We start from the raw sequence: 141,406 nt of genomic DNA on the forward strand, positions 1-141,406 counted from the left end.
ACATGAACAACTCTGTAAACCCAGAAATATTGAAGCCGGAGGCAGGAGATCACAGGCTTGCTGAAGGTCAGGCTAGCTTCAGGTTCCGTGAGAAATCCTGTCTCTGGGAAATAAGGTGGAAGGGGATTGATTCCTCTGTTCTCTATATGAACATGCATGGATGTATACACAACACACACACACACACACAACATACATGCACATACATACAGCATTCAAGCATGTGCTCTCTCAACATTTACATAGAAGCAAGGAAGCATGCAGAAGAGTCAGGTAAGAAGTGTGTGCACAGGTGGAGCTGGAGAGGGAGGTGGCTCAGCTCTTAAGGGCATTTGCTGCTCTTACAGAGGTCGTGGCTTTTGTTCACAGATCAGTGTCAGGAGTGGCTCACAGCCAGCTGTGACTCCAGCTCCAGGAGATCCCAGACCTTCTGGCTTCCAAGGGCATCAACACACACACACACATCATATACACACACCGACACACATAGATAAAGATAAAATCTGTAATAAACAGAAAAGATGAATGGGCAGGGTAGGGGATAGGATATCTTGGGAGGGAGAAGTTATACCACTTTGATTTTTCAAAGCATGTGGATGGCTTACTTTAAAATTAAAGGCCATGAGGATAGAGAGATGACTCAATGGTTAAGAGCATTGTCTGTTCTTCCAGAGGACCCAGGTTCAATTCCTAGTACCCCGCTCAAAATAGTAACTCCAGTTCCTGGGGATCCAATACTCTCACACAGGCGTATATGTAGACAGAACACAAATGCACACAAAATAAAAATAAATTATAAAAGAAATTAAAAACCAGAGCCAACCTTTAATCCCAGCTCTTGGGAGGCAGAGGCAGGCAGATCTCAGTGAGTTCAAGGTCAGCCTGATCTTCATGAGTTCCAGGACAGACAAGGCTACACAGAGAAACACTGTTTCAAAAAACAAATAGAAATATAAAAAGCCAGGTGTAGTGGTGCAGGCCTTTAATTTCAGCACTTGGGAGTTAGAGCAGACGGATCTCTGTAAATTCAAGGCTAGTCTGGTCTACAGAGTGTAAATTCAAGGCTAGTCTGGTCTACAGAGTGACTTCCAGGACAGCCAGAGCTACAAAGTAAGATCCTGTCTCAAAAAAATAATTAAGGGCAGGTGAGATGGCTCATTAAGGGATGTAATTTTTCAAATAAATACATAATTTATTTTGTTTCATTTGATACAGGAGCTTGCTATATTGACCTAGAACTCACTATGTAGTCCAGATCCACCTGCCTCTGGCTCCCAAATGCTGGAATTAAAGGTGCATTGCCACCAGTGCTCCCCCAATTAATGTAAATCAGATTTTGTCATTCTGCTGTGCAAAACCCTACAGGATGCCATTTCTCACAGCTGCTGCTAAGCCTGAGGACCTGAGTTAGGTTCCCAGGACTCATATGGTTGAAGGCGTAAGCCCACTCCCAAATATCACCCTCTGACCTCCACATGGGCACCATGGTATGATGATATACACACTCCCATGTGTGCACCCAAACACACATGCACACAAAACAAACAAAAAACTACAGGATAGAACTTCCCCTGGTCAGGCTGTTTCCAGCAAATAGCAGAGACTGTGTAGGGCCAGGTAGGTGATTCCTGAGTTGAAAGAACGGTGAGCACAGTTAGTTCAGGCTTTATCCGTCTATCAGACACAGGTGCTGGCCACAGGTATCTACTGACATCCGCGATAATCTGAGACCTCAGCATGCTTGCCAATAGGCACTGAGACCCGTGTAGTTTTGTAGGGTCTGAGATCCAGCATCTACCTAAACAACTCAGCAAAAACTCCTGACACCCCAAATCTAATTGTGCAGCTAATATAAGGTGCCAGGTCACCAGCTTCATCGGAGCCGGCAGGAACTTGGGCTGCAGTCTGTTCTGGACATTCACAAGTGGCTCTTCCTTTGAGGGAGGAGGCATATGAAGAAGACTAGGAAAAAACTGGGAACTGACTGTGAACAGAGACCACCCAGGGAAGGAGCACGGATGTGTGTGTGTGTGTGTTTGGGGGGGGGGGATAGCCTGGGGAGGCTTAAGATTCAGAATGAAGATGGAACCTTGGAAAGATCCTTCAGATCTCAAGTGCCTTCTGCCAGTCCCAGGCACTTCAGTCCCATAGCCCCCGGGGCAGAGGCTGTTTATCATCCTAAAGACTTTTACATAAGCCATAAGCCTGCAGCTCTCTTAATGCGGATGTGCTAAAGACAGGACATTCTGCTAAGCCCAAATTCATTCAACCCCTGTTTTAGCTTTTAATATCTGCCAGCTGTTGGCCCAGGCAGAGCCCTCACGGGCTCTTCCTGGGAGGAAGACATAACCCATGACAAGCGCTGACAAGCGTGAGGGTGATGTCACAGTGACCAGAGGAGGGGGCACTCCAGCAAGCGGTCACAGGGGCTTTTCAGTAGGCAGTATCGCTCTGTGACTGGGTCTTGCGATGTAACTCAGGCTGGCCATTTCACTACTCCCGGGTAATGAAATGAAATCTAGTGCGTGCAACGGGTGTGCTGCCGAGCTGAGCAGCTTCCCGGCGAATGCGCGACCCGCGGCTGCGGTGCACACAGTAGGCGCTTCGCGGCGCGCGCAGAAGTCAAGTCGCGGACCATTGCACGGGCGCTTACTCTCTGGCTCCGGCGCAGCACTCGAGCCCACGGGGCGCAGCGGGAACGCGCACACTCGTCCCCCTTTCCGTGCCCAGCTGCGTCCAGCTGCGACCCCGCCCCCGGGCGCCGTGGTTGGCTGCGGGCCGGAGACCTGCGATTGGCCCGGCGCGGCGAGGGCGCGGGTCCCGATTGGCTGTGACGCGCGGCCCCGCCGAGGCCCCGCCCCGGCCGCCGCGCCCAGTGCCGGCCGGTCATTGGGCGGCGTGATCTCGCCGCGGTTCCGCGGCCGCCGCCGCCGCAAGCAGAGCGCAGCGGGCGGGCCGGGCGACGGGCCATGGCGGGCGCCGAGGACGCGCCGGGCCGGCAGCCGGAGCTGGATGAAGACGAGTCGGCGGAGGGCCGGCGCTGGGGTGCACAGCACGCCGGTGCCCGGGAGCTGGCGGCGCTCTACTCGCCAGGTAGGACGGGGCAGCGGGCCTGCGGGCTAATGGGTGCTCGGCGTGGGGCCCGCCCAGGATCGAACCCCAGGCGGTCCGAACGCCCAGACCCCATCCCATCGGATCCGAATTCCAGCTCATTTGAAGCTTCGAATTCGAACCCAAATCCATCCGGAGCCCACGGATTAGAACCTCAGCCTATTCAAGCCTCATCCTGACCTGAATCCTAACCCGTTCGAGAACCCCCGGATCCGAACCCCAGCCCACTGGAATTCCCGAGATACGAACTCCAACCCATTTGGACGCCCTTGGATCCGAACTCCATGCCATCCGAACCCTGCCCCCATCCCAACCCCAGCTTCCACCTTCAGAGCGGAACTCCAGGGCTTCCAACTAGCAAAGAGCACCTCCAGGTCTAGGGACCCCATCCAGACCCCTTCTTACCCACAGCCGTGAGGCATTGGGCTACAGAAACACCCCTAGGTCGAGGAACAGCCTCATTGCACCGGCACATTCGGAGTCATAGCCTCAGGGCACCTTGGGCAGGTTAGGAACCCCACCCTGACTTGAGTTGTGTCCCCAGGACCGTTTCCAAGGCTTCCGGTTCTCAGGCAGCCTAGCTTCAGACAGCTTCTCATTCACAGGCCCTGCCCTTAGCCACCTAAATTCTCACGACTTCCTAAGTCCCCCTCCGCTCCTCCTCCCACGTTGGTACCTCTGCACCTTGTGCGTTTTAGCTAGGGTCCTGGGTTGCAAACTGACCCGCCCCCCAATCAGGGATTATCAGCCCTTCAGTCCAGTTCCGAGACCCCTAATTTGGATCTCTGCAGAGTATGCCAGGAGCTCTTTCCCCCGAGCCCTATCATGGTCCTTGCTTCAGTAGCTGCGGTGAACTTTTCCCTTCCCACTCCCAATGAGACTGTCAGCCCTCGCCTCTTACTGGAAGATTTGGGGCAGTGACTGAGTCCCTATTGACTCTGCATCTGGCTCTGTCCTCTCCCACACCCACACACTAGCCTCTCAGGACTTTGTGGGATACCCCTGTTCCCCAGCCATTACCCTTGCCCTGGCTCTACCCCCTTCCTCAGGCCAGGCTCCCTCTCTGGTTTCTTTTCTTCTATGCTCTTACCCTAACAAGCTCTGGCTCCATCCTGTTCTCCAGCTCCCGGGAGCCTCAGGAATTTCACTGCCTGGCTGGGTGTCTCCAGGGGTTGGGGAAATGCCTGTGCACTCCAGAGTCAGATGACAGCCTGAGGCCCCTCTGCCAAGGTGTCTCCATGATTCGGCTTTGTTGTCCGACATTCTGACCTGGGTGGGGCTGAGACTACTTACTCTGTTGGCTTCCTGCCCTGGTCGGCATGGGTCTGATGCTTTTTCAACTATAAGTGGCATGTGACGTAGGGCCATTTGCTTTTTCTCTTTGGGTCCTAGGTCCCTAAGGGCTCTCCCAGCCTTGAGGTTCCAGTCTGTATTTATGGTTTTCCAGCTTGTCTTGGGTGGGTCCTTGGCCCACACGCAGCCAGCCAGCCTCGGGACCAGCTCTCCTTGAGGGAGTCTCCACAGCCTTGGTTCCTTTCCTTCTCACACAGGCACAAGTGAAATTTCTCTTCTTTCTGTGTCACTCACTGTAATGACACCCACTCTGTGGCACTAAGCCTTGTGTACAGTAGGCGGTCCCTATGATTCACCTGGCCCTTTGCCCTTCTCTGAGCCTGGAGCAAGCCTTGTCTTGCTGATCCTCAAGCCTCTAGCCTGAAGGATTCATAGTAGGGATTCATAGTGCCTAGGGCTGGACTGTCCCCACAGCCTACTTCCTACTGGCCCCAATTGTTTCCTCTTGCTTTTTCCTGGGGTCACCTCTCACCCTTCCTTCTTGATTCTGGATCATTCCCTGGCTACTGTTCTCAGAAGAATAGCTTTATACAGAGGTCCAGGCTTCAGACAGCATCTGGGGTCCCCAAACCTTCGGTTAAGGCCTTCTCTCCTGACCTAGAGAAAGGGAAAGACTGACCAAACTGGTTCCTCCAAGTTCTTCTCAGTAGGTCTCCCTGTCTGTCTCAGTCCACTGAACCCCGCGGCCTTAGAGAGGTACCTTGACCCTTTCGGACCTGACCTGTAAAATGAGAGACCGGGCTTGATGTGGATTGAACACCTACTGATATGTTTATTCCAGTCTCGGATCTCAGCCCCGAAGGCACAGCAGCAGGCAAGACTTGGGTTGGCATTTTGGATGGGGAGACAGGCAGTGAGTCCCACGTAAGGGGAGTAGGGTCCCGAGTGCTGTGAAGCAGAAGCATCAGGAAACATGTTAGGGACGGGGGTAACTCAGAGAGCCCATAACAGACCTCACTGAAAGGACGGCCAAAGCAGGGAAGGGCAGGAGGGAAAGGACATTGAGCATGTGTGAGGTCCAGAGAAGGAGTGCAGAGGCCCCGAGGTGGGAGTGTGCCTGGCACAGCCGAGGAGCACAAGGAACCCGGGGGCCGGAGCAGAATGAGAAGTCCCTGGGTCCCAGAACTGAGTTCTTGAGATTCCTGGGGCTGAAGGTGGTTTGTCGTCATTTGTCACTGGGAGTATTTAGTTCACAAAGACGACTTTTATTGGAGACTGGCTTGTGCAGGCGTTTTCCCCACATGCTCTCATGTCCTGAACCCCAATCCTGTCTGGGGTTAGACTGCTACCACTACAGTAGAAGGGCTAGCAGGGGTAGGCCATGCTTCTTTGGCATCTGGCTTTTAGGGAACCTAGCCCCCTCCCCCCCAGGACCACTTTGTCCATGTCTGTGGAGAGCACAGGGTGGTAGCGCTGCCTGCCCCATGTGAGCTGCCCCAGCGCCAGGACAGAGATGAAGTGGCTGCGTCTCTTGTTTCCTGGTTTTCACCCTGGCTGCAGAAGTTATTCCAGGACAGTAGTAGATCCTGTTTGCGGTGTTGGTGGCAGGCACCTGGCCTAGTGCGTGTGGGGATCCCCTGAGCAGTATGACCAGGGTGGATGGGATAGAAGGGAGTGGTCAGGAGTTAGGCAGCAGTCGCCACGGCGCCTTGAGGGCTTGGTGCTCGGTGCGTGGGCTTAATCCCATGCTATGTTGCAGCCACAGAAGGCTTGTGCAGCGCTGCACTCTTGCTTTGGATTTCCCAGCAGTGAGCCAAAAGTCAGAGGTTGAAAGGAACCTGGTGAGCTTGGTGGAGCCTCCCTCCCACCTGCTTGGCCAAGATGGCAGCTCTCAGGTGCCTGCCACAACCTGCCGTGTGTGCCACTTCATAGGTGCCCCAGCTGGAAGGATGGCAGGGCCTAAAGAGTGTGGGATCCAACTGTCTACCAGCTTGGACAGTTGTGAGTGCCCTTTGCCATGGGAGTGCTTAGGACCCCAGGATAGTGGCCTGTCCTGAAGTTGGACCTGGCTTCACTCCAAAATGGGCCTGCCTGAAGCCATAGCACCAAGGCTTGGGGCCTCTGCGACTTCACTGGTCAGGCCTGGCCCCACTGCGCTGGGCTGAGCTCTCTCTGTCCCCGCTCAGTCTGTCTTTCTCCTCTGGGTCTTGTATCTTTATATGCCCCTGGATTCTGCTTTCTCATCCCATTTGTCCCCTGTGTCTGGTCCTGTCCTCTCTGTCCTTGTCTGCTCCTAGTGGTGCACACACAGGATCTCCTGATAGTCGGAGGCCGGCAGGAATGTAGGTTGTTAGAAGCAGGAAGGGGCAGGGGTGCTGAGTTTGCCCTGTGGAGTAGGTGTGCCCTCTGCCTCTTCCGGGCTTCATCCCCACCTCATACAGCACGCAGGCCAGCATGCAGGCACCCAGGCAACAGTTACTGTTGCCTCTTGGCCAAGATTCTCTGAGCATACCACTCTAGTCCAGGAATAGACTTTCGGTGGAGGTTGGAACACCTGAGTCCTGAGTAAAGCCCCAACTAGGGCCTCCTCAACTCCCTAGCCTGCCTATTGGTAAAATTGGCTGTTTTGTGGGCCTGCCGGACTGATGACCTAGGCTATGACTTTAGACAATTATGTGGCCTCCCTGGCACTGGGAGTCTGTCCTGGCTTGCACAGGGATGGCATGAGGTGCCGGCAGTTTGTTGACATGTCATTCACACTTTTGTGGATCAGAACCGAGGTCGGTCTGCAGCCAGACCCAGGTCTGAAGGGAGATAAGTTAAGGGGAAATACTCAGATTTCAGGACCAATCTGCCCAACAAGGTGAGAACTGAGCCAGCTCAGGAACCGAGACAGCCCAGACCTAACAGTTTCCAGGCCTACATCCAACTCTGTACCTCAGTTTCCTTGGCTGGGTCTCAGTTAGGGTTCCACAGAGGCTAGCCAGACAGCTCTGAAAGCAACTGGGGAACCTGGAACCCGTAACGGGAGGGGCAGCCCTGTGTTCTCAGGGCTGACAAGAACTAGGATGTATGTGGTTTTAAGTTTAGATCACATTTTCAAAAATAAGAGGAAACCTGGCCAGAAGATCCTGATTGCAACCACACCTGGTTCCCATCAGTGAGCACCAGCCTGTCATCATTATCGCCATTGTTTTAGTCTAATCTTTGACTGTGACGCTGCCCAGTTTTCATCCTTCAATCCTTACAGGAAACCAAGCAGGTTGGCAGGGAGAGTCACCTGTCTGTTGTCTCCTCCTCTGTCCTGTTCCCTCACCCCTGGGCTTCCTGCCCTGGGCCCTACCCACAAACAGGAACCGGAAGAGGAAGGCAGGCCGTGGCTCTACGCAGGGCTCAGAAATAGCACAGTTGAGAAGGACTGGAAGCCCCAGGCCTGGATCTGTTGCTGAGATTTCTGGGGGTCTTGCCCTTCCTTGCCCTTGGTGTCCTCTTCTGTATATGGGCAAAAGGCATGTGACCCTTGAGTTCCCCTCCCCCGATGTCAGCCTTTTCTGGGGCAGCTGCTTTAATTTAAGCTCTGGCTCCAGCAGTCAGGAGTAGCCATGGACACAGATGGAGCCTAATCTTTGCCTGTGTAGTGCTAAGCGTCGGACTTGGAGACATGGTCTACGGTTCGCAATTAGACTTTGCTTGTTCAACAAGCGTTTATTGAACACCAACTGAGTGCTGGGGCCCTAGTGAAGGAACTTGAGGTAGCCTGAGTTCACATTCAGGTAGCCCTGGAGGCTGGAGGGGTGAGAATGTCAGGATCACAGAGCAAGAGGAGGCAGGGTATAGAGATTTCTAGACTGGTCTACAGGGGCAGAGAGGGAGGGGCAGCAGACCCGGCTTGGGCCTTCATTAACCCTGTACAGGAGTCTTCATCAGGACAGTGGTGTCCTAGAGAATAAGAGAACACAGGGCAGGGGCTGGTTAAAGGGATACCACAGCACTCAGGCTGGCGTGCTGAGTGACCTTGGGCTGCCTTGGCAACTTCCCTGACCCTCCATCTTTTTGTTCACACATCTGGGTCCCTGGATCCTGATAATTGCTTGGTCAGTGCTAAGCACCGATGGTAAAAGCACCAAAGGTAATCTCGCTGTCAACACAAGGGTCTCCAGCCTCTGGGGCCAGCTGCCTGGGAAACAGGCATAAGGCTTGCCACTCACATGGTGTTTTTACTTCTTTTTTAAAAAAAAAAAAATTTTTTTTTTAATTAGTTGTCAAAAGAAAATAACTCAGTGTGGTTTATCTGAAGGAGTGTGTGGCGAGGCGGTCTCGGTGCTCTGGAGTCTTACATTTATTTATTTAGTGTGTACGAGCACGTGTGCCACAGTGAGTGTGTTGTAAAGGTCAGAGGACAGCTTGTGGAGTTGGTTCTCCCCATCATTATGTGGGTACCAGGGATTAAATTTAGGTCATCGGGCTTGGCAGCAAGTGCCTTTACCTACTGAACCATCTTGCTAGTTCCTCTTTATGTTTTTATGTGATGCCAAACATAAGCCTAGGGCCTCAGACATCCTAGCGCTCGGCTCCTGAGCGACGCGCCCATCTCTCATGTTTTCTTCTCTTTTAAAAACTTTTATAGATCAGGAGGTAATAGCGCACACCTGTAATCCCAACACTCAAGAGGCAGAGTCAGGCTGATCTTCTTTGTGAGTTCAATGCCAGCCTGGTCTACAGAGCAAGTTCCAGGACTACAGAGAGAAACCCCGTCTCGAAAAACTGAAAATAAAATAAAATGCAAACTTTTTGCACATATTTCCTTCTTATTTATTGTGTGTGCCTTGTAGTACATGCTGTGGTGGTCGGAGGGTGACTTTCAGTGGTCAGTTCTCTCCTGTCACGTGTGCCCGATCTCAGGTGACCACACTTGGTGGCAAGCTCACCAGCCTCTCTTCTTATTGACCCCATCATCAGCACATTGCTCTCTGTGGCACCTGGGCATCACAGAGGCCATGAATGGGGCAAGTCTGGCTCATCCCCAGGCCGTGGGTTCTTCGGTGCTGTCCAGAGTTTTGACATCTCCACCAAAGCCACAAGGAACGACAAGCTTGTCTAAACTTGCGAGTCTCTGAACTGTGATTGCATTTAAAGTTCACACCCAGATCCTCGGGTCTGTACCTTCTCCGTCACCTGCTGCAGCCTTCTCAGGTGGGAAGGGTCACGCTCCTGCCTGGCTGCCACCATCCAGGTGCCAACCCTGGAACCCTGGGGCCTGATGTCCCCAACACGCATTCTCTGACCCGGTACCCTGTTCTTCTTTGACCCTGAGGCTGATGACCTATGTCTTGCTTCATGGAAGCTGGGCGGGCTCTGAGCATCCCTGACTGAGGGATCAGAGGTTGGTCATGGCCTCCACCTTCAAATAGTCACTGACCTGGAAACAGATGGTGCCAGGAAACTTCAGTTAAAATGCAAGGAGATCATTCAAGTTCCTAAAGGGTTTTCCAGAAAACCTGGTCCTGTCTATAAAGAGTTGACGCTTGCAGGCCCAGCCTTGGCCATGGACCCTGTGCCCAGTGTCCTGCTTTTGCAAAAGCCCTTTCTCTGGACCTTAGTGGTGCTGTCTGTGAAATGGGTGGGTGGGAGTGTTTGGCACAGTGTGCTTCGACACCACTGAGGATCCCCACAGCCGTCGCCTCCCTCGGTCCCCTCCTCTCCCCACAGGCAAGCGTCTCCAGGAGTGGTGCTCTGTGATCCTCTGCTTCAGCCTCATCGCCCACAACTTGGTTCACCTCCTGCTGCTGGCCCGCTGGGAGCACACGCCCCTCGTCATCCTGGGTGTTGGTGAGTGCCAGGGGCCTTTGCGCAAGTGAGTGTGTGTGTGTGTGTGTGTGTGTGTGTGTGTGTGTGTGCACTGAGTGCTCAGGGTGGTCTTGTATCAAGGACAAGCTATGGGAGTCCCCACCTGCTCTTAGAGGTGACGATAGCCGTTCCATTTCACAGCCCCAGCCCCAGCATTCCCTACCTATATTGTTCAGTCACCCTGGCCATACACTCTCAACATCCCCCTCCCCCACCGTCCCCAGTTACCTCAGGACCCTTGTTTGTACAAGCTGCTCGCTGTGCCTGGAACCCTTCTCCGGACCCCACACATTTAACCCCCAAGGTCTACCGAGAGGCCACATGCTTAGGCCCTCCATGATGGCCCCTCAAAAAGCAGCCCTGACTGAGTGCGGTGGTGCAGGCCTTTAATCTCAATACATGATAGGCTGGGGAAGAGCTCTGGGGATCCAGGCCAGCCAGTGTTACACAGTGAGACCCTGCTCAGAAGTCAGAGTGTGTTTTCTGCTGCATCCCCGACCTCAGGCACAAGGTCTGGTACGTGGCAGGTGCCCAGAATTCAGTGAGTGGGGATAGTGAGCGTGGAATGAGGCACTGTGTGCTGGAAGTCCTGGGTGTTCCCCTGGCCAGGCGTGGGGGCTGACACTCTCCCTCCTGATGAGAAACTGGAGGCTCAGAGGAGGGACCACGAAGTATCTGTAATGTCCTTCTGCTGCAGTGTCCAGCTGCATCCCTAGTTCCGACTGACTCAGTGTCCTTCCTTTCCAGTCTTCTGCCCTCTGGCTCAGTGTGTGTCCTCTTCCTTTGCTGAACTCTGGGGCTGGCCAAGGGGCCATGGTACCCTTGGTCCTTCCTGGCCCTCCCTGTAGTTTTGATTCTACAATCTCATTGTAAGCAGTCTGGCTTCCTTAGCCAGTAGTGTACAGGCCCACTAATCAAGCCATCGCTCTGTCTGGGGCAGAGCAGTACGGGGAGAGCTTAGCCCTCTCTGTGCTGGGGAGCTCAGGCCCCATCTGCAGGAGTCCCCTAACCCCAGAGTTGGTTGGCTACAACCTTGGCTGGGCTGACTACAGCAGGTATCATGAACTTTGAGACTGTGGCACTGTGGCCTCCTGGGATTGTAGGGAAGCCAGGAGTATTCAGCTGTGCTGAGAGGGCTACTGCCTGGGAAGAGGTGGGGAGGCAACACTGCCTGCTAAACCACTGACCAAGGCTGCCTCAGCCACTGCTGGGTTGACAGTAGATATTCTGTAAGCACCTGAGTTGGCCACTTTCCTGGTAGCTGTTGCCACCATTCCTAGTAGCAATATTGCACAGAGGATTCCAGCATTGGCCTCTGCCCACTGGCCGTCACCTAGACTCTAGCCACACCCTGACTAAGACACCCTGTATGAGGTAGGCCTGGCTGTGTGTTGTCAGGCAGGTCACTTGCCTCCTCTTCCCTGCTTGGGACCTGGGTTCCACAACTCCTGGCCCCATCTTCACACCCAATGTGGCCTGCTCTCCCATTGCACCGGCTTCTGGGTCTGATAAGGGTGAGTAATCCCCTGATAGTGGTGTTTGCACAATCCTCAATCGATTTAAATAGCCGCCCTGATTTGTCTGTTAACACGCGGGTAGCTGCCGAGGGCACTGTGCCAGCTTGTTCCTGTCTCTTCAGCGGTTCCCAATGCCCCAGGCAGCCCTGGGAATCAGAACCCAAACTGAAAGGCTTTCAGTTGGTGAAGCCGGCCTTTTGTGGTGCAGTGCCTGAGAGCTGACCAAGATAAGGTCATGGTTGCTTCTACAGCCTGAGGGAAGGAGAGGCAAGAGGAAGCCTGCGTCTGAGGTAGAACAGCAAGTGCAAGGGTCCTGAGGCCAGTGTGAACCAAAGAGGCCTGGGGGCAGGTCACTGAGGTGGTTGGGCGAGTGGTACAGGACCTTGGGAGCCATGGTCTGGATGGTGAGTTTGTCTTGAGTGCTATGGGCAGTTGCTGGTAAATTTCCCATGGGGAGAGGATTTCTGATGCTGGAGCCAAGGAGCAGATGGCGGTGGGTTTCCTAAACTCAGAGGAGTTGTGCAGTTGAGTTATATGCACAGTCAGGCTGCTGTGCAGTGAGTGGTGAGGCCAGGGATGAATTCTAGGTTCAGTCCAAGACATGAGCGGGTGGCAGAGGAGAAACAAGAGTAGCCTGGGGGGAGACCTTAGCTGGAGAGCGGAAGTGGGTACAGGGTAGAGCCAGGGGCATGGGAGAACTGAGAGGTAGCAGGCTCAGAGAAGGCCACCACCAGAGGCAGCAGTGTTCCAGCCTAACGGAGCAGCAGAGGGACACTGTGGCTGTGACAAGGACAGTGGGAGGGGACTGAAGGTAAACTGTTCTTCTCCTGGGGAGAGCACAGCATGCTGGGAGCACAGCACGTGGAAGGAGCTGCTTGGTGGTGGAGAAGGGCACACACAGGTCAGTACTGAGGTCAGGAGGTCACGCTGCTAAGCCTTCTGGATTTAACTGAACCTAGATGATATAGACGTTCAGGGTCTGTCTGCCTAGTCTGTTGGTCTCACCTCCACCCAGCCTTCACGCTGTCACTGGATAGAGCCATCCTTGTGCCCTTCCCAGTGTCTCCAGGGAAGGGTGATGACCAGGCTGAAGCTGCTCCCTGGGCGAGCGAGCCGCCAGCCACCACCAGGGCTGGAACAAAGAGACTTCTGTATGCCTGTGTTTGCCACCCTGCCCCCATTAAAGGGGCCTCATGGGCAACTGAGTGGCCTGGAATGGGTGCCCTAGAAACAGCTCCCCGGCCCCAGGAATTGAGAGCCATTTCCTCCCTCACAGGGTGGGAAGGGATACTCTTACCCTGATTGTTTCTGACACCAGTCCAGAGCATGTCCCCTCGTCCGACAGATGAAAACACGTGCTCACACAGGGAGGAGGGCTCAGGCTACAGCGAGCTTGTGGCGAAGCCCAGTGCTCTGCACCCTTGCACCTGTTTGGCTAGCTTAGTTAAGGGACATGAGTCCTGTGTGCTACCATTTCCCAGACCTGGTTGTGAGGTTAAGTGTGACCTCTTGCCCCCTCCCCGGGTGACCTTGGACAGTCCATCCCTGCCAGCTTCAGCCTCTGTCATCCTCTGGCAGGTTGGGTGTGATGGCGCCTATCACTGAACATGAGTGGATATTATCCTGTTTTAGTAGATGGTTCTCTTTGCTTTTGTGACAGGGTCACATAGCCCAGGCTGGACCTTGAACTTCTGATCTCCCTGCTTTCCCTTCAGAGTTCTGACATTAATTGGTGACTGCTTCTACGGTATTAGGATCAACCCATGGGAATCCAGGGCTTCTTGCATGTGAGATACATATGCTGCCAGCTGAGCTACAGCCGGCAGTCAGTTAGATAACGGGAGCCCTTGTGCCCATTAGCACCCAGTGGGACTGCTTTGTGCCTGTGCTCTACCTGTGATCGCAGTGATCGTGTGCCTGTAGCTTCTTAGCCAGTGTCCCTTTCCTATCCCAGGGCCCATCTAAAGCTACCAAAGTCTGGTTACTTGTCACAGCCCTAATTTAGGACCATTGTGCTGTGGTAGTTTCTTCGCCATAACCCAGCCTAGCTTTGACGTCACTGTGTAGCCCAGGCTGGATTTGAACTCCCGGTCCTCCAGCCCAAGCCTCCTGCATGCTAGGGTTCCAGAGGTGCACCACTACACCTCTTGCTTTACTTTTAGCGGGGGTGGAACGCCGGCCTTTGAACATGCTGGGCAAGAGGCCTGCCTTCCCCTGACTCTGCACCAACCATCTTGGCTGACTCAGAGTGACCTAGGGTGACTCATGGTCTGAGACGGCAGGGCTCTCGTGGGTCACTTTAGCATCAGCGTGGCTCGCCACTGTGAGGTTACTTTGCCCTGCTCGAGGGGGACACCTTCTGGGTTCCCATGTCACTCTTTCCCCTTTCGGGGAGGTAGCGTCACAGCCCGGACTCAAGTCCCGGTGAGGCCCACACAATGCTCATTGCCTTGTCAGATCTGGTTATGAGAGACACTTCCAAAGGCCACCCCGTCCTGACTTTCTCCTCACTGCTCTGTCACGTTTTGACCACAGAGGATTTAACTGCCAAGGACAGTTAAGGGGAAGGAGCTTAACCACTAAGGGGACTTGGCCTTGGCCAGCAGGGATTAACAGAGGGGAACGTGGAAGTCTGTGGTGTGCCCTGTGTCAGCCACAAAAAAGAAAGGCAAAGGAGGCAAAAGTCATTTTTGAGATGTCATGCTTAATTTTAATCCCAGCACTTAGGAGGCAGAGACAGGAGGATTTCTGAGTTTGAAGCCAGCTTGGTCTACTTAATAAGTTCTAGGCTAGCCAAGTAGTGAGACCCTGTCTTGAAAAGAAAAAAAAGTATCCAGTGGTGGCACACGCCTTTAATTCCAGCTCTCAGGAGGCAGAGGCAGGCAGATCTCTATGAGTTCGAGGACAGCCAGGGCTACACAGAGAAACCCTGTCTTGAAAAACGTTAAACAAAGAAAGAGGGATGGATGACTCAGCCGTTAAAGGCTAGGCTCACAACCAAAAATATAAGAAAGAAAAGTGTCAGGCTGGGCGGTGGGGGCGCACGCCTTTAATCCCAGCAATCGGGAGGCAGAGGCAGGCGGATCTCTGTGAGTTCGAGACCAGCCTGGTCTAAAAGAACTAGCTCCAGGACAGGCTACAAAACTACAGAGAAACCCTGTCTCAAAAAACTAAAGGAAAAAGTCTAGAAGCTGGATAGATGGCTCAGTGGATAAAGTAAGTGCTTGGTGAACAAGTGTGAGGATCAGAGTTCAAATCTTAGCACTCATATTTAAAAAACTCCAAGCGGTATACCAGCCTGCCTATATTCTCAGCCCTTAGGAAGTGGAAGCGGGATCCCCAGAGCAAGATGACTTGCTAGACTAGCCAGAGTTGTGAGCTTTGTATTCAGCCAGAGGTCCAGCCGTGGTAAGTAGAGAGCCGTGTAGGACTGCGGTGCCGGTGCCTGTCTGGATGTGATTGCTAGCTGTCATCCTCACAATCACAATGTCCCTGCCGTCTTCAGCTAAAGGAATGAGGGACTCTGAGCACACAGTCTTCTCCATGAATGAGCATGCAGCTAGAGCTCAGTAGTAGTCCAGGGGAGGGCTCTGCATTCACCCAGATGAGGGGACAGTACTCAGCAGCAAAAAGGGAAATGGTCAATGCACGTGACACATGAATGACTCCAGATGAGCTATTCCAGCCAAGCAAGTGAAACCCGAAATACTTGCAAACAAGCTGCTGCGGAATACCAACCCCCAACCCCCGTGCGCTGACACACATTGCTGTGACTGCCCTGTAATGCTGACAGAGTTGAGCCATAGCAACAGAGACTGTAGTTGCAGGACCTGCCAGCCTTCATGTGTAGCTCTGTATAGAAAGTTTGCCTACCCCTTAGACTCCACATGGAGCAGAGTCCACGTAGGGACCTGTATGGTCAGAGGTGCATCCTCGTGAGGAGGCCTTGAACCACATAGGCCTGCACCGCAGTGTGTGCAGATTGGTGCAATTAGAACCAGATGTGAGCCACAGCTGGGGAGGAAAGTTGTTGCATCCGCACTCTGATGCCCACATCCAGGACAAGAAGCCTGTGCTCTGGCTCCCTACCATGCCACACCCACAAGCAGCCAGTGTTCTCCACACCCGTTTGTCCTGCAGGCAGTGTTTACATCTTTCATTGACTAATGACACTGGGACACTGAGACTCCATAGTTGTTCTCACGAAGCAAGTAAGGATGCTGAGCCCAGAGGAGGCAAGGGGCACAGCAAAGTGGTTAGATGTAGGACCCCCAACATTCCCTTGCTCAGAGGTAATTTATCTATACCATTTGTGGTGGTTTGAATAAAAATGGCCCCCATAGGTCCATAAGGAGTGGCACTTTTAGGGAGGTGTGGTCTTGTTGGAGTAGGTGTGTCACTAGGGGGGTGGGCTTTGATGTCTCAAATGGTTACACTATGCTATGCCCAGTGTGGCAGTCTCTTCCTGTTGCCTGTGGATCCAGATGTAGAATGTTCATCTACCTCTCCAGCCCCAAGTCCAGCACCCGCATGCTACCATGCTTCCTGCCATGATGGTAATGGACTAAGCCAGCCAATGAAATGTTTTCCTATGTAAGAGTTGCCGTGGTCATGGTGTCTCATTACAGCAATACAAAACCTTAACTAGGCCGGGTGGTGGTGGCCCATGTCTTTAATCCCAGCACTCAGGAAGCAGAGACAGACAGATCTCTGTGAGTTTGTGGCCAGCCTGGTCTACAGAGTGAGTTCCAGGACAAAGGCTACACAGAGAAAAGAAAACCTGTCTCAAAAAAACAGAGAGAGAGAGAGAGAGAAGAAAACCTTAACTAAAACAGAAATTGGTGCCAGGGACTTGGGTGTTACTGTGATAGGCCAGAACATGTTTTTGTTTGGAGGACTGTGGACTTTGGGACTTTAGGTTAGGAAAGCAGTGGAATGCTTTAAGTGCTGCTTAATAGGCCATGCTAGTAGGGGCATGGAAGACAGTGATGCTGAAGATTATTTGAACTATGAGGACCTGGACTGAGAGGTTTTAGAGAAGAATGTTAGCATGTGGCCTAGAGACCATTTTGTGATATTTTAGTGAAGAATGTGGCTGCTTTTTGCCATTATCTGAAAAATCTGCCTTAGGCTAAAGTGAAGAGTTTTGGATTAATTGCATTGGCAGGGGAAATCTCAAAACAGCCTAGTCTAGAATCTGGTGTGGTTATTAGTGATAACTCTAATGAGGATTTATAATGAAACAAAAGGAACAAGATAAGCAAGAACCCCAGAAGATGGAATGGAGCTAAGTCCTGTGCTCAAGTCGTTAAACAGATTAAAGAAAAACCTGCTGTTAAATAAAGTGAATGGTGACTCAGGATAAGACCCCACCAAGCTAAGCTTCCACTTGTGAAAAGAAACTAAAGAAAAGCTTAGGGCTGGGTAGATGACTTCTATCCCACGACTCTGGCAGCAGAGGCATGTGGATGAGTCTCTGGTCTACAAAGCAAGTTCAAGGACAGCCAAACTTAGGCAGTGAAGGAAACCATTGAAAACAGAAAGCTGTGAAGATGTGATCCAACAAGGGAATCAACAAGAGAACCATGTTCCAGTCCCAGCAAGCTGCAGAGCTTGGTAGTTTCAGCCACATGGTTCTGGCTTTAGAGTCAAGGATACAAGAAGGTGGTTATGGAGTCTTTCTGTGAGACTGAGGAAAGCCGCTGAGGCCAGGCATGTGTCAGGGGTGTCCCCGAATGGAGGCCCAGAGAAGCTATTGTGTGAAGTTGTAAAGGTGAAATCTGGATTGCCTTGGAGACCCCAAGATGTTGGAGATGCCAGAGCTGTGGGATCCCTGCCGAGGAGAGCTGCTAACAGGGCCTGGAACCAGCCCGAGAGAGAGAAGTGTGCTGCAGTCAGCAGAGCTGAAAGGAGTTGGAGTGTGAAGAGCACTTTGAAGTCAGACATAGAGATGCAGAGTTTGGAGTTTGCCCTGCTGGTTTTGCTTTGGTTTTGTTTTTTTTTTGTTTGTTTGTTTTTTTTTTGTTTTTTTTTGTTTTTTTTTTTAAATTTATTTATTATGTATATAGTGTTCTGAGCACCAGATCTCATTACAGATGGGTGTGAGTCATCATGTGGTTGCTGGGAATTGAACTCAGGACCTCCGGAACAGCAGTCAGTTCTCTTAGCCTCTGAGCCATCTCTCCAGCCCTTTGCTTTGGTTTTGACCTGCTGGTTTTTGAGCTTGCTTTGGTCCAGTATTTCCTCACTGTGTTCCTTTCCAACCCTTTTGGAATAGTGATGTGTATTCTGTGTATAGGTTGGAAGTGTGTGACCTGCTTTCTCATTTTGATTACAGAGGATTACCGTTAGAAGATTAGAGATTGCATAAATATCAGAAGAGACTTTGGATTTCTTTTTATATTTTCCCTTCCTTCCTTCTTTCCTTCCTTCCTTCCTTTCCTTATTTCTTTATTTCTTTATTTTTGTTTTCCGAGACAGGCTTCCTCTATAGCTTTGGAGCCTGCCTGAACTAGAACTCGCATTGTAGACCAAGCTGACCTCGAACTCAAGAGATCTACCTGCCTCTGCCTGCTGGGATTAAAGTCATGTGCCAAACTTTGTACTTTTAAACAGGGTTGAGACTGTTATAGACTATGGGGACTTTCAAACTTGGACTAAATGCATTTTGCATTATGCTGCTGTTACAAGCTTATGGGTAGTCAGGGGGTGGAATATGGTGATTTGAATAAAACTGGCCTCAGACACACAGTTCACACTGAGAAACTGAGTACAGGGCGGCAGAGGGCACAAGCCTGCCCAGACCCACATTCCCAGCTGGGCAGTGGGTCAGTGTAGCTGTGGCTGTTGAGCTTGGCACACAGTGGGTTCTCCAAGAATGTCTCAGGAGACTGTGTATGAATCCATAGCGTGTACCTCAGCCAAAGTGCTGTACCTCTTGCGCCCTTGAGCCCTTTGATGTCACAGAACCAAGATCCAGTCCCAAAAGAGAGCCCAGAACTGACAGAAAAAAGTGGCAGAGAACGGGTGTGCTTGGAGGACGTAATGAGAGTGGATGGGAGAGGTGGATGGAGAGTAAGGTGGTGGGAGCCTCGGAGTTAGTGTGAGCCTTGGGGTGGGGTGGGAGGAACCCTAAGCAGCAGAGAGCTGCTGCACTGCAGCCTAGGAAAGGTGGGTGTTCCAGGCAGAGCAGGACAATGAGGGGAAGGCTCAGAGGACCAGATGCTGCAGGGAGTGAGGGGAGAGTGGGGGACACTGGTTACTCCGCCTCGGTTTCTCCATATGTACGTGGATCCTGCTATGCCAGGTTTGGATCTCAGGCAGGCTAAGAACTGGACCACTTGTGTGTGTTCGTCTGGGACCCATTTCTTCTCCAGCTCATGCGTGACACACGGCTCATGTGTGTGATGGAGGTGGGAGTGTGGTACAGATTTGAGGTCTGCGATGACTGTTGAGCTCACCAGAGTACCCCAGGCTAGTTCCGAGCAGATGGAGAGCAAAGGAAAATCCCAAAGGATTGAATCTGTTACAGCGAGGTCGAGGAAGTGGGATGGACACTTGTTTGCCGATGTAGTCCAGGCTAGCCTCAAACTCTGGATCCTCCTGCCTCAGCCTCCCGAGTGCTGGGATTCTAGGCAGCTCAGCTGGTGCCCTTCCTAACACAAGACCAGGAAGGCAGCTGTGCAGCCTCACCACAACAGAGTGGGCTTCGCTCTGTGGGCTGCCATGGGTGGGGCGAAGGACCCACCTCTCCTACCGCAATGCATTTACTCTGTGCAGACCAGGGTGGAAATGTTACCTTGAGCCTCTGTCCGCTGGGAAGGAGCATGGATGCTTCCCTCCCATATAAATGAATGAGTGAGCAAGTGACCAAGTGAGTGGAAGAATGGCCTCGGGTGGGCGGGTCCAGGATGTCTCCGCAGGTCCCTGCCCTGGCTTAACTCTTGTTGCCCACAGTTGCAGGAGCTCTCATTGCTGACTTCCTGTCCGGCCTGGTACATTGGGGTGCCGATACATGGGGCTCTGTGGATCTGCCCATTGTGGGGAAGGTGCGTATGCCAGGCAGTGTGTCTGTGAGTTAATCCCCTTTCCCCTCGGAGCCTGCTAACCTGACCTCGTTCCTCCTGCCCTCTTAGGCTGTCTGAGGATCCATGTGGTTGGTGGCCCCATAGAGAGTGTCAGGGAGTCTGCCCCGAGCCACGATCTGGCTTATTCTCCTATGTTCAGACTTTTTAAATAATTTATTTCTTCTTACTTTATCTACATTGGTGTTTGGCCTGCATGTATATCTGTGTGAGGGTGTCAGAGCTTGGAGTCACAGACAGTTGTTAGCTGCCATATGGGTGCTGGGAATTGAACCCGGGTCCTCTGGAAGAGCAGTCAGTGCTCTTAACCACTGAGCCACCTCTCCAGCCCCACTATGTTCAGACTTTAAGCTGTCACTCGGGCTATCTGGGTTATGACCCAAAAAAAAAAAAAAACTGAATCCAAACTGGTTTCCTCAGGCCAGGGTTCTTACTCACATCAGTGCCAAATTAAAGCCCCGCTGAGCCAGGGCGACCACCTTTTCAGATTGAGTTTTCCCCATCTCTGGCTTCTGCTTTCCCCTGCTGATCTGAGGCCTCCACTACTGGCTGCCTAGAGAATTCTTTCCCCAAGTGGCAGCCAAACTCCCAGAACTTGATCCCATTGGTCCAACTGTCCACCCTGCAGCCAATCGCTGCTGGGGAGATGGATGCACTCTGGTTAGCCTTGCCTGGGTCCGTGCTCACTCAAGGCAGGCTCCATTTAGCAGCAGCATCTGAGAGACAGAAGGCTGCTTCCAGAAGCAGGGGCTTGAGCGCCAGGTCGACAGGGTCCCCTTTGTTTATGTGGGGCCTCTCCCCCTGCTTCAGGGAGGTTGTTGTCTCCAAGGCCCTCACTGTGTGGGTGGGGAGACAGGGGCCCAGAGGATTGGGGAAGGTCCCCACCAGTGTTACCGTCTTGCTCGACAGCCTGCCAGACCGTGGCCCAGGCAGGGTCTGTGTCCTTAAGAGGCTCTGGGGTGGGAGGCGGAACAGAGCCCAGCAGCAAGTTTGGAGTCTGCAGGGCACCAATTGCCTTTGACTGACCAGGAGACAATACCTATACCCTCTCCACCCCAGGCCTTCATCAGGCCATTCCGGGAGCACCACATTGACCCCACAGCCATCACGAGGCATGACTTCATTGAGACCAATGGTGACAACTGCCTGGTGACGCTTCTGCCACTGATGAACATGGCCTACAAGTTCCGAACCCAGAGCCCAGGTGAGACCTGCAGCCGGGCCTCCTCAGAGGAAGTAGCCTCCAGGGCATGTGTGGGACATTCGTGTCATTTAAAGTATTCTCCATTAGTAGGGTGCATTTAGCATAAGACCCAATTCCCAGCTTCTCAGAGCACTCTCTGGTAACGTGGCCCCCCCCAGTGTCCTTCCCACCTCCTCCATGGAGCTGCTCGGTTGGTACATTCCCCGTGAGTTGCTGTGAGCCCACCACCCCTTGTTCTGTGGTATTATTAAAGGGAAGTTTGTACTGTGAGGCCTGGGGTGAAACCTAGTAGCTGAGAGTTAGTCTGCCATGCCCAGATGCCAGGTTCAATCCTGGCACTGAAATGAAAAGCCAAAAGTAGGGACTGGGAGTTGAGGCCAAGCCATGCCCATTTCTGAAGGAATCCCAAAGCTGGCCAGCTTGGTACTGGGCACCAGGAGAGGTAAGGCCACATCTGTCTGATAGTTGCTGGTACCTTACTTTGAGAGTAACAGAGGGACTGTCCACGGGTGGAGTGGGGGTGCTCTCAGACACCAACCGTGCTGACAGTCTCCCAGCAGCCCCTTCTCCAGAGATCCACCTCCTGCCTCCCCCGTCCCATGAGCCAGAAGCCAGCAAGGGAAGGCCTTCAGCTTTGCTTCTTTCTAAAGTGAACTCAGGAGCTGTTGACTCCCAAGAAACCCACAGGGCCCAAAAGAGGCACAATCCCTGTTGTCCCAGACTTACTCCGAGATGTCCTCGGGTCTTACTTCAGGGAACCTGACCCAGAGCCCTGCCCAAGCTCAGGCAACCCACGATGTCAGCAGGAACCAGACCAGCCCCCGCTGGTTGCACAGCCCACACTCCTAGCCAGTCCCTGCGCTGCCTCCAAATCTGGAAGACTTCACGGTGGAGGCTGAGGGGGGGGTCTGGGTGCCACCTGGTACAGGAGCTGGCTGGACGGTGGGGCAGTTGTCCCATGCCCGTCGTGCCCTTACCCTGCAGAGACCCTGGAGCAGCTGTACCCCTGGGAATGCTTCGTCTTCTGCCTGACCATCTTTGGCACCTTCACCAACCAGATCCACAAATGGTCACATACATATTTGGGGCTGCCCTGCTGGGTCACCGTCCTGCAGGACTGGCACGTGATCCTGCCACGGAAACACCATCGCATCCACCACGTGGCACCCCATGAGACATACTTCTGTATCACCACAGGTGCGTGGTACCATTCCCAGAGTCAGGAGGGTGGGGACTTGTAGCCTTGGCCTAACCCGTGTTCTCAGCGTGCTCATTTATTGAGCACCTGCTGTGTCCCAGGTGCTCTTCTAGGTGCTGAAGACAGGTGCTGAGGACAGGATTGTGAGCACGCCAAAGCCCCTTCCGTACTTCCAGCTGTGGTGACTCCAGATACTCGCTCAGCCAGCAGACAATTGGCTTGGGGCCTAGTTACTGCCCTGGGCTTAGGATCTAACAACCATGCCTTTGCAAGTGCTGGGTGGAATGGCACGCACCTTTAATCCCACCCAGCACAGGGGCAGGTGGATCTCAGATTTTGAGGCCTTCCTGGTCTACATAGTGAGTTCCAGATCATCCATGGCTATATAAAGAAACCCTGTCTCAAAGAAAGAAAAAAACAAACAAGCCGGGCGGTGGTGGCACATGCCTTTAATCCCAGCACTCAGGAGGCAGAGGCAGGCGGATCTCTGTGAGTTCGAGGCCAGCCTGGTTTACGAGAGCTAATTCCAGGGCAGGCAATAAATAAGCAGCATAGAGAAACCCTGTCTTGAAAAACCAAAAAGAAAAAACAAACAGTGGTTAAGGGAGGGCCCTAAGCCCCTGTTATGTGGGGGGATCCCTGTGCCCCACCTTCCCTTCTTCAGCTTGTCTCCTAAAGACCCCACCCCAGGCAGGCTGGCTCTCTTCACTTAACCCCCTGATTGTGTCTGTTGCAGGCTGGCTCAACTACCCCCTAGAGGTGATAGGCTTCTGGCGTCGCTTGGAGGACCTAATCCAGGGCCTGACGGGTGAGAAGCCACGGGCGGACGACATGAAGTGGGCCCAGAAGATCAAGTAGCATGTCCAGCTGCCTGGTCGCCAACCTTCCCCAGCCTGAACTGAAGCCATCTGCCAAATTTCAGCCTCTTTGAGCTGCCCTTCCAGTGAAGAGGAGTCCCCTGGGCTGGGCCCAGGCACCCCTAGCCCACCCCCAGTGACACAGAATACTTGAGCCACCGAGTTTTCATTTCCTCATCTTTTCTTTCCTTGGGCCTTCCTGGGCCATTGAGCTGCTCCAGGGCCAAGCCTGACTGCAGAAGGGGAGCCCCGTCCTGCTGGCCAGCCCCGCCCTGCACACCTGCCCTGCACGCCTGCCCCCTGCCGTGGCCCTCACCGGTATAGGGGTCACTGACTCACTTGGTCTATCCCCAGTGATCCAGAGAGTCCCCAGGACATTTAAATGTCCCTGCATCATGGTCCTCCCTCAGCCTTGCAAACTGACTCCAGAGGCCTAAGTGGGCAGACCACCCCAGCTGCCATGCAAGAGAGGCAGAGCTGGGCAGTGGTCAAAGGGCAGCTGGCAGGGAGAGGCCAGAATCTCCTGCACCCACCCGTATGGGTGTCCCCTTTACCCCCCAGTTCTTCTGTCCACGTGTCCACCCACATCTGAGGTCTTCAGTATGAAGACATCTTACAGGGCACAGCTGTTGTGAAGGGCTTGGTCATTGGGGGGGGGGGACCCTGTCCCCTATGGCCAGTGTGTCAGAGGAGGAAGGAAGATTAGGGCTTTTTTATTTTGGGGTTTTTTTTTTTTTTTAAAGGTGCTTGCTTGTCAATGTAAATAATAGAACGCCTTAATACCTTTCTGTAACATGGAGTAATATTTTAATGTCATGTTTTGGATGTATATAATATATTTATAACAAAGGAAGAGTCTCCTTAACCCTGGCTGCTTCGTGATGTTTCCAGATGGCTGCATAGAGGGGCTTAGCTCTGACACAGTGATGTTTGGTTTAGATTTCTGTGTTTTTTGTGGTTTTCCTGCATGTATGTATGTGTACCACATGTGTGCCTGGTGCCCACAGAGATCACAAGAGGACATTGGATTCCTGGAACTGGAGTTCTGATAGTCGGGAAACAAGTGGTGCTGGGAACTGAACCAGTTCCTCTTGATGCTCCAGTCCTAAATCTCTGTGTTTTGAGGTAATGTGTCATACACTCAAGGTGACCTCACACTTCTTACACAACCAAGGTGGCCTTGAATTCCTGATCTCCCTACCCTCACCTCACAAGTGCTGGGGCTACAGGTGTGTGCCACCATGCACAAGGTCGTGCTAGAGCAGTGCTGGCTAGCCCATCCCAGACTCCTTTAGGGGTCATTACCACCTGATGTATGTCTTGACTCTGGCCTGGACTCAGACCAGCGAGAACTGGACATTCATGGTGGGAACTGACCTAGAAAAAGAGGCAATAAATGCAAAGGAACACAGTACAGCAGTTTCTTTATTTTATTATTTATTTATTTATTTGTGTGTGTGTGTGTGTGTGTGTGTGTGTGTGTTTTGTTTTGTTTTTTTAAGGTGGGGTTTCTCTGTGTAACAACCCCGACTGTCCTGGAACTCTTTGTAGACCAAGCTGACCTCAGACCCACAGAGATCCTCTTGCCTCTGCCTCCCGGGTACTGGGATTAAAGGTGTGTGCACCACCACTATCACCTTGCTTTACTATTTTATTTTTAATTTTTATTAGCAGGGTCTCACTGTGAAGACCTGGATGTTCTGGAGCTTGCTGTGTAGACCAGGCTGGTGTTCACAGGGATCCGCCCGTCTCTGCCTCCTAAGTGCTAGGATCAGAGGCTTGTGCCGGTCTGCTCCGCTCTCAGCAATGTTTCATGTGATCATCTGAAAAGGAACTAGCTGGAGCTGCCTTGGAGAAGCAGAGTGGAGGCTGCTGGGGAAGGAGGCCGTGAGCAGAGCTGGAGGAGGGGCAGAGACAGCCAAGGCTGAACGGCAAAGGCCTCTGGGACAGGAGTGTATATCTAGTCAAGCTGTTCTGTGACTTCAGGCATGATGGTCCAAGCCTGTAACTTCAGACTTTAGGATGTGGAGGCAGGCAGATTAGAGGTGCAAGATCATCTTTGGCTACATAGCAAGTTTGATACCAACCTGGCCTTTATAAGAACCTGTCTTTTAAAAAAAAATCCCTAGGGTAATTTTTGCAATATTAACAAAGGAGACGAAAAGGGAGGCCTGTTGACACAAAATGACAATATTCTGAAAAACAGCAGTTGTGTGAGTGTATGCACACATGTAAAGGTGCACCAGGAGACCAGAAGTGGGCGCCAAATGTCCACTAGTCCTTTGAGGTAGGGTATTTCCTGAATCTGGGACTCGTGTTCTTTGCTGGGCTATATCCCAAGAGGCCCCAACAATCCTCTTGTGTGTCTTCCTGCTCTCAGACCTGGGGTTACAGGCATGCGTGGGCCACCCAGCTTGTTAATGGGTGCCACACATCAGTTCTGCCTAATGACTGCTCTCTATGAGTGATTTTTTTTTGGGGGGGTGGGGAGTATTGAGACAGGGTTTCTCTGTAGCTTTGAGACCTGTCCTGAAACTCGCTCTGTACACCTGGCTGGTCTTGAACAGAGGCACCTTGAACAGAGATCCACCTGCCTCTGCCTCCCCAGTGCTAGGATTAAAGACGTGCGCCAACTCAGTGAGTGATTTTAAGCTGCTGAGCCACCTCTGTACCCCAGCATTTATTTGTCAGATGTGACCCATCTCTCCATTGTCCCTAAAGTTTGCCCACATTGGCAACTACACAGGAAGGGGTATTAGCATGTATCTGTGCATGAGTGATAGTAAATGAGCCCTCGCTGGCCGCGTGAACCTGACTGGCTGTTCTAGAGGCCCAGCGGGAGGATTTGAAGCTCTGGACAAAAGGAGTTCAAGGTTAGCCTGGTCATTCATCATTTGTCCAAAAGTGAAAAGCGGCTGGAAATACGCTCAGTTGAAATGAAATCGTAGGTGCCTTGGTGGTGGGTGGAGGAAAACCTGGATTTAGGTGGCTTGTGCTGCCATCTGGCGGCAGAGCCGGGTTGGTGACGTTCAGGGCAAGCATGCAGGGATCTGGGTATGTGCTTCTTCCCACCTAGAACTCCCACCACCTTCGATGAAATCCGAACTTCCAAGACCTCCTTTAGGATGGTGAAGACCATGAGCTGTAGGAAGGCTAGCACGACCAGCTAACCATGGCCAAGGGCCCATCCAGCCCACCTGGTTTTCTAAGGCTCCAGAGTATTCCTTAAATGACAGCAGTGGCGGGGTATATTTCACAACTGACCATGGTGAACTGCAGCTGTCACCCATTCCTTACCACTCCCTCCCAGCTGCAAGTGGGTGCGTGCAGCAGAGACCAGACAGCCTGCGACGCCTACGCTACTGTGGATCTTTTCAGAAAAGGCTCTGAACCCTCGTGTAACCTAAGATTAGGGTTTCTCAAGCCCTCGGTTTCTTTCCCCAAAGCACACATGCCCAGGGTGGTGTGGATGTGAGGATTGGTTTTTTGTTTTGTTTTGTTTTGTTTTATTTGAGGCAGTGTTTCTCTGCGTTGCTCTGGCTATCCTGGAACTCACTCTGTAGACCAAGATGGCCTCAAACTCAGATCCACCTGCTTCTGCCTCCCAAGTGTTGAGGCTAAAGGCATGCACCACCACTGCCCATCTTGGTTTTGTTTGTTTTGAAACGGTCTACAGCCCTGACTGGCCTGGCCTCAAATTCAGGGAAAGCTGCCTGACTCTGCAGAGTGCTGGGGTTAAAGGTGTGTACCACCACACCTGGCCACTGTGTGTTTTGGGGGGGGTGGTGACTGCAGTGCCCAGTGTAGGTGCTGGAAACCAAATTTTGATGCTCTGAAAGCAAGGCTGTCACTTTGGTTTTTGTTTGTTTGCTTGTTTGTTTAAAGGCCATCACTTTGACAAGACTTTGGAGTCTGGTATATGGGCACAGAAGTCTGCCTACTCCCCCCCCACAAGGAAATCATTACAAATGAACAACTTGCCAGTCAATAATAGCACACGCCTTTAATCCCAGCACTTGAGAGACGGCAGCAGGCAAATATTCAAGTTCAAGGTGAGCCTGGTCAACAGAGTGAGTTCCTAGGACAGCTAGGGCTACCTAGAGAAACCCTGTCTCGAACAAAAACAACAAAACAACCAACTGATCTCTCTCTTCCTTCCCTTTTCTCATAGAGCATGTTTTAGAGACTATTACGTTTGGTGATCGGAAAGGTTTCTTCTGTTTAGAGCTGTGTAATATTTCAGTTTTAGAAAGGACTGACCGTGGGGACTGGGGAGGTGGCTCAGCAGTTAAAAACACTGGCTGCTCTTCTTGAAGAGCTGTGATTCCCTGTACCACAGGATGCCTCACAATCGTCTGCAACTCCAGTCCCAGGAAATCTCTCTGCAGGCCAGGCTGGCCTCGAACTCACAGAGATCCATTTGCCTCTGTCTCTTATGTGCTGGAATTAAAAGTGTGCCGCCACCACCTGAACATGGCGGACTGACTGGCCAGCAAGCCCCAGGGATGCCCCTCTTTCTGTCCCCCAGCACTAGAAGTATAGGATGCTGGCTTTGTGCATGGGTGCTGGGGATCATCCTCACTCAGGTCCTTGTGTTTGCACAGCAAGCCAAGCACTTTCTGAACTGAGCCGTCTCCCCAGATCCCTCCTCCATTCTTCAGATCCGGCTGTCCTGGGATGAGATCATTTTCAGGCCCAGGAAGTACAAATATTCCGGTGCAGCAAAGAACCTTGCCTTTGCTCCTGAGTGCCAGGGACATGCGGGATCAGTTCCCAGGAAAAAGGTCAAGGGTGTTTGTGCTTTCCATTTTAATTGCTCTCAGCAAAAAGTCCTCCTCCTGGGCTATGCCATGTCTCAGCTACCTGTTTCCCCACAACCCTGCCAGCTCAGGGTGTTATCAGATGCTCGGTTCTCTGCCCATCTGATAGGTGCTCCAATTTGCATTTCCCCTACTGTATTTCTCTGAATCTGGTATGTCCTGAGTCCTAAGAGATGTCCTGATTCCCAGATGCTCTATCCAGTGTAAAATACTCATTTCAGAGTCCCAGAAATAGATACACCAGCCTCTGAATTTATGAAGTGTTCGAATTCCTTGTGGCCGTTTCTGATTTTCTAGAAGACAGTGCAGCAGCAGTGTGGTGATGGTTAATCCTCTGGGCATTCCTTGAGAAAGTCTTACTTCGTCGCTACATAGCCCAGGCTGGACTGGAATGCACTCTGTAAGTCAAGTTAGCCTCAGACTCACCGTGATCTTCCTGCATCAGCCTCCTGAGTGTTGGGGTTACAGATGTGAATCACGACACCCTGTCTAATGGTCAACTTGATCACATCCTGGAAACAAGATTGTCACATACCTCCTTGATTGTCAAATTGATCACATCCTGGAAACACGATTGTCTGTCATATGCCTCCTTGACTGTCAAATTGATTATATCCTGGAAGCACACCAGATATTAGTAAAGTGCACTTCAGGTGTGTCTGTGAGAGAGTTTGTCGGGATGACTAGCCAACGGATGCCACCCTGAATACAGACAGTAGCACCATCCCGTGGGCTGCAGCCCGAGTGGAACAGAAGAGGGGAGGGAGAAAACTTGCAGTGAGACCAGGACGCCGCCTGAGTTTGGGGTTGAGCGTGAGCCATGCATTCTGCCGTGAATTCAAGACCAACGTGGGCTATACAGCAAGGTGAGAGAGAGAAATAGACATAGGGACATAGAAGGAGGCGAAGAGAGAGACCAGCCCAGGCTACATAGCAAGGAGAGATGCGGGAGGGGAGGGAAGAGGAACTGGGAGAGAGGGAAGAGAGAGGAGGGGGCTTGGGGTTCAGGTCACAGCTCTGCTGCTTACAGGCTGTGGCTCGGGTCTCAGTCACTCTGTGACAGCTTGAGGGGACATCCTCTCCGTTCCACCACAGCCAGCCCTGGTGTGGCCCAGGATGGCCTCACACTTGTGATCCTCTGACCCCTGTCTCTTCAGTGTATGCTCCTGGAACACACAACCACACCAGCTCACTTTCTACTTACTTACCTCTCTCAATGTGCTGCAAGGGCAGTCTCCCATCCTGTGCTCAAACTGACTTTTTCTCTCCTCCTTCCTTCCTTCCTTCCTTCCTTCCTTCCTTCCTTCCTTCCTTCTTTCCTTCCTTCCTTTCTTTCTTTCCTTTTTATATTTGTTTTATGAGTGTTCTGCCTGCACATCTGTCTGACCATGTGCATATCCAATGCCCACAGAGGCCTTAAGAGGACATCGAAGCCCCTGGAAGCAGAGTTACAGACCATGTGGGTGTTGGGAAGTGAACCAGGGTCCCCTGGAAAAGTAGCCAATGCTCTTAAGTGCCAAACCTTCTCTCCAGCCCTTCCTTCCTTCTTCTTCTTTCTCCCTCTCTCTTCTCCCCTCCCCCCACCACTCTCTCCTCTCTCTCCTCTCTCACTCTCTCTCTCATAGCGGAACTTGAACCTTGGGTCTATCATACATGCAAGGCAAACACTCTACAGAGCTCTACTACCATGGCTCTCGACCCCCGATTGTCATTCCTTATTCCCCAACCACAAAAATAGGACAAACATAACCCAGACACTGCACAGACTGATGTGCACCAAGAAACCACAGGCTGGGCCTCAGGGTGTGGCTCTGCAACAGAGTGCTGAGCTGGGGCTCAATCCCAGCACCAAGAAATAACTAGGAAAAGCCCAAAATGTTCATCAGTGGAGATGTGGGTGGACGGTTCCATGGTCCACCCCACCCCACCCTCTCCCACTCCTATAGGGCTATGTAGCAATGACATCACTTATTAAAATGTCTTCCAGATACACTCAGACAGCCCCCAGGGAGACTCTGAAGCCATTAAGGAACTGTCACATACACTGCTAACCACAAACCTCTTTCAGGGTCCCGTTCCATCTCCTTAGTGTCTGTGGCCTTCCTGTAAACAGCTTGCTCGCTTTCCTGTCTGGAGTATGCAGAAGCTGGGGCATGAGGTCGTGGCTATCGACATAAGCTTTGATACCACTTTAGGAACTGATTTTAAGAGATGCATGCTTTCCTGTCCGGAGAGTCCCCCGGACTCCACTGGTTTCCCACCTTGGTAGAATGGAACAGAATTTATTTTATTTACCCCCTTTTTTAGACAGGGTCTCACTATGTAACCTTGGCTGGTCTCAGGCTAGATATGTAGACCAGACTGGCCTGGAGCTTGCTGTGTAGACCAGGCTGGCCTTGAACTCACAGCGTTCTGCCTGCCTTGGCCTCCCAAGCGTTAGTATTAAAGGCATGTGACTTATGTCCAACCTGTTTTTCCTTTAATAAAAACATATGTATTCTTTGTTTATGTCTGTGTGAATGTTGTCTGCCATGTGTGTATGTGTGCCCACAGAGATCAGATAAAGTGTTGAGTGGTGTTGGTGGGTGCTGGGGAATGGATATTGGGTCCTCTGGAAGAGCCGGAAGCCAGCAGCCTTTCTTAGCCACCGAGCCATCTCTCCAGCCTCTCCTTTTAAATACAACATTTTGTTGTTATTATTATTGTTGTAGGGGGACACGTTAAACCGTCTTGGTGGTCTTCCTTTGTTTATTCTTATTTCTGAGTTTTTTTTATGAGTTTTTTTTTATGAGTTTTGCCTACATGTATATATGTGTACCACATGAGTGCCTGGTGCCCGTGAGGCCAGAAGAAGGCCTTGGTTGCCCTGGGACTGGAGTTATGGATGGTTGTGAGCTGCCATGAGATATTGGGAATCAAATCCAGGTCCTCTGCCACATGTGCTCTCGACAGCTGAGCCGTCTCTCCCCGTTTGTTCATCGTTTGTTTTGTTGGTTTTCTTTCTTTCTTTCTTTGTGGCTGTTTTTTGTTTGTTTGTTGAGACAGGGTTTCTCTGTGTAGCCCTGGCTAGCTTAGAATTCAGAGATCCACCTGCCTCTGCCTCCTGAGTGCCACCACTGCCCAGCTTGCTTTTCTATTTTTTTGAGACAGGGATTTCATATTTCACAGTCTTGAACTCCTTGTGTAGCCAAAACGCCAAAATTGACCTTGAACTTTGTCCTACCTGATCCTATTGCTGAGATTACAGGTGTGCACCACCATATCTGGCTTACGTGGTTCTGGACTTGACCCCGGGCTTCATGTATGCTGGGAGAGCTGTCTACCAACCAGCAACATCCTTGTTAGCCAATCATCTTTAAGAGGTGGGTCATAGTTAAGGCGGGGTTTCGCTGGGACCCAGGGAAGAGTCTGTGCACCGGTCTCTGCACCTTTTCCCGCGGGACATTGCTGTGCTTGGATTTCTCATTTCCTGTTTCGTGAGTTTTCCCCTTATACTAAATAAAATATAATTGTTTTATCCTTAGCTAGCCTGGTTATTTTCAACACTCAGTCCCTTTACTTCTTCCTCTCCCCCCCCCGTGTGTGTGTGTGTGTGTGTGTGTGTGTGTGTGTGTGTGTGTGTGTGTGGTGTGTTCATGTGGAGGCATTTACATGTGTAGGAGTGCATATGGAAGCCAGAGGTCAATATCAGGCCTTCTCTTCACTTGCTCTCCGCTTTGTTTGAGACAGGGTGCTCTGGCTGTCCTGGGACTCACTCTGTAGACCAGACTGGCTTCAAACTCACAGCAATCGGCTTGCCTCTGCCTCCCAAGTGCTGGCATTAAAGGTGTGCACCACCACGCTCAGCTCCACGTTCTGTTTAGAGATGGTTGGGGAGCCCCCAGGATTCTCCCTTTTTTGTCCCCCGAGCTCAGGTGGCAGGTTTCTATCACCAGTTTTTGAGTGGTGAGGGCACTATATAGAAATTCCCTGCAGACAGAAACATCCCCTCCTGGAGGGAGGCAGGGTAAGATTGGGGAACTCAAAGCAATTTTTGTGTTTTGTTTTTGAGACAGGTCCATGATGTAGCTCTGGCTGTCCTGGAACTCTATGTAGACCAGGCTGGCCTCACAGAGATCCACCTGCCTCTGCCTTCCCACGCTGAGATTTAAAGGTGTGCACCACCACACCTGGCTAAATGCAATGTCTAAGGCTCTGGCATTCAACAGTTTACAAGAAGTTCCTGAAACTGACAAGGTTCCCAAGCCCCCAACCCCCACTCCACTAACAACTGCTGAGGGTAGGAGACGGATCAGTGGAGTTTGCTGAAGCCTTGCAGAGAGCACCAGGGTTGGGATGATCTTTTGTGCACTTGCACACATATGTGGACATACACACAATAAGTTAATAAACATAAGGGGCTGGAGAGACGGCTCATTGGTTAAAAGCACTAGCTGCTCTTCCAGGGGGCCCAGGTTCTGTACCCACCGCCTACTTATGGCAGCTCACGACCATCTGTGACTCCAGTTCCAGAGGCTCTGATGTCTTCTCCTAACTTCCATAGCCACTAGGCACAAGAGTGGGTACACAAACATACTATGCAGAAAAGGCACCCATACACATAGAAAAATTTAAACTTTTAAAAATTAGAAACACTTAAAATTAAGTACACAATTTGATTTCACTCCTTGATGTGTGATGCAGAAAAATATATCCGTTCCGGGCCTCAGTATCCTTATCTGACAAATGTAGACAGTAAGCGCTATTTCGCGAAGCTTCTCTACTAAGGTCATCGAGGATTAAATAACTAATACTTGGATAGCACTTAGTGCCAAGCACTCGTCTAAATTCGGTAGTTAACAACTTTAATCTTCCCACCAATCCGATAAACAGGATTCTCTCATGCCCAACAGCTGAGCTCAAACGCACTGAGCATCGGTAAGTGGCAGGAGGAATCCCATTCAGGGATCTCGCTGTGACGTCAGGAAAGGGGCGGAGTCTCCCGAGGGAACGTGTGCCCTGAGTACTACAACTCCCAGCAGGCCACCACTGAACTACAATAACCAGCATGCCCCGGCGCGTCCACTTTAACCTCTTCCCCTTGCGTCGTTCTCGTGGGAATTTGCATGATCACTTTTGCTTGCAATAGGTGTCGGCTGGCAGAGGATTTGTGAGCGTAGGGATAGAGGGCTGTTTTAGCCGTCACTCCAGCAACTGGCTCTGAGTACCCGTTTTCTCATCTTTCCTTTTCTCTCTTTTCTGAGACAGTATTCTTCTGTGGTCCTAGCGGGCTGGCCTGGAACTTCCTATCGGATCCTTATTTTAAAAGACTTTTTTTTACTGCTTTTGTTTATGACTATTTGCTGCATGCATGTCTATGCACCACATACATGTCTGATGCCTAAGAGACCAGAAAAGCGCTCGGAGTTTCTGACAGTTGTGAGCTGCTGTGTGGATGCTGGTAATGGAACCCTGGTCCTCTGCAAGAGCAGCAAATGCTCTTAACAGCTGAACCACCTCTCCGGAGAGCCTCGTCTTTAAAATGAGACTATTCTTAAGAGTGCCTGGGATTTGTACGTCATTTAATGAATGCCAGCCTTCCCGGTGTGCCTTCATCCTCTCATCTGCAAGGGGCTTCATCAAAGCATGAGGGATGACTCTATTCCCACTTTGAGACAGGGTCTCAACTATGTAGCCCAAGCTGGCCCTAACTCTCTATCCTCCTGCCTCAGCCTTCCTACTGCTGGGACTACAGAGGTGTACCATGTCCAGCTGTCTTTACAAACTTCTTAACAGAAGCCACCCTAAAAGGTAAACAATGCAGGCTCAAACCCTGAGACTCTCACTTCTGGAGTGAGTCAACCCTGGGAGCTAAATGCTCACTTTTGGTCCCAACGCTTTTCAGCGACCCAAAGACCAGAACAAATACTGTCTGTGCTTCCACTGACAGATTTGTGCCATGTGATACGTAAAGCAAAGGCGAATTGCATGGCATGTAGCTGGAAAACTTGGCATTCTGAGACCCAGTTATAGCTAAAGTGCTCCGGCTGGAGAAGTCTGGAAAGTCTTTCCAAAGAGAGACTGTCTGGTGGGAGCAACAGGAGGGCTAGACAGCCCCGAAGAGAGGGAGACCATGTGAGGCTCCAGCTGCCTTGAAAAGTGTTTGGGTGGAAGCTTCACCCCAGCCCCTGGCGTCCATATACCCAGAGAGTCTGGAATGTTCGGGTGAAGTTCCACCCCAAACCCGCTTCCCTGGAGTGGCCTCAGTCTAGACTCCACCCCTGGGAGGCTTTAAAGATCCCCCACTTCATGGGTTTTCCTCGTGGGTTTTTATTTTTTTTAAGCTTTTCCTGTGACCACCCAGGAATGTTTTGCTCAGAATAAACCTGGATTTATCAATTTGGTTTGACTGACTTACATCAGCGGCAGCAATTCCCAGTAAGCAGGGATTCAAAGTAACAGAAAGAGCCAGTGCCACACTATGGAGGTGCTGCATGTGTCCAGCATATGTAAGGACAAGACTAGAGAGAGGCAAACCTGGAGACACATCTCAGTAAGCAAGTATAGCATTGGGACAGAGGAACACAGGACAGCCTCCTCCATAAATACAATGCCACTGATACCTGATGAGCATAGGCCCAACCCTGGAGCAAAGCCTTGTGCATTGTGTAGTCATCCATCCGAATTTGTCTAGAGACTTGGTTCGCTCTGTGTTCTGGAGAAATGGTAACAAACTCCTTTTAATCTGGTGTGTGTCTGTCTCCTGCATGGATGGTAACCCTCATCTTACCACTTACTTTCTCAAGAGGGAATGCTGTGGAGATGCTTAGTAAACACCAAACAGGGGACTAGTGTGTGAGTTTCTAGCACCTGGAGCCGGCTACTTCACCTTTCTCAGTCTTGGTTTCTACATCCACTTACAGGCTTCCCAGCAAGGGTGGTTCTGGGGATGGGATGGAATTATGGTGTATGCTGATCTGTGTCTCTAAGACTTTTGCATATGCAAGTCTGTGTTTAAATGGGATCGCCCAAGAGGCCTTTCCTGATTGTCTCCTGCTGCTCCTTCTATCCTATTATAGGTAAAATGTTTGTCTATTTATATTCATTAACTTGTTCTCTGTCCAACTAGAACGCAAGCCCCTGAGAACAGAATCTTGCCTCTTTGGGGATGTTGCCATCTCCAACACCTACCGCCATTCTCCTACATAATAGGTGCTTAGTAAGCATCTGAATGAGAATAATTTATTAATTAAATTAAGAGTGAGAAGACACAGAACTAGGGATGCGGCTCCCTCAGTAGAGAGTTTGCATAGCGGGCACAAAGCCCCGAGTTCCACCCCTCAACACTTCTAAAACCAGGTGTAACACAGGCCTGCAACACAGCATTTGGAGGTGGAAGCCATAGAATCAGAAATTCAAGGTCATCCTCCTCTATAAAGTGAGCTCCAGGTCAGCCGGGCTACCTGAGATCCTGTAGCAAACAAACAAAAACCCCTAAAAAAATGGCTGAGTGCAAGCTTCAGGAAGGTTCTCACACACACACACACCCGCCCCCAGGAGCGACCAGTCTCATCAAACCTCAGGTCCCCCGTAGCAGCAACGACGCAAAAACAAGATTGTAGCGACCCACAGTTTGACCTATTGAGGCCTCTCGGGTGTTTTTATGTTTTTCTTCAGGTACCCCATAACAAAGATCATCTACCCTGAGTTCAAATTCTGACTCAGCAGCTGAATTGAACTTCATCTCTCGGCGTCTTCATTTTCACATTAATAATGACCTGCTCGCTATGTGAGGGGAAGCCATCGAAGAAAGGCTCCGGGCTCCGCAGCCCTTCCCCCTCTTTGCTCTCCCAGCGCAGCATGGTCACCCCGTGCCCCAGCGCCGAACACCTGCACACCTCCCCCGCGCCCGGCTGGGAGGGACCGCAGGTTGTCCCGCCCTAGTGCTCGCTCACTGAAGACCAGGGCAAAGCCCTTCCCGCCCGGCTCGTGCGACCCCGAGCGGGCGTCAGCGGCACCGTCTGCGCCTGCGTTTACGCCTGCGCCTGCGCACCAGCGCTCGGGAGAGCTCAAGGGGGGGGTGAAGAAGGGGCCGGCCTTCGAGCGACAGCGACGCAAGATGGCAGCCACCACAGGCTCGGGTGAGCGGAGGCGCCGGGCGTGCTAGCGGAAGGGGTGCGGGCTGGCTAGGCCGGGCCCGGGGCTAGCGGAGGCCATGATGACCGGGCCGGGGCTCCGCGCTCTCCCTACGGCTGCTCTTGGCGGCCCGGCCCGGCCCGGGACGAGCAGGCGGCGGCCGGAAGCCCGGGCGGGGGCAGTGGGGCCGTGGGCGGTGCGGCCAAGCCGGAGGTTCCTCGGGCGCCTCCGGGGGGCGGGGGGGAGGCCGGCCGAGGGGCCGAGCGAGCCCGGGAACGCCCGGACGAGGCCCGGCTGAGCCGGCCCGAGCTACGGGGATCCGGGGATGCTTGATGGGGGACACGGGCGCAACCCTAGGGAGCTTGGGAGGAGACGGAGCCTTGCGGGCCGCAGGCGAGGCCACCTCAGGGCCCCGCGCCAATTTGGGGTCGGGGCTTCGAGATGGAGAGCTCATGGTGGTTGCTTCCCGGGGAAATTGGGGCATCTGCACAGGCCGAGGCAAGGCGTCCGCAGCGGGAGCAGGCCTAGGTGGTGGAGACCAGGGTCTGCCCAGATATGTTTCAGAGGGCTCGCTGGGAGCCGTGCGCAGTGTTGGGTGGGCACGAGCAGGTGCCTCAGGAGCCCTGGTTTGGGGGGGGGGCTCTGTTGCGGCATGTCATCGGTGGGAAGGCTCCTACGGTGGGGTGCATGGGATGGGGTGCAGTCCCGCAGATGTTTCTTTTAAAGAAGAAAAACCTCTTCCTGCACTGGGCGGATGGAAGAAATGCCTGTTTGGTGTAGGCGGTCACTTCGATAATTGGAAAAAATATATATGGGTTCAACTCAACCTCCCCACTATCTGGATGGGTGGGAGAGGAACACTGAAATGGGAACCTTTGGATGACACGGAAGTACTAGCAAGAGGGGGGAAAGGGTGGTTCTTTAGGGGAGAAGCTCTGCCAGCCTCTGGTGGGCTAAGAGAAGCCTGCTGTATCTCCAGCTGAGGGGGAACCTGAAGGGTCTGCCTCAGTGCTCAGAACTTGCACTTGGGTATTGGAGCCTGAACTCTGTCGGTCTAGCGGTGGGGTAGGCATTTGCGAAGGAGATCCCCTGGGATCTGGGGAGGCAGGAGAGCCTGGCTCTTCGAAGTGAGGGGTTCAGGAAAGACTGGGTGCCCCCTTTTGAGAGACTCCCCTTCAGGAGTCTGGCGGCGGTGGTGGGCAAAGGGTAAGGATGGGCCACCAGCCTGGACACTGGTTGGCTTCTTGGAGCTGTGGGCAGCCCCAACAGCAACAGAGTTAGGGGTGGGTTGGTTGGAGGGAATTTTGTAAGGGAGCCATCTTTCCAGGTCATTGCGATTGTATTCCAAGGAGCCCTCCTTGTGGGGGGGATAGTAAAGGAATGCAAAACAGACAGCCTCTGCCTGGGGTCTCCTGGAGAAGGCTATGCCCAGTGCTAAATCAGTTCATATAACACATGGCAGTGGACTCTCCAGGAAGTCCAAGGCTGAGGCAGGCTGGGCTGAGTTGGGGCAGGAGCCTCTCACAGAGAGCAGTGTCCCTGCCAGGCCTGGGAGTGCAGTGGCACTGGCACTCAGCTTGTAGCTACTTGAGACCATCTCACAATCTGGTTTGACAGCTACTTCTGACTTCTGAGACCCTGCCAGGGGAGGGAAGACACAGACAGCAGCAGCTGCGGCTGACTGGAATCCGAGAGCCTGGGCTGGAATGTGACTCAGTGGTAGCGTGTTCATCTGGCATGGTGGTGGTCCTGAATTCCATCCCTAGCATGACAATGAAGCAGAGTGCCTAGCGCGCTTAGACACCATAGGGTAGGCTTTGAGGTACAGCTCTCCTCTCTTCCATGGGTAGTTGCTGGACCCTGTTGTGTCCTGTTGTGGGCAGCAAACGAGATAGAGGCAGTGCTATCCTTGAGTTTGCTTCTTTTTTTAAAAAAATAAATCTTTTTTATTTTATGTATGTTGGTGTTTTGCCTACTGATATGTCTGTGTGTGGGCATCAGATCCCCTGGAACGGGAGTTATAGACAGCTGTGAGCTGCCATGTGGGTGTTGGGACTTGAACCCAGGACCTTTGGGAGAGCAGCCAGTGAGTGCTCTTAACCACTGAGCCATCTCTCCAGCCTGCTATCCTTGTGTTTCATTCAAACCAGAGAGAAGGCCATTCAGGGCGTAAATAAAGTGACTCCAAAAAGCAGGAAGTGCTGTGAAAAAAATTGTGTGCTGTGATGAGGGACTCTGGAGAGGTCGGGCAGGCTTCTGGGGCAACATTTGAATAGACCAATGTTGGGGAAGTACTGTCGGTGCAGTGGCCTCGTAGGGGGGACAACTTGTAGAGGTGCAAGATCAAATGAAAAGGCGTGGAACCAGTGAGATGGTTCAGCAAGTAAAGGTCCTTGCTGAGTCTTGGGCCATGAGCTTGATCCCCAAGACCCACATAGTTTGAGGAAAGCTTCCACAAGTTGCACTCTGATCTCCATAGGTACTCCTTCCCCCGTAAATAAATGTCAGGGAAGAATGCCTTATGATGAGCTGGAGAGAGATGACATGACTTTGGGTTTTTACTAAGTGCAGAGGGAAGCCATGGAACGGAACAAGTGTCTGGTATGAAGCAGGTGCTCAGTGTATGTTAAATGAATGCTTGCCTCGAAGAGAAGGAATGATGGTGTCTGACCTGTGCTCCAAGGCATCAAGAGGCTGAGTGTGGAGTGTTAAGAGTAGAAGCAGGGCCTTAGCCTCTGTTGCCCTCTACACCCGTCAGGGATGCTCAGGCCTGTCCACCTTTAGACTGAGCCTTTTCATTAATCTGTGCTCTGGTTGCCAGGAAACCACTGTGTAGCCTTGGAGTTCCTGTAGGGGTTGAGCTCGGGTTTTGTGGTCACTGCTGCTGGCACCTTCCCACATCGTTTGCTGCTGTGATCTTGGCCTAGGTCTCAGAGAGGGGCTGAGACAAGCGCACTACAACCACTCAAGATGTCTGCAGTGGTAGGTAACTTCCCTCCTGTGGTTCCAGGACTGCAGGGTATCACACAGTGGCCCTTGGCTGCCAGGCTCTTCCTCTCATCCAGCAGCCCACATACTGTGCTGCCCTGCCCTGCCCTGACAGATAACCAGATACCAAGTGCCAAAGTGACAAGCCTTGGCAGGGTGCCACTGTAAATATGCATTCCGGGGCGTGGCCTCATGCACACATCCAGCTTCTAGAAATGTCACCATCTGGGCAGTAGAGATTGTAGTCTTTCCTTCCATTCACGGGTGTCCCCAGGCAGCTGAAGATGGGAAAGGAGCTCCAGTTCCCTTGGGTCTCACTGTGAGCCTTTTCAGGTCCCTCATAGCCAACAAGTACCTTTTCTCCTCCATGGCCTGCCCTCAGGATAGCTGCTTCCTAATTTGTTCAGCCTGAGAAGCAGAAGCCTGCCCCACAGAGGGGTCTGCTTGGTGAGCCAGTCCAAGGGGGATTTCTTCTTTTCTTTTTGATGTTATTTTGTCCTTTTATTTTAAGACAGGATCTCATTTAGCCCAGGTTGGTCTTCAACCCCTTGTGAGTTGAGGATGACTTTGACACACCCCTGCTCCTCCTGCCTCATCTCCTGAGTGCTGAGGTCACTGGTGGGGTTGCTCCGTAGTTGGAGCACTTGCTGTTCTTCCAGAGGACCAGAGCTCTGCTGTCAGCACCCACTTAGGGCAGCTCACAACTGCCTGACTCCAGCTTCAGGATCCACTGCCTCTCTCTTGGCCTGTGGGCACCTGTACATATGTGTCATTTACACGGACATATACATGTAAATATAAATAGAAAAGGCCAGGATAGATCTTTAGAAGAGAATTGCCAAGTGAGTTTTCATGTTAACTTACAGGGCTGAGAATTTAGCTCATGTAGCATACCTCCCTAGCACAGCCTTCGGTTTGGTTCCTCGCATCAACAGAACGACAAAATTATATTTACCTTTCTCTACCTCTACTTTCTCCCTCTCTCTCTTACTCTCTGTCCTGAGTTGAAACTGCAGAAGTTTGATGACAGTGGAATAAATACAAGCTAGGAGTCCTCAGCGTAATCGTGAAAAGGCCACAACACCTAGAGATCCCTCCTCCCCAGAGGGGTCTTACTCTGTAGACCAGGCTACCCTCAAACTCAGAGATCCACCCTGCCTCTGCTTCCCCAGTGGTGGGACTTACAGGTGTGCACCACCATGAGGTCTGTCTTTAGGGAAGTTGTTCTGTGCACCTTCCCTGAGTAATCCACGCCTGCTGAGCTGGGGGCAGCTGTGTGCCCACATAGAGAAGTAGGTCATTGTCCTCATCTGTGCGCAAGCCTTCAGGCTTCTTGGTTTTGTTGGGGTTTGAGTGTAGTATTTTTGTTTTTGTTGTTTTGCCACATGATCTCACTATGTAGCCCAAACTGCTCTCACACTCAGGCCGTCCTTCCTGAGCCTGGATTACAGGCTCAGCGCATGCCTGGCTCTAAGACTTGAACTTGCGCTTAGAGGGCTTACTGGGTGCCAGGTACTGGCTTGAGCACATCTTTTCATTTTGCCAAACCTGTTGAGGCAGAGACCTCTTGGGATGGTGAGGGAACTGAGACCTGGGTGACATAGCAGGTATTCAGTAAATGCCATGGGCTGTTGTAATGAGTTCTCTGACCAGACGCTTGCAGGGAAAACTATCTGACAGGGTGGTGCAGAGATGTGGAACTCAGAGTTGTACTGTCCCTGAAGAAAGGGACAGAATTCAGTGCTCCTTTTTGAACTGGACTTCTGGCTCCTTCTACCCCACCAGAGAAAATCTGATCTTTACTTGGTCACCGAGCCACCAGCAGTCTTCTGTCCTGTCACAGTAAACTGTAAAGATCGGTAGACTGTGGGGACTGAAGAGATGGGCTCAGTGGTGAAGAGCACTGACTGCTCTTGGAAACCACCCGGGTTGGGCTCCTAGCACCCACAACCATCAGTGAATTCAGTTCCAGCAGACACAATGCCCTCTCACTTCTTAGGGCACCGACACACACATGGTTCATTTACATACATGCAGACAAAACATAAATAAGTAAATCTTAAAAAAAAAAATAATAACAGGCTGCCTTGGAATCGTCCATAGAAGATTCTCTATCCTCGGACAGTCTAGAGGCCTGTCCTAGACATTGCTGGGCTACCCTATGAAGCTCTTGTCCTGGAATTCCCGGAGGACATTCCAGGCCAGCTCTCAGGAAGACTGGCCATCAGAACAAAAGCCATCATTTGACCACTGTCCAGTTTCAGCAATACTGCCTCCCAGGGCACCTTCCAGGCCTTGTCACTTCTGAGGCTGGAGCAGCATTCTAGTCCTGGTCCCTGAACAGGCACCTAAACTATAGCCAACAGCTGGTCTCTCAGGACCCAGAAGTCCACCCTCATAAACTGAGGTCTGAGCCAGCAGTGGTGGCACACTCGTTTAATCACAGCACTTAGGAAGCATAGGCAGACAGATTTCTCTGAGTTTGGAGCCAGCTTGGTATACAAACTGAGTTCCAGGACAGCCAGAGCTGTTACACGAAGAAACCCTGTCTCAAAAAGAAGGAAGGAAGGAAGGAAAGGAAAAAAAGGTAAAAAAGTTAAATTGAAAAACAAAAAAGGGGAGGAGCTTGGGTAGGACACATGGTCTGCCAGAACTAAGAACCATGGCTTTATGGTCACCAGTTCTCCAAAGATATTTGTATTGTAACTGTTTCGGTTTTTTGTTGTTATTGTTGTTGTTTCAGGCAAAGTCTTACTCTTTAGTTCAGGCTGGCCTGGAATTTGTGACAGTCCTCCTGCTTCAGCCTCTTTAGTGCTGCAGTTACATATATGAGCTAGTGCATGAGGCTCCCAAAAGATATTTTTATTTTTTAGACAAGAGTTTCACTGTACAGTTGTAGCTGAGCTCAGACTCAGAGATACTGCCTTTGCCTCTCGTGTGCTGGGGTTAAATCCATGTGCGTCCTTGTCTGTATAGATCAGGCTGGTCTGAACTCACTGCGTAGTCCGCCTGGCTCACCTGGGTTTTTTGTGCATTTGTTTTTGAGGCTGTATCTCCTGGGCCTATGCTCTCACCTAGATGCTGACGGCACAGGCACACACTGCTGCACCTGGCTTTTGTTGGTGCCGGGCTCCGAACTTAAGTCCTCAGGCTTGCATACTAAGCTCTTCACCAGCTGGGCCTGCTCCCTCTGCATTTTTAACCTTCAGTTTGTTTTAGAGACAGGGTCATGCTGTGTAGCCCTGGCTGGTCTCAGTCTCCCTGCCTCAGCTTCCTGAGGGCTGAGATTGTAGGTGTGTGGGCACACTCAGAATCCTTTTCCTGAGATTTAAAAATGTTTCTTTTCCTTTTTTTTTTAAAAAAAAGATTTGTTTATCATATACAGTGTTCTACCAACTCGCACGCCAGAAGAGTGTTTATTATTATCTCATTATCAATGGTTGTGAACCACCAAGTGGTTGCTGGGAATTGAACTCAGGACCTCTGAAAGAGCAGCCAGTGCTGTTAACCTCTGAGCCGTCTCTCTAGCTCAATTTAATATATTTCTATGCTTTGAATTACTGTGTTAATTGTTACCCTAGGATACCTTGTAAAACATTCAATGCTTTTTCAACCTGTATGTCATACTTTTCTTCTTAGGAGAGTGGTGTATGTTGTGGTATACTTTAGGAGGTCAGAGGACAACTTAGTGGTAATTGGTTCTCTTCTTCCGCCATGTCGGTTTCAGGGATTGACCCTCAAGAGTCAGGCTTGGTGGCAGCATCTTTACCTTCTGAGCCATATTTTGAGCACCTAGGTTATCATTGCCTTTGGTTTTTAGGTACTTAGGTACTTTCATTTGCTTTGTGTGGTTCCATGTACCTCATTGCAGGGTTGGAGGTCAGAATCCGCGTGGACTGACTCTTCAGCTGTGTGGGATCCAGGCTAGAACTGGAGGAGTCAGACTTGGCAGCCGGGACTTGACCCTTGATTTCACTTCTTGATGTAACTGCATATCTCATTTTGACTCAGTGTTTTTATTTGTGCCCTGGGGTCCCAGGACTAAGGTGCCCTCAGGCCACATGGTTCTCAGCGCTTTGTAAACTGCTGCTGCATTAGCTGCATTAGTTTCCTGTGCCCTTTCTAAGATGTGGGACACCAGTGACACACTCATGGTCTGGGTACCATGCTTTGGAGAAACTCAGGCCCAGCACAGAAAAGAGCCTTTTTCTTGTGAGGTTTGGTCAGAAACCAAAGCAAGACCTAGTGACACAGACTGGTAAACCAGTCCGGCTGCCGGAGACGCAAAGGCAGGAAGATGAGAAATTGTTTTTGTTGTTGTTGTTGTTTTTGTTTTGTTTTGTTTTTTCAGACAGGGTTTCTCTGTAGCTTTGGAGCCTGTCCTGGAACTAGTTCTTGTAGACCTGGCTGGTCTTGAACTCACAGAGATCCGCCTGCCTCTGCCTCCCGAGTGCTGGGATTAAAGGCGTGCTCCACCACCACTGGCGAAGATGAGAAATTGAAAGCTCACTGCAAGGCCAGCCTGGAAACCAGTGAGGTGCTGCCTCAAGAGAGGAGATGTGATAATATAGTTCCACGGTAGAACAGAAGACTGGTCAATCTCCAGCACTTCCTCTCCATCTCCCAAAAATAAGGTTCACTCAGATTGCTAGGTTTTTTTTTAATGGAGAAGGCTTTTGAAACCATCTGTAGTGTCGCACACCTTTAATTCTAGCACTGCTGCGGCAGAGGCAGGTGGATCTCTTGAGTTTGAGGCCAGCATTTATTTAGCACCATGGCTTGCTAGGGGAGGAGCAGGTTGAATGAGTCACCACTGTCTGTAAGGCACAAAGATGGTGTGAGATAGGTAAAGAGCAAAGTAGGGGGGGAGGTCCAGGACAGGACAGAAAGAGAAAGTGCTGTGTTGTAAGGAGCCACTTGTTGGTTCCTGGCTGCCCCCAAATAATCACACAGAAACTATATCATAAATCACTGCTTGGCCCATTTGCTTGCTTTTTTTTTTAAATATTTATTTTATTTATTATGTATACAGTATTCTGTCTGTGTGTATGCCCGAAGGCCAGAAGAGGGCACCAGACCCCATTACAGATGGTTGTGAGTCACCATGTGGTTGCTGGGAATTGAACTCAGGACCTTTGGAAGAGCAGGCAATACTCTTAACCGCTGAGCCATCTCTCCAGCCCCATTTGCTTGCTTTTATATCTTAATTTAACCCATTTCCATTAATCTGTGTATCGCCACGTGGTTGTGACTTACAGGCAAGGTACTACATGGCTTCTCTCTGATTCTGCCCTTTTTCCCCAGCATTCTGTTTAGTTTTCCCCGCCTAACCCTGTTCCCCTATAGACCCAAAGCAGTTCCTTTATTAATAAATCAGTGATAGTCACAGCATACAGAGGGGAATCCGCATCAGTATTGGTATGTGGGACAGAGCTGGTAGGGCAAGGTGCATGGCCACAAGCTCCTGTTGGCCTCTGCAGTTGGAAGATTGACAGCTTTTACGCATGCTCTGTTTGCATGTGGTATGGAATTTTGCTTAATTTAAAATATACTTAACCTTTTGATTATATTCTTAAGCCAATCATGATGGATGCACATGTAGTGCTAGTAGGACTTTGGAACGGAGGCAGGTGGGTCAAAGGCATCTTTGGTTACAGAACTAGCTCAAGGCCAGCCTGGGCTATGTAAAACCCTGTCTTCTCCCCTCAAAATAATAATTAGGCTCCCTTTTAATGGTTCTGTAAATATTTCCTGTATGTGTTTTCCAAAATCTGTTAGAATTTTGTGAGACTGAGGGCTTGTCAGCATACATCACATAGCTGTTAGAGAAGACAGTGAGCAGACAGACTGACCTGAGCGCTCTTGAGCAAGTGTGCTCAGATGGGAGTTGAGACAGATGTGTTTCAAGTGCCCAGTTGGCTGACGTTTGCTGAACAAGAGGCCAGGGAATGCATGTTGAGGATGGAACTAGTAACTAGCAATCCTCTGGCCTGGGAGAGGCCACAGTGAGCACAAAGGCTGGAAGAAGACAAGCCTTCCGCAGAAGCCTGAGGAGCCACTGCTGTAGCGGTAGCAGAGAGGAGCCGCAGTGGGGCAGACCCCGGCTGTACAGGGCAGTCAGTGGTGGCTTCATATAAGGAAATGACAGTGTCCTGTCCATGGAGAACAAGCAGGGCCCCAGCAGTCGTGAGTGTGGTGATGAGCATGACAGGAAGACCGGCCTGAGATGGAAGGAGCCTGGGGTGGGAAGTGTTGTAGTGCCTGAGGCCTATTGGCAGGTGTCTAGGAGGAAGGCCTTTTGGCACGGAAATTGAAGGTCAGTTGACTGGGGGCCCTGGCTCCTGTGGAAGCACTTGAGCAGTGGGACCTATCAAGAGCTCAAGGAATGGATTCACAGACCAGATTGAGTTTGGAGGCAGGAGTTGAAGGGGCAGGGGCATGGAACTGACCATCTCATCTGATGGTCAGGGACTTAGGTACACATGTCCTGATGTGGATGACCCGGTGGAAGGCGCAAATAGAGCTGCATGAATGACCTTTTAGGATTGTAACTGCTGAGCTGGAGAGGGTATGGGATTGTTTTGGTATTTGGAAGATGCTACATTGTACTGAGGGAGGGGAGTACCACAGCAAGATGTACCAGGCATCGTCTCCACAGAACTCTCAGGACTTACTCCTTCTGAAGAGTATTGTGCCCCCTGCCGTACTGGACTAAGGGAAAGTGCTCAGCTCACAGCACAATTGTCGTGGAATGAACAGATTACACACACATGCGCACTCACACACTGACCCATCTCAGCTCTTGCAGCTAGTCTGCTGCAGCAAGAAGATGCCTCTGGTCTCTTGGTTCTCATTGCTCACAGCATGGGTGCACTCTGATCTGCCCCCGGGGTGCCTGGTGACTGCAGTGGAGCGCAGTAGAGAAGTGTTTCCCTGGCACATGCAGCTGTCATATACTCTCTGCACGCTTTTCTACTTTTCGGTCCTGGGTGTGTGGCGGGGGCGAGTCTGCCTTTGTAGCCCAGGCAAGTGCCACCAAGTCTGTCTTCTCCTTTTTGGTGCTGAGTGAAACCCGGGGTTTCACACAGGCTGTATGACACTGTTTCCTGAACTATATGTGCCCTCAGTCCACTTTCCACTTTTTAAATATTTTGAGATGGGCTAAGTTGCCCAGCCAACCCCTGAACTTGCCAAGCCTCCTGAGCACATGGGTTGCAGTCCTGTATTGTCACACGAGCTTTGGTTTTATCAAGTGCGTATCTGAAGCCTGTCAAGTCCAGGCTGAGGGCATGGAAGTATTGCCCCTTTGGTAACCTGGGAGTGACACCTTGCACAGCTCTGTGCACAGTGCATGCTTCCCACCACTTCCCCACCATGGTGTACACAACCTGCTGACTAAGTCTAGATTCCTCCTTAATACCTGCCAGGCCTGCAGGGAGTCAGTGGCAGGTGATTGTCACTTCCTCTTCTCTTGGCAGACACCCATCCTGAGCCATGGTAGAAGCAGTCCAAAGCTGGGCCATGCCTGCTGGCTCATCCTGACGCTGGCCAGAGACTTGGTTTCCCTTTTCTCTGCTTCTCCTCAGAGCCACGTGTAGCTCCCCACATATTATCCTTAAGGGGTGGGCCAGTCATTGTGGCTCCCATACCTGTCACTTCAGAGCCTGCCAGCATCCGTGGTTAGGAAGGCTACTCAGTGGTAGATCCTGTTTCTCACTGTTTCTTCCCGTTGGCTGCAGTTGAATGTTGGTGTTCTTTTTGTACTGAGATTCTATGTTCTTTCCTGTTTCCCATGTTGTCTGGCATGGTGCTAGACACAGGGTTGCCACACTGAATGAGAGTGGGTACCCATTGTGTTGTTGATTGTTTTTGAGACCAAGTCTTGTTAATGTAGCCATGGCTGACTGGAACTTGCTATATAGACCAGACTGACCTTAAACTCACAGAGATCCTCCTGCCTCTGCCTCTAGAGTACTTGACTAAAGGTGTGTGCCACCACATCCAACATCAAGTTGTTGATAATTTACGTAAAAGGATCCTGTTGTTTATAGACAGGGTCTTGAGTAGTTTAGGGTAGCTTCAAGTTCTTATTATGCTGAGGATGACTTTGGACTTCTGGTCCTACTACACCAGCCTCCAGAGTACTCGGATGCAGGCATTAACCACTTCACACGGCTGTACAGAGTGAAGATTTAGACAGCTTTCCCCTGCAGCCCGTGAGGGGTTGGCACACCCTGCGTGCACTTGCTAAGCACAGGAGTTCAGTGCATCCTCAGAGAGGCTAAATGGCTGTCCTGTGACCCTAACTCCTGATTTCAGCCAACTGTCACTGTTCCTCCAAAACTTTTAATCAAAATTTTAATGTGAATTGAAACATGTTTAGAAAATAAATAAGTTGTAGCAAGGCATGATGACACACGCCTGCTGATCCCAACAGAGGCAGACAGATCTTTGTGAGTTCAAGGCCAGCTTGGTCTATACAGTTCCTGGACAGCTAGTACTATGTAGGGAGACCCTGCCCCCTCCCCCCGCCACACACACACACACACACACACACACACACACACACACACACACACACAAAGTGGGGGAGGGGAATGGATTGGAAAGTAACATGCTAGCCAGAGACAATTGTGCAGACCTGTCATCCCAGCTGCTCCAGCTGCTGAGGCTGGAGGATCAAAATCCTCCTCGGCTTTGTGGTGAGTTTGAGATCAGCCTGAGTTACAGGAGACTATCTCAACAGAAAAGATACTTTGGAGCGGGTTGGTGGCGGGGAGATACTAAGGGCTGATGGAGTGCTTGGGGTCTATGTGTATGGACATGTGTGCCATGGTGTGAATGCAGAGGTCAGAGGACAACTTGTGGGAGCCGGTTCCCTCCTTCCACCACATGGCTTCCAGGGGTAGGTCAGATGGTCAGGCTTGGTGGCAGCCACCTTTACATGCTGAGCCAGCTCACTGGTCCCCAGCCTGACAGAAGAAAACAGATTACTGAATCAGTCCCAGAACTGAGTCCTCAGAGAAGGTGAAGGAGTCTGTCTTAGGGCTGTCTGAAGGACGTCGTCTATAGAGACTAAGAAGTGCAAAGGCCGGGTGGTGGGACCTTGCTAGGAGTGCCGTGGGTGCACACGCTTGCACATGAGCTCACACACACCATATTTTCAGCTAAGGAGGCTGAGGCAGGAAGGTAAAGTAGATCTGGGCCAAGGCGCAGAAGGAAGGAGGGAATCACGGCAGCCATTGTGTCCACAGGTGCCTCTGCTAACATCATCCCAGTCTGTATCCTTCCCAGCTTTCTAGAGTTATCTCCCACCATCTGAACTGCTGTAACCAGATACCCAAACAAATATTCTCTCTCTCCCTCTCCCTCTTCCTCCCCCCTCCCCCTCCCTCTCCCCCTCTCCCTCTCCCTCTCTTCCCAGGAAGTCCAGAGTCAAGCCCACTGATGTCTTCTGAGGCTGCTCCCTTTTGTTTGTAGGTGATTCCTGCTTCCTGTGTCCCTACAGCCTTTCTTTATCCTAATGTCCTCTTAAGGAGTCTGTAATTTGGTTTAGGGTCCCAAGCTGCCTCCTTCTTAGTTCAGGAGGAATAGGAGTTAGTCCATGGATCCATGACTGTCTTACCTTTACCTTGGTAGGGTTGAAACCCAGGGCCTCATGCCCACTAGGCAGGAACTGTTGCTGAGTTGGGCCAGGCCCATAGACTCTCCACTAGTAAAGCCCTTCAGATAGGGTGGTCATGGCCATCTAGCAGTGTAACTGGTGCTCTTTGGTCATTCGTTTCTGCTCTTGTGAACTTTGGTGACAGCTAGAAGTGATGTGCAGTCATTTGTACAGCCAAGTTTGTATTATTATTAAACATTTAAGTTTAGGGCTGATTTAAATTTAATTTTGGAGGCTCACAACCGGCTGTAACTCCAACTCCAGGGGATCTCTCTTCTGGCCTCTGTGGGTACCACACTCACTTGCACAAATACACTGTACCTGTGTGGGTTGTGGGTTTTTTGTTTTTGTTTTGTTTTGTTTTTAATTTATTTATTATGTATACAATATTCTGTCTGTGTGTATGTCTGCAGGCCAGAAGAGAGTTTTTTGTTTGTTTGTTTTTTGTTTTGTTTTTGTTTTTTGGTTTGGTTTGGTTTTTCAAGACAGGGTCTCTCTGTTTATCCTTTGACTGTCCTGGAACATGATCTGTATGCCAGGCTGGCCTTGAACTCAGAGATCTGCCTGCCTCTGCCTCCCCAATGCTGGAATTAAAGGTGTGCACCACCACCACCCGGCTATATGTAATTATTAAAAAAGAAATTAAGGCTGGGCGGTGGTGGCACATGTCTTTAATTCCAGCACTTGGGAGGCAGAGGCAGGCGGTTCTCTGTGAGTTCAAGGCCAGCCTGGTCTACAGGGTGAGTTCCAGGACTGGCTCCATAGATACAGAGAAACCCTGTCTCAAGAGAGGAGAGAAGAAAAAGAGTTTAAGGGCATTGAAGGCAGCTCAGCACTTAAAGCTGTTCACTGCTAACAGACTGGGTTTGATCACTGAAAAGCAACTCGTGCAGTTGCCCTCTGACCTACATATACGTACATGCACATTAATATAATAAAAAATTAAGAGTGGCCAAATGTAGTGGTATATGCCTTTAATTCTAGCACTTGGGAAACAGAGGCAGGAGGATCTCTTTTGAATTTGAGGCCAGCCTAGGCTACATATGAAGACCCTGTTTCTAATAGCAGTAGTAGTTAGATTTAACTCTGAGGCATGCGAGCACATGAGAATGCAGGCGTGCACACCTGTCCACACGGTACAGGACACAGTCTCACAGTCAGGAGCTCGCCTGACTCCATCCAAGTGATGGAGTCACAGGCACATAGGCATGTTCACCCATACCCCAATGTCTACATGGATGTTGGAATTTGAACTCAGGTCCTCGTCCTCGTGCTTGCAGAGCAAGTGCTCTTGCCATTGGACTGTCTCCCAGTCCTCCCCTCTAAACAGATATCCAAATCTCTTTTAGCTTCATGTGTGCTGTAGAACGTCACCAGCCAGACCGTGCAGTTGGCTCTCCTGAGTGTGACAAATGCGGGTGGTTCCCAAGCCCGTGAGTCAAGTATGCTTTTAGATCTTTGCTATGCCATTCGTCGCCCGCCCCCCCCCCCCCCCGCAGGACCACGTGTGCTGTTATGTAGTGTTTTCAGTCAGATGGGTCTTTTGCTTGCATACTTGTCCTGAGAATGGCTCAGGTGATACTGCTTGTAAGACTGCTGACTTGGTTTTGAGCTTCAACATTCAAATAGAAAGCCAGGCAGGCAGGATCACTGAGTCTGTGATCTCAGTGTTTGGAGGTGGGGGCAGGGTCCCTGGGGTTCAGTGGCCAGCCACTGTAGTCTGTCGTGAACATCAGGCCACTGAGAGACCCTACCTCAAAAACTATAAAACAAATTAAAAAAAAAAAACCAAGGTGCCAGCTCCTGTTGAATGACACTGAGGTGCATGCATGTGCACAGTTCTTTGAGACAGGTTTCTCTTCATAGCCCTAGCTGCCCTGGAACTCACTCTGTAGTCCAGACTGGCCTCAAAATCTGTCTGTCTCTATCTCCCGAGTGCTGGGATTAAAGACATTGCTCATGGACCAGCATTCCCAGCTTCAAGCATGATTTAAAAAAAAAAAAACTTTACTGTTACTGTAAATGGGAGATAGGATGATGTTATTTGCCTTAAATAAATTCTGTAGTGCTGGGGATAGAAGCGGGAGCTGCCTGCTGGACCATGCTCTGCTACTGAGTTACTGCATCCCAGCAGTAAGAAGTCACTCTCGCCAGGAGGTGGTGGCGCACGCCTTTAATCCCAGCACTCAGGAGGCAGAGGCAGGTGGATCTCTGTGAGTTTGAGGCCAGCCTGGTCTACAGAGCGAGTTCAGGACAGCCAGGGCTACACAGAGAAACTCTGCCTCCAAAAAAAAAAAATCACTCTCATTTTAGTGAGAATGGAATCAACTGCTAGGCCCTGTACTGCTCCTAGCCCAGTAAGTCACAGTAATTGTGGCTCTGGAGGATGAAGCACTCTATCACTGTCAAAGTCATCGCATGGTCCTTGAGCAAGTTTGTTCCATATACTCACACCAGACCTTTGGGTGCTAGAGTTGATCTCTCTTTCTTAAACACCACAGGCTATCTAACAGAAATCCTGTCTGCTTGAACCATGCACTCCTCGCTACATGGCCACTGGTCCTTTTTGGCACCCGCCATCCCCCCAATAGCACTTGGGGTCTGTCTGAATTAGGAGACCCTCAGGTCACTCTGAGAGCTCCAGTGGCCTCTCCTGTTCCCCAGGTGCTGCACTGTCAGAGCCGTTTCCTCTGCTGGGTTGGCATCTGCACTCCGCTTCTTGGCACTTAGAAATATCAGAACTTACTATGTCTATCCCATGCCTCCCCGAGGTGGTGGGTTCCAGGAAAATAGGCACTGCTCCCTGCCTGTCTCCCAGAGCCTGGGGCATGGCTGCCACAATGGGGCAAGTGAGCTAGTGCTGGCCTGTGCTTTGCACGTGAGGAAGCTCAGGATGCACCCGGAGCTCTCTCTTCTGGTCTCCTCGGCTTTTCCTCACAGTGCTACAGAGTGAGTGCTGGAGTCGGGTAGGTGAGGGGCTCAGTGTTCAAAGAGAGCCTGTGGCTTGTGTAGATCTTAAGGGTTTTTCCCCCCTCAGGGAAAGTCCAGGGGAGTCCAGGAGTGAGCTGTCAGCTGCCACCGCTGGCATTTGTGCCCCCAGTTTGAGCTCTGTACAAGACACCTTGCTTGACCTTGACGTGGTTCAAGGCTCAGACTCAGCTCAGGTGGCTAGTATGACCTGGCAATGTTTCTTCATGGACAGCTTGCTGGGCTTTGGGACTAAAAAGTTAGTCAAAACCAGCTGCTCTTGTGGCATTTTTTTATAAATGAGGAGAGGAGCCCCGGCTTCCCAGTTGGGAAAGCCTTGAGAGCCTGCCCTTGGCACCTCTGCTGACAGCCACTTGTTGGGACAGCATTTCTTGGGGTACATGCTTGTGCCTCTAAGGCCACGTGAGTCATCCCAGCTAGGAGCATCTCCAAGTCTCTGCAGCCTCCAAAATGTGCCATGCTGGGACCAGGTGAAAGAAAGTGCTGTGTTCCAGGCCACAGTTTGCATTTGGTGTTGCCTTTCCTCTCAGCCAGCTCTTGGACCCGAAGGAAGCAACATCTAGACTGGGAGTTAGGATGGGTGTGTGGAAGGGCTGGGGTGACTGAGCACCCCTCCGGCTCTCCAGGGCTCAGTGTGTACTGCAGGTGAGACCTCTGGGAGCTGTGTGCATGCTGCCCTTGTGTTCAGACGGCGGCAATGAACAGCCTGCTCAAGGCTTACAACTTCCCCTGGACTTGCTAGCATCTTGAATTTCTTTCCATTTGTTTTAGGAGTAAAAGTCCCTCGAAATTTCCGACTGTTGGAAGAGCTGGAAGAAGGCCAGAAAGGAGTAGGCGACGGCACAGTTAGCTGGGGTCTAGAGGACGACGAAGACATGACACTTACAAGATGGACAGGGATGATAATTGGGCCTCCAAGAGTAAGCACCAAGCCATGACTACAACTGTCTTTGTCTTAAGTTCACTGTGCCTCCTTTTAAAGCAATGGTAGCCTTGTGGGCAAACACTCACCAGCAATGTTTTCTGAAATGTGGCTGTTCTTTCTCTGGCCAGTTCCAGTTTATACATTTGAGCCCCTCTGGTGAGGTCTAACCCTCTTGGATGAGTCAATCCTGTACAGTCTGAAGTATGAGTTTACATGACAGTGTAGACCTTTGAGCTGGTGCGTCTCAGGCTGAAGAAGCTTTGAGCACCTGGGCTGCCAGCACGCTCCTAAGGCAGCAGCCACCACTGCCCAGCTGTGCTGTGCCTTTGTGTACTGCTCGTCAACTGAGCATAGGTTCTGTTTCCGCCTGTCAGCACTGCTGGGTCCAAAGGTATTTTTAAAAGCCAGGACCTGTGAGAGCTCTGGTTTGTGAGGTCCTGGCCATTTGTGTTTGAGTACATAGTTAGCCCTCCAGAGGTGTGTTTAGTGCTCGCAAGGTTGTGTCAGGTCCTCCTACATGACCACATTCCAGGTCACAAGTGGGGAAGCTGACCCAAGAGTGAAGTCACCTGCCCTGGGTCTGTTTGCCGAGCCTGTGCTCCCTGCCTACTAGGCCACACTGACATTCTCCACTTGAGAAGTTGAGTTTTCATTGGTCAGCACTGGTGTGGTAGATGTTTACTTCTTGGTGCAGGAGAGAATCTGACAGAAGGAAAGACCCTAGAACAGGACAAGCCTGCAGATGAGCACTGGGGGGTGTGGCCTGAATGTGGCTAGACCTGTCTAGTGTGTTTGTGCCTAAGGGTGACAGCTTGCTTCCTTTTTAGCTTGAGCAAGGTGCTGCCTGTGCACTTTGGAGATAGGAGGAGTCCAGATGTAGGCAGCAGGAGCTGGCACCTGCCTCAGGCTCATTAGCATTCAGAAACTTGAAGTCCTTTAGAGGATCATTGACACTGTTGGGGAATGGCCAGCCTTGCACTTTACTGTGGCTTCCTAAGTCATGTTCATGATTCTGTTGCTGGGTACAGAGAGTTAGTGCAGTCTGATTGTGCCCATTTCCCTTCTCCCTGTGACAGCAGCATACCGACTCCGTAGGGCACTGGGGCTGCTCATATAGATGGCTCTGAAACTCTTTCTTTGATGAGGGGATCCAGCCTCTAGAGAGTCCTCCCCAGAGTATCTGCACATGACTGGGGTCAAGCAGTTGCAACGGCTGTGAACCAGTTGACAGGTTCCCAGGCTCATCAGGCTGAGAGCAGAGCGTGTGCATCAGTGAGCCACCAGTGAGCCACGGCTGCACTAGGTGCTGATTCCTGCTGCACTTGCCGCGGCTACAGTTGCCTGAATCCTCGCATGTGGTAGTGGAGGCAGGTGGGTCAGTCACGGTGATCTTTACCACATGGGGAATTTCAAGCCAGTCTGTATCCTTGATGCTGTCTCAAGAGACAGGTGGGCAGAAGATGGCTCAGAGGTCAGTTACTCTTGCAGAGGACTCAGGTTCCATTCCCGGCACCCATGTGATGGCTCACAAATATCCATAACTCCAGCTCCAGGACCCACATAAATGTGAGCAAAACGAAAGGAACAGGCAGACAGAAATCTAAAACAGCCCATAAATGGTATTGAAAATACTCTGTTTTGTTTAAATGCAGGCTGGGTGTGGTACAGGGCTCACCTGAAAACTAGAAGGGGAGGGACGAATGCTACAAGTTCAAGGCAGCTTGGGCTACACGCCAAGGCCCTGTCTCTAACAAGCAAAAACTGGTGGATTCTCCTGAGCGTGCGTTTACCCTTTTCTTAGACAAGAGAGCTGCTGCAGCCCTGAGTGCTCTCCATGTGCTACTGTGTGCGCCTGCCCTGCAGCCCCTGTGTGACAAGGCCGCATTAGACCCCACAAATGCTTGCTTGGCAGATCACACATCGTGCCACTGAGCCACACCCCAAACATGCCTGCACATCTTTTATTAAGACCGGGTCTTGAGCCAGGTGGTGGCGGCTCAGGCCTGTAGTCCCAGCTCTTGGAAGGTTGGGGCAGGAGAATCACTATTGGTTAGAGACCAGCCTGGGGTACATATCCAGATCCCATCTCAAAAATAGAGCAGGATCCTGCTTTGCAGACTACACTGGCCTTAAACTTGGCATCTTCTTGCCCCAGCCTCCCAAATGCTGGGACCTAGAGCTTTGCGCAAGGCAGGCAGGTAGGTGCTCTACGACGGGGCTCTTCTTAGTTTAATTGTGTGTTTGGTGTAGGAATGTTTCTGCAGATGCCCAAGGAAGCCAGAGGTACTGGATTCCCCTGGAGCTGGATTTAACAGGAAGCTATGATCTGCCAGCTGAGGGGCTGGGAACCGAGTGGGTTCTCTGCAAGGGCAGTATAAGCTCTTAATAGCTAAGCCGTCTCTGGCCTGCAGTCCTTGATTTCTGAGATACAGGTGGACAGTGTAGTGTAGTCTTCAAACCAAGACTCTATTGCTCTACTTCTGATGTACTGAGATTACATGTATGTCACTGTGCTTGGTTTAGAGTGTGCTCCTAATATGTATAATCTTCAAGTTTTTCTCAGTGCCCTGACAAAAGGAGTCTGTTGGTCACACAGGCAGGAGGAGAGGGTTGAGAGCTGGGAACCCAGTCAGTGATGGTGTTACAATGTACAGAGTAGCTCAGTGAGCAAGGAACTTGCTGTCATGCCTGGCAGCCAGAGTCCAATGTGTATACGCGCACATAAGAATTAGTGAACAAATGGCATTCAGCTAACAAGACCACCACAGTATCTGTCACTTAACATGCTAGCGGTGACTTCTTCCGTATAGCACCTGCAGTACTTTGTACCTTTGCACTGCCCAGAGGAACTTCATCCTGGGTGTGCCTGCTTAGTTTTTACCCATTCATTGGTGGTAGCATTGGGACTAACACTGATGGCATGTGATGGAATTTTTTGTTTTCAGTTTTTTGGGTTATGTACGTAGGACTGGCATTGCCAGATTAGTGACAGCTGTTCAGCATCTGAGGAGCTGCCTGTCCCACTGTTACTAACACTCTCCTCTTTCCTGGCCCTTTCTTCTTTTAATGTTTTATTTGAGACAGGGTATCTCTGTGTAGCCTGGTTGTCCTGGAACTCACTCTGTAGACTGGGCTAGCTTGCCTCCAACTCAGAGTTTCATGTGCTTCTACCGCTTAAGTGTTGGGAGTGCACTGGGCATGCGCCATCCCTGCCCAGCTGGAATGTATTGCTTTATTTATTTGTTTTCAAGACAAGGTTTCTCTGTATAAATGGCCTTGAACTCAGGGATCTGCCTGCTTCCACCTCCATAGTGCTGGGGCTAAAAGTGTGCTTCCCGTCTCCCCAATCAGTCTGTTCTCTTTTATTTATTTATTTTTTGAATTTTATTTATTTGTTTTCAGGGTGTTTTGTTTTGTTTTTTGAGACAGGGTTTCTCTGTATAGCTTGGAGCCTGTCGTGGAACTCACTCTGTAGACCAGGCTGGCCTGAAACTCAAAGAGATCCGCCTGCCTCTGCCTCCTGAGTGCTGCAATTAAAGGCTTGCGCCACCACCAGCCAGGTATTTTTTTTTTTTTAATGTGTGGGTACTCTACATGTACAGCTGCACTCCAGAAGAGGGCATCAGATCCCATTACAGACGGTTGTGAGCCACATGTGGTTGCTGAGAATTGAACTCGGAACCTCTGGAAGAACAGCCAGTTGCTCTTAACCACTGAGCCATCTCTCCAGCCCCTGTTCTCCTTTTAAAACCTATGCTTTCATTGTTTTGCTTTAGGAGACATTTTAGAGTCTCTCTGCAGCCCAGATTGGCCTGGAATTTAGAGCCAGTCCTTCTGCCTCAACCTCCCAAAAGCTGGGTCATTGTCATGAACTGCCACACCTGACATCCCAATAGTTTTGATTAAACTTGGTTCCCTGATGTTAAAAACAGTCATACAAACAACTGTTTCTAGGTTCCTGGTATGGGTGTTCTGCTCTGTGGTTGGCTCATAAGGCGTGTGCTCTGGAACTAAGAACTGACTTGGTGTTTTGAGTTGGGGTCTTATGTGGTATAGGCTGATCTTGAACTTCTGAACTTCCTCATTCTACCTCCTAAGTCTTGGGGTTATGGGTATGTACCATAACTCCCACATAATCTCTGACAAAATCAGATTTTTTTAAAGATAGGCAGAGGCAGGTGGGTCTCTGAATTTGAGGCCAACCTGGTCTACAGAGTGTGAGTTCCAAGACAGCCAGGGTTACACAGAGAGACCCTGTCTCAGAACATCTAAGATAGGGTCTCAAGTCTCAGTCGCTGCTAGCCTGGAACTCACTATGTCAGTTCACACTGGCAGAGATGTGCCTGCCTCAACCTCCTAAGTGCTGATACAAAGTGTGTGCAAGCAACTTTATTTATTTTTAGCATTTAGTTGTTTATGGGGCTAGAAAGAATGGCTCAGTAGCTAGAGTGCTTGTTACTCCAGAGGATCAAGATTCCATCCCGGCTTCCATGCTGTGGTGGTCTTGTTAACTGAATGCCATTCGTTCACTAATTTGTGCATGTGCATATATACACTGAACTCTGGCTGCCAAGTATGGCAGCAAGTTCCACCTCAGGCCTTTCTGGCTTCCATGGGTGTCGCACACACATACACAAACAAATGTATGTATATTTATAATAAAATCTTTACACATATTTACCTATATATGCATTACATGTACATGCATTACAGCATGCATGGAGTCAGAGGCCACTCTGAAGTGTCTCTTACCCTGTGGATCCCAGGGAAGTGAGCTCAGGTGTCAAATGTCTTTACCTGCTGGATCAGCTCACTGGCCCTTAGCAGAGCATCTAAGTAGAACCCCTGAGGGAGTCTTTGTTTATTATTCATTTTAGTGTTGGGGACTGATGTTAGGGCCCCTGCATGCCAGGCAGGTGCTGTTTTTGAGACAATTCCTCACCACACTGCCCAGGCTGCCCTTGAAAACTCTGTAGCCCTGGCCTCAGCCCCCTGTACCTCAGTCACAGGCCTGGAGCCCAGGTTACCTGGTTATTTTTGCTAGTTTGGTTGTTGGGTTTTTTTTTGTTTTTTTTTTGTTTTTTTTTTTTGTGTGTGTGTGTGTGTGTGTGTGTATGTATTCATTTATTTGTTCTGTGTTAGATGAGAACCCCCTTGCACAGAGCTGTAGGTGTACATCACTGCATTAATGAAGCATGTAGTTGTGTTGGTTGGGTTTTCTGCTGTGGTGGGGATGGAACACAACACCCTGTACACTAAATAAACCATTCCCCAGCTGCTGGGTTTTTTAAGAGGGCCAGTCTTTTATGTAATGTATGTAGGTGCTTAGCCTGCATGTATGTCTATGTACTATATGCATGTCTGGTGTCCACTGAGGGCATCAGATCCCCTGGAACTGGAGTTATAGGCAGTTTTGAACTGCCGTATGAGTGCTAGAACTGAACCATGGTCTTCTGCAAGAGCAACTAGTGCTCCCCAGCTCCTTCATTTATTTATTTCCTTGTTTATTTGTTTTTGAGGCAAGGCCTTACTCTATAGCTCTTACCTGGAATTTTGCCCTTTGGCAGTTTTGCCTTGGTTTCTCCTGGATGTCCCTGGAGGTTGGCTCTTCACGGAGTCTCAGCTGGGAGCTGAGAGGCTAACCTTGTAGGCTTAGGGAGACCTCAGCTATGTGAATCCACAAGCTGTGAGGGCACTCTTCCACCCAGACCCCCAGCCCTGCAGCTAGGTTTTGGTTGACCATGCTGGCCGCACTCCCTAGAGAGGGAAGGAGGGAGGGAGAAAGGGGAGAGGTTGAGAGTGGCAAGATCATGTTTGAGCACTGGCTTAGTCAGCTTGGCGTGAGAATGGTTTGCATAGGTAGACCTGTGATGAGTGACCTGAAGAACTGGCTTCTTAGACGTGGTCAGTGGTTTTTAAAAAGACCCTGAGACCAGTAGATGTCACTGTTTGCATAGGAGCAACTGTTGTGCATGCAAGACTCCTAAGGAGGGGACACTGCCATGTGAGAAGGGCTCACGAAAGAAGGGTGACCCCTAGTCCAGGGCCCAGCTCCCATGGGGGAGGTCATGGCAGTATTGTCTGAGGGTGCAGTCACAGAGTAGGGCTACATGCTGTTAAGAGCCCGGTCTTCAGCTGTGTGCTAGTTCCAGCTGGACTGAATGTTCCTGCAGGATGGGGCATGTTGCCAGCCATGCTTTATTGCTGAACTTAAGAGTCAGTGGTGCTAGTGAAGGGGTTAGGCCTGCCTGTGTTCTCATGAAGGCATGATTGCCTTTTTTAGGGACCAGCAGACATATTTCGTACTCTTTTTCCTCCTTTCGCCTTGGCAGACTTGCATAACAAGCACCTCTACCCACTGGGCCATCTCCACAACTCCCAACAGTTGATTCGAGACAGAGACATACATGGCCCAGATTGACCTCAAAGTCACTGTGTAGTTACAGATAACCTTGCTCTTGGGGCTACAGGTCTGCACCATGACGCCCAGCCATAGCTGCCATTTCAGAGTTGATGCTGCTGCTGGTGATCCGGTGCGTCAGCTGCATGGACTTCTCTCACTAGATGCTGGTGGCTTCTCATGTCAGCGCTGCTACGAAACAGAAAGAAGGTTCTGTGGCCAGGTGGCACACGCTGTAGGAGAAGTGGCCTTGGGCTGGACTTGTTGACCCTTACACCTGAGCATCAGTAGTTCTGGGGTCCTCGGAGATTAGTGCAGAGCCTTGTGATCTCCCACCTGTCCACACAAGCTGTGGTCCAAGGACAACAGTGTTTCAGAAGTTGTCACAAGTTGTATTGTACATCTCTTAGCTCTTCATAACTGATATCTCTGTACCTTTTTTTTTTTCCAGACAATTTATGAAAACCGAATATACAGCCTTAAAATAGAATGTGGGCCTAAATACCCAGAAGCACCCCCTTCTGTAAGATTTGTAACAAAAGTCAATATGAGCGGCGTGAGCAGTTCAAATGGCGTGGTAAGTCCCCTCCTGCCCACAGCTGGCTTATCCTCCGCAGGTTATCACAGTGTGTCTGCACCATTGTGTCTTGTCACTCCTCTGAGCTCACTCCTGGAGCCCTCCCTGTACTGTCACTGATAAGAGTGTTGACGGAGGTGCAGAAACTGAGGCAGAGGCTTGACCTTTCCGACATCTTTACAGGGGCCTTGACCACTGCCATGCCACAGCTTCAATTTTATTTGTTTATTTAATTAATTAATTTATTTAGTGGCATTGGTGTTTTGTCTGTATGTCCTTGTTACAGTGTCGGGTCCCCGGAAACTGAGGCTACAGACAACTGTGAGCTGCCATGTGGGTGCTGGGAGTTAAACTCAAGTCTTCTGGGAGAGTAGCCAGTGCTCCTAACTGCTGAGCCATCTCTTCAGCCCGTTTGCTTTTTCTTTTCTTTTCTTTCTTTTTTTTTGAGAGGATCCTGTTCTGTAGCCATGTCTAGCTTTAGAACTTACTATGTAGCCCAGGCTGGCCTCTACCCATGGCAGTCAGTTCTCCTCCTACCCTCTCCCGAGTGTCTAACTGGGACCTTACTTTCTAAGTGTATTTTGACAACAGAATCTCGGATCCAGGCCTTGCCCTGAGACTTCAGTGCATGAGCGCCCAGGGCCTTTCTCAGACTAGGGATCTGCATGTAGCCACACCCCAGCCATAACTCCTGAGTCTCTATAGTGCTTGCCAGAGGCTTGGGGCACCATGCCCAGCCTCTGTCCTTGAAGTCTTGAGAAGATGGGCCAGAGAACTAGAAATGAACTGTCCTGTGTGTTGCTGTATTGGAGCCACCAACCCCTTGGTAACCTGGGAGACCTGGCTGCTCTTGCTTGCAGCTCCCATCTTTATCAGCCCCACCCTGGGTGGATAGCGGAGAAAGCCAGGGTGTGGACAGCCCAGGTGCTGATCCATCAGGATGGCCTGAGTTTGACCAGGTTAAGTCTTCCCATGTTCCACAGGTTCTGTTCCTTCTTCTGTGCTGGGTGGGACCCAGGCTGGCACAGGGCAGGGAGGGCGGCTTGGCATGGCTTCTGTGTTGATGGGGTCATGTGGGCTCAACATATCAACCTCGGGGAGAGCTTTGCTCTGGAGTCTTGGGTGCCACAGGGTAATGTAGGTGTTTCCCCCTCTTTGCAGGTGGACCCAAGGGCCACAGCAGTGCTGGCAAAGTGGCAGAATTCCCACAGCATCAAAGTCATCCTGCAGGAGCTTCGACGCTTGATGATGTCAAAAGAGAACATGAAGCTGCCACAGCCGCCAGAAGGACAGTGTTACAGCAATTAGTCACCAAGGCCCAGGCCTCCCCTCCCCAGTCCAACCTAAGTCTTCATTTTCCACAGTAGTGAATTTTCTAGATTCATCTTGTAGACCTCAAAGTCCTGGAGAGGAAGCTCCACTGAGACTTCATCCTGAGACACTGTTCTGATACTAATTTCTGTCCATTTGAAATACCTGAGTTGTGCTGTGTAACATCTTCTGTCGAGTGTAACCGCTGGCTGCCTAGTTGAACTTCTGGGATCAAGAAGGTGTGTTGAAATCAGTTTCCTTTGGGAGCGGTGGGCACAGCTAACGCAACTGTGAACAGACACGTCACACAATCACCTGCTGCTGACACATGGCCTGGGTCTGCCTTTGCCCGCCCCGCCCTCCTGCCACAGCTGTGTGGTGGCTCTTAGACTAGATGGGAAGGCTTCAGGTAGCAGCCGTGGGACTACTGCTGGGCTTGGGGTGCTTTGGCTGTACCCCTGCTTCCTTAAGTCTTAAGTGATGCCCCGTCCAAGCCATCGTCTCCCCTCCCCCCCCCCCCCCCGTTCCTCCACTCCCGCCCTTGGCCAAAGCTTAGATTGTAACCCTCCCCTCCCTCTGAAATTGGCCGTGGGTGAGGAATTCAGGGCTTCCCGTCTCCCCACCTTTATCAAGGGGTGCTGCTTTCCCCCTCCTCAACTCCCTTGTTGCCCATCACCACCCAACACTTGCTGTGGCCAGAAGCCATCAGATGAGGTTGGAAGAGCCTGGCCTCCCTCACTTAGCTCTGGACCACACATTCACTTGCCACCAGCCTGGGAAGGGGGTGCTGGGTCCTCAGCCCTGCTGCCACCATCAGCCGATGCACTTTGAGCTCAGGTCTCGAGGTGAACAGAGCAGTCACAAGGCAACAAACCTGCCAGCGCTCAGGGTCCTTGGTGATTCCGCCTAGAGAAAGGCCATGCGGAGAGTCCTAAGCGCACGGGGTTCTGTGTCGGTTCCTTTTCTCATAATTGCTTTGCTTTTACAAACTGAAGAGGTTTGGACAGGGCTCCCTGGCCACCCATCAGGTCTGATGTGGAGCCTGACAGCTGGAACAGAGGCCCTGACCCTGTGGACTCAGGTTTCAGTGTTGCTGCTCCTCAGACCCTCGGCAGGGACCTGGAGGAGCTCTGTGTCACGAGTTTTCAGTGGGCCTGGCCTCCTGGCTCGTTGCCATGTTCCCCACTCTGTTCAGGACCACTAAATGTTGAAATATGGATGCATACCGAAATAAAGGCAATTTGTTGTGTTGCAAGGGTTTTTTTGGGTTTGGGTTTTTTGTGGGGGGGGGGGGTGAGCATATATATATGTGAACCCACCTGTTGAAGCAGCAACTATCAGGTCTGAAGTGTGGTTCATGTGGCCATTGATCTTTCTGGGCAAATTGTAGCTGTCCGGGCTAGGCATCCTGTAAGTCAAGTTTAACAGTGTTCCATAAGCAGTGTGCTGTCGGTCATTGCCTGATTTTACTATAATAATAAACAAGTGTGCATTGATACAGAGCAGGCTGTGCCCTTATTCCGCCAGGCTTATTCAGCAAGAGGGTCAAATGCTTTAGATGCTCTGAGAACAGCATGATGTTTGAAAGCATCAGGTGAGAACACTCAGGTGTTCCAGCCAAGTCTGGGCTCTTGATTGCTGCGCTTGAAGTAAAGGGACCCTGCCAGGGACATCTGTGGTTGAGGTTTGCCCTTCACTTGCAGTGGTCAGAAGCAAGCAGTGGTTGGGTTGGCCTGTGCACCAGTTTGTCTGTGAAGAACTGAGGGGTTTTTGTTTGTTTTTGAGACATAATCTCTGTTGTGTAGCACTGGCTGTCCTGGAACTCACTTTGTAGATCAGACTGGCCTTGAACTCTCAGATTCTATCTGTGCCTCTCAAGTGCTGGATTAAAAGTATATTCTCTACTGCCAGCCAGAAGATGAGCTGTTAAAAGTTTTTATTTGGGAGGTGGCAGCAGCAAGGTTAGGACTTTGACGAGACCTTGAGGGAGACCAAACAGCTGGTCATGGTTGTGCACACCTGTGACCCTCATATTTAGGGGTGGAGGCACCGGTGAGCCCACCATGCCTCAGTGCATGACCCTGGCTAAATCAAATGACCCTCACCAAACATTGGATCTGAAAGAGGCACTTCTCAGTAAAGGCTGAAAATGCCGAGGTGAGTTTGGGGTCCTCTACCTACTCAGTTCATTGGGAAGAACCCTCACTGGCTGAACTTTGAAAGCCAAAAGTAAGAATACTGATGCGTTGTCATGGCTACAATGTTTCAAACAAGAATTTTGATTCTTGTTTTGACAACTGGTCCTCAGCTGTCCACTATGCAAGGAGTGAGGACATGTCTAGCTGCCTTGGCCCAGGAGCTGAACTTCATCCTGTGAACCTGCTATCACTGGAAACAGGCCAACCTGCAGGAGGAGCAGAAATTCCCTTCTGGCCCTTGGCCAGTTCAGGTGTCTGAAGCTGGCCATGGGGAAAGGCTGGATCATCCCCAACATGGGGCCCTCCAGAAGAAGGCTCTGCCAGACCCCAGGTGGATAACCACTTTGCCCTCTCTGGTGCCTGCCAACAGGTCCCTTGCCCTCAGGGAACCCCCAAGGAGCAAGAGGATGCTGACATGTCCCTTCATGTCTGGGTCTCTTGCTTCCTTGTCACTGCCAGGTGACTTGAGACTTGGTCTTGGGGTTCTCAACACTGAGCAGTTTGTAGAGCATCATGTTCTCTTTTGGGAGGTGACAGCACCATGAGCCAACAGGACCAGCTCTGGGCGATAGCATCCACATGGGTCCCTTGATGTCCACCAGTCGCAATGGCTTGGGACAGATCCTCCAGCTGGAGCCAGCCTTGCAGCTGTGAACATCAGAACTCTGTAGAAGCGATGTCATGTGACATCTCCCCACAGCCTTTGCACAGGGGACCTACCAGCCTCAGGTCCCCCTGTGATGCCTGACATGCCTTTGGTTTCTTGGGAACCATGGGCCTAGGAGCTCTTTGAGGAGCATGCTATGACCCCAGGAGTCTGGATATTGGCACCTGTGTTCACAGGCTGGGCCCTAAATTGCCCTGCAAGCTCCAGAAGCTGACCAAAGTACCATCAACAGCTACAAGGTACCAGTCATTGTGAGAAACTAGGAATGCCAGTAAGAAGATGTCATTTTTAGTTTCTTTTAAAATAACATGAACAGTAAATGGGTTTCATTATGATGTTTTCACACATCTTAATCATACAAACCCCAATGACTCGTGATTGTGAGATGAGGTTTTGTAGCCCAGGTTTTTTGAGCATCCCCAGCATATCCTAGGCCGATACAGAGCTGGACCATCCCCACCAGGGACTAGCTTTATCTTGGAGGTGTCAGGGGTACCCCTTCTGGCTGTCGACACTGGGTTCTGAGGACAGTGATGTGACCCCCATCTCAGGTCGGACATTGACTGAAACTGGGAGACTACGGCTCTATCACACGCGATAGGGACATATTTACTCCTATTGTTTGCCCTTACCATCCCACTGAACGTCAGCTGTGAGCAGCAGGGCAGGGCCTATTGTGTTGGTACTGTCTGAGCTCACTCTGGCATTCCCTAGGAACTCCATAAATACTAGGGACTGGGAGTGGATGGGTGGGGACAGGCATTGTTGAGGGCTCAAGGCTAGGCTCTGCTGTGTGACTCCAGGCAGGTTTACTAACCCCTCTGTGTCTTTCTACATACACAAGTTATTCTAATGCTTAGACAAGATTTTAGGTAGAGAGCGCTCATACACAGCTGGTGTCAAAGCTCTCGTTCCTGGCTCAAGTCTGCAGTTCTGACTCCAGGTTCAACTCAGGCCTTCGTACCCATTGGGGCCAGCAGAGGGTGCGCTTGCGCTGCAGACTGCCACTTTGCCTGCAACAGTTTCCCCAGCAGCTGTACTTAAACAGGGACAGGTGGGGACAGATGTGGCCACTGGGCAGGAGATGAGCTGGTGGCCCCCAGGTGTCCTAAAAGTCAATGCCCCCCAAGCCTCTGTTGCCTCCAGGACCCTGAAATTCCAGTGAAGGTGGAGGTGGGGTGGGAGGGTCCTCCGACGGCCACTGACTGCAGTCAAAAGCAAAACCCAGAGGGCCAGACAGGCAGAAAGTGAGTGTCTGGAACACAAGCCCCATGGGCCAGCCTTTCCCCTCACGGAGAGAAGCCAGGCTGCAGGTGAGGTCTCTTGCTCCTGTGGGAACAGTGGACTGAGGGTTTTTATTTCTGTTGCCAGCACTTGGGCTCTCATCCCTGAACTACCTCGCCCTTCCCTGAGGCCTGCTTTCCCACCTCCCTTCAGCCCTTCCCCAGGCAACTGGCCTGACAGGCCCTTAAACATCCGGCAAAGCTCCAGCCCTGAACTGCCACCAGGACCTTTGCCTCCCTCAGCACACTCACCCAGCAATCATTTTTTGTGTGCTTACTGTATGTCAAGGCCTGTGCGGTGAGCAAGAGCCATGAGCTGGAACAGGAGGCAAGGTGGGAGACAAGGAAACAGGTGCACACAGTGTGACTTCAGAGGTATCTAACAAGTGTCCTGTGGGGACCGGACCGGGGACCAAGAGTGGAGGAGAGCACAGGCTGAGTTCTAGGTGAGGGACGGCTGAGAACAGAGGCCAGAGTTGAAGAAAGACTACAGGTCACACTAAAGTCCCCAGTGTGCAGCACTGAGCAGGCATCCGAGGAACAGATAAATAAGCGTGTGACAAGCTGGGCGTCCCCGCAGCCCGCAAGGGCTCAGTGTCATCCTGACACTGCCAGGATGCTGCCCATCCCCCACAGCAGAAACTGGAGCTGCCACACCCACCCACTCACAGTTTGGGGGAAACCTCGCCTCTGGCCCAGTGAACTCCCAGCATTCCTGACCCTGTAACTTGAACCCATGCCCTTCGGGTGGGCGGGCAGGATTGCCATCTTCCTCGCCAGCCTCCCACTGCACCCTGTGGCTCTGGCATTCGCTTACAAAACAGCTTCATGGGAACATACTTATTCTTTCTCCCAGATAGTTCAGGTTAGGAGACTCCTGGGCTCCTCCAGCCACACTGCCCTCACATGACTTCTGACACCTACCTCCCTGACTCCTCTGGCACAGTGCCTGCCTCAGGTCAGAGACTTGATGCCCTAAAGGCCTCTCCTGGGCCCAGCCCCAAGAATCTGGCTGTGTCCACCCGAGACCTCCAGAAAGCATGGCACTCTACAGTTTAGACAGTAACCCACATTACAGTGCCTTTGCTTAGCCAAGAACATACTTCTGGGTTCACCTGCTCCATCAGGGTTCAACTACGGGGGGGGGGGTGCATCCAGAGGCCCAAAAGGTATAGGAGAAAGCTGCCCAGCAGAACCCCCAGTGCTGGCACAGGTGACCTGGGACATCAGTGAGCAATGCAGGGACAGGAAAATGATAGTGACAAATGCTAACAAGGCATAAGGCAGGGAAAAGGCTTGAGTGACAGAGACGGGGCTGAGGTGTCACTGGAGCTGGGGAAAGCCAGGGAGGGTGGCATTTGAACAAAGATGTAAGAAGAGCAAGGGAGTCTGCCAGCTTCTAAGGGAGGAGGCTTCGGAGAGATGAAATCAGTGCACAGGCCCTAGGCAGGAGTAGCTGGAAGGCCAGCATAACTGGGAGGGAGCCAGGAGGAAGGAGGCAGGGGACAAGGAAGTGACCATGTCCCGCCCTGCAGCAAGGCTGGAGTCTACTGCTGACCTGGGAACCAGGTGGCCCCTACAGCCTGATAGAGCAGAGGCCCCTGGGGACTCAGTCCCACAGGTCAGCCAGAGCCTCGCAGATGCAGATGCAGGGTTAGCATGGCAACCACTGAGTCCCACCCCATCACACTACTTGAAGTCTGCCCCTTTCTGGCCCGAGTTCAGCCAGCTGTTTGCCGCTGCGGGTGAGCAGGGACTCAGATACCCAGAGAGGGGCGCCATTTGCTCAAAGACAGCATCCCTGAGTGTGAGCATGAAAGCGAGGTCAGATCTCCCGCTGGCTGATGGACCCTGTCCTCCGAGTACCCTGGAGCAGCGTACTTCCCTCCAGATGCTGCAACATGGCTGAGCATGGGCTTTGGGACAAGTTGCCTGGAATTCAAATCCCAGACTCAGACCTATGGCCGTGTCCTATGAGTGACAGTGGCCTAAGTGTGACAGGGCCTCCAGAATTCCTCACTTGCAAGAGTTATGTCCTATGTCTGCTACAGGGGATTGACCTTCTCTCCTGCCACCTTCCCTTCTTACTTGACACCCCTTGACCCGGAAATCAGGACTTTCTACAGGCACTGGGTCAGAGGTCATCCAGATGAGTACTGGAAGGAGACACCTGGTACACAGCCCTGGGCGTGACACTCACTCCCCATAACAAATCACCTGTGCTCCACAGGACTCAAGGTTGTCTCCCCAGTAGCAATAGCCAGGGACTTTCAGATGCGAGAAAGGGGGTCTTTAAGGGGCTATGAGTCCTGTCACACCAGAGCAGCCTCTCCAGGGTCACTCGGCTGTCACAGCCGGGGGGTTCAGTGGGCAGAGCCAAAAAAGCTGTCAGTCCCAGGTGCCCGGGCAATGTCTCCCCCACACACAGAGGTTCTGGACCCAGCATAATCTAAGCTAGTAGGCAAGGTTCTCTTCCGCCGAGATCTACACACAACCTGGAGGGTCAAGTGTGTGTAGGGCAGTGTCTGTCACAACTTCGGCTGTCACTGCAACTCAGACCCAGCATCACCTGGGAAGAGCAACCCTCAATGGAAGAATTGCCCAGGCCGGATTAACCTGTGGCCACATGTGTTAGGCAGATGTAGGAAGACCCATCCCACTATGGGCGGTGCCACCCCTAGGCAGATGAGCCAGGGCTGTGTACAAAAGGTTGCTGAAACCAGGCATGGTGACACACACCTTTAATTCCATCACTCTGGATGCAGAGGCAGGCGGAACTCTGTGTGTTTGAGGCCAGCTTGAGCTATAGGACAAGTTCTAGGATACCCAGCCCTAGGAGACCATGTGTCAAAAAAAGTAAGTAAGTAAATACATACATACATACATACATACATACATACATAAAATGAGTGTGATGACTGGGAATGGTGGCCCATGCCTCTCTAATCCCAGCACATGGGAGGCAGGGGCATGCGAATCTCTCTGTAAGAGGACAGCCAGGACCACACAGAGAAACCCTGTCTCCAAAACAAACAAGCAAATAAGAGCATAGTGGTTTACGCCTTTAACAATCCCAGCACTCGGGATCTCTGAGTTTGAAGCCAGCTTGGCCTGCATAGAGAGTTCCAAAAGAAACCAAAACCAAAAAAAAAAAAAAAAAAAAAAAAAAGCAATTAGGGGCCAGAGAGATGGCTCTCAGCTGGTAAAGGCATTTACTGCCAAAGTTAATGACCTGAGTGGGTACCACATGATGGGAGGAGAGAACCAAATCCTGCAAGTTGCTCTCTGACTCCACACATGCGTGTCCTTGTGTGCACATGCACACACACAGAATGAATAAGTGTGGCAAAACTATTTCTAAAGCACGGGGACGTAGCTGAGCACGTGGCACAGGTGGTGGTAAGCAGACGGTCCAGGCCCACTTAGCTTCTGCTTCCGGCTCCAGGAGGATGGACTGTCTCCTAAATACACCCCGCCCTCTCCCAAGTTGCTCTGGTCACCATGTTTATCCCAACAACAGAAGGAAAACTAGAACAGGGTTCGAATCTCAGCCATGCCTTCCACCTGTGCCCCAGACAGGTGTCCTGCAGTCCCTCATCACCATCGGTTTCTATGACGACAGCCAGGGCCTGTGCCGGGGGCCCACCTCAGGGGTGGGAGATTAGTAAGGCGGGCTCCACGGAGTTAGTGAACGTGGAACAACCAACAGGGGCAGACCACACCAGCACGCCCCATGATGTCATTCATCACCTTCACCCCAAGCCTGAGGCCAGGGGCACCCTTTCCCTCCATTTGGTGAACGAGGAAGCTGACGCACCAAGAAGTCAGCAGCCTGTCCAGCGCTACACAAGTCCTGACGTACAGTGTGGACAGAGCCCGGTCTGAGTGTCCGCATGCCAACCAGCCCCTCCCTGCCTCTGTTACCACAAAGGTGCCTCTGTGCCACTTGTCCAAAACTTGGGGATTTTGTCTCTCAAATCTGACAGAGCTCAGGGGCTCTTAAGTTAGCAGCTGGCCCTTTCAGCTCCACCCTTCTGCTGCCAGCAGGTCCCCCGGAGGGACAGACACCAGAATTTCACACCCCCTTCCCCACCCCAGCCTCTTCAGAACCCTCCTGGCCTGAGCCAGCTTTGATTCTAGGCCTTTCCACAGCAGGAAGCAGACTGTCCCTCCGAGGGCAGGGCGCCTGTGCCTGTAGCCCTGTGAGGCCGCTGGACAGGCCTCAGGACAGGCCTCAGGGCAGAAAGCAGATCCGACCTTGGCAAGTCCATCCCTGCAGCTGGGGAAACTGAGGTTCAGTAGGGAGTAGTCAGGACCGAGCCTGGCTTTGGGCCCTTTTTTGAACTATCTCCTGCTGACTTTCAGAACCACAGCAAGAAGAACTAAGGGCAGACAGGTGGGGAACTTCCCTCCACCTGCCTGACTCTGGGCTGCGCCTGAAGGGACCAAGTACTAGCTGCAGCTTCTCTAGAGGCAACCGTCAGGAGAGAACGACTCTGAAGTTTTCAGTGGGTATGGGCTTCACTTCTGTGTCTGTGTCACCAGGTAGCCCCCATCCAGCTCCCCTAGGCCATCAAGTAGGGGAGCAGCCCTGTTCCATCTCCCCGGCCCCCCGGTGAGGGTCTCAGCCTTGCCTGGCCTGACGGGTTCTACCTGCAGAAGCTCTTGGTTCGGCCTCTATCCACTCCCTCATGGAGATGCCACACACACACACACCACTGACTAGGGTAGCCACAGAAAGCTGCCAGGATCTACGGCTTAAACCTAATGAAATGCTTCCTGAAGCACATGCCATAGTCCTGTGGAGGCCGGAGGATCCTCAGCTACGTAGGGAGTCTAAGGTTAGCCTGGGCTACACATGACCTTATCTAAATAAATAAACATGGAGACCCACAGAGACAGAGAAACATTTCTTCTCATGTTTCTAGGGCCACACTTTGAAGCCCAGCTGGGATACGGTGCTGCTCCCCCGAGACGCCAATGGCTCTCAACCTTCTCAATGGCTGCGACCCTTTCATACAGTTCCTCATGTTGTGGTGACCCCCAACCATAAAATTATTTTTGTTGCAACCTCATAACTGTAGTTTTGCAGTTCCTAAGACCATGGGGAATGTGTGTTTTTCGAGGGTGACAACCAGAGGTTGTGACAGCTGCCCCGGTGGTACCTGGCTCGCCCTGGCTTCCCACAGCGTCACACTAGACTCTGGCCGCCCCATCTTCGAGCCAGGTCTCTGTCTCTGTTTCTCTGTTCTCCCTCTCTCAGTGGCGTCACCGTCTGCCATTATATAATTGTGTCTTGAGACCCTCAGTTAGTGGGTCTATGAGAGTCTGTTAACCAAGTCCCAAATACCTGGGGTTCCAGGTGCACGCAGATCAGGAGGAAACACAACTCAGTCGGCTACAAGCACCCACTGTGTTCTCTCGGACGGACTGGTAACTGGACAGGCTAGTTGGGGTCCACCTTGGAGATCCAGTTCTGGGAAGGGGCCGACAGGGGCAGAACCAACAATTACAGAACTGAATGTGGCTTTAATTATAGCCTCTGAGACCCCACAGGAGACATGGCTGGCCTAGTCAGGCCACCAGGCAAGAGTTGACCTTGGAGTGGCTGGGGGCTGGGCCCTCCGCTCGGGTCAGCTCCTGTCCCCTCTCCCCTATGCTTCCCTAGCTCCCCTGTCTCCCTCCATTTTCTCCCAGCGTTCACAGGGATGGTACATTTTCACAGGCTTGGGACTTTGGGCTTGGGCTCTGGAGATGGAACCCAGGGTCCTGTACAAGTTAGGCACAGGGTTTTAAGCCACAACCCCCAGCGCCACTTGGAGATGTTTATTTGCTAACAACAACAACAAGTGGTTTCCGGGATGCAGAGCCGGCCCAGTGGTTGAGAGGATCAGCTGCTCAGACTCAAGTTCAGCTCTCAGCTCCCACGTCATGCAGCGTGTAACTGCCTGTAACTCCAGTGGATCTGACATCCCCTCCTGCTCCTGTGGGTAGCTGTGCTCACGTGCCCAACAGCCATGCCAGGAATTATAAACTAACAATAAATCAACCAGGCGGTGGTGGCACACATCTTTAATCCCAGCACTCGGGAGGCAGAGACAGACAGATTTCTGAGTCTGAGGCCAGTCTGGTCTACAGAATGAGTTCCAGGGTACACAGAGAAATCCTGTCTCAAAAAGAAAAAAAAAAAAATGTATATATATATATATATATATATATATATATATATATATATATAAGTTTTTATGACTGGGATTGGTAGCTCATGCTGTTCATTGAAGCACTCAGGAGGCAGAAGCAGGGAGATCTCTGAGTTTGAGACCAGTCTGATCTACATAGTGAGTTCCAGGCCAGCCAAAGTTACACAGTGAGACCCTGTCTCAAATAAACAAATAAAAATAAGAAAGGTTCTATGGTGTGACTTTTAGCAGGAGAGCATCTCTATCCCACTCCCATGTTCTATCAGGCACAGGCTATTGGGCACAGCGGCTTTGGTGACAGAGATCCCAGGTTTTAGCACGGGTAAGTGTGGAACTGCTTTCAAAGGAGGAAGGATATCGCTTGCCGCGCTGCTGCTAAGGCTGGACCCCCTAAGCCCAGAAAATACTTGTGAGCCCTGGAACAGAAAGAAACGCAGTGAGATCACTGTGGGCAGTTACAGTGTGTGCGACCTAAACGCTCATCACTGAAGGTCTAGGAATCAAGGAAATTCATACTGTGGAACACTACACAACTGTGAAAATTGCTTAGCTTTAGAGTCTTGGATGGGTGGACTTGCAGCAGGGGTTTGCACGTGCAGCCCGGGCCTTCTTCATAGGCAGAGCATGGTCCCTGCCGCCCTGCCACACACCCAGCCTCGAACAGTTTGTATTTTATACTATTTAAAAAAAAAAAAAAACTAGCTAGGAAGAGGCGTGTGGTGGTGTGCTCGGACTAGCTGTAAAGAGTGGCTCATGGCAGCAAGGCTGAGGCTGCAGCCTAGGCAGGAGTCCTGGTCTCTATTTATTTACTTTTTGGCTATAAGTTTTAGTATTACCAGGAGCCAGAAAAGAATAGCACTCTCACCAGCCCCATCCAACCAGAGAGTGGAGGGAACCTCCTGTCCCAGAAGCTGGCGCCCACCCCACAGCTCTGCTCTCTCCCCATCTTCTGTCTCCCCACCACCACCAGGCAAGTGGGAGCTCCGTCGGTGTGGAGGGGAGCTGATGGCTTGGGCCCTGGCTGCAGCAGCCGGGTGGGGCGCAGAGCCAGCAGGCTGGAGCCAGGCAGCCTCCCGGGCCTCCTCGCAGCCGCTTTTGATAAAGCCCCTCTGTGCGTGGGGTGGGGGCCCGGCCGGCTGGAGCCAGCGCACATCTGGAGGCCAGCAGAGGCCCAGGCAGCCGGCGGCCGACAGCGGCGCCATCCCGAGCCACACGCCCGGCCCTGGGTAAACACGCCCGCGCCCACCCAGCGGCTCACCTTTCGCCCACAAGGCTGCCTTTCTTCTCGGACCCGGGCCCATGCCACCGCGAACATTCCTCCCGGGCACAGGGCAGAACAGGCCGCTCACCCCAAGGCTGGCTGAAATCCGAACCGGAGCAGGCGCAGGTTGAGGTAGAGGGGGGACTCAGGGAAGAGCCTCCAGCTTGCCAGACCCTGACTGTGGTTCAGACCACCCCCTCTCCACATCCCCCGGAGTGGGGACGTGTGGGTGAAGGTGATCCATGAATTCCTGTGGGAGCCAGAACTGAGATCCTGGCTCCAGCTGCGTGCCCTTCGGAAAGTCACTCGGCCTCCCTGAGGCTCAGGCTGGGGCACACAGCTGTCCTACACTCAGAGGGTCCGATGGGTTTCAAGAAGTCACCATGGGTGACGTGCTGGGAGAGAAACTGGCTGACGCCTCCCGCTTCCCAGGTGTTTAGTCCCATCACACTCTCCCAAGGTCACTCCGTGGTGGAAACTGAGGCACAGGCCTTGTCATTTCTCAGAGGAGCAGCCCCCTACCATATCTGGCTGCTGGCTGCCCCAGGACTAGACTACTCCCTCCTTGGGTCCAGTTGGGAAACCGGTAAGCCTCTCCATCCCCACCCCTGGTGGATTACTACACAGTTCCAGTCATGGGACAGCAGCCTGGGACATCTGCTCCAAGAGGAAATGGGGTCTCCTGGCTTCAGCTGTGCACCATAAGCAGGTCCTGCCACCTCCAGGACTCCTTCTTCAGAGAGACTCCTAGAGAGTGGGCCCTGCTGGGAGGGTGGAGGCCACAAAGGGCCAGAGGTGTGGGAACTAACGGTCAGGGCGCTTCCTGGAGGAGGGGGCCTTGGGGCTTTCAAGTTGGAGGAGAAGGGGGCAGATTGGCAGTCAGTCCTGTACCTAGCATGGCTTGAACACTTACTTCGTGGGGTTTCGGCCTTCCCAGCAGACCTAAGAGGAAACTGAGGCCCAGAGGGGCAGGTGCTTTATTCACTGGGGAGGGTAAGGGGCCATGAGCATCTTCCCTCCTGTCTATTAGTACACAAGTCTACTGTGTGCCTGGTCCCCCGTGCTGAAGTATGCTTGCCTTTGGGAGCCCCCTCACTGCTTCCCTGTCTCTGCCCCTCTCTTCTGGCCTCTGTTTCCCTCCTCTGAGCAAGGGCTTCGCCCTCCAAGGTGCCTTTCTGGCCAGGGTCCCTGACGGGCTAGGGCACATGGAAATAGAAGCTGGTTGGTGGGGAGGGTCCTCCACCTGCTGGCCCCCCCCCCCCCCCCCCGGTCTCATGAACCTGCTCGCCAGGCTGGAGCCAGCCGCCATCTGGAATGCCGGGCTGTTTATGGAGCCAGGCGGCTGCGGCCCTGGCCCTGACCTGGCCAATCTGGAAGCGATTAGCAGCTGGGCCAAGGGGTATTAGGAGTTCTCATCAATGGTGGGATCCACAGCCCACCCCCCTCCACCCCCGCACCAGTGCATCCCAGGCTGCGCTGGGGGTCTCTGAGAAGTCTCCCCTAGCTCCTGCTCCACGCCAGCAGTTCAGAATCCCATGATCCACAGTATCAGGAGCTGGGCCATATGCAGGCCAGGGGTCTGGGTGGAGCTGTGGGCCAGAATCTGGGGCTTTCCCCGGGGGAAGAATGCCTTTTTCAGAATATTAAAGTACTCAGGAAGAAATACTAACCCCCATCAGCAAAGCCCAGAGGCAGACAGAGAGAGCTGCTGTGACCAGGGTCTGGGGTCTCTTACTGTGTTGGGAACACCCACCCATGGAAACCAGAAAGCCTTTCTTCCTTGTTTCTGGGAGGAAGGGGAGGTAGAGATAGGCCTCATATACCCCAGGCTGGCCTCAAACTCTTTATGTAGCTGGGGATGACTTTGAACTTCTGATCCTCCTGCCTCCACCTCCTGAAAGCTGGGATTACATGTTTGAGCCACCATGACAGGTTTATAACGGGCAGGATGGGATCCAGGACTTTGCGCATGCTCGGTAAGCACCATACCAACTACGCTACTCCTCCAGACTGCTCTCTTTTCTTTCAGTGCTGGGAATGGGTCTCAGGGACCTGCTCTTCCTGGTGTCGGGCAAGCTCTCTACTTCTGAGGCCTACCTGCTGGTCCGTAAGTTATCCTGGAGGAACTGAGGCTAGCCCGGAACTGTCTTCCTGCCTCTTCTCCTGAATTCTGGGATTCGAGGCCTGTGTCACCACACCTGACTTCGCTCTTTTTTTCATTCAGTGACAGCCCTCTGTCCTGTCCCTGCCTTGGCCCCAAGATGAATCCACACTCTGTTCCTGCAGCTCATGGGAGTGAAGCTAGAGACTTCAGCATGGAGGGGAGGGTGTCTTGCTCTGCACTCCTATGTCTGAATGTTTCCCATGCATTTATCACATGGTTGGGAGACCCCGTTGAAAGGTTGTCCACATCATCGCTGTCCCTGTTAGAGAAAATAGGAATGCAGAGGTGAGGCACCTGCCTGGTGTCACACAAGGTGACAGGCAGAACTGAGGTGCACGATCTGGCTGCCAGCCTCCAGGACCGAGTTCCAAACATCTTTACCATGCTGCCTCTCCCTGGGCTACAGAGAGTTCTGGAGAGATCTGGTATCTGGACAGGCCTCCAGTGGTGCACAGCTGGCTTGTGTCCATCGTGGGCTGGCCAGACTACATCTGTGGCAGTGGTGGGGGTGTGGGGGTGTTTCCATTCCCAGAAGGGGCTGTTTGTCACCATGGTGACCATTTCCTGGGCTGAGGGCCATCCGCCCAATGTCCTCCATGGGGAGGTGTTGCTGATGCTGACCTGGACCCCTGCCCTCAATCCCATGTCCTAGGCTTGCTTCCAGAGACCTCAGGGCATGTAGCCATGCAGCTCCTTCCCACCGCACTGAGACTCTGCTTCGTGACTCCTCCAGCTTCCCTTCCTCGTGCAGTCTTCTCCCATCCCAGGCTCCCACTCCAGCCAGAGAGGAGATAGCAGAGGAGGGAGGAGGGGCTGGAGAGCCAGCTCAACGTTAAGAGCACTTGCTGCTCTTGCAAAGGACCCAGGTTCAATTCCCAGCACACATGCCAGTGGCTCACAGCCACCTGTAACTCTCGCTTCAGGAAAGTTGTCACCTCATTCTGGTCTCCCTGGGTCTACATACACACACACACACACACACACACACACACACACACACACGCACGCACGCACACACACACACGCATACACGCACACACAACGAATTAAAATGAAATGAAGCGAAATAGAAAAAATGGAACCATCTCCCACCTGAGCCTCAGCTCTAGCCCAAGTCCTCCTCTGGCCAGCCCCCCAACCCTCTCTCATTCCCCCCGCCAGGACACAGGTAACCATGACCACAGTGAATCCCTGCCAAAGCTTTGCAGGGACTCACCCTGTTCCGTGTTCAGGTGTCTAAGGGCCTAGAGCCTGGCACGTGTGGTAATGGTACCTGATGATGTACTCTGTCATGCCACCCACTCAAGAAGCCGAGAAAGGATTGCAACAAGGCCTGCGGGGGCTGCATACAGGGCTGCAAGGCTAACAACTTAGGTCAAAATAAAAGATAAACACAGGGTTGGGCCTAGCAGTGCAGGCCTTTAATCTCAGTCAGCACTCAGGAGGCAGAGGCAGGTGGATCCCTTGAGTTTGAGGCCAGCCTGGTCTACAAAGTGAGTTCCAGGACAGTCAGCACTGTTATACAGAGAAACCCTGTCTTGAAGAAAGAAAGAAAAAAGGAAAAGAAAAGGTGAGAGAGAAAAAAGGCTAAAGGCAAACCTGCAATCTTTGTCTGTCAGTTGCGGGTGTCCCTGATAGTATATGCCTGGTTCACTGACAGCATATTGGATTCTCGGTTCATTCCTCCAAAGGAACGACTATTACCAGCCCATCTTACAGATAGGCAAGCCAGGGCTTAGAATGGTACGAGTGGTCCAGGTACAGAGAGAGAGACCCAGCAAGACATACACACTGGTTATGGAGGGAGGAAAGGAGGGACCACATAGGCAAGAGAAATCTCAGGATTCCCACGGCTTTGGCAGGCCTGTAGCTTTCTGTCCTCTGGGAAGTGGGGGTGTGGGAGCTCAAACTCCATATTCCTGAACTTTGTTGCAAGTCAAAAGAGCCCGTCACAGCAAGTGACCACGTAGCCCCACCGCAAAATGACTAACAGTGGACATGGGGCAAGCCTTTGGTTAATTCTGTGGCTGAAGTTAGCCTGGGTGTGGGCCCTGCCTAGTCTCCCTCAGCCATGGGTCCTCCTGGCCCTTGGTGACGCAGCTGTGGTGGTATTTGGCAACTCCAGCTGCCCACAGTTATGACAGCTGGGGGTGGGGTAGCTGGGCAGTCCTAGCCTCTGCCAGTGACCCCTTCTGACAGACTAGCAAGAACTGGATATCCCTCCCTTCCCTCTTCTGAGACTCTGCCTCATGTGCCTTCCCCGACGGGATTGTTAGCAAGGACTAGGAAGCCAAAGCCTTGCTGGCTGTCACCCTTTACCATTCTCCCCAGAACCAGATGGCACCTGGCCTTTTGTTTCTTTCTTCTGAGACAAGAGTGTTACTTTGTAGCTCAGGCTAGCTTTACTATGTAGCCTAGGTTGGTCTCAAAGTTCTGGCAATTCTTCTGCTTCAGCCTTTTCAGTGCCGGGACTATAGGCGTGAGTTACCAAACCCAGCCCAGCTGGTACTTAGTACCAAATAAGGAAAGGAAAAAACTGAACAATCGCTGGGTGTGGTTTAGTACACCTGTAATCCCAGCGTGGAGAATCAGGAGCTCAAGGCCAGCCTGGGCTACCTGAGATCCTCTTTAATTAAGTAAGTAGGAAAGAAAAACCGAACAAGAAATGTAGTAATTTACCCCCTGCCCCCACCCCCCAAATAGCTGTTAAGCACCGACTGTGTGTTGGGCACCAGTCTTAGCCCCGGGGTGTGACAGTGTCTGGAACATTCCTCTGCTCAGAGCGGAGCGTGTTGAGGAGCAGCAAAGGCACAGTGAGCGTGGTGACAGGGTGGGTCACTCCCACAGGGCAGGTGAGCACGGCTCAGGCACAGCTCTGAGACTAAGGGACAGGGACCTTCGGTTGAGCAGGACATTCCTTATGAAAACGGAAACCCTCAAGGCTCTGAGCAAGTGCCTGGTCAGGAAGGTCCCTGAGGAAGTGACGTGTGTGCTGAACTGGGACGGGGCAGATCTGCAGGCCACTGGAGGAAGAACTTTCCCAGCAGGGGCAAAGCTGGGGCAGAGGCAGGAAGACAGTCGTCACCCAGGGGAGCTGGTGGTCAGTGGGAACGCCCCTTGGCCTGGCCTTGGGTTTCTCCTCTGTGGAGAGGGAGCAAGGGCCTTTCGGGCAGGCAGAAGGAAACATCTCTGCAAGCTGCTGGGATCCCCCAGGGCCAGACACCTTTCCCCCAGCGGTCCGGTCCCCAGCTGCCTCAGTCTGACCCCATGGCAGGTGCGCAGGGAAGGTGTGCCTGTGGCTCACTGCCTTCCAAAGAGTCTCAGTTTCCCCATGTGTGGAGAGTGTGGAGAGCTAAGCTGATGTCCCTGTCTCCCGCCGGTAGTCAGCCCTTCTGAAGCCCCACTTGGACTGAGGTGAAAGAGGATGGTGTGGGTGGAGTAGACCCCGCTCTCTCAAGAGGAAATGCTGCTTAGTCTCCTGTACAAAAGGAGGAAACTGAGACCACAGAAGCAGCAGCGAAGCAGGTTCTGGCCCTTGCTGGGCACTCACTCTGAACTGGACATTGGGCTGGGCCCTTTGACCCTAGCTGCCCAGCTGAGAGAAGCAGGCAAGGTAGGAAGCAATGGCTGGGACCCAAACTCTGCAAGGGAGGAAGTAAGTGGAGGCTGAGAGGAAAGCCAAGGCCATGGTCAGGTCACCGGGAAACCGGAAGAGCCGCCTGGACTTCAGACCCAGGGTCTCAACCTGAAGCTGCTGGCTGTGCAGGCAGGATGAGGAGCACACACACACACACACACACACACACGTACATATATACACACATTCACACAAATGCACACACACACACTCACATACAGATATACATACTTACACAAATGCCCATACACATACACACACTCACAGATATACATACTTACACAAATGCACACCTACACACTCACACACATACACACATTCATGTACACACATATTAAATGCACATTCAAATACACATATGTACATACACACACTGGCAGGTGTGGTCAACAGGGCCTTATCTAACTCAAGGCCTGTGAAATAAGCAATTGCAGGAATGAGGGGCTAGAAGGGGCTGGTTCCACGTTTTCGTTTCTTCGGAGATAGGGTCCCATGTAGCCCAAACTGGCTTAAAATTCACTATGTAGCCAAGTACGATTTTGAACTTCCAATCCTCCTGCCTCCACTTTCTGAATGCTGAGATCCCAGGTATGCACTCCCCACGCCTGGGTTACCAGGTTGATTTTGGTTGTTGTTGGTTTTGAGACAGGATCTAAGCATACAGTCGAAGATGGCCTCGAATTCAAAGTCTTCCTCCTGCTTCAGCCTCCAGAGTGCTAAGGTGCCAAGATGTGAGCCAACATTCATTGCTCAGTTTCATGGTTTTCTACCTGGACAGCCCAGCACAGCTGGGGAAAGCCCCAAGCTCCACCCCGCCCAGCACCACTTGTGAGGGTGAGGTAGGTGGATCTCTGTGAGTTCAAGACCAGCCTGATCTATAAGGCTAGGAGTATGGCTCACTATGGAACTCTTCGTAGCATGCATGCTCAGGGCTCTGCTTTGACCTCTGCTCTGCAAGAGCAAACACGGTAAAAAATATCCTCAGTTGTTGGGCAAATATTTATAGAGAGCTTAATCTGTTAGAAACGCTGTATTAGACTCTAATGAGAGTGGATAAAAATAAGATCTAGTGAGGAGAGAACACTGGGGGACCAGGGAGAGAGACCTGCAGGTGCTGATGTGGAAGGTGACAGAGTCTGGAGAGGCAGGAGCTGGGAGAGGCCACCGCGATTGAGTAACTGCCTGGTGGGGGGAGGGCGGGAAAGGTTTCTCAGGCAGGCCACCCTGGAGCATAAACAGGACAGTCACCCTGTCCATGTGCTGGCTCTCCAGCAAAGCCAGCTGGGGTGGGCTGGAGATCGGGGCTTCCTCCAGCTGCTTGGGCCACCCAGGGCCCAGACTAAGCTCCCCTCTGGGAAGGAGACCGCGTGAGTCAGCCGCTGCTCTGCTAGACCTTTAAGTCCTGTTGTCAGGTTAGTTTTCCTCTCGTTCTACAGAAGTGGAAACTGAGACTCAGAGTCATCGAGTAGGCAGCCTGGGGCCACACAGCCAGCCAATGGGTTCGGAGTTCTTGCATTGGATACCATCATGTGCCTGCTTGCTGTCACATGGCCTCTTAGGGGCTGGAGATGGACAGGCCTCCATCCGCAGTGTGTCCTTATGCAGTCTTCCTCCCTATCTCGGGCCTTAGTTTTCTGCCTGGGAAACAGCATACTAGGTCAGAGTCAAAACCCTCTGTTTGGGTAACAGCTCCTCAAATTCTGTGTGGACAATTCCTCAACTCATCCCCACAATGACACTGTTTAACAGAGAAGGAAACTAAGGCACGGAGAGGGGGTGCTTGTGGCCTTGGGGTCAGCTCATTAGATAGTTGGTCGGTAAATTCCCGGAATGGAGAAGTCTGGGAGAAGGAGACTAGGGTGGGGGCCAGGACACCCAGCTGAACTGGGCTTGAGTGAGTCGGACCCAGGATGGGGGACCCAGTCCCTGCTTCCCTGATGCAGGCCTAGTTCCTGAGTGACAGGGCTGTGGAAATCCCTGTGTCTCCCCTCCGGCTTTGCCTGGGCCCTGCCCAAGCAAACAGGAAATGCCAGGTGTTCCCACCCCCACCAAGGTCGTGGGAAGACTCTGGAAGGGGCTGTGATGGGGAGACAGGACACCAGCTCTGGCCAGGCTTGTGTGGAGCCTGGGCCCAGGACGGCTGCCTGACCTTGGGCAGAGCCTGCTCTGCTCAGGCCCCTGTCTCCCCATGGCTAGCTGAAGTTCTGGCAAACATTCTCTGCTATCTCTGTGACCTGGGCTGTGGCTGTGGCTTTCTGAAGCCCAGCTTTCTCTTTCATGCTTCATCCACTGAATCACTTGTGACCTGAGTGAAGACACGGCAGGGGAAGGCTGGGCTCTGGAAGGACAGTGGCCACTGGGGACAGCTGTTAGAACACTTGCCTAGCATGTAAGAGGCTCTGGGCTCCGTCACAACTTTGTCCCCTAACCCGCACTCTCATCCCCCCACACACAAATTACAGAGCCTCCACAAATGGTTTCCAATTCTTCCCTGAGCCGCTTTGCTCCTCCCGTGCCTCAGTTTCCCCTTAGTAAGGAAGGTCAACCTGTGACTGATTTATTGCTGGAAATCACGGGCAGTTCAGGAAATGGTACTCACGGAGTGGCAATGGCAAGGCACACTTGGGGGTGGTCTGGGTCCATAGAGGACCCAAGACTCCACAGAGGCAGGAGGATGGAACGTTTGCCTCCCATATATAATGAATTTGAGGCCAACCTGGGCAGCTTGAAACCCTGTCTCAAAACAAACAAAAGGCCTCTCCCCCTAGTCAGGGAACTCCCTCAGAGGTTCTGGGGGCCTGTCCCCAGACACTAGGAATGCTGACAAAGGAACTATGTAATGAACGGGCTGTGGCTCAGCTTTGCTGAGGGAAATGAAATACCAAGCTCACACATACCCAGAGGACAGAGGCACAGACAGCCAGGGCGACCCTGCTGCCACAGGAGATCTGTTGTCTTCTTCTGGGGATTTGGGCTCCTCCCACAAGTGGCACCTGCACAAAGCACCCCCCCCCAAGGCTGAGTCTGTCCACATCACTCAGATTTCTGCCTTTGTCACCATCCGTCACCTAGAGTGGGGTCAGGCACACAGTAGGTGTTCATTGTATGTCAGCCATTGCCCTTACTCAGGGTCCCTGCTCTGAGACCCAGGGACTTTCTTCCCAGCTCTGCACACACACACACCCCAGAGCACTTAGAGGGGAGCACCCACCACCCTGAGCTCCAGGTCCCCCCAGGGCACTTAGAGGGGAGCACCCACCACCCTGAGCTCCAGGTCCCCCCCAGAGCACTTAGAGGGGAGCACCCACCACCCTGAGCTCCCGGTCCCTCCTCCAGAGCACTTGGAGGGGAACACCCACCACCCTAAGCTCCAGGTCCCCTCCCAGAGCACTTGGAGGGGAGCACCCACCACACTGAGCTCCAGGTCCTCCCCCCAGAGCACTTGGAGGGGAGTACCCACCACCTTGAGCTCCAGGTCCCCCCCAGAGCACTCGGAGGGGAGCACCCACCACCCTGAGCTCCAGGTCCCCCCCAGAGCACTTGGAGGGGAGCACCCACCACCCTGAGCTCCAGGTCCCCCCCCAGAGCACTTGGAGGGGAGCACCCACCACACTGAGCTCCAGGTCCCCTCCTGCCTCACACAGACCCATGTGTCAGGAACTAGGGACAGCTGAGGGTTTGTTGGTTACACTGGGCATGGGGTTTTGGGAATTCTGGCTTTATGCATGGGGTGGGAGCTGAGGGGACTCTGATCAGAGGAGAGATGTGGTCTGACTCAATTTCTCCACCCCATGTGCACTGGAGGGAACAGAGGTATGGCCAGGAAGAGGTGACAGCTGGCAGTTGTTGTCTGAGACAGAATCTATATAGCCCAGCCAGGAACTCACTGTGTAGACCAGGCAGGCTTCGAACTCACAGAGATCTGTCTGCCTCTGCCTCCCGAGTGCTGAGATAAATACATGCGCTACCATTGCCTGGCTCCTTTTTTTGTTTTTTTGGTTTTTTTGTTTGTTTTATATTTATTTATTTTTGAGACAGGGTCTTGCTCATCAGCCCTGACTGATCTGAAACTCACTGTGTAGTCCATGCTGGACTCAAACCTGTGGCATTTCTCATGTCTCTGCCTCTAGAGTACTGGAAATATAGGTAGGTGCTACCATGCCTGGCTTTGAGGAAGACTTCAAAAAAAAAGCTACCCAGGATGGTCTGGAACTTTCCATTCAGCTGCCTCAGCCTCCCCAGTAGCTGGGATTACGGGTCTGAGCCATCAACACAGCCCTCAGATGTCTGCATCCTACCAAACAGCACAGCAGGGAGGTTCCAAGTTCCTGCAAGGCCTTCGGGGTTCCTGGAGTCCCCAGACTGAAGCACAGATTCCCCTAGAGCTATGCCTGGAGAGCTCCCACCTCTAGGCCCCTCTGAGCAGCATGAGAGGAGGGACATTCACTTCTGTCCCTGCCTGCTGTGGGTAACACATCCCTAAGCCTAACTGTGGGAACACAACCTCTCGTCTTGGCCAGGGCCTGGCCAGTGCTGTTACCAACCAACCAATAATGAACTATAACCATAAATCATAATGAGAAATTTCTACAGCCTCAGGCTGCTAAAGAGGGACCATGGCCACCCCCCATCTTTCAGCTAAGGACAGGGGTGTTGGGGAGGGGTGTCGCTGCCTGAGGTCACAAGGTAACAGGGCTGTGTTTGAAGACCCCTCCCCACCTCTGTTCCAGAAAACAGGCTGTTCAGGAGCTGCAGGTAGCCAACCTCATGAGACAAGCCAGGAAACTGAGGCCTCATAGGTTCAGGAGGAGTCCCCTGCCTGAGAAAGGCTTTCCTGGGTCCCCTTTACATCCCCCACAAGCTGGAGGCACTGGGCCCCTGCAGGAAGTGGCCTGGACTGGGACAGGCCTGCAGCTTTGATCAACTTTATGAGCCTTGGCTGTTTATGGAGTGCCCGGCCCCCACCCTGCCACCCAGGGCTGTGTCCTGTCAGTGGCACTCGGAGATATTAGCTGTCCCCGGAGAGTCTGCTGCCGGGCCTCAGCCCCATTTCCTTCAGGCTGGCCCTTGGCCTTGGCTCCTGGGAACAGAGCAGCCCCTCAGACACATGTGGGGGTGGGGTGGAATGGGGGTCCTGGAGCTGAGAGCTCATGCCCATCTCTGTCTTTGCCCTTGTTGCCCCAGCTGGCCCTGACCCTTGCCCACTCCCAGTGTTCCCCATTCTCCTCCCTGAATGGAGTGGCCCTCCCCTGCCCATGTGACTGCAATCCATCAATTTCATTCTCCATCTTTGCCCCCAGCTTGGAAGGCTCTCGTTTATTTTGGTTTCTTTTTCCCTTCCTGTGGACCTTCTGCCTTCCACCTCAATGCAGAGACCTCACTCATGCCCCAGTATTGGCCCAATGTGTAGCTGACACACAGTAGGTACCCAACAGACGCTTCTGAAGAGAAGATAAAATCTTAGGCTGGGTGTGATCAAGAAGGCCAGAAATTCAAGGTGTTCTCGGCTATACCGTGTGTTCAAGGCCAGCCTGGGCTACGTGAGACCCTATTTCATCCCCCTCCAGAGAGAGAGAGATGGGGAGAGGGCTCCAGCCTTCCTTGGAGACAGACCTGTAGGAAGCCTAAGCCACCATCCTAGGAAGCCCCCATCCATGCGTGTGCCTGGAAAAGTCACTGGATATAGATTCCCAGCTTCCCACAAGAGCTCGCGGCTCCTTTATGGAGGAGGGGACAGAGGAGGCAACTGATTGTCCAGGGCCCCCCGACCTCTTGGCCTCTTCCCTAGGCCCTGCCCCCAGTCCAACTCTCCACCTCCAGCCCCACCCCACCCCCAGCTCACACCTGTGTTGGCTCTGGACAAGAAGCTACCGGGACAGGTGTCCAACCAGCTGGGCCGGTTCCGGGGGCACGCATCTGAGGGCACTTCTCTAGGGGCAATGCTGGGGGGATGCTTGTGGACACCTGCCCCCACACCTGTCCTGCATCTGCCCCACCTCCCCTTCCCCCAGCCATTCATGCCCTGTGGTCCCCTCTCAAGGTCTTCCCCAACAAGTCCTCCCCACCCACAGGGCACAATGACAAGCTATTCTCAGAGACACTCACCCCCTCATCCTCCTGAAGTGTGCTCTGTGACCTGGGGCAGGTGCAGGAATGGCTTGGGGAGGAGACAGCAGGTGGGCTCTGACCAGCCCGCTCTGGCCCACCCAGACTCCACCAGCAGCGGCTCCCCATCGCCCAGCCAGCTGTGACCCTCAGCTGGGGGGACCACGAGAGTGCTTTCACACAGACACCTGCCAGGACAGGCTGCCTCTCTGCTTGCCAGCAACCCGATGGTCTCCGATTCTACTGGCTGAGGCAATGGAAGTCTTGGAACAAAGGATAGGACACCTGCCCGAGTTCGCACAGCAAGCAGAATTTGAACTCAAAATCACACGTCTTTCCGGTTCGTCCCACTTATCTTTCTGTATGGAGCTGACGTCATTTTAGTGGTTTTGCTGAAGCCCATTCAATAGACAGGGGCTACATGACCGAGGCTCACCTGGTGTTCCAGCTGGGGACAGAGAATCTGCCAGCACAGTGATAACACAGTGATGATCATGTCATCTCAGATGTAAGAAGCCAAGCTAGGCTGTGGTGGCGGGGGTGGGGGCATAGGGGTAGATGCGCTACTCTGAGGAGTGAGATCCAAACAGATGGAGTGTGGCAGGCGAGGGGAAAGGGGGGCTGAGGAGCCACTTCTGCACGAAGGTAACCCACTGGAGTCCTGATCTCTCAGGGCGGCTAACACTCAGCAAGTGTGGGCTCCCAGACCATGGGAAACAGCTGTTACTCCTGATGGCACAGGCTGAGGCAGGAAAGTCACAAGTTCAAGGCATTCCTGGGTAACTTTGTGGGACCTTGTCTCAAAATAAAAAGTAAAAATCGGGCGGGGGGGGCCTAACTCAGTAGTAGAATGCTTAGGCTCTGGGCTTGGTGCCCAGCTTCACAAGAAAATAAGCAAAGGGCCGGGCAATTGGGAGGCAGAGGCAGGTGGATCTCTGAGTTGGAGGCCAGCCTGGTCTACAGAACAAGTTCCAGGACAGCCAGGGCTACACTGAGAAACTCTGTCTTGAAACAAACAAACAAGCAAACAAACAAAAATTAATGAATTAAGCAAGGGCTAGGGAGATGGCTCAGTGGTTCAAGTATCTGCTTAGCAAGTGTGAGGACCAGAGTTCAGACCCCCGCTGCCACAGAAGTGTGAGGGCCAGAGTTCAGACCCCCGCTCACACAGAAGTGGGAGGTTGTGACTGGCTGAACGGGCGAACTCCAGTCAGCTGGAGAGGCCAGCCTCAGTATGTAAGTGGAAAGTGATAGGGGAAGATACTTCCTCCATGTCGACCTTTGGCCTTCACACACGTGCAAGCGCACATGTACGCACACCACACACGGAAAAACTAAAAGGGCAGAGTTTTGCAAACTAGCTTTTGTGTTCAGGCCCTGGTTACCACTTGCTTGCTGTGTGGCCTTGGGCAAATTCCTCAGCCTCTCTGTGTGAAGTTTCCTCATACATAAAATGACTTTCCCTCACAGGGATAGCCCAGGGTCCGAGCAGCTGGCATCTTATGGTCTTTTATTTTATAATTATTGGTTTTTGAGATGACAAATGGTCTTACTCAGTAGTTCAGGCTTACCTAGAGCTCAGAGCTATCCTCCTGCCTCAGTTTCCTGAGTCCAGGAGTCACACACTTGACTCATCACACCTGGCTTATTTTACAAATGTGTTTTATTTATTTATTTGGGTTTTGGAGACAGAGTCTCTCTATGTAGCCCTGGATATCCTGAAGCTGGAACAGGCTATGTAGGCCAGTGCTGGGATTAAAGGTGTGCCCCACTATGCCTGGCTATTTTACAAATTTTCATGGAGCATCTACAGTGTGCCTTGAGAACTAGACATACAGAAGTGACCAAGGGGACATCATCCCTGCCCTCTGAGGCCAAGCCAGCTTCTTCTGGAACCCTGCCTCCCGGGCACATTCTGGGACTTTCAGGTGGGCGCTGACACCTCCTACAACAGGGTACCCACAGCCGCTGGCCTGGAGCTGACACCAGCCGAGTGGGAAGGAGGCTTGCCCAGGACAGTGTTTTATTCTTTAAGGTCCTGGACTGTGGCATTGACTTTCCCAGGCAGTTGGCCCCTCCCTGCTCTTTGCCTGGCTCTCCCATGAGCAGTCCCAGCTCTCCTTGTGTAAGTCCCCAAGCCTGGCCTGGAGGACACTGGACTCAGAGGCCACGGGGGACTTGTCTAAGGTACTCAGCAAGCCCACAGCTCTGACCTCAGCCCACAGGCAGGGGCCGTACCCTGGGAGTCCTCAGACCAAGCCAGAGCCCCTAAAGGGACAGGGGTGAGGAATGGACCCCTTTGACCTCAATGGGGCTTGAACTAAGTGTCCTAGCCCACAAGCTTTCCAGTCATACCCAGACTGTCTGGTTTCCATGGCAACAGCCACCTCCCTGTTGCCCCACCTTTCCTGCTCTGGAGCACCTGCAGGCTCTGAAGTACCTACCTGACCCTTCTGAATGCAGGGTAAGGGACAGCAGGTGTGGGCCTCACAGGAAGAGGCATCCTGAGGAGCTGAGCCTAGTTGGGTAAGAGGGAGCCCCTGGGACCTTCGGGGCTCTGCTGAGCTGCCAGACCTACCTGGGAGTGCTCACTCTGCCTAACCCAGCGTGTACACTTTGCACACAGGTGTGTGAGGATAGGGACTTTGGGAGGCTGGAGCCTGGGGTTAGCCACTTCGTGGTGGATGGTTCCTTTCAGGGTCCTGGATTCTCAGAGGTAAAAATGAAGCCAGAGCTGATGCCAAATGTGCCGGTGTGACCGGAGCCAGGTGTGAGACTTTTGTCTCGCCGCATTCCTCACACAGGTGTAAGAGACAGGACCACCAACCCGGCCAGCAGGACCAACCGGAACTCAGGCTTCTTGGCTTTAGGACCCACAGGAACCCACATGGGGTGGGGGATGGGGGATGGGGGAAAGGCAGCGTTCACTGGTAGCTCTGTAACAACTGTTGTTGCTCTAAAGATTTAATTTGATTTTCTGTGCATTGGCGTATTGTCTGCATTTATCTCTGCGTGAAGTCAGAGCCCCTGGAACTGGAGTTACAGACAGTTGGGGATGCCGTGTGGGTGCTGGGAATTGAACCTGGGTCCTCTAGAAGAGCAGACAGTGCTCTTAACCCCTGGGTCATCTCTCTAGCCCTGTAACAACTGTTTTTGCTCTTTCAAGACAGGGTTGAAGCCAGGCATGGTGGCCCACAACTTTGATCCCAGAACTCAGGAGGAGGAGGCAGGAGGATCTCTGTGAGTTTGAGGCTGGTTTCCAGGATCGAGTTCCAGGAAAGCAAGAATGGTTATACAAAGAAACCTGTCTCAAAAAACAAAAAACAAAAACAAAAAAACAAAAAAAGACAGGGTGACCTGAAACTCACTGTAGTCCTCCTGCCTCAGCCTCCCAACCTCTGGGATTACAGAAGTAAATCACCAACTTTATGCATTTTTTTGTGTGTGTGTGTGACTGGGTCTGTAATCTAGGTGACCTTGAACTTCTGACCCCCGCTTCCAGCTCCCCAGTATCAGGCTTATTGGGTGTGCGCCACCATCACCCGTAGCTCATTTAGTACATGGGGCAAACGCTCCACCACCTGAGTCATAGCCCTGGCCCTCCCTGAAGCCATTCTCCTTTTGCAGCCGAAGAGTAGTTGGGGAAGAATGGATGAGCTGCACGGAAGACGGAAGGACCAAACGGCGTCAGTCCTGGACAGCTGACTAGGTCAGGAAGGAAGCCGGAAGCCGGACCAACCGGGTGTCCAGGTCCAGCTCTGGCCTCGACCTGCCCACACATCCTCAGTGGTGAGCTGGCTCCTGGAGCTGACTGAAAAGGCAAAACGATCCTTGCAAACCTTTAAGGTGTGGGGAATGTGCAGACCGTGCATCCCCACCGGCCCCTTGTCTGTCCGCTTCTGCAGATGCTCTCTGAACACACCAAGCACATTCCAGCCCCAGGGCCTTTGCACTTGCTGCTCTCGTTGGCTGGAAGCTTTTCCTGTCCCTCAGGTGTTTACCAGCCTCCCTCCTCCTCCCCACTCCCTTCAGGATTCTGCTCAATGGTCATCTTGAGGCCATCCTGAACCCTCTTCACTCAGGATGGGACGCCCGGCCTTCTCCTTTGGCTCTCTCCACTTTTGAGGATGAGAACATTTTGTTTGGCTTCCAGGCTCCCCACCAGCTTCCAAGGACAGGGTCTCTGCCCTTCTAGAGCTGTAGTCTAGTGTCAAGAATGTCACCTGCAGCCAGGTGTGGTGATGCATGCCTTTAGTCCCAGTACTTGGGAGGCAAAGGCAGGAGGACCTGTGTGAGTTTGAGGCTATTATGAGTTACAGTATCAAGTTCCAGGACAGCCAAGGCTACATGGAGAGACTGTGTCTGAAAATAAAACAACACAAAAAACAAAAAGAGTTTGAGACCATCTGGACTATAGACAGACACTTTATTAAAAAAAATAAACAATTAAAAAAAAAACAACACTCACTGGGGCCGGTTGTGGCCGTGCACACCTTTAGTCCCAGCACTTTGGAGGCAGAAGCAGGTAGATTTTTGTGAGTTCCAGGTCAGCCAGGGCTACATGGTAAGATCAGACCTTATAAGCAAACAAACAAATAAGTTTTTAAAACCCTAATCTCTGAAACATAATAAATGCTCAATAAATATTTGTCAACTAAGTAGACAACAGAATAGAAAGGAATGGAAGGTGCTAGAACCGGCCAGAGCCCACAGTGAAAAGGAAGGCGGAAAAAGGGCAGAGTCCAGTGTTTGGATGAGACACACTGTAAAGACCCACATCCCACCAGGGCTGCGCTTGAGGCTCCAGTAGAGTAGCCGGGGTCTTCCCAATGCTGCCTCACGAGGACATCACAGGGCAGATGGAGAACCTGGGGGTCTTCCCTGGGCCTATCCTTGCAGGATGCCTGGCCTGAGCCTAGAGCTCTTTGCCATTTTTGTCCAGCTCCTGTACCCCAGCTGGTCAGAGGTGGTTTCCAGTCTGGACACGGAGATGCAGTGAGTGTCCCAGATGAGGGCAAGGCTTAGTGAGTCACTGGTTGAGATCTGACCAGGATCCCACATCCCACAGGCCTATCGTGGGGGAGATGTCTATCACAGGAGACAGCCGTGTGTGTGTGTGTGTGTGTGTGTGTGTGTATGTCTATGTGTGTGTGTGTGTGTGTATCTCTGTGTATATCTGTCTATGTGTGTCTGTGTTCATGTGTTTATCTGTCTATGTGTGTGTCTATGTGTGTCTGTGTGTGTGTCTATGTGTGTGTGTGTCTGTGTGTGTATGTCTGTGTGTGTGTGTATCTCTGTGTATATCTGTCTATGTGTGTCTGTGTGTGTGTGTGTGTCCATGTGTATATCTGTCTATGTGTGTGTCTGTGTGTGTGTCTATGTGTGTGTGTCTGTGTGTGTGTGTGTGTCTCTGTGAGACAGAGCCCCTGGGGGCTGAGCAAGGTGGAACCCCCATGTGCCAGCAAGGCTGGGACACTGCGGATCCTGTAACCTGACCTTCACACCCCTTCACCCCAACCTTTCAAGGACACAGGTGCATCCTCCCTGTACTCTACTCAAGATCTAATTAGGTCTCCATACCTCTGAGGCCCCTCTATTCAGGACCATCCGAGGCCCCATCCATCAGATCAAGATTTAAATCCTGGTCACTCTGCCTGCTCAGTTGCTGACCTTGAGACAGCCCCATTGCCTTTGTCTCCCAGCTTCAGCCACACTGGCCTCAGCGGCCTCCATAGTATGCCAGCCGTATCATCCCTGACCCAGCCCTTGCCCTGGCTGACCCTGTTGCCTTCATCCTCCCTGATGACCCTTCATGGCACAGTCTGCTCTAAACAAGCAGTTCTGGGGTAGCAGGTGGACAGCCCACTCCGTTCCCTTCCATCCTGGGTGTCCAGGGCAGGGTCTGAGCACTGAGCTTTCTCCGTACCACGAGCTGGAGGAGGTGAACTGGGGATAGGGAGGTCACACTTTAAAAGACACGGGTGGAGGACGATTTCCTGAGACAGTGTTAATCCAGTCCTTTGGAATGGTCCAGAAAACACCACAGCACAGAGGGCCTGAGCTGGAATGCATCTAGAAACTCCGGAAACAGAAAGCTGTGAAGCAGAAATGTGGCGTGGCTGGCTGAGAGGGAGGTGCTGGGAAGGACTGAGGGGGCTGCCTGTAACCTGGGAGTACCAGCACCCCACTCTGGTACGGCTGGGTGATTTGTATCTGTTCTGTCCCACAAAGGCACGGACAGAGGTCTCAGCTCTCCACAGCCTCCCCTCCCTGTCTCCACCCTGGCTCCCCGATTTCCCGCCTGGTTTGGCGACAACTGGAAACGGTGACTCAGGAGTCTGGCTTGGGGTTCTGTAGCTATGTCCTGGCGGCTGGGCCGGTGCCAGCCTTGGCCTGATGTGTGACCTCCAGCCCAGCGTCCACTCAACGTGGCCAGGGGCTCTCCCTTCCCACGGCAGATGTTTCACAGACTGAGCCATGGCCCCGCCTACCCACGACCCTTTCCCAGGGATGTGCCAAGCTGACCTCATCTTCCAGAGCTGGATGCAGAGGCTTCAGGCGCAGAGATGTTCGTCACAGCGCAGAATTGGTGTTGCCGAGCTAAGCGCCACAGGGAGAAAAAGGGATTGTGTCTCCTTGGGAACCCTAGGCAGATGGGACCCCGGGTTGCAACCCCTGAGCTTCCTTCCATCTCGGCACTGAGTTCCCGGGGGCAAGGTCTACAGCTGAGTCGAAGGGCATTTCCGGGGGCCACATGCGTCTCCCTAGTCCATCAGCAAGACCCACAGTGGTGCGGGCTGCAGAGCCGGCTCAGCAAGATGGCTCTCGCCACGTAAGCCTGACTTCGGTCACCGAAACACACAGTCGAAGAAGAGAGCTGACCGTGAAGGTTGTCCTCTCACCTCCAACACACACAGACACACTAGCAACAACCACCACACCTGATGGTGTTACGTAGCTTTCGTGCTAAGCCACATTCAGCGGCTTCTTAGCTGTGCATACCTCAGCAAATATTGCTACCTTTCTGGGCACCCCTTCCTGGGTTGTTTTGTACTTTCCTGGCATATAACAAATGCTCAAAAACATCCCTGCGGTTCTCCCTAAGCCCCAAATGTGCCAGGCCTCCGTCATGCACCAGGTTTGGAGATTCTTCCTGGTACCCACTCTGCAGCCGCGCCTGGGGTACGACGCCAGTCATACTGCTCGCTCCTGCCATAGTTACGATGCAGGCACAGTTCCGTTGTGGGGGTTTATGTGTGGTATGGCCACAGCTGCTATTTCTAGCTGAGGGCATGGTGGTTCTGGGGATCTTATGGGCACAGCCATCTTGGCTTTCCATGACCGGGAGTCCAGGCAGTTTGAGAAAATTGTGACCCCCTTCAGATTCAGAACCTTCTGCTGCAGCTAAATCGAGAGTTTACAAAGGGGGCGTCACTTCCTCATACAGGGCAGCTCATTCTTCCCCACCCTAAGACTCCTCTGGAGAAGACTCCAGGGGCCCCTAGACACCATGTGTTCCCAGCTCCACCCTCACCAAGAGCATAAGGCTGGGGGCATCCTTCCTCCTGCATCACGAAGGAGTCCGCTAGGCTGGGCACGATGGCACACACCCCACTACAGTCCCAGCACTCAGGAGGATTAGAAGGGCAAGGCTGGACTGGGCAGCATGAGACCCTGTCTCAGAATTAAAATGTTGTCAAGTGGTGGTGGTGCACACCTTTAATCCCAGCACCCGGGAGGCAGAGGCAGGTGGATCTCTGTGAGTTCAAAGTCAGCCTGGTCTACAGAGTGAGTTCCAGGACTGACTCCATAGTTACTGGGAAACCCTTGAAAAACCAAAAATAAATAAATAAATAATGAAATGTTAAGCACATGGCTCCACTGTTTGATGTGGAAAGGGGCCAGAAAAGTGAACCAGTTTTCCCTATGTCCCTCAGCCAGGAAGGGACAGATGAAGTTGGCATCCAGGTGAAGGCCTGTGACACTCTGACCTCTGACCCCAGCTTCCTCTGCAGGTGGCACCTGGGGAGGCAGAACCTGGCCTGGAGACAAACTTCCTTCTTCCTCGCACTTTCCTCTTCCTCTTCCTCTCCCTCTCTCTCCCTCTCTCTCTCCCTCCTCCTCCTCTCTCCACCCTTTTCTGCCTTCTAGTTACCTTCTAGTTAGTTTGGAATCCAGCAGCCCTGAGGCTCTCACATTACCCATACAGCAGGCAAGTTCCACCTCTGAGACCTCAGTTTCCTCCTCTGATGAATGGGCCAACACAGGCCTCTTTACTATTCAGTCCTGAGAACCCCAATACCGTGGCTACTTTGTATTTTTTGTTTATTTCTTTGTTTGTTTGTTCTAAAACAGGGTTTCTTTATGTGATCCTGGCTGTCCTGAAACTCTCTATGTAGACCAAGCTGGCCTTAAACTCACAGAGATCCGCCTGCCTCTGCCTCCCAAGTGCTGAGGTTAAAGGCATGCACCACCACCACCTGGCTGCCATGGCTGCTTTTAACAGCGTTAGTTGACAGTTTCTGAGTTCAATGCAGACTGACAGGACCCTGGTCCTAGACACCAAGATGGGGGGGGTGACAACCAAACTCTGATACGCTGGGCATGATGGCATACACCTGGGATCCCAGCACTCGGGAGGCATGAGAATCAGGAGTTCGAGGATACCCTGTCTCAGAAACAGAAGGACAGACAGACTTGCCCACAATGTTCCGAATGGTGCAGTCTCCATTCTCAATGGTCAAACCATGGACATAACTCAATGCCATTGACTGACCAGTGGGTAGACAAAATACAGTTTATTGGTAAGGTGACACTTTCTTCATCAATTAAAAACACAGTTAAAAACAACTGAGCAAAAGGCACTTGTTTTTGTTTTTGTTTTTGTTTTTGTTTTCTTTTGAGACAAGGTTTCTCTGTAGCTTTGGGGCTTGTCCTGGAACTAGTTCTTATAAATTAGACTGGCCTCGAACTCACAGAGATCTGCCTGCCTCTGCCTCCCTAGTGCTGGAATTAAAGGTGTGCACCACCACCTGGCTGCAAAAGGCACTTGTTAGATCAAGGCAAGAAGATCAGTACAAACTCATTATATGACATGACTGACCGTGGACAGGCTGACAGCCACAGAAGGCTTTACACAGGAGCCCATTCCACACAAGGACTGGAGAGGCAAACTCACAGCAAGGGGAGCAGGGAGCTGGGAGAGTGGAGTGGACAGAGCATCTTGGGTGAGGGCTTCCTTTTGGGGCCATGGGAATGTTCTGGAACTGGAGAGAAGTGGTAGCTGTGAAGGGGCCACCACTCAGCACATGCTACCTCACCTGGAAACCCCGCCCCTCACCCCACCACCCTGGCGCTTGGCATAGTACGCAGTTTGGGAAGCTAGGCTCAACCAACATCTCTCTGTCAGGGGATCAGTTCCGCACCCGGCCGCAGGGCGAGTGTGTGAGGTGTGTTCGGAGGTGACACTCTTTCCAGTCACCCTCAGTGGCTCTGTGCTGGCTCAGCAGCTGTGTACCTGGTGCCACAGGCGGGTCAATGGTTCCTTGTCATTTTGGGAAAAAAGACATTCCCATCACCGCCACCGCCAGGGCACAGAGGCCCTGATGACGTGTGGCGTGAGTGGCAAGAGAGAGAGCACAGCCGGCTCAGCCAGGGTCACCAGGGAACACTCTCTAGGGAGGTGACAAAGCTCGAGACGAGCCTAGTGGCTCTATGAGACTTGTACGACCCTGTGTGATATCTATCCTGCCTTCCCACCTCTCTCCAGCCTTTGTCCACTGTTCCCAGCCCGGACCACACCTGGAACTCATGGACCTTTGCTCTTGTGCAAAGCGTGTGTCCTCTGGACTGGTTCTGTCTATTCAAACAGCTCCTCCCGGCCTCCCTGTCCCAAGGGACCTTTATGTCCCTGCTATTAGTCCCCACTGCCACCTCAGTACTTTTCCACCCAAAATTATCTTTGATCTGTGTCTATTTTCTGACCCCCTCCCGCCCCATGAGAACATCTACTCCTTTAGGGTCAGGCTGCCAGGCTAGTCAGCCACTGCCAAGTGAGGACCCTGCACATAGTAGGTGCACAAGAAACATCGGTGGATGCCAGGCACAAATTAATAAATGCGTGCATGAGTATATGAAGACTGCTTCTATGTAGAGAGGAGGGGCCCCGGGCCCAGAGAGGGCTAAGGGTTCCTTGAGAACACACAGAAAAGGGGTGACCCCGGGGCTCCCTCTCATCCCAGGCACCACCCCAGACACCCTTGTTAACTACAGGCCACAAGCGGGCAGAAGACCAACGAAGCCTCGAGGACCCTTGTGTGCCTGTGACTTCCTCCCTGTGAGGTCCACTCACTCAGCTCTCCAGCCACATCCTGGCTGGGCAGGTCTAGCTCAGGTGACCCATAGGGACTGTCACTAACTGGGTGGAACAGTGCCAGGCAGCACCAAGGTAACCGAGCTTCTGAAACCTGTGCGGGAAGTGAGCAGTAGAGAAAAGGACATTTACCTGAGGCCCAAGGACACATGCCTGAGGGGTCCCTGAGCTTCTGATGCCTCCGGATCATTCTTGCCTTACATGGCCATCCCAGGTTCCTCCTGGATACACTGACACCAGGAGTATGTGTGACATAGGCGTGCGAGGTAGTGTACACCTGTGAACTCAGGACTCAGGAGGCTGAGGCAGGGGGATCACTTTGGGTTTGAGGCCAGCCTGGGCTACAAAGTAAGACCCTGTCTCAACAAAACAAAACAAAGCAATAAACAAGACATCATGTCCACCAAAGGAATTAGTGTGGGAAGGAAGGAGAAAGCAGATTAAGGCGGCGGGCAGGATAGCCAGCCCAGGCCGGCATTGTCTCTCCTTTGGCTGACAATCCCTGCTTCCCAGCACATTCCACCTTGGCCTTCTGACACCCACTAGGGGAACGAGGAGGCCTGCGGGAAATGACTCAGCCAAGGCCTGCAGGCTGTCTCCAGCTGGGGCCGAGCTTCCAGGCAGCTCCTCTCCTCCATACACTGATGAAACCAACCCAGATTTCTACACACGACTCCTTTCAAACTCAGAACGGTTTCCAGTGGAGAAACTGAGGCAGGCAGTTGAGGAGATGTATAAGTAGATGAAGCCGTTCCTGGATGTGGCCCTTGCCCAGAGGCTCAAGAATTTGACTGACACTTCTGGCCAGGCCAGAGGGAATAACTCAGCCTGACTCTACTCTGTGAAGGAAGTTCGTGTCCTGGCAGCCTCTGCCTGTCCCTGGCTCTGAAGACGGGAACTACCTCCCCCAGGGCCTGTCACTCCTGGCAGCGGCGGCAGATGTGGAAATCCAGAGGCTGAGCTGGCAGACAGCGGGTGGCGGGTGGGACTTGTGCCAAAAACCCTGGGCTGACGGAGTGTGTGAAACGCAGCCAGTGCTGTATTTCATTCAGTCGTTCAACAAACATTCATGGAGGGTCTGCTAGGCCAGGCTCCTGGCTCCCATCCCCGGCACTGGTTGTCAGGGGAAGAGGGTTAGGTAGTGAGTGTTTAAAGCGGTCCAGGACACAGGCTCATCTCACGCTTCTGTCCATCCTGTCCCCTCAGCACTGACTGTGTGCTGTGAGAGAGACAGACCACACAGAAAACCAGAGGAAGAGAAGGCAACCGTCTCTGCTCATAGGCCATTGGCAGACATGCCGGGGCTGGGGTCCTCGAGGTCTCATCTTGTTCATATAGTCTGTGGCAATCCGAAGTGGGAGAGTCACACAGCAGGGAGAGATGCCAGGACTCTCTCTCTCTCTGTCTCTCTCTCTCTCTCTCTCTCTCTCTCCCTCAAGCTCAGCAGGTACCAGGAGGAGGGAGCTCCATTGAGGTCCCCTTCAAAGGTAAGCTCTCCTCATTCACACATTCCTTCAACAAATCCTTTTAAACCCTGCCACAGGGACCAGCGAAAGGGCACAGTTAGTAAAGGCATTTGCTGTGCATGCCTGGTGACCCGATTTGATCTCTGGAATCCATGTAAAGGCGGAAGCAAAGAACCAACTCCACACAGTTGTCCTCTGACTTCTACACATGTGCTATGGTGCACACATGCGCACACACACACATACACACACTAATAAACTGTGTTTTTATTTTTTAAGATTTTTAGCTGGGCATAGTCATGCACACCTTTAATCTCAGCAGTCAGGAGGCAGAAGTAGGCAGACCTCTGTGAGTTCAAGGACAGTCAGAGCTACATAGTGAGACCCTGTCTTGAAAATTTTCAAGACACCTCCCCAAAAATTTAAAAATAAAAAATGTGTATGTGTGAGTCTGCATGAGAATATGTGTTCCAAGTGTGCCGTACCCACGGAGACCAGAAAAGAGCATTAGACCCCCCTGGAAATGGAGTAACAGGTGGTTGTGACCCACCATGTGGGTTCTGGGAACCAAACCCAGGCCTTCTGGAAGAGCAGTCAGTTCTCTTAACTGCTGAGCCGTCTCTCCAGTCCCCAGGTGGAATTCTGAACAGATGTTTTGAGTCAGGTATAGTGGCTGGGGCCTGTAATCCCAGCACTTGGGATTCAGAGAGAGCAGGAGCTAGTTTAGAGGTCCCTGGCCTGCATGGTGAGACCCTGCCACCAAACCAGGCGAGCAAGAGAAGAGATAAGTGGTGTGGGGACTTGGCACAGCCTCCTCGGCCACCCACTCAGTAGATGGATGGGTTCTCATCAACTGTCTCAGTCAGCTTTCCATTGCTGTGTTAAAGATCACAACCAAAAGCAACCTGGGGAGGAAAGGGTTGGTTCCAGCTTACAACTTGCAGGCCACACTCCATCCCTGAGAGAACTCAGGGCAGGAACCCAGAGGCAGGAGCTGAAGCGGAGGTCCTGGAAGGCTGCTGCTTACTGGCCTGCTCAACCTGCTTTCTTATAGAACCCAGGACCGCCTGCTCAGGAGCGCATCACCCACAATGGGCTGGGCCCTCCCACATCAATTACTAATTAAGAAAATATCTCACAGGCCAATCTGGTGAGGGTATTTTACCAATTGCAATTCCTTCTTCTTGAATATAACCTGCTGTAGGATAATCCCTCTGTACGCTGTGAATATGTGTTGCTCTCATTGGCTAATAAAAAAGCTGCTTTAGCCTATAGGAAGGCAGAATAAAGCTGAACAGAGATACAGGGAGAAAGAAGGACAGAGTCAGGAAGAGACAAGTCAACCGCTGGGGGAGCAAGATGCTAGAGAACAGGTAAAGCCATGAAGCTGCGTGGCAAACTGTAGATTAATAGAAATGGGTTCATTTAACTTGTGACAGCTAGTTAGTAATAGGCCTGAGCTATAGGTCAAACATTCTGTGATTCTGTAATTAATATAAGCCAGCAAGATATGGGCTCTACCTTGAATACAGTCCTCAAGCCTTGAACCTCAATCCCAGCACATGGGAGGCAGAGGCAGGAGGGTCTCTGTAAGACTGAAGCTAGCCTGGCCTAGACAGTGAGTTCTAGGATAACCAGAACTACACAGAGCGACTCTGTCTTAAAAACCAAATCAAGGGGGCTGGAGAGATGGCTCAGAGGTTAAGAGAGCATTGCCTGCTCTTCCAGAGGTCCTGAGTTCAATTCCCAGCAACCACATGGTGGCTCACAACCATCTGTAATGGGGTCTGGTGCCCTCTTCTGGCCTGCAGGCGCACACACACAGACAGAATATTGTATACATAATAAATAAATAAATATTAAAAAAAAAAACAAATCAAACCAAACCACTTGACCCTCCAGCCTCTGGGCCCATGACATAAGCGGGCTTCCATCCACCAAAAGCTGAGGGTCACAACAGGACAGGGCTTGAAGAAGTTCTAACTGGATATAGTGGTGCATACCCGGCACTGGAAAGGCTGAGGCAGGAAGACTGCCTTGAGTTCAAGCCTGTTTGGTCTACATAATGAGTTCCTGGTCAGCCCTAGCTGTGTATCCAGACTGTCTCAAAATAAAACAATAGAATGAAGTAAGACACCCTTGATGTCTTTGGGAAGGGTCCCAGGGCCACTGGTACTCCAGCCTTTCGAGCATTCTCCTCCACGGGTCCCAGCCACTGCACCAACACACAGAGGAGCGTAGAGATCCTCAGGGGTGGCCTATTAGCCCACATATCCCTGTTCACTGTGTGGAGGGCCTAGCACAAGCCAAGGAGGCCTGGATTGGGGGTGGCAAGCACGTTATCCTGGCAGAACCACCAGAAGGACCCTGGGGCTGAGAGAAACTGGATACAACCTGCAGGAATGGGAGCAAAGAAGTTGGGGGGAGGGGTAGGAAGCAAGAAGGAAGGACAGACAGAAGACTGGGGTCTGGTGCAGAAGGCCAGTGATCTCTGCTACTCTAGAGGCTGAGACAGAATCATAGGCTCAAGGCCTTCTGAGCAATTTAGTGAGATCCTGTCTCACAATAAAAGGTGGAGCACTTGCCTTGCATGCAGGAGGACCTAGGTTCAATGCCCAGAACAGCAGGAAAAAAAAGGCTGCTAAATGTTGTGGCTCATACTCAATCCTAGCACTGCGGAGGCTGAAGCAGGGGGATCGCCATGAGTTCAGGGCCATCTCGAGCTACATAGTGAAGCCCTGTCTCAAAAAGTAAAAATACAAAATAAGAGGGAGAGAGAGAGAACAGGGATGGCAGAGAGGGAGAAGGGAACAGACTAAGAAAAGAATTCTCCTCTGTCCCAGGCTGGGGCTGCACTGGAGCCAGACCACAGGGCTCTCATTTTCTGCAGATTTTTCCGCCAGAGGCAGGAAACGCTGTCCCCTGGGAAACTCCGAAATAGCTGAGCTCTAGTGCAGCGAGGCTGGGGGCGGAGGCCTCGGCCAGCAGGGATTTACACCCCGCTCTGCAGCGCCTGGAGCTGAAGAGAGCTGCGGCTGGCGCCAGTCAGCCTGGGTGTGAGCCCCTCGGCTGCCTCTGCGCCCCTCACTCAACAAGGATAGGTTACGGCAGGGGCATGGCGGCATGGAGGCGGTCTCAGCTCCCTGCCAGAACTCAATCTCCGCCATGCCAGGCCCTTCGCTTCCCCGTCATCCAGGCACATCCAAGAAAGGAGAACCCCACATCAGGCAAGGTAAACCCCACATCCAGGCCTCCACCCTCAAGGGGTTAGTAACCTCAGTAAAAAAAAAAAAAAAAAAAAAAAAATTAAGTAGCCCTCATAGGGTCAGCTAAAAACATCCCAGACTTGGCTGTTATTGGCTGAGAGGATGTAGTTCTCTGATTGGTCAGTCCTGCCCATCCCTAAGGCTGGAGCTACCCCCACCCCAAACCTTTGGACTGAGACCCAGAGAAAGGAGAAATGGGGGATGGGCTTGGTGGAAATCAATATCAGATACCCACGAAGGGGGTTCAAAGGGGAAAAGACCAGAGTGAAGGCAATTTGGTGTTTAGTGAGCATCTAGCATGCTCCGGACATTTTACTGAAGTAAGCCACCTAACAGGGTTCCTCCCAAACAGTCAGACTCAGAGGAGGTGGCCAACCAGGCCAAGGCCACCAGAACCACCCCGCCCCTGCCCCCTGCTCCCTGGGCCCTGCCCCCTGCCCCTATGCACTCACTGGCCCTGCACACTGGCCTTGTGCACTGTGGCTGCATGCACCTTGGCCTCTGCCCCCTGCACACTGTGGGCCCTGCACCCTGGGCCCTACACTCAGCCCTCTTCTGATCTCAGCTTCCATAGATGAACAGATGACAGAGATGGATTGGAGAGACTTGTTCGAGTGTTTGAAAGTAGGCCCCGTTCCTCACCACTGACCTTGCCCCCTAACACTGCCTGAGGGCAGGGACCCCCTCAGATACTTGTGCAGGGTCCCAGAGCAGGAAGAGAGCCTTGCTCTGGAACTGCCTGTTCTCACCAGTGGGACCAAGGAAGGAGTCAGAGGGACTCAGACCCAAGACCGGACTATCTTCCAACAACCTTGAGGGACCCCAGGCCACATGAGGTGCCCCAGCTGTGCTGACCTCATCTGCTGTGATGACATCATCCACTGTAGTGATGACATCATCCTTGTGGGACAGGCCTCTCCAGTTACTGCAAAACAGGCTCCAGAGCTCCTTCCTGGGCTTCCGGAAGCTTCCACACAATGTGAATAAGATGTGTTCAAATGCTAACTTCACTACTGCCCAGAGACAGGAAGGTGTCAGGATTATCAGTCTACTCTCCAGAGGGGAAACTGAGGCACAGAAGAAGGTAGCATAGTAGGTTTCCCAACCCAGGCCTGGAGTTGCCCTTTATGCCAACAGCTGGTGGCAAAGCAGGGCTTGATAACCCAGGTCACCCATCCTGGGACAGAGCTCTATCACTGAGCCACAACCCCAATCCTAGAGACACAGCCTTGGTCCATGGCCCTGCAGACAACCAAAGTCAACCGCCTTTATTTCCAATGACCTTGTGGCTGGTGACATCTGTGCCAGTGTGGACCAAAGTCTCCGATATTCGATTCTAAACAGCCCACCCTGTGAGTACCCTACTGGGGAAACTGAGGGGCCGAGTGAGGGTGTGAGGCACACAACCCTGGGGTCAGTTGTAGCTTCTCAGGTCAAAATCATCTACCCAGCCCAAACACCCCCACTCCACTCCACCCCTGTGCCCCAACACACACACGCGCACACACACACACACACACACACACACACACACACACACAGAGGCCCCTGTGAGGCTGAGGCCGCCTCCGTTGGCTCCACGCTGGCTACAGGACATTTGTTATAGTGTCAGCTTCAGGTCCCACCCCGATGGGGGGCCGCAGGCAGGGGGCTTCCTGGTTCTGGGAGGGAGGAATGCACTCCCGCCCCCAGCCCCATATGGCCTGCATCCTGGCCCCATCTGCTTTCCATTGTCCAGCACCCGCCAAGGGGCTGCCGCAGCCCGCCTGCAGGGGTGTGAAGTTTATGTGGCCGGGTTTGGAGCCGGCGGTGACAGGGCCACACACACACATGCAGACATACACTGGACATCCCCTACCTTGCTATATGTGAATACGTCAATCTACCCTCACGTGCCCTGAAGGGCTCCCCTGTTCTCACAGTCACACTACCCAACGCCAGAGGCTGCCTCCAACCCGAGATCCCCCCACAGCCACAGCAACTCACACATGCACACATGCGCGCACACACACATACACACACACACACACACACACAGAGCAGTTCACTCCCAGAATATACCTCTGTATGCGCAGATGTGCCCACTGACATACCCACACCCACCGACACACTCACACCTGCCGCACACATCTCTGCATTAACATACACACACTTAGCCAAGCCAATTCAGCTAAAAGATAGTGACTCACACACACACAGGTCCAACTTAGAGAAGCCGCCAGCTGCTGAGCCTATGAGGCCCCCTCTTCCCACTGTTTTCCTTCCTGTTTCTCCTGTGCCCCAAACCTGTACAGCTGTGGGAGTCTAGAGCCCCACACCTGCCTGACACATGCCACATCCCCTCAGGCCTCCGGGAGTCCTTTCCAGGGCTCTGGGGCTTCTCTTCCTTCAGGAGAGACCCAAGGCTGCACAGTGCCCCCGGGGAGTGTGTGCAGAGCCAGGCTTGAACTCAGGCCCACGGGGTCTGCACCAAGCACTTTCCAATCACCCTGAGAAGATTCCCACTAACTCCCCCTCTAATTCCAGGACTCTAATTCCAAGTCTCTCTCTCTCCCCCTCCCCCGCTTCTGGAACTGACTATGTAGACCAGGTTGGCCTTAAACTCACGGCAATCCTCCTGTCTCAACTTCCCTAGTGCTGGAATTACGGAATTACAGGTATTAGACACTAAATCCAGATGGAAGGTACACCTCAGCCCTGAAATTTTTTTTCTTTTTCTTTTTCTTTTTTTTAGACAGGGTTTCTCTGTAGCTTTGGAGCCTGTCCTGGAACTAACTCCTGTAGACCAGGCTGGCCTCGAACTCACAGAGATCCGCCTGCCTCTACCTCCCGAGTGCTGGGATTAAAGGCATGAGTTACCACTGCCTGGCTTCAGCCCTGCATTTCTTCCCCTCCTATCAGACACAGAGATGTGCTTCACAGAAGGCAGACCACGGCCTGTCACTCCAGACCCCACTTCTGCATCTCTGCCTGTCTGAAGAGTGTCCTTCACCCAGGTTCAAGTCACTATGGGGCTGAAGTCGCTGCTCACAGGACAGTGTGTGGTATCGTGATGAATCGAGAAACAGACTTAGGCCCAGATCTCAGCTCAGTGTCTTGTCCCCAAGAAGATAAATCCAGGACCAGGGAGGCCCAGCCACACATTCATCCAGGCTGGGAATTGGGAATCTCTGGGCTAGCCCAGACATAGCCCAGCCAACTGCCCCGCCAGAATGGAGCTGGAACCTCCTTTACAACGTGTGAGAATTCTCACCAGAGGTAGGCAGGGCGGCAGGCAGCTCCGGCTCCCAGGCCCCCACCCTGCCAGGGTACTGCTGGTCCTGCAGCTGAAACGGAGCCTTTCGTTGCTGGTGGGGTCCAGCCCTCCATCCCTGTCCCTCCTTTCTCCTGGCTCTCTGCCTGCCTATAGCTCATGAAACCTGTCCCTTGCTAACCAGAAGCCAAGTTGCCAGAAGGAAAAGAGACAACTTTGGGCCCCCAGGTAGGTGGGTGAGGTAGGCAAGAAGCTGGTGTGTAAAAGCATATAATACGACCAGGCGAAGTGCCACATGCCTGTAGTCCCAGCCACTAGGAGATTGTTTGTGGCACATGCCTGTAGCCCCAGCCACTATGAGATTGTGGCACATGCCTGTAGCCCCAGCCACTAGGGGATAGAGTCAGCTTAGCTGGAGGCCAGACTGGATTATCTAGTGAGTTCAAATACAACCTAAACTACACAGTGAGACCATGTCTCAAAACAAAGGGCCCGTATGGTGGCACACACCTATAATCCACCAGCATTTGGAAGGCAGAGGCAGGAGTAGTTCAAGACCAGCCTGGGCTATATGAGTCTCTGTCCCCACAGCACTAGGGTGTCAAGATAGCTTAAACAGTGATTCTCAGTAGGGTGGTGGTGGCACACGTCTTTAATCCTAGCACTCAGGAGGCAGAGGCAGAGGCAGGCAGATCTCTGTGAGTTTGAGACCAGCCTGGTCTATAAAGTGAGTTCTAGGACAGGCTCCAAAGCTACACAAAGAAACCCTGTCTTGGAAAAAAAAAAAGTAATAACAAAATAACTTTATGTTGGGGGTCACCACACATGAGGACTGTGTTAAAGAACCGAAGCTCAGGGGGTTGAGAACCACCAGCTCAGAGGGTAAAATGCTTGCTGATAAACCCAATGACCTGAGCCCTATCCCTATTATCCCTACAAAGGTAGAAAATGTCACAAAACTGTCTTCTGACTTTCACTTGACACCTCCCCCCAACATCATACACATAAAATAAAAATAAATAAAATAGGACTGGAGAAATGACTTAATGAAGAAATGGCCGGCTGTACAACTCCAAGAACCTGAGTTCGAATCTCAGAATCCACATACAGCTAGGCACTCATATCTGTAATTTCATACTACCCCTACTGCAGGTGGGAAGAGAGAAGATTCCCCAGAAGCTAAAGGCATCCAATGGCCATGAACGATGAGGATACACTGTGTCAGACAAGGGGGAACACAGGACCAAAGCCTGACATTGTACTCTTACACAACAGGGTGTCCATACACATGTACACACACACCGAGTTAAACAAACAGAGCTAGCAAGATTGCTCAGTGGTTAAGAGTCCCTGTTGCTCTCCACAGGACATGAGTTCAGTTCCAGCACCCACATCAGGTGGCCCACAGCCACTTTTGTGATTCCAGCTTCAGGGGAATTCAATGCACCTGCACACATATGCACATGGCAACACATAAATGTACATAAGGCACAAGCAGGACCCACTCGAGACTAACTTCCCCACCCCTTTACCACGGCTTTGTTAGACAGGGTCTTACACTGTAGCCCAGGCTAACTCAGAACTCACCGTGTGTGTGGCTCAGACTGGCCTCTTATGGAAATTCTGCTTCAACTTTCTGGCACTGGGTTTGCAGGCAAATACCACAGGCCTTACCCTACTTTCTCCCTTCTTCCAGTGTGATTCTGAGTCAAGATTTTGGGGGAGGGGTGTCTTGCTGTCGCCGCAGACAGTCAGACAGACAGACAGACAGACAGACAGACACACACACACACACACACACACCAGCTCCATCCTGGTGTCCCCTGCCTCCCTTCCCTCTTTCATGCTCCCGTTCCTCCTACCCATGCTGCTAATAGTATAGGCAGGCACATGTGCCAGCTTGGGTATGTGTCTTGGTATCTAGGAGCTATGGTCTAAATGTGGTTCTTTGTGCACTGGTGTTGGGTGGGAGAGCCTAATAAGGGTTTAGAGGACTCTGTCCCATGAGTAGATTCATGTCACTGTCGGTAGGGTGGGCTTTCTTTTTGTTCTTCCCCAGAGGTGACCCAGCACAAGGACCTCATGTGGAGGCCCAGCAGCATCGGGAATTGAGCAAGTGTCTTTGATTTATACATAACGCTGCCTCAGGCATTCCATTCCAGCAGCGCGAAGAGATGACGAGGTGAGGGCATTCTTCTGTGCACCCCCATCCGGCAAGGGGGCCCCAGCGTCTCTCAGCATGGCCTGGCCCTCGGGTACCATGGCCCGCAGCTCCATCCAAACAAACCTCAGTCCTACCAATTACTGGGCAGGCGATAGCCACCTCCGCCCACCACCCTGATTTCAAGTGTGGCTAGGCTTCCTAAGGTGGCGGGTGCCACCCTGAAATCTAGCTGAGTTAAGTGTTCGGGAGGTGGAGGCAGGAGGATCAGGAATTTAACGTCCTCTTCCTCTACACAGCCAAAAACCAAAAAAGAAAGAAAGAAACGTGGATGCGCGGCTGAGTCTGTTCCTGCGGGGCTGGCCACCCTGTCGACAGCAGCCCTCTCCTCTCCCGCCTCCACCTGCCGGCGACGCCCCCGCGCCTCCCGCCTGCGAATTTTCCACGCAGGGTTAGGCTGGCGGCGCGCTGTCTGCGGCCCATAAAGGCGGCCGTGTGCTGCATTCGTCTCGCTGCGCCGCGGGCGGCCTGGGCTGGAGGGGGCCGCGCTCTGGGACCCCACTGCTGCTTCCCCTCCCCTCACCTCCGCTGGCCCCGACGAGCCCAAGTCGGGGGTTGAAAGAAGTGCCCCAGAATAAGGAGCGGTGGCCATCGCCAGTGAAAACAGGCCTAGGAATGTGGAGTCTGGAGGATCGAGGGGACTGCCTTGGATACACTGCAAGTTTGAGACCAGCCTGGGCTACAGGAGACTTTGTCTCAAGACAGACAAAAAGAAAGGGAAGGAAGAGAGGGAGGAAGGGAAGAAGAGGGAAGGAGAGGAAGAGGGGGAGGGGGTGGAGGAGAGGGAAAGACAGGACAGAGAAAGACATTGAGATAGCTAGGTAACGGTGCCTGAGTACAAACCTGATGACCTGGGACCCTCATGTTGGAAGGAGAAAACTGACTCCTGAAAATTGACTTCTGGCCTCTACACTGGTGTCCTGACTCACACATGCCCACACGCATGCACACATGCACGAAAAATAGATGGATGGATGGATGGGTGGATGGATGAATGGATGGATGGATGGATGAAAGGATGGATGGAAGGAAGGATGGAAGGGAGGGAGGGAGGGAGGAAGGATGGAAGGAAGGATGGATGGATGTAAAAGAAAGCAATGGTCCAGGGCCACCCAGTAGGGCGTGTGGCAATTGGGTTTGATTTCAGCTCAGCTTCTTCATGGTACACTGTCAGGTACCATCAGAGACTGGAATATCACAGGAGCAGAACACAAACCATCCAGCCTCCTGTGGTGATACGATCAGGGGAGAGCCAGACATTGGCCAATCAACACCTAAGTGCAGTGTCAGACAGCAGTGGTGCTGTGAGAGGAGGTGGGATATGAAGTTCTGGGAGGGACCAGAGGTCTAGGGGACATTCAAGAGTTCCAGAATGGTCAGGGGACAGCCGTGGGAAGGTTGGAACCAGAGGGCATCCAAAAGTAGGGTGTCTTAGGAAATGAAAACAGCCTGAGCAAAGGCCGTGGGCAGAAACACGCTCTACCATTCCCCACGGGTACCTCCTAAGTGTTTTCTCTTGAGCCTTTGAAACCCTGGCTAGGCCAAGCTTCTGCAGGTCACTTGCCCAGAGAAGAGACCTAGCCAAGGTCTCTAGGCTGCGGCTTGAACCATCACCTCTAATTCCCTGATCTTGCTCTCTCTCTTCCTTTTTTAAGCCAGCGTCTCACACACCCCAGGATGACATCCAGCTCACTATGAGGCCAAGGAATTCCTTGAACTTCTGATCCTCCAGCCTCACCTCACTCGCAAGTGGTAGGATTGCAGGCACCTGCCACCAAATGGAGTTTCTACAGTGCTGGGGCTAGAAACGGGGGCTCCATGGATGCTAGTCCACCTCGCTAGGACTGAGTCATCCCCAGGCATAAGAAAGGGCTTCTGTAGTCCGTACTACCTGAGAGCCATTCTCAAAACCCTCAAAATTCAATAAGGCCAATTTAAAATGAGTATGCAATTTGAATTTCTTTTTTTATGATTGCTCAGCCTTATCTTTTTTATTTTAAAGAAAACAAACTATCTTTTTTCATTTTACATACCAATCCCAGTTCCCATTTCCTCCCCTCCTCCCACCCCCTCCACCTTCCCTCCCAGCCTCCATCCACTCCTCAGAGAGGGTAAAGGTACATTGCTTTGAGGAAGGACCAAGGCTCTCCCTACTATATCTAGCCTGAGCAAGGTATCCATCCAAAGAGAACAGGTTCCAAATACTAGTACAAGCAGTAAGGATATATCCTGGCGCCATTGCCAGTGCCCCCCCCACCCACCCACATTCAGAGTGTCTAGTTTGGTCCTATGCTGCTTCCTTCCCCGTCTGACTAGAGTTGGTGAACTCCCATTAGCTCAGGTAAACTGTTTCAGTGGGCGAACTCATCAAAGATTTGAATATTATCTTTCTTCAGTAATTAAGATAAGCGGATTGTATTGTAAATAAGTCATAGAAAGATGTTGAAAAGTATCAGACATTAGGAAATGCAAGTTAAGATCATGAGATAGGGGCTAGAAAGGTGGGTCAGTGGTTAGGAGCTCTTCCAGAGGACTCTGGTTTGATTCCCGGAACCCACATGGGGTTCAGAATCACTTATACCTCCAGTCCCAGGGCATTCTGTGAGCTTTAATGGGCACTGTACACACACATGGTGCATAGACATACATTTAGGCAGGACACCCATACACATAAAATTAAATTAAAAAAATGATTATTAAAAGCTTGGCAGTGGTTGGGCTGTGGTGACACACACCTTTAATCCCAGCACTCAGGAGGCAGTGGCAGGTGGATCTCATGGTCTGTAAGAGCTAGTAAGAGCTAGTTCCAGGACAGCTAGGGCCATTACACAGAGAAACCCTGCCTCGAGACAAACAAACAAACAAAAAAACCTCAGGGAAAAATAAATTGGTCAGGTGATAGTGATGAATACCTTTAATCCCAGCACTTGGGAGGCAGAGGCAGGCAGATTTCTGAGTTCAAGACCAGCTGGTCTACAGAGCAAGTTCCAGGACAACCAGGGCTACATAGAGAAACTCTGTCTTAGAAAAATGATAAATAAATAAATAAATAAATATTGGAGCCAGGTGTGGTAATATACAACTTTAGGTGCCAGACTATAGTTCCAGCTCTTGGGAAACAGAGGCAGGTGGATCTCTGTGAGTTTCAGACCAGCCTGGTCTACAGAGTAAATTCTAGGACAGCCAGAGCTACACAGAGAAACACTGGTAAAAACTAACAAACAAACTATATATATATATATATATATATATATATATATATATATATATATATGAGAGAGAGAGAGAGATAAACTATAAAGAAACTTGGTTGAACACAGTGGGACATCCCAGCACTCAGGACGCAGAGGCAGGAGGATCAGGAATTCAGGTATACTATTAAATCACATGAAGGACTCAAAGCTTACTTGGTCTCTGCGCTGCCACCACCACCACCAGGTGTTGGTCTCAAAACAAAAGCCGGGAAGAGATAGGCAGATCTCTGAAAGTGTGAGGCCAGCCTGTTCTACAGAGTGAGTTCCAGGATCCCCTGGGTATACAGAGAAGCCCTGTCTGAAAAACAGAAAAAGAAGGGTGGGGAGGGCAAGGGATGGGTCATTGGATTAACCTGAAGACCTGAGTTTGGTTCTGGATCCTGAAGTCGGAGAGAACTGATTCCTTAAGGTTTTCTTTGCTCTCTGCACACGAGCTGCACACGAGTGCCTGTACACACACACACACACACACACACACAAACACACAGAGAGAGTAATACAAACTTAATACTAAAAAGTTGCAAACTGAGAGAAAGATAAAAGAAAAGGAAATGTGGTTGTGTTTCTTCTCCCCTTGTGCGGGTCTAGGTCTGCACCATCAGTACAAACACCTTGAACCCACCCTCCCACCCTCCCATGGCCCTGGCCCCCCACCACGCTTCAGTCCTGCCCAGCCACAGAGACACCTGAGATCCAGTCCTCCCTCAGCTGACTGTCCCCTGTCGTCTTCCACTTCCTTTCTGTGGCTCAGTGGTCTCGGCCTGTCTCCCACGTGAAGCCTAAGGGACTGTGTCACCCTCCGAGTAAAATCCCCTGGTGGCTTCCTGTGACTTAGAATAAAATCCCAACCAATGCTAGGTCTTGGCCACGACCCTTTCTGGGCCTGCAGGTTCAGCCAGTCCTGCCCATCTCTCCACTCACACTGACTGGCTGACCTTTGGCCTTTTTTCCTTTTTTTTTTTTTTTTTTTTTTTTTTTGACACAGTCTAGTTATGTAGCCTTGGGTGGGTGGAACTCTCTGCACAGAAGAGGCTGCCTCTAACAGCTCACAGAGACCCTCCTGCCATTGCCTCTCGAGTGCTGGGAACAAAGGTGTGTGACGCCATGCCTGGCTGCCCGGCTGGCTTGCTTGCTTCTTTTTTTCCTTCCTTCCTTCCTTCCTTCATTTATTTTGATTTTTTTTTTTTTTTGAGACAGGGTTTCTCTGTGTAGCCCTGGCTGTCCTGGCACTCCCTCTGTAGACCAGGCTGGCCTCAAACTCGGGGATCCACCTGCCTCTGCCTCCTGAGTGCTGGGATTAAAGGCATGTGCCGCCGCCGCCACCACATGCCTATGTTTATTTGTTTATGTATTTATTTCTTTATTTATTTTTGGTTTTTCAAGGCAGAGTTTCTCTGTGAAACAGTCCTGGCATCCCGGAACTCACTCCATAGACCAGGCTGGCCTCGAACTCACAGAGATCTGCCTACCTCTGCCTCCCAAGTGCTGGGATTAAAGGCGTGTGCCACCACCACCTGGTCTATTTATTTTCATTTCATGCTTTATTGTGTGTATGTCTGGGTGCAAGTGCATGGGAGTCCTGTGGGGGTCAAAAGGCAACTTGTGTTCTGTGTCCTCTCCTTCTACCACGTGGGTTGCTGAAATCAAACTCAGGTTTAGAGGTTTGGTGGCAGATACCTTTATCTTCCGAGTTATCTCGCTGGTCTCATTTTATTTTATATCTGAGACAAGATCTCCTGTAGTCCACACCAGCCTTGAGCTGTAGGAAAGGAGAGCCTTGAACCCCCGATGCTCCCGTCTCTGCCTTGTAATCCTTGGGTTCTGGGCACCACCATGCCTGCATTATGAAGTGCTGGGGATGGAAGTCAGGGCTTTGTGCATGCTAAGCCAGCAGGCTGCTAACTGAGCCACACCCCCAACACCTCCTACTGGTTTTGGCTACCCAGAGGCCTTTACACTAGCTGGTCTCTAGTCTCTGCTGAAGATCTTTGGAAAGTCTCCCTTCAGGCCCCTCTCCTGAGCCTGGTATTTATTTGTTTGTTTACTATTTATTTATTTATTTATTTGTGTGTGTGTGTGTGTGTGTGTGTGTGTGTGTTTCCCAGGGTGCTTGGGTGCTGTAAGTCTTCCCGTGATATCATGACAACCACCATTGTTAGGTTCCAGAACCAGCCTGGCTTGTGGCACAAGGCTGTGAAAGACCCTGGCCCCAGAAAATTCCTGATTCACAGCCCTTACACAGACCCCAATGGCTCAGCTCCAAGCCCCAAACCAGTGAAAAAAACACACCCTGGATTTAGGACCCGAGCCAGCAAATTATACTTTATCCCTAAACCTAGATCCCGGGGAGTGGGGGGGAGGATACACCCTAAATCTGAAACTAGCATCAAAAGAACACAGTTGGTTCCAGATTCAGGTTATGTAAAAGTAATTCTACTAGGCTCTAAATTTGGGGCCAAAAAGCCAAAAGGAACTACAGAAATAAATGCAGTCTGGCCCTGTAAGCAGAGTCATCTCTGCACACACAACCCCCCACCCCAAACTAGTCAATCCATGAGCTGGAAAAACTGACCAATCCCAGGCCAGAAGGCTTGGAATTCTCCATGGGTTTGGAATCTCCTCAGGCTGGGGATTCACCTAGACTAGGAATTCCCCTAGACCCAGGGCAGCCAATCAGCTCAGTCCAGGCTTGAGCAAATCCCAAGCCTATAGGTAGGTAGGTTTGGAGTTGCCCAAGCCCCTCCCTCCTGCCTGGCTTCTATATAAACCTCCTTCCCTCTCTGCTCTGGGTCTCTCTTCTGCTCTGCTCCTGCTGATCTAGTCCTGACAGCTGCCGCCACTTCAGGAGGATGGAAGGACCCGAGTTAACTCGCAAATAAAGACTCTGTTTTTGCATCAGAGTTTGTGTTGTGGTGGTGATTCAGGTTCTGGATTTCAGGCATAGCATTTGGTGCACTGCTTGAGAATCGAAGCCCACCATGACCAGCCTCTGCTGAGTATTTAGGCACCAACCACTAACAGGTACCTGTTTCTTTTTTATTTTTGCCAGAGCAATTTAAGCTGGCCCCTCCTGCTACCTGTTCACTTTAGGGACAAAGCTCACATATACTGAACTAGCTGTCTGCTTCAACATCTAAGAGGACAGTGCTCACCATAGGGCAAGGGCTCACATGTAGTATAAGAAATATATTACGGGCTGGAGAGATGGCTCAGAGGTTAAGAGCACTGGCTGCTCTTCCAGAGGTCCTGAGTTCAATTCCCAGCAACCACATGGCGGCTCACAGCCATCTGTAATGAAATCTGGTGCCTCTTCTGGCCTGCAGGCATACATGGAGGCAGAATGCTGTATACATAATAAATAAATCTTTAAAAAAAAAAAAGAAAAGAAATATATTGCGATAGTATGGGGGCTCATGGGTAGCATGAGAAGGACTACAGCAGTGAGGGCTCATGCATAGCATAACTATGTCAGTGAGGGTCCATGTGTAGCCTGAAGAGCTCTGGGTTAGCAGCATATAAAACCAGTGTTACAGCGGTGGGCAATGGTCAACCAATTTAATACCCAGGAGGAAGGAGGACAGAGTTCACGTATAGTACAAGGGCTATCCACTCTAACATCTATGAGTATGAGGCTCACTGCAGCACAAGAGTGGCTCATGTGTAGCATGAAGGTTTACAGCAGGTCAATCTCACCACAGGGGCGAGAGCTGTCCCATAAGCGCTCCCGCAGAAGACGGGGGTTTTTCATTTTTGCACACCTTACCAGTATGTGTCTAGTGTTGTCTGTTTGTTATATTGCTACATGGTCAACTTCAGAGTTAAGACCTAAATAGCTGTACTGGAGGATCACTGACTGGGAGACTGAGGGATGCCCCGGGATCCTGTCGGTGGGCCAGAAGGCCTCTCAGAAGAAGACTGGATCCCCTTAGTCCCTCTAAAAATATTAAGTGACCCACAACCATGAACTGATAATCTGGTGTCCCATTTTCAAATTTTTACACAACCACCAGTATTGTCTGTGATTGTGTGTGTGTGTCCTTGGGTTTGTTCATCCGTTATTGTGGTTAGAATACCCAGGAACCATGGACCAGAAGCCCTGCGACCCTCCCACTCCCCTGAGCCTTTTTCTTGACCATATTTTCTTGACCCCCTTTTCTGAGAATCTTAAGGGGCTCATTAATCTCTTAGGCTCAGAAATGTTTACTTACCAGCCTACCTGGGACATTTTTCAGCAGCTCCTTCAGATCCTTTTTTATTTTATTTTATTTTATTTTATTTTATTTTGAGACAGGGTTTCCCTGTGTAACATTCCTAGCTGTCCTGGAACTAGCTCTTTTAGACCAGGCTGGCCTCAAACTCACAGGGATTCACCTGCCTCTGCCTCCCAAGTGCTGGGATTAAAGGTGTGTACCACCACGGCCCAGCTCAGATCCTTTTTTATTAATGAAGAAAAGGAGTGAATTATTGTTGAGGCCCAGAAACTGGTCCCAGGTGAGGACAGTGTCCCACAGCTGACCAGTACCTGATAGACGCAAGCTTCCCCTTAACCCGGCCTCAGTGGAATTTCAATTTGCTAGAAGGTAGGAAGCATCTCAGAGTCTACCGCCAAGTTCTAATGGGAGGTCTCCAGGTGGCTGCTAAGCACCCAAATAACATGGCTAAAATTAACAATATCCGGGAGAAGTCTAGTGAATCACCACCAGCTTATCTTGACTGATGGAGGCCTGTAGGGCATACTGCCGCATGGGCCTGGAGGCAGCCAAGCACAGGTCAGCAGTAATCCTAGCTTTCGTTGACCAAGCAGCACTTCATATTAGGAAGAAACTCCAGAAGGTCGATGGCTTAGCAGGCGAGTCGATAAAGAGAGTTGGTGGAGGTTGCGAACGAGGTATACAATAGTAGGGAGACTCCTGGGAAAAGAGAGAGTGTAGGCTAAGGCTGGGGGAAGGTGCGAGCCTGGAGAAGAGCCGGGCGATAGAAAGGGGAAAGGATGGGGGAACCGGAGTCGTTGCCTGTGAAAGGCAAGCTCGCGGTGCGGTCCGGACGCTCCTGGATATGTACGCTGCAGATCCAGAGGAGAGGAAAAGATGGCTCCATTGCTGACCCCGGAACAAGGTAGCATCCTCCCAAGAGGACAACAAGAAGTTTAAAAAAGATCAAGGAGCCTCTTGCGGGGAGGTTGGACACTGGGCCAGAGAAGTTCCCAGAAAAAGCAACCGCAAAGAATCCCAGCATGTGCTGGTGGTAGAAGCCGGGGAGGAAAGTGACTGAAGGGGATGGGGTTCAGGACCCCGCCCCTAACCTAGGGTAACCCTTTATTTGGAGGGGAAACCTATTCAATTTATGGTGGATTCGGGTGCTCTACACTCAGTCCTGACTACCCCCGTCCCTGGGGCCCAATCTCAAAGCAAAAGACTTGGGTACAGGGAGCTACCATTGTGGGCCAATACCCATGGACTACTCGAAGACAGGTGGACCTTGGGAAGGGCCAGGTATCCCACTCAATCTTGGCCATGTCTGACTGTCCAAACCCCCTTTTGGAGAGAGACTTAACTTACAAAAGTGGGAGCTCAGATATCTCTGGAAAAGGATGGGGTAACTGTAACTGACTCGGGAGGAAGATTTATACAAGTTTTAACTGTGTAGCCGGAAGATAAATACAGACTCTTAGAGCTGCCCCCACAAGCCCATGAAGTAGGTTTGTGGTTGACTGACTCTCCAGAGACTTTTGTGGAGATGGGGAGGACAGGATTTGCTAAACACTGGCCCTCTATCTTAGTAGAGCTTAAACTGGGGGCCACCCCAGTGCAGGTTCATCCATACCCCATGTCGGCTGAAGCCTAGGCAGGCTTTATTCCGCATATCCAGTGTCTGGTTAGGGAATTCTGAAACATCATCAGTCAGCTTGGAACACCCCGTTGCTCCCTGTCAAAAAGCCTATCTCTGACGACCACTGTCCAGTCCAAGATTTAAGGGAAGCCAATAAATGGGCCACCGATATCCACTCCATGGTGCCGAAGAGTTCTTCACCCCCCAGGCTAAGATGGAACACTGCACTAGATTTAAAAGATGCCTTTTCCAGTCTACCATTAGCCCCCCCAGAGCCAGACTTATTTTGCCTTTGAGCGACACGACCCTGAAAAAGGATTCAGTGGGTGACTGACCTGGTCCAGCTACCCCAGGGATTTAAGAACTCACCCACCATCTCTGATGAAGCCCTCCACGGGGACCTGGGGCTTACCGGATCGAACACCCAGGATAACCCTCCTAAAGTACAGGGACAACCTCCTAATTGCAGGCCCTACTGAAAAGGACTGTGAGGTAGGGGCAAGGGACCTGCTTCAGACTTTGGGTGTCGTGTCTCAGATAAAAAGGCCCAGATTTGCCAAGAGGAAGTGATGTACCTAGGCTATATCCTGAGAGGAGGGCAGTGCTGGCTATCAGATGTGTGCAAAGAAACAGCTTTAAGAATACTTGCTCCCACCAACAGGAGACAGGTCAGAGAGTTCCTGGGATCGGCTGGCTTCTGCTGCCTCTGGATCCCAGGCTTTGCCGAAATGGCAAAACCCCTGTTTGAAGCTGCTTGAGAAAGCCAGGCCTTCGAATGGATGAATAAACAGGAAGGAGCGTTTACCCTGTCGTCAGCACCAGCGTTAGGACTCCCCAAATCACCAAGCCCTTCTGCTTGTATGTAGATGAGAGCAAAGGAGCGGCAGAAGGAGTTCCGACCCAGATGCTTGGACCACGGCGAAGACCAGTGGCTTATCTTTCAAAGAGAATCATAGTGGCCACTGCCTTGCTTGTCAAGTATGAGGACAAGCTTACACTGCGGCAAGAACTGACTGGTATCACACCTCACACAGTAGAAGGGATTCTCCAGCAGCCTTCCGAGCGCTGGTTGAGCAATGCCATTTAGAATGACCAGACTCTCCTACTTGACACCCCGTGCATGCACTTCGCCCCGTCACCAACCTTAAATATGGCTACCCCACTTCCTGACCCAAATCTGGATCTCCGAGATACTTAGCCAAGTCCCCGAGACATGGCCTGATTCGAGAGACCAACCAATGCCTGATGTGGAACTTACCTGGTACCCGGCGTTTCCTGTCAGGCATGAGACGGCATAGGTAGTAGTTAGGAAGCTGCTGGAGGACATCATTCCCAGGTATGGTACCCCCGCTCTAATTGGTTCAGACAATGGACTGGCCTTTGCAGCACAGGTAACTCAGGGAATGAAAAAAAAAAACCCACTTGGGGCAGATAGAAAATTATATTGCGCATATAGGCCCCAGAGTTCTGGCCAAGTAGAGCATATGAATTGGACCCTAAAAGAGATCCTGACTAAATTAATCATGGAAACTGGCGGTGACTGGGTGGCCCTCCACCCCTTTGTCCTGTATAGGGTGAGAAACTCCCCTTATACCCATGTGCTCACAGCATTTGAAATTCTGTTGGGTCGGCCTCTTCCTATTCTTCCCAATGTGCAGTCTGACTTACTGAGTTCAGGGATGTTAAGCTGATTACTTCTCTAAATGCTGCAGCCTCGGTATTCAAAGACATCTGGTGAGGTTGTGTACGGCGTCTGAAGTGGCTCCACCACCACTCCGCACCAGTTCCAACCAGGAGGCACCAACACAGGACCCTAGAGCCTCACGGTAAGGGACTCTATATCGTGATCCTGACCACGCCCACTGCCATCAAAGTGGGCAGGATGGCCCCCTGAGTACATCATTCCCACACCTGCACAGCTGATCCAGACGTGACGGAGACTCCAGAACCTGTTCCAGATAGCACTGAGCCACACCGGAATTGAACTGTAACGCCTAACCTCAACAATCCTTGAGACTCAAACTTATTATGGTCAGATCTCCCAATGGCCTTGTTAGTCCCTGCTCTGCTCCCAGTCTTACTAATGTAATCTGGATTGCCAGTAGCTCACACCAACCCCTAAGCCTCACCTGGCAACTTTTGAGCCCTCGTAGAAACCTGGTCAAACAAATTAATAGGGTTTCCCCATTAGGAGTATGGTTCCCCGATATAGTATTTGACCTTTGTGAGATAGTGGTTCTGATTGGTTAGACAGCGCTAGCGATCTTGGGTGCTATAGAAGTTACCACTCACCACCTCTGAGGTCAAGCTTTTACATCTTCCCGGAGTGGGCCAGATTGATGACTAGGAAGTATAGGGGCTCAGCGGATTATTTCTGCAAAGGATGGGGCTGTGGGTTCCCTGGGTATATATGGTGGATGCCCCCCTGTAACAATAGACCTCATCACCCTCCACCAAGAGCCAGGCACTATCCCTGCCAACCCTAACTTCCCCCATCCAGAGCCTACCCCTTATCTTTGAAACCCAGTAAGAATAGTTTTCACAGACCAAGGGAAAAAATGCAACAGACTGGGATACAGGGACAATGTGGGGCGTTAGGGTCCATGGGGGAGTAGGAATAGTCCACATAGGGACCTTGTTCACTTTGCAACTGATTGCCACAGTTCCTGCTCCCCTCTCTGGGAGGGCAAAATCCCCAAGAGTTAGAGTGCAAGATACTTGCCCCGCCTACACAACCCCTTCCCTGACTGAAGCACCCGCCGGCCACTCCATTGCATTGCCTGCTCTAGCGACTCTGGATCACATCCCCCTTTTTAGGCTGCTTGAAACCTCCTACCAGATCCTCAATGCTACTAGACCAGACCTCACCTGACTATGCCGGCTGTGTCTTGATATGAAGCCCCCTTTCTACGAAAGGGTGGCTACAAAAGGACATTTCACAGAATTGGGGCAGCCCATGCAGTGTCAAGGAAGCCAGGCTCACATTACAGGCTATTAAAGGATTTGGTGTTTGCATAGGTGGTGTGGGACGTCCTTCTGTATATGTGTTGCTTTTATCGGTTAATGAATAAAGAAGCTGTTTTCGGCCAATGGCTTAACAGAAGAGATCGAGAGAGAGTAGGCGGAGTCAGGGAGATGCCATGTAGCCGCCAGAGGGGACAGACACAAACTGCCAGTTAGAACCTTGCCAGTAGGCCACGAGCATTGTGGTAAAATACAAACTAATGGAAATGGGTTAATTCTAGATATGAGTTAGCTAATAATATGCTTAAGCTATTGGCCAAACAGTATTGCAAATAACATAATTTCTGAGTGATTATTTCGGGTCTAAGTGGCCAGGAACAAACGAGCAGCCTCCCCCAACACCTGGGACCATGCCTGACACCTATAAACCTCCAGTCACCTCCTCACAGGTTTCTCTTACCCCCGGAGGATGGTTGGTGGGCATGCTCTTCCAGGTTAGCTCCGTGTGTTCATGGGTAGGTACTAAGCCAACATAAGGACCTTTGTATATTGGTGTGCCTAATATATGGTCCCTAAGATAATTTACCATACGTATAGAGAAATTTTCCAGTGACTGTAGGGACCACCAACTTGACAGAAAAGGGGACCCGTAACCACCCTTATATTGGGCATTCTCCTAAGTCTCAGGCCAGCAGGTGCCAGGACGGGCACAGTGCCATTAGCAGAACAAGGCAGATAATATTTATAATCTATAATAATTTATAATTATTTAAAATAATAATTATATTATTATAATCTAATTGTTATTATTAATAATAATATTATTAATATATATAATATTAATATATATAGATATAATATATCTAATAGTAGATAATAATTTATCTACTATTGACTTGGACATAGAAGGGTTAGAGAGCTCCATATCCCGTTTATAAGAATCTCTAACCTCCTTAGCTAAAGTAGTGCTGCAAAACAAGAGAGGGCTAGACCTTATATTCCTACAACAAGGTGGGCATTGTGCAGTGTTGGGACAAGAATGCTGTTTTCATGTGGACCATTCAGGGGTGGCAAAGGAGTCACTAGCCAAGGTTAGGGAGGGATAAGTGCAAAGAAAGAGGGAAGGTAAACAAGGTCAAGACTGGTTCGGTTAACAACTGTAATCACCTCTTTACGTGGGGCCCTTACTCATCTTAATACTCACAGGTTCTTTTGGGCCCTGTATCCTCAATAAGTCACTGGCTTTCACTAGGGGAAGGATCAGTAAAGTACAGTTGATGGAGCTGTGGTCTCGACACACTCCATTGGAGACCCTCAGAGAGAACCTAAAATTGGGTCCCAGGAAACCCCTGATCCACAGCCCCTACACAGACTCTGAACAACTCAGCTCCAAGCCTCAGCCCAGTGAAACATCCTGGATTTGGGATCTGAGCCAGCAAAAAAGATACTTTATCCCTAAGACTAGAGCCCAGGAAAAACACCCTAACTCTGAAACTAGTGCCAAAAGAACACAAAGAACACCGAATCCCTAGATTCAGGTTATGTAAAAGAAATTTGACCCTAAAATTGGCCCTAAAAAAGTCAAAAAGAACTATAGAAATAAACAGTCTGGTCCTGTAAGCAGAGCCATCTCTGCCCGCCCCCACCCAAAACTAGTCAATCCCTGACCTGGAAAAACTGACCAATCCCAGGCCAGCAGACTTGGGATTCTTCATGGGCTTGGACTCTCTTCAGGTTCAGGATTCCCCATAGACTGGGAATTCCCCTAGACCCAGGGCAACCAATCAGCTCAGTCCAAGGCTGCAACTATGCAGTTTTGTAGAATTTGAACCAATCCCAAGCCTACAGCTAGGTGGGTTCGGAGTTACCTAAGCCCCGCCCTCCTGCCTGGCTACTATATAAACCCGCTTCCCTTACTGCTCTGGGTCTCTCTTCTGCTCTACTCCTGTCATCCTGGCAACCATTGCTTCAGAAGAACAAAGGGACCCAAGTTAACTTGCAAATAAAGACTTTGTTTTGGCATCAGAGTCCGTCTCATTGTGGTGATTCCAGTTCCGGATTTTAGGCATAACAGCTCAGTGACATCATTTGTCTCAGACCAGCTGGGAGTCTAGGTGGCTCACATCTGGCTCCTTCTACCACTACCAACCAGTGCCCAGTTCTGAGCAGAGAACCAGAGGGGACCCATGTACTGACTCTCTCCCACCTTCCAGGTACTGAGTCCCCACAGAAGACTCCAGGCCCTTGGGGAGAACCCAAATCAGATCCTGACTGGACAATGATGGCCACACACATGCAACTTTTTTTTCTCAAGAGGAAGAGCAATTCACCAGATCACACACTACGTAGGATATCTTGAGGGAATGGCTTCAGACACACACACGCACCCATGCACGCACGCACACGCTCCCCTCCCCAAATGGATCAAATGGATTAGGGGTGGAGCTCAGAGTCCCAGAGCTTGTCTGCCTGCAGGAGCCCTGGGTTCTATCCTCAATACTGCAAACAGTAAGTGAAAACTAGCCAGTGTGGTGATGCATACACTCAGGCTGAGGCAGGAGGATCACAAGATTCTAGACTAGGCTGGGCTACATGGTGAGATCTGTCTCAAAGTCATAAAAATAAGCCAGGATGTGGTGGTGCATGCCTCTAATCCTAACACTCCAGAAGCAAAAGCAGGCGGATCTGGTTGTCCTGGAACTTGCTACATAGACCAGGCTGGCCTCCAACTCACAGAGATCTACCTGCCTCTGCCTCCTGAGTGCTGGGATTAAAGGCACGTATCACTATGTGCAGCCAACCTGGGGATATTATTGCCACTCTGTTTCAAAATTAAAAAGGTGCTGCAGAGGTGGCTCTGTGTAGGGTGGTGCCTGCTGCCAAGGCTAACAGCCTGAGTTATATCCCCAGGACCCAGATAGTGGGAGGAGAAACCAAATCCTACAAGCTGTCCTCTGACCTCCACACATGAGCGTGCACACACACACACGCGTGCGAGCACACACACACACGTATACATGCTCATGTGCAGAAATTAAATAAAATGGGAGCTTAGGGAGTTAGCTCAATAGTAGAGCACTCAAACTGCAAGGCTCTGGGTTCAGTCCTCAGCTCAAGGAAACAATAACAAAAAAAACAAATAAAATGTAACAAGAAAGTTGCTAGCTTGGGCTGTAGTCCCTTGTGCCTATAATAACGTTCAAATTTGAGAGGTGGAGGCAGAGGCCATGGTCAGCTACACAGCAAGTCTGAGACTAACCTGAGCTACTTGAGATCGCCCCTGTTTCAGTTAAACAAGCAAACACAATCAGTTTAAAAATAAAAAGTGAAAAAGGGCCCAGCATAGTGGTATATTTTAGTTCCAGCACTTGGGAGGCAGAGGCTGGTGGATCTCTAGGAGTTTGAGGACAGCCTGGTCTACAGAGTGAATTCCAGGACAGCCAAGGATACACAGAGAAACCCTGTCTTGGAAAAAAGAAAAAAAAAAAAGATAAAGGGCAGGCTGGAAAGCTGGAATGTCTGTCACTAGCCTAACACTGGCTTGGCCCTCCTGAGGACCCTGCATTCAACCCTTAGTACCACAAATAATAAATAAAAGTAATAAGTCAACAAAGACGAAGGATGGTTCCCAGAACCAGGCAGTTAAATGTCCCCTGGGTTGCTTGCTGTCCACACAAACAGGGTACAGGAATGTTCCCAGCAGGGTTTTCCCTACTAGCAGCGGAGAAAACAACCCCACTGCACTGATGGGTGGATAACATGTATCCATGCGGAGGAATATTATTCAGTCTTAAAAAACAAAAACAAACAAACAAAAACCTTACCCACAAAGCCACCTGGCTGGACCTTGAAAACAGGGGCAATGAGAAAAGCCAGGCACAGTGCAGAACATGCGATGTGTGTGACCCATTTTATGACTCCATGTATAAGAAATGTCCTGAACAGGCAAAGCCACAGACGCAAAGCAGATGGGGCTTGCCAGAGGCGGAGCAGGAGAGGAGGGAGGCCGTGGGGGTGGGCAGGAGACGGGGAGGGGCTGCTCTTGGGTCTGGGATTTTGTTTACTGGTGATGGAATGTTCTGGGCTGGTGACACAACCTGGGGAATATGGGGGAGCCTGCTGCACAGTGCCCTAGAAAGCCATTTAAAAACTCCAGCATGTCACCACTTCCTTGACAGCTGTGTCCTTGGACAGGTCCTTTGTCCCTCCTAACCTCAGTCACTCTGACTTCTCAAAGGGACTGTCACCGCCCACCTCAGTCACAGCCGAGACTGAGTCAACGGCCAGGGCTGCCCAGCTGTGTGTGTGTGTGTGTGTGTGTGTGTGTGTGTGTGTGTGTGTGTGTGTGGTGTCTGTGTGGTGTGTGTAGTCTAGTCTCAGACCCACAGAGACCCAGAGACTTGACAGCCCAAGTGACCTTATCTCAAAAATCAAACAGGCCTGGGAGGGTTCAGCCAGTAAGATTGCCTCAAAAGTATGATAACCCGAGTTTCATTCCCCAAACCCACTCATATAAAAAGTCAGGCATGGTCGCACACCTGTGACCCCAGCTCTGGGGAGGCAGAGACAGGAGCATCCCAGGGGCTCACTGGTTAGCCAGTCTAGCCGAATCAGGACGCTCCAGGTTCAGAGAGAGAAAGACCCTGTCTCAACAACTGAGGGGAAGCTCAACAGAAGGAGGCATCTCGGGCCTCCACCTGCGAGCGCACCTGCACACACATGTACACACGTGCAGACACACATCACACAAATTAAACAGGCACACACAGAATGGGCTGCCTGCCTCTCTGTCACCTCCACCTGGTTTCAAAGTTCCCATGGCAACAGTCAGACACCTCCCCTCCCCTTCCCTTCCCTTCCCTCCCCTGTTCTTTCCTTTCTCTCCTTTTTTCCTGCCAGGATCTGGGCACTGAAGATGCGACCCTCAGTCATTGAACTCCTGTTGAGTGCTTGCCATATGTCACAGTTTCCTGCCTCTGCTCTTGTTCATGTACAATACAATATATATATTATAATTATATCATCATCATCATCATCTATAATATATATCACCACCACCACCATCATCATCATCATTGGCACGACTACTCCATCCCAGGAATCGAAACCAGGTAATCGGGCTTGGAGACAAGCATCCCCCCCACGGAGCGGAGTTACAGGCTCTCGTGCACAGTATCATCTTTGAGTTTGCCCCATCTATAACAGTTTTGAGGGGCTTGAACACACAGGATCTGGATGAGGCCACCTAATCCTCTCAGGCTGAGCCCTCAGGCTGCTGCCAGCACTCAGCTCAGTTCTTCTGAAGCTGCAGGACGCAGTGTGTTTCATCTTGACACCAGTCCCGGACGGGGCTCATTTCGCTGACTTGCAGAGGAAGGCAGGGTCACAAAGGGAATGACTGATGGGACTGAAACCTTCAAGGCAGGGTTGAGAGCCTCAGGAAAGCCCCCTGCCCAGCCTGGGCTATTTCCTGGGGTAACGGTGGGTTTCCTTGGGGGATCCCCTCCCAAACAGTCTCCTGGGTGACATGGGTTTCATTTCTCCTTGCTGCTGTCTTTTCTGTGCACTGTGATGTTTTTCTTTTGGTCCATGCCCTGGGGAGGGAGCAGGCTGGCTCAGGCCTCTGCCTGCATAAAGGAACCAAATCTTGAGACACAGGTTACCCCGAGGGTGACAGTGGAAAGGTTCCAGCATCCCTGTCTAGGGAGGCCTCTGCGCAGGCTCACACCTGCAATTCACTAGAGTCACCCTGGGAAGGAGGAAGCAGTTGCTGTAGCTCACATAGCAGATCAGCCACGATGCATCCCGAGATGTGAATCCAGCCTGTTTGACGTCCTGCCCTTTGCTGAGGGTCACTGGCATTCTGTTGAAAACAGCTGATTGTTTGAATTTGTTACTAGTATTATTAGTATTGGTAGTATTATTGCCTTATGGAGTTTGATTTTCTTGTTTTGCTTTAAAGGCAGGGTCCCCCGTAACCCAGATTAGCCTCAAACTCACTGTAGCACAGGTTGGTGTTGAACTAGAGATTCTCCTGCCTCAGCCCCCCAAAGGCTGGGATTGCAGGAGTGGGCCATCACAACTGGCTCACTGGGTGCTTGCTTTCCTCCCTGGCTGGGATGTAGAGCAGGCCTCACTCTTTTCCCCTTCATTCCCTGGTGCCTGGATGCAAGCTGTGGCCTCCTCCTCAGAGCTGGCCTGGCTGCCGGGCTTGCTCCCTGCACCCTGTCCACAGGATCTTCTTCAAGAGTGTCAGTCAACCCTCACCCCTTCCTCAGTTATGCCTTCCCAGGGCTCCCTGGTGTGCCCCAGGCCAAGGCTGGAGTTTTACCGGCAAGGCCTGACAAACCCTACTCATCCACGCCCTGATGCCTGTTTTACCCCGTGACCCTGAGGCCAGGGTCAGTAGGGCTTCGCTTAAGGCTTCTCTGTCCCAGGAGTCCTACAACAAAGTCTGACCAGCTCTGTCTTCTTGCCAGCGCTCCTCCAGGCTGGCTTCCTGATTTCCCACGTAGTTCGGTGAGCAAATAATAAAAACTGCATGGCAGTGGCCGGCAGTGCCGGGAGCCAGAGGCAGGTGAATCTCTGAATTCAAAGTCAACTTGGCCTACAGAGCAAGTTCTGGGACAGCCAGGGCTACACAGAGAGACCCTGTCTCAAAAAACAAAAACAAAAAAATTTCATGGAGGGGCTGGAAAGATGGGTCAGTGTTTAAGAACACTCATTGTTCTTTCAGAGGACCTGGGTTCAGTTTCCAGCACCCACACGGCAGCTCACAACTGCCTCTAACTCTACTTCCAGGGGGTCCGACGCCTTCTTCTGACCTCCAACGGCACCATGCTGTACCTAGACACAAAATAAGTAAATTTTTTTTTCTTTCTTTCTTTTTTCTTTTTCTTTTTTTTTTTTTTTAAGAAAAGGCCATGGGTACCCCAAGAAGACTTGTCTAACTCTTGGCAACTGGTTGGATTTTTTTAAAATTTATTTTTAGCACAATGGTGTCTTGCCTGCATGTATGTCTGAATGAGGATGATGAATCCCCTAGAACTGGAGTTACAGACAGCTGTGAGCTGCCTTATAGGTGCTGGGAATTGAACCCGGGTCCTCTGGAAGAGCAGCCAGTGCTCTCAACTGCTGAGCCATCTCTCCAGCCCCTGGTGAAATGTTGTAAGACAGATGCAGTGGTTTAGGCCAGAACCCCAGCACTCGTAAGGCGGAAGTAGGAAGATTTGAGCTCAAGGTCATCTCCACCTTAGTTCAAGGGAAGGGCCTGGGGAGCCGCAGGATTGTTCGGTGGATAAAAGCACTTGCCGCTGCTGCTAGCCCGATAACCTGACCTTTGTAAAAGTGGAAGACAACTGGAGTTATCCTGTGACCTCTGACCTCTATTTGGGTGCTATGGCACCTGTGTCCCCTCTCACAAAAAGACAAATAAAAAGTTCAGACAAAAAGCTATTCTGAGAAGCTGGGTGGTGCCCACCTGTGATCCCAGCACTCAGGAGGTAGAGCCAGGGGGCTGCTTCTAAGTTTGAGGCCAGCCTTGGCTACTTAATAAATTCTAGGCCAGCCAGAGCTACATAGAGAGCTATGTTCTAATTTCTGTTGCTGTGGTGCAACACTCGGATCCAGAGCAACTTCAGGGAGGGAGGGGCCAGTTAAGCTCTCAGGTCACAGTCCTCGCTGAAGGACGTCAAGGCAGGGACTTGAAGCAGAAATCATGGAGGCACAATGCTTGCTGGTTCTATACATGCTTACGATCCTCTAGCTTTCTTATACAGCCAAGGACCACCTGCCCAGGGCATGGTACCACCCAACAGCCAAGGACCACCTGCCCAGGGCATGGTACCACCCAACAGCCAAGGACCACCTGCCCAGGGAATGGTACCACCCAACAGCCAAGGACCACCTGCCCAGGGCATGGTACCACCCAACAGCCAAGGACTACCTGCCCAGGGCATGGTACCACCCAACAGCCAAGGACCACCTGCCCAGGGAATGGTACCACCCAACAGCCAAGGACCACCTGCCCAGGGAATGGTACCACCCAACAGCCAAGGACCACCTGCCCAGGGAATGGTACCACCCAACAGCCAAGGACTACCTGCCCAGGGAATGGTGTGACCCACAGTGGGCTGGACCCTCATACAATTAACAATCAAGACGATCCCCTATAGACATACAGACAAACAGACACACAACTACATTGGATGTCTGGTAGAGCTTGGGATAGTTCAGTGGCAGAGCACTTACCCAGCATGCAAGGCCCTGGGTTCCCTTCCCAGTATCCTCCATACCCACCACATAAAGACAAGTTCAAGCCCTAAGGACAGGATGCAGGAATGCAGTTTTATTTGCAACAGACTCTGTAGAGCTTGTGCTGGAACAGATCTGAGTTTGACAGGACCCAAAAAGAGAAGATGCACCCAGGAATGGAGACTCCAGGCAGACTTCTTCCAAGGGCCTCAGAGGCTGCACCCTGAAGATACCCTTCCTTTGGGCTTCTGATCAGTGACAAAATTCTACTGCTTCAAGGGGCTCAGGTCTCTGTTTTCAGAGGAACTGTGGAAAACCTGTGGGTCACACAACATGCCTGTCCAGAGAGGCCATGTCAGGACAGCAAGCTGTCACCCACATCTCTTGATGTGGAAGGCTTCTGACCAGCAGGGGCCACAGCATCTCCTCAGCCCACAGGTTTGTGATGTTGTCCTCGCCCAATCTATAGCCACCCGTGACCCTGGCTCCCTTAGTTGCAGAAGACTGGACCTGTGGCCGGGGTCCTTAGGAGACTAGGTCAAGTTTGTAAAAGATACAGGTTGAGTTTGTCTTTATTCAAGACGCTCAGAAGTAAAAAGAAGCAAACAGCAACAGTAATCCAAGAACCAAGGTTCAAACCCCAGTACTGCTACAGCGTTGCTGTGTGGCTCTGGGTAAGTCACTTACCTTTCCCGGACTAGGCTTCTCCTTAGGTCAGTTGTGAAAGTCTGCGACATTCACCTCAGTGTCTGACAAGAGAGTCAGTTGGTGAACAGGCAAGATGGTAAACAGAGCAGGGGCTCTGGCAGGGAGAAGGTCTGTGGGGGAGGGCAGGTGAAGGAGGAGGCCTGTGTTTTGTCAGATGTTAAGAAACAAACTATGGCAGGGGAGACAAAGAAGAGAGGGTGGTGGGAGGTGACCCTGTAGTCCCCTGGGCAGTGTCCCTACTGAAGGGAATAACAATATCAGCCCACCTGGAGTAGCTGAAGGAGATGAGGGAGTCGGGAGTCAGGGAGGGCAGCGGGGATGGGGTTGTGCAGGCCCTGCTGGGACAAGAAAAAAGACAGGGCTTTTGATTTCACCATACAGGGGACAGCACCCAGGGCCTTGTGGAGAGTAAGCAAGTTTCTATTAGTGAGCTGCACCCCCAGCCTTTTATTTATTTATTTATTTTTAATCTATCTTTTTGTTTTGTTTTGGGTTTTTTGGGGGGTTTTTTCAAGTCAAGGTTTCTCTGTAGCTTTGGTGCCTGTCCTGGAACTAGCTCTTGTAGACCAGGTTGGCCTCAAACTCACAGAAATCTGCCTGCCTCTGCCTCCCAAGTGCTGGGGTTAAAGGCCTGTGCCACCACCGCCCGGCTATCTATCTATTTTTTTTTTAATTTTTATTTATTTTTATTTTTTTGTACATTGGTGTTTTGCCGGCATGTATGTTTGTGTGAAGATGCCAGATCCCCTGGAACTGGAGTTACAGACAGTCGTGAGCTGCCATGTAGTTGCTGGGAACTGAACCCAGGCCCTCTGGAAGAGCAACCAGTGTGCTCCTAACTGCTGAGTCATCTCTCCAGCCCTATCTATCTATCTATCTATCTATCTATCTATCTATCTATCTATCTATCTATCTATCTATCATCTATCTATTGACAAGTCTCACTGTGTAGCCTGGTTGGCACAGAACTTGCTACATAGTCCAGGCTGCCCTCACATTCAGAGAGATCCACCTGCCTCTGCCATAGATCAGTATTAAAGGTGGATACTACCCTGGGGGCAGTGGTGATGCACACCTTTGATCCCAGCACTCAAGAGGCAGAGGCAAGTGATCTCTGAGTTAGAGACCAGCCTGGTCTACATAATGAATTCCAGGAACAACCAGGACTACACAGAGAAACCCTGTCTTAAAAAAACAAAAACAAATGAAAACATAACAGAGAATGTAGATCAAGTTCTTCATGACTGGGGACTGGGGACAAAAAGGCACCAGGAAAGTTGTAGTGGCCTGGGTCAGTAGGGTCTCATGTCTGTCTCTCTCTCTCTCTCTCGCTTTTGTGGGCACACATGTATGTGTACCATGTGCAGAGGTTAGAAGAAAGCATTGGATCCCTTGGAACTATAGTTACAGACAGTTGTGAACTGCTGTGTAGGTGCTGGGAATCGAACTCAGGTCCTCTTAACTGCTGAGCCATCCCTCCAGCACCAAAGTTTTGTTTGTTTGTTTGTTTGTTTGTTTTGTTCTTATTGATAAGATAAATTCTTTTTTTTTGTGATTTTTCGAGACAGGTTTTCTTTGTAGCTTCAGAGTCTGTCTTGGAACTAACTCTTGTTGACCAGGTCATCTTCGAACTCACAGAGATCCACCTGCCTCTGCCTCCGGAGTGCTAGGATTAATGGCGTGCACCATCACAGTCCGGTGAAGACATCCATTCTCATCCTATTTGTGAAATTGAACATTGGAAAGCAAGAGAAAAAAGATGGCCCTAGATCCCTGCCTGCCTGAATCCACACATCTCAGTCTAAGGGACACCTCTGAGCAGCTGCCAGGCCACTAATAGGGCCCAGATGTGCCCAGAGGTGGCCTTGGCTCCAGCCTCGCCTGCTGGGACACTCACCCGGGGGTGGCTTTACAGTCAGTTTATTTCCTGGAATGATTTTAAAGACAATCCCAAGGGAAGAGCTAATGGCCTGGCCTGATCCTGCTGCCCTGGCCAGCATCTCCCCAGGCCTGGCTCTCAAGCTTGGGCCCAGAGAGGGGGGCTTGTTCTTGGGCAGGAAGCCAACTGACCAGAGCAGTAAGGACGACTGTGTTGGAGGGGCTCCATTTTGGGACCACTGTAGTAAATGGGTTCTTTGTTTTGTTTTGGAGACAAAAGTCCAGGTTGGCTTCCAACTTAGTCGCCACAAATGACCTTGAACTTCTGGGCTTCCTTCCTTCCCCTAAGAGGGCTGGGATTGCTGCAAGAACTACCAGGCCTGGTGCAGGCAGTGCTGGGACCAAGTCCAGAGCTGCGTGCTACTCTGGTATAGTACGGACATACCACAGCTGGCCACAGCAGCTGGGGACGGGTCAGCGCAGAGCCCCATTTCAAGTTGGAACTGGTGGCAGGAGGCTGTGCAGAAGCAGGGTATCTCTAAGTTCCTTCCAAGATGCAGGCTGAATGGCCCAACTCTGCATGGAGATGGGGCAGCAGCACCTTAACCAAGTGGCTAAGTGACACCAGAGATGGGACCAGCGGCACTTACAGTACCACAGTACCACGAACTAAGTCTGCCTGTCTGCCTCTGTGTCCTGTTGGGAGTGCCCGGCACAGACTCGGCTGTGAGGAAATGGCAGGATGGCACAGAAGGATGGTCCACAGAACGGGCTTCTGGCATTGTTTTATCTCATTGAGACGAACAGCTCTCTCGCCCTGAGTGGCCTGGAATTCTGTCTTAGTTTCTATCATGGTGATAAACACCATGACCAAAAGCTACCTGGGGAGGACAGGGCTGATTCCAGCTTACAGCTCTCAGGTCACACCCCATCCCTGAGGGAAGTCAGGGTAGGAGCTGATGCAGAGGCCATGGAGGGGTGCTGCTTACTGGCTTGCTCCTCATGACTTGTTCAACCTGCTTCCTTATACCACCCAGGACCACCAGCCCAGGGGTGGCACCACCTATAGTGAGCTGGGCCCTTCCCCATCAATCAGCAATCAAGAAAACACACTGCACACTTGACCACGGGCAAATCTTATGGGGCCACTTTCTCAATTAAGGCTCCCTCTTCCCTAATGGCTCTAGCTTGTGCCAGGTTGACATAAAACTGCCCAGCACAAACTTTGTACGTCAGGCTTGTCTTGAGCTTACAGAGATCCACCAGCCCCTGCCGCCTCAAGAGCAAGAGCTAGGATTAAAGGTGCATGCCACCACACCTGGGCTTTTGTTTTGCTTTTCTTCTTTTTGAGACAGATCGTCCTATGTGGCTCAGGCAGATCCTGAACTCTTGCCCTTAATGTTAATCTTCTTGCCTAAACCTTCAGAGTGCTGGTGTGAGCCTCCTGGCCTAGGTGGCCTTGTACTTCATAAAAAAAAAAAAAAAAAAAAAAAAAAAGCTAGCATTGTAGCTGGGACTGCGGTAGAGTACTTACCCAGAGTAAGTGAGGGTCTTAGATCCCCAGCACCACAGAAAACCGCAGGGCTTCTAATCCCTTCCTTCAAACGGCAAAGGCAGAAGGCCTGTTACACGTTTGAGGCTAACCTACTCTACACAGTGACACTGTCTCTTCAAAAAAGGGGTGGGGCTAAGAATGCTCCTTCATTAGTAGAGTGCTTGCCTAAAATACACAAGGCTTTGGGGTCCATCCTCAGACGAGTACAGACGAGGTACAGTGCGCAGATGTCATGGAAGCACCTGGGAGGTGGAGGAAGGAGGATCATTCAACATAACCCAGTACTACTGGAGAGCTTGTGGCTAGCCTGGGCTTTGTGAAAGTCTGCCTCAAAAACTTTTCTAAATAAGTAAAATAAAATAAATTCTGGGTGTGATGGCACACACCTTTAATTCCAGAACTCAGGAGGCAAAGGCAAATGGATCTCTGTGGGTTCGAGGCCAGCCCGGTCTACACGGTTTGTGCCAGGACAATCCAGAGCTGCATAGACCCTGTCTCCAAAAACAAAACAAAAAACAAAGAACAAGCAAACAAACAAATCTAAAGGAAAAAAAAAAACCCAAACTTCTCATCGTTCCTCGGCCAGTTCCACGGCCTGCACCCTCCTAGAACGGTCTTTTCTCCCCACATTGTCAAAAAGTGCACATTTCTGTGAATGATCCTTTGCCGTCCCCACCCTGTGTTTCCTGCAGACAGCTGTCTGTCCACTCAGCTCCAGGCCCACTGGAACCCCTTCAGGGTCAGCTCTGTCCTCTCTCCATTGCCAGCCCCAAGCAAGCGAGCAAGGCTCCAGGCTGGGTGGGCCCTAGGCCAGTCCAAATCCCCAAGGCTAGCATAGTCAGGACCATTTGTCACCTGTTATCTCTCACCTCCACCCTTGTTCCTTCTCCCAGCTTCTCTTTCCCCCAAAACTGTGCTCTCCCATGCAGCCATGGCACCTGGCTCCCAGCTCCTGTCTCAAAGCCTTATAGGCCGAGGTTCTGTAGAGTCCCCAACTCCCTCCGGCCTTTCTAGTACCTCCAGCCACAAGGTCTTGCTCTGGGACAGCTCCTTCCAGCCCTGTGTCCCCTCCCCAATCTTCCAGGACCCCATCATCCACTCTTTCTCCCCCCACATCCTTCTCATCTTCCTCCTCCCCCTTAGTGGAATGTCAACCCTCCTGAGGGCTTTGGATGCCTTGGTGGGAACCCCGCCTGCTGCTCCCCGCCTGCTGCTCTCCGGCTCTCCAGCCTCATTCCACCCTGGCACCGCTACGGGAAAGCAGGGTGTCTAATCGCTTGTTTGTTTTCTGTCTCCCCCACTAGAACAGAAGTTCCTGAGTGCAGCGACTGTTCACAGGGCCTGGCACACCCCGGCTCACAGTACCCACTGAAAGAGTAAAGGAATGTCTCCTAACAGTCTCTCCAGAGACAGGCACTGTTGCCCTCCGGTTTCTAGAGGCAGAAACTGGGGCCGAGAGCAGAGGGAATCTGGCTTGCTTCTGGCAGAGAGGTGAGAGTCAGGGCCAGGAGCCAGGCCTACCTGACTCCCAGCACGCTCAGAGCTCCGAGCCAGGCTGACCAAGTCCTAGGCGCAGGACCTGGGGCCAGGCCCTCAGCGCTGAATCTGGTCCTGGAGGCCCATCCCATCCCTCTAGGCCCTGGTGAAGTCACTGAGCAACCTACTGTGGAGAAACCTATTGGGGACACAGTAGGCCTTTAGCCAGTTGGTGCCCAGCCCCCAGCACCCACCTCACTAACCTCCCTTCAGGGAGGCCTGCCACAATTTGGCAATTGTTAGGGAACTTTTTTTTTTTTTCCTTTTGGGAGGAAAGCTGTAAGTCATTAGGCTGCTCCCGCCTGCGGGTCACCATTTCCTGTTTAGAAGACTCATCTCTTCTTTGGAGCTGGAAGCTCCCCACCCCCAGCCCGGCTAGAGCTGGGCTGTGCTGAATCTCCGCAGGCCGCAGGCCGACGCCTGCTCAGCTCCCCACAGGAAACTGGCACCTTCGGCACCTTTTGTGCTCAGAAAGGGACACTCATTTTCTCTCGGGCCCCAGGAGGCCCTCAGAGTTGAGGTCACCAGCACCAGCTAGCCTGAGGTGAATTGCCCCAGCTCTGGTCCTCTGAGCAGGAAGTTGAGTGACCCCTACCCTTTGGCCTGGCTTCTCACCCTCCTGGCTCCAGCCAGCCCATTTCCTTGCATCAAAGGCCATTTGGTACCCAGCAGCCAGACAGAGGTGTGGGCCTGCCTGACAGGGAGGCCCTTGGGAACAGGAAAGACATCCTCCTTCAGCTGGGAGGGACAGCTAGTCCTGCCCCAAAGACCTGCTGTAGTGGAGCCACAGCAAGGGCCAGGGCCAGGCTGTAGATAAGGCCATGAAGCAGCTTCCTATGCCAGAGAACCGAAGAGCGTGGGGAAGCTTGCCCAGTACCTGGATTGGCCAGACACCCAGGCTAGGCAGTCCAGTCCCTGAAGTTCAGGACACTCCAGTCAGAATTCCGAAGCACAGGACTTAAGACCCCTGCCTCTCTCTCCTATAAGTCCCTTCAATGAGCCCCCTTCAACAACACCAGTTTTTAGTATATAAATTAACCGCTTTATTGAATATCAATAAACTGTACATATTAACTATACAAAATGCTGCTTACAATATAAATACCTTTAAAATGTAAACATCTTCCTCCCAGGGCCACCTGTTGGGCCCCAAAATAGTTCTGGGAGACACATTGGCCAGGCTGAAGCACCCCACTTGGCCCCTAACAAGTGACGGCCATTACTCATGGTCCCTTCTGAGACAGTTAAACTGCTGTGAAACAGGTGTCACCAGGACAAATGGGGGCGGGGGCTGAAACAGCTGCCCAGGCCCAGAGGCACCTGGACATGTGCTGGGCGTGGATGCAGTTGGGGGTGGGGGAAGAGACTATTGCATAGTCTGTTGTACCTCAAGAAGTTGGCATGAAGTGTCTTTGGGGGAGGTAGGGAAGTAGGGGGTAGGGGTCCCCTGAGTGGGGTTCGAGCTTCCCAGCCAGTGGGTTGGCTTTAGTCCTATGGCTCGAAGCAGCTGTGTCCAGAGGCTGTATGTACCTCATGAATACTGAGGAGTGGCTCTGGGAGGGGACCAAGGCACTCTGCCCTCCGTCTGTCATTTGTAGAAGAGGCCACCAAGGGAGCCGAGCAAGAACTAGGGTCAGGCATGGCCTCCACAGGTCTCTGGACCAAGGCTAGACAGAGTCCTGGAATGAGGACCGGCTCCAGGGAAGCAGAAAGATGCCAGAGAGGATGGGGAGAGAGCGGGGTCAGCGTGGGCCTCCAGAGCAGCCAGACTCTTGGTGTTTGTGGAGCAAGGACATTCGGGAGAAGGTGCGGGCACACGCCTGACACTGGTACTTCTTCACGTCCGAGTGGGTCTGAAGATGGGCACGCAGGTTAGAGCGGTCAGCGAAGGCACGGTTGCAGTGGGAGCAGGAGAAGGGCTTCTCACCTGGGGAGAGATGCCAGAAGGGTTAGGAAGGCCTAGACAGTGCTTCACCAGCCCTGATGCACCACGGGAGCCCAAAAACAGTCAGGCCCTATGATATCGACTGTGCCCAGGCCTGCCCTGGATGAGGGTCTCTGGGCTTCCCATGTAGCCCTGACCAGACTTCTCCAAACTCCCTACCCAGGGTAGGGTCAACTCAAAGTCCTGAAAACTTCTGATTATTCTGTCATTTGAGCCTTCTGCAGTCCTATTAGAGACAGAGAAACTGAGGCACAGCAGGTAATCAGCAGGTCCCAGGTCCCCCACCAGGCCTCCACAGCCCTTAGTTTTAGTCCCTTCCTTAGGCAGAGGGAGCTGGGGTTGGTGTTCAGATTATCAGCCTTGAAGTCATTCCTTGATTTACTTTGTCTGGGACAAAGCTTGAGAGGCGGCCTGGAGAGGCCTCCCCACCCCCACCCAGAGCGAGTGAGGCCGCTCCTCTGTACCCTGCCGGCAGCCCACAGCACAGCAATCCCCAATCAGACCGGCGGGGAACCTCTCCTCAGCCCAGTTTAAGGCCCAGTCTGCAGGGCTACAGACACATCGGGTCTGATACCCCACAGGGCCAGCCAACGCTGTAGTGCACAGGGACTAAGGACATAGGAAGTGTTTACTAAATGCTTTGTCTAGTATTTATTTTTATAACAAGGGACCTGAGCATGGTGGTCCACGCTTGTGATCTCAGCGCTAGAGACAGAGGGACGAGGTCTCTGCTTTGAACCCAGACTAACAGATACCAACAACAGAACCAAGTATCCGTCCGCAGTCCTACTGTGTGTCAAAAGCCTGATGCTAAGGAGTGGAGCAGCCCTCCCTCCAGCCAGCTAGCCCACAGGTGGTGCGGTGCCCTTTGGTTGGTTAGATTCTAGTGCTGGAATTCAAGGGCTGCTCCTGGGTGTGCTGAGGCTCTGGGTGGAGGGGATCTCAGCAGGGTTCCTGCGGGATCCACCCACTCAGCAGGTATTCACTGAGCAGAGCTGCTTCCAGCCACCCTAGGGGGCATAGACCCACAGAAGTCCCACACATGCAGGTGGGACTCCACAGAAGCAGAGAAGAAAGCCCAGCAGGATGCTAGCGGCCTGGCAATCTGCAGGCTCCCCACAAGGACCCCTCCTCCTCCTCCACTTACTCCTAGGTAACTCAGCGCTGCCCATACAGAGATCTGGAGGGCCCTACGAAATAGGGGTAGTGACCCCTCCCAAAGACTGGCTGAAGCACTACCTGTCAGTTTAGCAGAGAAGGAGTGAATTGAAGTAAATCTTAACAAAGGGTAGGGGGACAGACACCACAGGGTGAGATTGAGTGGGGGGGGGGATCTGAGGACATGTGCAGGAGTGGAGATCCTCCACTCCTTCACAGATCCCCGACCCCCAGACGCCTTTATAGTGTTCCTGGCAAGTGTGAAATCGGCACCAGGCCGGCTGGGACAAAGGCCACTGAGGGGGGCACTGTACATGCGATACCCCCTGGATTAAAGGGGCCTGCCATGCAGTGAGCTAGCAGCTGCGGCCAGAACAGGTGCTGGGCACCACTGCCCCATGCACCTGCTCTAACCCTGCAGGCCCCCACCCCCCGGGCCACCATTAAGACACACAATGGGACTCCCTGAGAACAGGGAGGTGCATTTCAACAAGGGTTTTGTCTGAGCCATGCCTTTACATCAAAACAAACTCCCTCTGGAGGGGCGGCAGCCTAGGACCCCCTGAGGGCTTCTGCTCTCCGGATAGAGCCCCTCAGCTTAGCCACCTTGCAGAAGAAAGGCCGGGCAGTTAGAACCTTACAAGTTAAATCTGAGGCAAAATGTGCCTGAAGAAGAAATGAGTAGCCTCATTCAGTCCTAAGGGTGTCAGTGAGCCCTGCACACGGCACCCCCACCCCTCAGCCTTACTGCGCCAATGCTGGCAGCAACAGGAAATGCACAGCTCCAACGGGCCGCTCACACCCCAAAGTTTGTTAGCTGTGGCCCTTCAACACTCTTTCCAAAGATTGCCCCCCTAAACGGAATCCCCACTATCCAGGACTCACTTCTAGAAGCTTTCCACACGTTCTGAGGCTGAGGGACCAGCAAAGACGTTTCTTAATTTAGCAAGGCGCCTGCATCCACTACTTCACGATATACAATATACAAAAGTCCCACCAAGTGTTCTTAGGCATTTCTGAAACGGGGAGACTGAGAAAGGTCTCAACCCAGGACTCAAAGCCAGGTGGGGAATCTAACAATATTCTGTCTGTCTGGGTTGAGAGCGGGGAGCCGGAGGGTACACCCTCACTCGCAGCCCTACCAGCAAGGAGCAGGGTGCAGGAGAACCAGCATCTATTTTGCCATTCGCTTGGCAGCGCTAGGAGCAAGTGTTGAGGCCACCAGAGCCAAGGGCCAGGCATGTAGGGCGGCAGAGAAATGAGAGGCAGCTATGGGAACACTCACCCGTGTGGGTGCGGACGTGGCCCTGCAGCAGCCAGGGCCTGGAGAAGGCCTTTCCGCAGGTCGCGCAGACGCAAGGCAGCGTGTGGCTTCGGATGTGCATCTTCAGGGCGCCCAGGCTGAGGTACTCCTTGTTGCAGTATTTGCAGTTGAAGGCCTTCCGAGACTGAGGGTCTTTGGCCACCGAGAGCCTGGCTAGCTGCTTGGGCAGTTGACCCAAGCCGGGGAAGGCGATGAAGGCCTCGGCCTCCAGGGATGAGGCCGAGGTGGAGGAGAAGGACGACGGTGCCGGCGAGGGCGGGCTGGGAGGCTGGGAGCTTTTGCCACTGTCTTCATCGGACAGCGAGGTCAGCTCTGCCGCCCTGGGGCTCTCCCGCGGCGGGAGAGTGGCCCAAGCAACTGGTTGCACTTGGGGCACCAGGAGCGAGTCCCAGATGAGAGTGGGCAGCGAGGCGGCGGGGTTGAGGACCTCGGGCGGAGGGATGGCGGCCAGCAGGTGGGCCTGGTCGTAGGGCTGCTGGAAGGTAAACTCTGCGGGCAGAGAAGAGGGAGCAGAGGGTCAACCAAGCCGATTCTCGGGGCGCCAGGTGGAGGGTCCCCCGCCCGCCCGCCCCTCCCCCACCCGGACTCCGCAGAGCTGCCTTCCCTCGGGTCTACAGTCTCGAAGCCTCCCCGCCCCGGACCCCAGACCCCCTCGGTGGACCTCAACTGCCAAGATTCGGAGTTCCCGGTCCACCTGTCGCGCCCGCAGAGCCCGACTCGTCTCTCCGCACCCTCAGGATCCCCCGAGCCTCCCGCATCCCGCACCCCACCACGCACCCACACAGGCGTCCTGCAACTCGCTATAGTTGGGCTTCCGGCGGGGGTCGGACGGCTTCCTGACCAGGAAGGAGCGCGGCATGGTGGCCGGGGCGACCTAGGTAGCCGGGGTCACCGGGTCGCGCAAGGTCGATAAGCTACTCCGCTCGCGAGGCCGGACCGCCGCACTATGATTCCCCCTCGGAGCAGCAAACTCCCTTAAGTAGGAGGGCTGGGGGCGGGGCCGAGGCTCTGACCACGCCCCTTTGTCAAGGCTGCACCAATGGCGGGCGGCGGCGCGGCCCGAGACCACGACAGGAGCAGGTGCGCCTGGCCTGGAGGGGCTCCCGCCGCGTGGCGCTGAGATTCGATTTGGGCTCCTCCCGGGCGGGACCGCGCGGTGTCCGAGCGTCTCGGGCGCCCTCTGGTGGCCGCCCCGGGCCTCCGCCGAGTGCAGCGCCCCCTACTCCCCCGCAGAGGCTGACCTTGGGTTGCTGCAGACCCGCGCCCCGAAAATGCTCCGAGGCGCTCCCTAAGCACGTGCTCTAAGCCCGGCTGAGGTTGCCAAGAACAAACACTCAGTCCTACCTAAGGATGGCTTCCCGTCCGTGGGGAAGGCCGACGGAGTAAATAGGCGATTCTAATGCAAAGGGAGGCGTGCTTTGATGGGGAGAGGTGGGGAAGGAGAGACAGCCGTGACTGGTGGACGATCACCTGACGGCGGGGAGGGGGTCGTCTATGACTTCCCAGGGGAAGTGAGAAAACACGGAGGGGAAAGGCCCGAGGTGAGGTAAGAGTGACTTCGGTCTGCCCAGCCTTTGAGAACAACTCCCAGGGGTGGGGGTGGTGTGGGCAAGCCCCGAGGGGTCCGATTTGCTGGCCTCGGGTCCTCGGAGGAGTTTGGACTTTGCCTTAAGGGCACTGGGGAGCCACGGAAGGACTTTCAGCTGAGGACCTGTTTAGAGTTGCGTTGTGAAACACCACTGAAGGCAGGTGCAAGGCAGAGAGAGGTAGCAAAGACCAGAGCTGAGGCTCCTGGCTTCCTGAGAACCGTGTTGGAAGGGTCAAAACAGCCTACCACCAGCTGACCGGGGTTTCTTCCTCCCCTATGCTCAATAACCAGGGCTTTCCTACCACAGGACCTTGGCACCTGCCTTCCAGCCTCTGGTCCTTTTCTCTCTTCCCCATCTACACCTGGCTAGGCTTCCTTTCATCCTTTGTTTCCGGAGCAACCCCCCCCCCAACCCCCAGCTCCCGCCCCCAGCCTCCTTGTAAGGTGGGAAAAGAAAAAACAAAAACAAATGAAGCCCACAGGAGAAAGGCCAGTTCACACCCTCACACCCGCCCCTTGGTCAAGTGTTGATGGATGCTGGCATGCCACTTAGAAAAGGTGTGACTCAGCCCCAACAGGTGACAGGTGAATCCCCACTCCCAGGAAGCCTTCTTCCTAGGCAGACTGCCGCCCAGGGCTTTGCAGCCGAGCTTTTCCTCAAGGGTATCTAAAAACACCTAAGCCCTGCCCGCCTCCACCTGCAGACACATCCTGATTTAATTATCTAGGGCGGGGTTGCTGGCATCCGCTTTTAAACCGACAAAACGACTGGATGCCTCTTAACTTAAAAAGTTACCAAAGCTAAGAATACATGACCGGCCTCAAACCCACATCAAAGAGAACAAAGGCCAACCTAACGTGAGTGCGCACTCTCGCGCTCTCTCTCTCTCTCTCTCTCTCTCTCTCTCTCTGTTTTGTTGTTTTGTTTGTTTGTTTTTGGAGACAGGGTTTCTCTGTGTAGCCCTGGCTGTCCTGGAACTTGCTTTCTAGACCACTTGGCCTCGAACTCAGACAGATCCACCTGCTTCTGCCTCCCCAGTGTTGGGATTAAAGGTGTGGGCCAGCACCGCCCAGCTGACACCTGTGCTTTCATAGTAGCATCAAAAAGAGAGAGAAAAAGAAGAAATAAAACAAAAAGATCCCAAGTCATTCAGATGTCTATAATAGACTGGATTAATAGCATGGACTGACCAGCCTGCAACAAAAAAATAACCATAGCCGATTGGGGGGCACATCTGTATTTATCTCACATTGGAGGCAGAGGCAGGAAGCACAGAGGTTTAAAGCTAGCTTTGGCTGAATAGTGAAAGCCTCCCAGGAGAAGGAAGGGTACAGTATAAACAGTTCCATGACCAGTGAATGATTCTCAAGTCACAGTGATGAGCAAAAGTCAGAAACAGGTGTGCAGCAGCTGATTTAGAGATGGTCAGAGTAGGCAAACTGAATGGAATATTATTCAGGGATACACCTACTTACAGAATCAAAGTCAGGAAAATGTTTAATGCAGAATCTTCTTTTCTTTTTCTTTTTCCTTTTCTTTTTCTTTCTTTCTTTCTTTCTTTTTTTTTTTTTTTTTTTTTTTTTGAGATAGGGTTTCTCTGTGGCTTTGGAGCCTGTTCTGGAACTAGTTCTTGTAGAACAGGCTGGCCTCAAACTCACAGAGATCCACCTGCCTCTGTCTCCCTAGTGCTGGGATTAAAGGTTGGTGACACCACTGCTGGGCTTCTATTTTTTTTTTAAATTTGTTTATTGTTGTCGTTTTTTGAGACATAGTATCACTGTGTAGTTCTGACTTTCCTGGAACTCTTTGTGTAGATTAGGCTGGCCTCCCCAACACCCACATGGCAGTTTACAACTGTCTGTAACTCCAGTTCCAAAGGATTCAACACCTTCATGCAGACATACACATTGGCAAAACACCAATGCACATAAAATAAACAAATCTGTAGGGCCTAGAGAGATGGCTCAGTGGTTAAGACCAGGCTGGGCTCAAATTTGAAGAGATTAATCTGCCTCTGCCTCCCGGTTGCTGGGATTAAAGGTGTGTGTACTTTTACTTCTTTGGTTTTTTGTTTTGTTTTTTGAGCCAGGGTTTCTCTGAGTAGTCTTGGCTGTCCTGGAACTCTCTCTGTATATCAGGCCTGCCTCTGCTTCTTGAGTTCTGGGGTTAAAGGTTTATACCACCACTACCTGGCTATGTTTTTATATTTTTTATTTATGTGTGTGTGCCTGTGGAATGAATACCACATATGCAGATGCCCTTAGAGGCCAGATTTCCCCAGCATTTGAGTTACAGGTGGTTATAAGCCACTGTGTGGGTGTGGGAACCAAACCCAGGTCCTTTATAAGAAAGAGCCAGTGTAGCAGGACGGTGGTGGCACAAGCCTTTAATCCCAACACTCCAGACAGAGGCAGAGGCAGGTGGATCTCTGTGAGTTCGAGGCCAGCCTTGTCTTTCTAGCCTGGTCTACAAGAGCTAGTTCCAGGACAGGCACCAAAACTATACAGAGAAACCCTGTCTTGAAAAACCAAAATATAAAAAAATAAAAAAGCCAGTGCTCTTAACTGCCGAGTCATCGCTTCAGCTTTTTTCCCCTATTTATTTATTTATTTTGTTTTTTTTGTTTTTTTTTTTTCCAAGATAGGGCTTCTTTGTGTAACCTTGGTTGTCATGGAACTCGATCTGTAGATCAGGCAGCCTGGAATTCAGAGATCCACCTGCTTCTGCTTCCTGAGTGTTGGGATTTTAAAGGTGTGCGCTGCCACTACCAATGCTTTTTTTCTATTTTTTTAAATAAGCTATTTTAACTTTTTTTTTATGTGCATTGGTGTGAAGGTGTCAGCTCCCAGGGAACTGGAGTTTCGGACAGTTGTGAGCTGCCATGTGGGTGCTAGGGACTGAACCCGGGTCCTACTGGAAGAGCAGCCAGTGCTCTTAACCATTGAGCCAGCTCTCCAGCCCAATTTCTTTTTTCTATTTTTGACAGAGGGTTTCCTTGAATTCCAGGCCTTTCTTCCTCCATCTCCCCAGTGCTAGATCATATGTATGGACCACCAACCCAGAGTATGCAGTGCCGGGGAGCAAAGCCAGGGCTGTGGGAGCTACACCCAGAGCCCCCTAATTCTTCTGCTGTTATTTTTTATATTTTTTTAAAACAAGGTCTGTAGCCCAGGCTAGTCTCAAACTATGTAATCAAGGATGACCTTAAACACCTGATCCTTCCCCTCCCCCTCCTAGGCCTTGGGAGGTAATGGAAGGAAGGGTGTTTGGTTGGGAAGGAGGAAAAGAGAGGTTTGTTTCCCAGGAGAGGGAAGTTTTTTATGATTAGCCTTTGAACTTGAAATAGACCATTCAAAGCCTTTTGATATGATAGATTGATAACTCACAGGTATCATATAGCCCAGGCTGGCCTCCAAACTTGTTCTGTAGCCTACAGTCGCCTTGATCCTCCTGCCTCCATCTCCTATGTGCTAGGATTACAGGTGTGTATCACAACACCCAGTTTGATACTGTGTTGGGAATCAAACCCGGGGCTTCCTGTATGTTAGCAGCAAACACTCCTGTCAAATGAGCAGCCATCTAACCAGCCTGAGGATGGCATATTTAACACAAAAAAATATAATATTCAGGAGAGGTGGCTTAGTTGCCAAGAGGTGGTTCAGTTCCCAACATGCACATGACAGCTCACAAGTATCTGTAACCCTGGTTCCAGGGGATCCAGTGCCTTCACTAGCCTCCATAGGCACTACATGTGCGTGGTGCACAGACATACATGCCAGTAAAACACCCATACACATGAGTGTATATATATATATATGTGTGTGTGTGTATTTATATATACATATATGTTTATATGTATACATATACATACATACACATACACACACACACACACACACACACACACACACAGACTCTCTGTGTAGTCATGGCTGTCCTAGAACTTGCTAAGTAGACCAGACTAACCCTGAACTCACAGAGATACACCTGCTTCTGCTTCCTGAGTGCTGGAATTAAAGGTGTGGACCACCATGCTACCACACCCCTAGCCTAAACAAGAAAATCTTTTCTTTTTTCTTTTCTTCCTTTCTTTTTTTTGGGGGGGACGGGGGTTGAGACAGGGTTTCTCTGTAGCTTTGGAGCCTGTCCTGGAACTCACTCTGTAAACCAGGCTGGTCTCAAACCCAGATATCCACCTGCCTGTCTCCCAAGTGCTGGGATTAAAGGCTTGCACCACCACTGCCCAGCCAAGCAAGAAAATCTTTTTAAAAATCTTAATATTCAGGAGGTGCTGGGTTAAATCTTTTGTGTTCCCACTCCCAAAACTTTCTCGTCACCTCCAGAGAACCTTCACAGAGCCAACGCCCCCCTCAGTGCTTGCTGGCCTCCATTAGGCTCCACTCTGTGGTCGGAGCTGGGTG

At 51.7% G+C, this 141,406-nt stretch overlaps 3 protein-coding genes across 3 annotated transcripts; 2 read left to right on the forward strand and 1 right to left on the reverse strand.

The window, feature by feature from the left end:
• Positions 1 to 2,928: 2,928 nt before the first annotated feature.
• Positions 2,929 to 24,525, forward strand: Peds1 (plasmanylethanolamine desaturase 1). Its single transcript, XM_085696989.2, has 6 exons — positions 2,929 to 3,093; positions 10,114 to 10,233; positions 19,725 to 19,816; positions 20,912 to 21,056; positions 22,041 to 22,253; positions 22,991 to 24,525. Exons 1-6 carry the CDS (start codon positions 2,970 to 2,972, stop codon positions 23,110 to 23,112), a joined length of 816 nt encoding a protein of 271 aa, XP_085553115.2. The 5' UTR covers positions 2,929 to 2,969; the 3' UTR covers positions 23,113 to 24,525.
• Positions 24,526 to 35,894: 11,369 nt separating this feature from the next.
• Positions 35,895 to 62,395, forward strand: Ube2v1 (ubiquitin conjugating enzyme E2 V1). The gene is made up of 4 exons (XM_087910967.1): positions 35,895 to 36,051; positions 52,458 to 52,606; positions 59,463 to 59,588; positions 60,750 to 62,395. Exons 1-4 carry the CDS (start codon positions 36,030 to 36,032, stop codon positions 60,894 to 60,896), a joined length of 444 nt encoding a protein of 147 aa, XP_087767093.1. The 5' UTR covers positions 35,895 to 36,029; the 3' UTR covers positions 60,897 to 62,395.
• A 69,593-nt stretch (positions 62,396 to 131,988) lies between these two features.
• Positions 131,989 to 136,362, reverse strand: Snai1 (snail family transcriptional repressor 1). Its single transcript, XM_087910968.1, has 3 exons — positions 136,174 to 136,362; positions 135,358 to 135,885; positions 131,989 to 132,896 (listed from the first exon to the last, which is right to left on the reverse strand). Exons 1-3 carry the CDS (start codon positions 136,253 to 136,255, stop codon positions 132,712 to 132,714), a joined length of 795 nt encoding a protein of 264 aa, XP_087767094.1. The 5' UTR covers positions 136,256 to 136,362; the 3' UTR covers positions 131,989 to 132,711.
• Positions 136,363 to 141,406: the final 5,044 nt, after the last annotated feature.

This window comes from Myodes glareolus, chromosome 10 (assembly GCF_982192425.1).
Source record: "Myodes glareolus chromosome 10, mMyoGla1.1, whole genome shotgun sequence".
Classification (NCBI taxonomy): domain Eukaryota; kingdom Metazoa; phylum Chordata; class Mammalia; order Rodentia; family Cricetidae; genus Myodes; species Myodes glareolus.

Excerpts from the sequence above, each read along its gene's own strand:
- Snai1 (XM_087910968.1), bottom strand. The coding sequence starts at position 136,255 with ATGCCGCGCTCCTTCCTGGTCAGGAAGCCGTCCGACCCCCGCCGGAAG. Across the intron at positions 135,886-136,173 it reads GTTGCAGGACGCCTGTGTGG|AGTTTACCTTCCAGCAGCCC; the intron begins GTGCGTGGTGGG and ends CTCTGCCCGCAG. Across the intron at positions 132,897-135,357 it reads CCACGTCCGCACCCACACGG|GTGAGAAGCCCTTCTCCTGC; the intron begins GTGAGTGTTCCC and ends ATCTCTCCCCAG.
- Ube2v1 (XM_087910967.1), top strand. The coding sequence starts at position 36,030 with ATGGCAGCCACCACAGGCTCGG. Across the intron at positions 36,052-52,457 it reads GGCAGCCACCACAGGCTCGG|GAGTAAAAGTCCCTCGAAAT; the intron begins GTGAGCGGAGGC and ends CATTTGTTTTAG. Across the intron at positions 59,589-60,749 it reads TGAGCAGTTCAAATGGCGTG|GTGGACCCAAGGGCCACAGC; the intron begins GTAAGTCCCCTC and ends CCCTCTTTGCAG.
- Peds1 (XM_085696989.2), top strand. The coding sequence starts at position 2,970 with ATGGCGGGCGCCGAGGACGCGCCGGGCCGGCAGCCGGAGCTGGATGAA. Across the intron at positions 3,094-10,113 it reads GGCGGCGCTCTACTCGCCAG|GCAAGCGTCTCCAGGAGTGG; the intron begins GTAGGACGGGGC and ends CTCTCCCCACAG. Across the intron at positions 19,817-20,911 it reads ATCTGCCCATTGTGGGGAAG|GCCTTCATCAGGCCATTCCG; the intron begins GTGCGTATGCCA and ends TCTCCACCCCAG.